General features: G+C 37.4%; 6 protein-coding genes and 1 long non-coding RNA gene across 7 annotated transcripts; 2 read left to right on the plus strand and 5 right to left on the minus strand.

Annotated features, from left to right (window-relative positions):
- The first annotated feature begins 13,800 nt into the window (after positions 1-13,800).
- On the plus strand, positions 13,801-14,745 carry LOC117972737 (olfactory receptor 10G4-like). The gene has a single exon (XM_034922742.2). The coding sequence runs from the start codon at positions 13,801-13,803 to the stop codon at positions 14,743-14,745; it is 945 nt and encodes a 314-aa protein (XP_034778633.2).
- A 17,081-nt stretch (positions 14,746-31,826) lies between these two features.
- On the minus strand, positions 31,827-32,983 carry LOC117972735 (olfactory receptor 6N1-like). Its single transcript, XM_034922740.2, has one exon. It carries the CDS (start codon positions 32,966-32,968, stop codon positions 31,985-31,987), a length of 984 nt encoding a protein of 327 aa, XP_034778631.2. The 5' UTR covers positions 32,969-32,983; the 3' UTR covers positions 31,827-31,984.
- Positions 32,984-41,372: 8,389 nt separating this feature from the next.
- On the minus strand, positions 41,373-42,856 carry LOC117972734 (olfactory receptor 10G4-like). The gene has a single exon (XM_059030442.1). The coding sequence runs from the start codon at positions 42,838-42,840 to the stop codon at positions 41,857-41,859; it is 984 nt and encodes a 327-aa protein (XP_058886425.1). The 5' UTR covers positions 42,841-42,856; the 3' UTR covers positions 41,373-41,856.
- Positions 42,857-44,288: 1,432 nt separating this feature from the next.
- Positions 44,289-50,850, minus strand: LOC131737972 (uncharacterized). The gene is made up of 3 exons (XR_009329544.1): positions 50,515-50,850; positions 45,100-45,285; positions 44,289-44,914 (listed from the first exon to the last, which is right to left on the minus strand). It is a non-coding gene; the product is annotated as an uncharacterized LOC131737972 (long non-coding RNA).
- Positions 50,851-51,192: 342 nt separating this feature from the next.
- Positions 51,193-53,707, plus strand: LOC117405324 (olfactory receptor 2AT4-like). Its single transcript, XM_034008286.3, has one exon. It carries the CDS (start codon positions 52,246-52,248, stop codon positions 53,272-53,274), a length of 1,029 nt encoding a protein of 342 aa, XP_033864177.3. The 5' UTR covers positions 51,193-52,245; the 3' UTR covers positions 53,275-53,707.
- Positions 53,708-60,060: 6,353 nt separating this feature from the next.
- On the minus strand, positions 60,061-84,684 carry LOC117406367 (ubiquitin-like protein 3). Its single transcript, XM_034010343.3, has 5 exons — positions 84,074-84,684; positions 65,484-65,592; positions 63,089-63,175; positions 62,266-62,343; positions 60,061-61,345 (listed from the first exon to the last, which is right to left on the minus strand). Exons 1-5 carry the CDS (start codon positions 84,098-84,100, stop codon positions 61,293-61,295), a joined length of 354 nt encoding a protein of 117 aa, XP_033866234.1. The 5' UTR covers positions 84,101-84,684; the 3' UTR covers positions 60,061-61,292.
- Positions 84,685-90,532: 5,848 nt separating this feature from the next.
- LOC131737973 (protocadherin Fat 4-like) lies at positions 90,533-121,404 on the minus strand. Its single transcript, XM_059030443.1, has 16 exons — positions 121,142-121,404; positions 119,083-119,323; positions 117,440-117,784; positions 114,021-114,931; positions 113,421-113,595; positions 112,601-112,781; positions 112,102-112,352; positions 106,948-111,276; positions 106,409-106,510; positions 105,327-105,634; positions 104,494-104,579; positions 100,689-100,868; positions 98,926-99,050; positions 97,389-97,609; positions 96,386-96,647; positions 90,533-92,429 (listed from the first exon to the last, which is right to left on the minus strand). Exons 1-16 carry the CDS (start codon positions 121,196-121,198, stop codon positions 90,880-90,882), a joined length of 9,324 nt encoding a protein of 3,107 aa, XP_058886426.1. The 5' UTR covers positions 121,199-121,404; the 3' UTR covers positions 90,533-90,879.
- Positions 121,405-129,976: the final 8,572 nt, after the last annotated feature.

The raw sequence follows: 129,976 nt of genomic DNA on the forward strand, positions 1-129,976 counted from the left end.
TATGGTAATTAATATACTCCTAGTGTTAATTCAGTAGTATTTGACTGGCTATGCCTGAGGGACTTGGGGATTGATTAGTTTAGAGAGAGCGCTAGGGGTGTATTGAATTATTCAATAAAGAGTTTTAAGAACCCAACAGCCTCTGCGTTACCATTATGAACATCTAGTAAAATTCTACACTACTAACATGCTCTTGTACCAACACCCCACTGCCATAAGACAAACTTAATTAAAAGAGAAGAAACATTTCAAACAATACAAACTGCTCCAACTTTTCAGCTATAGTGTTCAATTTGAAATATCTGCATAATTACACCTTCAAGTATAAAATACAAGTAAAGAACAAAATCCTTTTAACAGACTATCATTTTCTTTAGTGCTGTTGGCATATGACAGATGAATTGCCATATGTTTCTCATTACGGAATCACATATTTAATACTAATATTTGAATGATTATAATTAGAGTTGTAGTTTTTCATAGTTAGGTTTCTTCCCATGGTCCTTGTAGTTGCATGGTTGTCCTTAGTTAGGTTTCTTCCCATGGTCCTTGTAGTTGCATGGTTGTCCTTCTGTAAATCTACAGTGATCGACTGTTTATTTTGTGGCCATGGACACTGTCCTGTAATGACACATCAATGAGTTCTAGTTTTGGTTTAGTCTTGATTTCTGCATTTTCATTATATTGTCTTATGCATGCATTATATAAATAAACTGGGTGTTTTCCCAGCACAGACATATATCTGAGTTGGTTTATAATTCTTAATAATATGAAAATATTATAAAAGTTACATTCTCTAGTCATACTGTAATGGTTCAGAAGCTAACTGGTTTAATTGCTATTTTAAAGAAGTGGAAATACCTGATTGAAAAAAAAAACTGCAGGGGTGTAGTGGCAAAAAAAGTACAGAAGCTGTCCTAAAATGAATAATAGGACATTGTAATCAGTTAACTTACTACTACATTTTAAATTGTTGGGTGCAATTGGGTGTTCTGAATACTTTAAACCCATCCCAACTACTGAGTGGTAGCAAATTCCTACATTTGGGGGCTGATTCGTGAAAGTGATTTACAGTATAATCGTAAATCTTGAAAAACTACTCACTTCTAAATCTTTTGTAGTCATTTATGTATTACTTTAGTATAAATACATGTTAATTTGGATTCATATGTTGTTTTTTTCTGACTTTATGTGAACGAAAAGACACAAATTGGCCCGTTTTCTCATTGGAAATAGCTAAATTTCAAAATATCACTTTCTTGGTCACAAAAGCAAAGTTTGTGGGGAATAATAGCCATTTTCTATACTTTTGAGGCATAAGCAATTAGGAAATAACACTTACTACCCAGGAACCAAAAAAAAAAAAAAATTGTTACACAGTGAAATCGTCACGTGACTCATTTAGGACTAAAGGGAGGGTGAACTTTGCTGTGACACCGCCAGCATATTTAACTTCAGCCTTGCATAAACAACATATCGCAATGTTTGATGTGATACAGCCATCCTTTTTAGATTTTTTTTTTATTAGGAAATGATTCCAGACATGTGACTTTGCTTTGCAGAATTTAAGCAGCTCAAAATCTCTGTGTGCTTCTGTTACACACTTTTAATGAGGCGCGAACAATTGTCATTCATGTGTGCCATATTTATTTTATTGTTTTTCTGCAAAAAGAAAAGTTCTTGTGAACTTCACAGCTCCACACAGCCATCTAAACATTACTGCATTCACCCTGGTGTCTCTTTGTTAATGCTTTGTTAAGGCTAATCCTATCAATGTGTGATAGAGCTGCTATCGCACTCTACTGACGGAAGTCTGTAACTACAACAGCATTACTTCTCTATTACTGGTCTTAATATCTGCATTGCACTACTGTAACCGGGTGTGGACTAGCAGTATCGCACCGTGAAAATGCCCCGCGGAGCCGCGGCACACCTGTCTTTTCCGGGCTTTATCGCATCACGTCCGGTGTGTTGTCAATACAATCAGTGTTTCTATAAAGTACAGTATCTAGTATGACAAGTAGTATTTAGTATTTAGTATCTAGTAAGTATTCCTAAAATTAAAATGATACACTTCATTAAACTATTTAACTGATCCACATGTCTGTAACACGCATACTGCCTTGATTTTGTACCAATCTTCATTAAACATTTTATTATTCAACCGGGTGGCAGTGTGGAGTAGTGGTTAGGGCTCTGGGCTCTTGACTGGAGGGTCATGGGTTCAATCCCAGATGGGGGACACTGCTGCTGTACCCTTGAGCAAGGTACTTTACCTAGATTGCTCCAGTAAAAAAACCCAACTGTATAAATGGGTAATTGTATGTAAAAATAATGTGTAAAAAATAATGTAATTGTATGTAAAAATAATGTGATATCTTGTAACAATTGTAAGTCGCCCTGGATAAGGGTGTCTGCTAAGAAATAAATAAATAAAATTTCTAACTTACTGTGTGCTTCTTATGTGATTATGAGGACCCTCTGTGTTTGCCTGCACTGGTTTTCATATATGCAGATATCAGAATACATTATTCTAGATCTATTTAAATTAGTTGTGATCTCCTTCCAAGTATCCCTAGTTCTGAAAAATTGACAATACACTGACTCTCATCTTCTATTGAATACGTACAGGCTTGCTGTGAAGCATAAGTCAATTTTTATAGATTGTAATATAACAGCAAATAACTACAGAAATGTAAATGTTTTAATTATTATTTTATTTGTTCAATTGAGCTTATAAAAGTGAATATAGAATGAAATGAAAAAAGTAAGACATGTATAAAATCATTTGTACTTGCTCCTTAAATAGTGTTAGTTAAAGCTTTCTGAACAGGGTCTTTAATTAGAGGGAATGGCACAAGCACTGACAACAGGCATTATTTACAACGCTAAACTCCTCGCTTATTTAGGGCCTCTTTTTCTTAAAGTCTGTTTAATTTAACACAGTTTAACTGTGACTGTTGTTTCACGTTTCAATGTTTTCAAACATACCCTCCTTTGACCTTTGAACCATGTGTATTGTAGTTCCTGAGATTCATTTCAATATCATTATGAGTGCTTTAAACAGTAGAGGGAGGTGGAGCTGGCTTACACATCTGTCATTTGGTGACACAGCCACTAGCTTCCAAGACCAGATGGAGAGATGGGAGTTTTCAAGAATAATGTTTCAGTCCGAGGTACTTCGCATTCAGACAGCAATTTTGCTATTTGCACGTGAAAGACACTTAGTCATTGATTTATATATAAATGTGTTTATTTAAATGTATTTACACTGGTATCTCCACTAGAGTAGTTTACAGAGGTACATCATTTGAGCCTTGTTTAACCCCACAACAAATCAGATACTAAAGATGCAATAATAATTCGTTCCCCTTGCACTGCAAAGATGGACTTGTTTTGTGTCTAAAAAGCTTCACTTAGTAATTACAACCTCTACAGTGCACACCTGCTCTCCCAATGCCGCTGAGGCTTTGTCAGTGGAGATGCATGTCTCAGAAGTGTGTGAAGACTGTATATACCTTCCAAAGATATTTATGTTATTCCTAGCTCTAATTGTGCTATCATTTCCATTCTCTCACTTTTGTATTTGTTATATTTTATTAAGTGTTCAGCTTATCACATTTACCATCTGAATGCTTCTTGAATAACCAAAGCATCCTTCTTTTTTTTTAACTTTATTTTTCAAAATAGGAATAAAATCGGGGAAAATAGTTTTAATTGAAACATCAGTAAAAATCGGGGGGGATCTCAGTATCCACACTTTACATGTGGAATATGATGTGTAGCAGTTCTGGTTTCTCATTAGGTTTAATGTCCCTGGCATGTCTGATAAAGCACAATCAGTGCAAGTCAAAGCCACATTTTCCCACATTAACTGGTACTTTGTGAACGTTTGGGCAATCGCTGTGCTGATGGAAACAGTATCTACAGAAGGTATGAACATGACATCAGTACAAAACAAGCCAGGTTTATTCGCCTTGAAATCATAAAAATAAAATAAAATTGACAGAACTGGGTGGTGCAAGTCTTGGAAGACACGTCAAAAATCACACTGGACATTTCCATCAATGCGTTCCATGTAAGTTTATCAAAGCATCACCATTTTCTGTCAAATATTTATGATCAAGATTGTTGGCGTTAGGCAGTGTTTTAGCTGATGGACAGACAGTACTGTCACACAAAGTCACCGATACATACCTCTGCAGTAAACAGTGGTTGTCCAGCAAAGCACAGCGCTTTGACAAACTCATTAACACAGTCATTCTGCGCTCTCTTTTTATTAAAGCGTGTGTAAAAGACGCATATATGGATTGATTGTCTCTCAGTTCACTTTCTTGTTTTAGTTTAATGTGTCTCTTATTTTTCAGTATGTTCTTTTATTGTCAGCGCCAACATGTACCTCAATGCAGCAGTATTTGCAGCACTGTGCATCTGATCCACTTCTGCTATTTTTGCTTTTTGTATACTTTGAAACATTTGTTTTCTTTTGAATATTCATAAACTGATTTACGTTTTCTCCCCATTCCTCATCCACTAAAAATATTAAATTTTCGTGTAAGTATTTCAATTTAGTTTTTGATCAAGCTAGTAGCCCAGCAATTGCCACAATAATCAGACTTTGATTGGCCAACATAATCAGGTGATAGTGTGTTTGTGAAGTGACACAGAACCACAGTTGAACTTTTTGATTTTATTTGATCCTCTGACATCTAAACTTATGCTGTATCCTAGGATACAGTGTAGGGCTGCTTATTACAATGTCAGAGTCAAAATAAAACAGCATTTTAATCAAATGATTGTGTATTTCCTAGAAAATGGTACTGGGGTGATATTGAATAAAAAACAAAAATCGGGTATAAATCAGTAAAAACCGACATCAAGTTAAAAAAAAAAAATCCTGTAATTTTTCGGTAAAATTCAGAATAAACCTGAAAGACGGAACACTAAGTATACAGTACCATCCCTTTCTTGACATTTCGGCAATACATGCTTTTCTACCATTAAATACAACTCATTAATACTAAATAGAAGCTTAATATCTGTTTCTTCTTTTAGTATTGCTTTCTTTTATACTTTATTCACTTTCTCCTTTCACCCTATCCCAACATGTGCATGAATTCATGAGGAATTTCATTACCAGTACAGTATAAATCAGTAATTACAACATATGACAAATAGTCTGCAGTGGTTTAACATCTTAAATCCAATTCAAATGAAGTAGATTTCATTTTCAGATTGATAATAATTTACCAATTTAACTCTTTAAGGTCCACCTGTTTTCAGATTTGTGCTCCATAACTCCATAACTGTAGGGGTGACAAGCAAGTGTCTTACATCAAATGAAAGGTCACAAACTGGTAAAATGCTATACACAATATTATATTTTACCATCTTGTGTAAAAAGGCATGCCAAGCTAAGACACAGTTCAGCTAGCTCATGTACATACACAGTCACCTGCTGTAGCCAGAGGCTTTGTAAATAAAATGATTACGTCATCACTCACTAGGGCCTGTAACTCAACACCAAGATCAGCTTACAAGCTGCAGTGAAGTGTGTCTTCAGTAAACAAGGCACACACATACTTCTGCACACACACCATCATTAACACATTAGAAAAAATAGCTAAAATACTTCTACTACACTCAAAATGTGTATTTACAAGCTGCAACAGATTTGAGAAGTGTGTTTTTTTCAGTAAGCAAGCAAGCATAAAATAAAAATACTTTTCACACACACGCACACATTCACACGTCAGAAGAATAGCTAAAAGATTTATACTATACTCAAAATATTTATTTTATAACCTGGAAACAAACAAGACAAAAAAAGAAATGTGGAATTTCAACGTTATGGATGTGACATTTACATACAAAATTAAACTTTGTTACCATACACAATGGCTCCTTCAATGAATTAAAGAAACATTATAGACTATTTAGACAACGTGCTTTTTAAACTGTGTCCTGTTAAAATTCCATGGTTTAAAGTCTCAATTTTTTTATTTTTTTGTCCACATTATATATGTGGCAGAAATGGACAAGCATTGCTGGGTCACTTTACATGTTCTCAAAAGTCTGTTCCCCAACATCAGATGAATTAATATATCAGGTTTTTCATATTTTAATAGTACAGCATTATGGATGTGACTGTGTTTGAACTGTAATAAGAAATTAATTACAATCTTGTTTAAAAAAAAAAAAAAACTTTAAATGGACATTTGTCCAATATATATATATATATATATATATATATATATATATATATATATATATATATATATATATATATATATATCACCAAATATAAATACAATTATGATTACGCTTGCTTTAATTTGTATTATGTACACACTACATTTCACATTTTGGGATAAGGTGATAAGGTTTCAGTGAAAAAAAACTCTAGTAATCCAGTCAGCAGGACTGACAAGATTAATAAACATTATATAATATTACTTTAAGAATATAATTAAAATATACCTCTAATGAGGTTTTTTTCATGTTGAATGTAGAAGGATCTTCTGTGTAATAAAGCAGTATTCTCTGAAGGCTTTCTGAACTGCTGATACATTACCACATAACCTGTCAGCAGTGACAGAGTGGGAGACAGAAAAACAAGAACAGAAAAGTTTTTTTTTTTTTTTTTTTTTTAACTCTACAGCCAATCAGATTACACGCAATGTTGCCAAAGCGAATTTATTGCTAAATCTAGCGACTTTAAGGGCTGACTTGACCACTTTTTTTGTCAAAAGCGATTAGCTACGAATTCCAGGACAATTTCAGATATAAAATTGCCAAAACGTTTAGATTATCCTGAATCATTGGCGACCTTTACATGCACAAGTCATGACAGTTTTCCTCACAACATGTTTCCCGTACTTTTCAGGAAATGCGTTGCTATGCAGTTCTGATTTAGGGAAAAAAATCGGCAATGCAGATTACTCAATTCATAGTCATTTAGGGGAGGGGATATTTAAATGTACGTGTCTGCTTACTAAGTAGGAAAAGAACAACCAGACCTGTCTGCCCAGCCGCCTCCTCATTTTATTAATGAGTTGAGGCTGGTGAATGACCAGCAGCTCTGCATAGCTCAGCACAGTGGCCAAGCTATCGGATGTAACCTGGGATCCCTTGTGGTAGCACAATGCCAGCTTTGGCTCTCCCAGGGCAGAGTTCCAGATATGGACAAAGTGTCCCTGCTCAACGCGCCCATCTCCCCCAGCTACACCTTCGGGCCAGCTGTGGAAGAGTGCTGCAGCGGTCTCACCGTGCGAGGGAGTCATCAAAGCAGCTCACAGAGCTGCTTCCGCGACCCACACATACCCAGCACCAGGGGCAACAGCAATGGAGACCCAAAGCTGCTGCACCACAGACCATTGTGTGCACTGTCCCGGTGGCTGCTCCACCTGGGCCAAGCAGGCAGTACCCCCACAACCGACGCTCGGCAGCGGCGCGCAGCACCCTTAACAGAGGCAGCGCAAGCCGAACACAGCCTAGCAGGCTCAGCAACAGCAGCAACCCTGACGGGCTCCGGCCTCAGGCCCTGCACCCGTTCAGCCAGCACCACCTTCTGGCATGGAGGCAATGCACCACCGACGCGTGGGTGCTTGCAACCGTCCACTCTGGCTACTCACTCCAGTTTCGAGCAGGACCTCCTCCCTTCCAGGGGCTCATGAACACTCTGGTGTCCGACCCCGCACAGGCCTCTGCCCTAGCGCATGAATTGGATGCTTTACACACAATGCGCACAATTTGCCTTGTAGAACCCCCATGTCAAAAGGAGGGTTTTTACTCAAGGTATTTTCTGGTACCAAAGTGGGATGGCTGGCTCCGTCCCATTTTGGATCTCAGAGGCCTGAACATATTCCTGAACGAGAGGAAGTTTAAGATGCTAACTACCCGTCACATTCTCCAGTCCGACCGGCCGGGCGACTGGTTTGCGACCGTGGACCTCCGGGATGCGTACTTCCACGTCACGACACGTCCTTGACCACAGAAAGTACTTCCGCTTCACCTTTTGGGGCAGTGTGTACGAGTTCTGTGTTCTGCCATGCGGTCTGTCTCTTGTTCCCAGGACCTTCTCCAAGTGCATGGACGCAGTTCTGGCACCCCTGCGGCTGCAGGGGGTCAGGGTCCTCAATTATATGGACGACAGGCTCATCTGTGGCCAGTCGCGGGAGCAAGCCGTGTCTCACACGGCTCTAGTGATGGAGAATCTTACCGGAGCAAGTGACAGTTCTCCTGGGGTTCCGGCTGGATTCCCGCTCGATGCTCGCTTCCCTGTCGGCCGACACGGTAAGCGCATTGCAAGCCTGTCTGTCCCTTTTTCATCTCAGACACTCAGTGCAGGTGGTGCTGTGCCAACGGTTGCTAGGTCTGCTGGCCGCAGCCTCCTCTGTCCTCCCTCTCGGTCTCCTCCATATGTGCCCCTTGCAGGCGTGGCTCAATGCCCAAGTAGTTCACCCAGCCCAAGACAGACACTGCCGGCTGACAGTGTCTCGGTCATGCTGGCGCGCCCTGCACTGATGGAAGAATCCTCACCACTTCAGTGAAGGAGTAACTATGGGTGTAATATACCAGAGGGAGGTGCTGATTTGTTTCTGTTTTATATTTGTAATTAATTTAGAACAATTTGTAGATTTTTTTTTTCACTTTGACATTATGGCACAAACTCCTAATTAAATCCATTTTGATTCCATGTTGTAACACAATAAAATGTGGAAAAGTCCAAGGGGGGTGAATACTTTTGAGAGCCACTGTATATATAGATACATATATATATATATATATATATATATATATATATATATATATATATATATATATATATTAAATCTATGATGTATTGAGCTGTGACAGGATGGCTGAGTAGACAGAGACTTGGAGATAGTGAAACTGCAGTTTAAGTGCTGCTGCGCATTTTTAATAAACACACAAAAAAACAAAACAAGTCATGAACACAATACACAGAAACAAAATAACCAGCTCAAGGGCCAAAACAAAAGGTTTAAACAAAATACAAAAACCATAGGCTGGGCATTTGCCTTCACTGTCTTAAGAAAACAAATAACAAAAGACAAAAACCAGACCTTCCATGTGGTCTCCCCTCTCCCAGGCACTTTCCTCTCATGGAGCTGTGTAGCTCCCTTATATACCATGTGGCCAGGGTTGATTGACAAAGAATCATTCAATCAACACCTGGCCACATTTTCACATGTATCTGGCAGGGATAGGAATTAACCCCAACCACCACCACAAACACACTCAAAACAACCACAGCTGGAATCTTAACTTCCAGCCCTGCCATATCTAACAAACACTTTTTCATATAATATTTACACATATACATTTAATTACCAGAGCAGGGCTTCTGCCCTGCCACATGAGCATATGCAGATTCTGTCCAATCCTGTATTCTAACTTCGACACAGGCACGCTAGCAAAAATATGGCGGAAACGATTAGTCATTTGAAAGGCAGGGTCTGCTGATTATAAAGACAGAGTACGTGGAATACCATCTGATTAAATCGCCTTTAAAATGATGACCACCAGCGCTCATTTTCCCATTAGGCAGACCTTAAAATATCCCATGTTCTGTGCATCTAATCATTCTTCTATGTTGCAAAGAACAATATTTTCCATGCTTACCAGCTATTCCAGCACAAATATACTTTATTTTTTCAACCTCATCTAATAAGGGTGAGGAGGTTTGAAAAACAACCACTAGGGGTGTGCATGTTTTTCCATTTACTAACTTCCAGTTTCAGAGGGGGCATATGGCAACCCAAAAGGTTAAGTTTGAGAAAGAAAAATGAGGGTATCAACACCAGTGGGGCACATGCAGGCATTTGTCTGTATGCCAAGCTTACATTTTTGACCTGATGATCTATTTTTCATGGTGCTTTCATTTTGCATTTACAGCTGTGGCAGGGGAAGAATGTCACTGACATGCATATTTTAAAATATATATCTAGAGATATATGCACACATCATTTGGAGCATCAGAATCTGGGGATATGAATGTGGAGATGCAATTCTGTCCATTTGTTCAGTACATATATTTGTCATGTGTTCATGCTGTTGACGTAGCTCTAATTGTGTATCAGATGCCATGGGGAGGCATGTAGATGCCGTGTTACTGGTGTGCTTGTTATACAGTAAGCAAAGCTATTTTTGGTTTGATTGACAGAAAACCCCATGTTTAAATGACCTCTGTTGAACTGTTCTACAATAAATATTGCTTCCTCAGGTGCTTCCCTTCAGGTTGATTTCAGGTCTTCATGGGATGCGTGCTGCAGTTGCAACATGTAAGTAATCATTCTGGCAGGTGTAAAATCTAAACTCAACACAGCTTCTTGATTGTTAAACATTGTTAAAAAATATAAAGAGATGTATACACAATATCATATAGTATTGTTCTGTGTTGTTAATGCCTGTCTTCTATTGATGTTTCATTGAACTACACTCTGATACATTCCCGGTTTATATATATATATTTTACTTTTCAGGTACTGAGTGATCATTATGTGATTATGAGGGCCATCTGTATGCGCATGCATTGCTTTTATTATGTGTGTGTTTGTGTGTTTGATTGGTTCCTAGAAAAACTTGTAATTGGGTCCTTCTTTTCTTTTAGAAAATGTGAGCAATGCCATTTATTAGCCAGAGGTGAAAGCAAGCCTGTACAGCCTGGTACAGAGGACCGGTATTGTGTAATATTCATATATCCCATAATATTCTGCATCCCCTGCTATTGTACTATATGCGATCAAGTGGTTTTTGATTAGTAAAAAACATTGTACCCTAATAATGCAAATATAGATTAACCCTCACCCATTTAACCTAACCTTAATATTAGAAAAACGTGTTCACTTCGGGACAAACCGTGGAGAAAGTGCGGAAGACGAATCGACAGACGACCTGGGTGCATATACAGTACAATAAGCAGTTGATGCAGAATTTTATGGGATACAGAATATTACACAACACCGGCAAAACATTCCTGAAAAACTAAAAAAAACTAACAAAAAAAAAATCTTCGCAGTGGAAACTCTTGCAGCTTTTGTAAACTGAAATGTTAGTGGCCTGAATTGAAGCGAATAGCTACATAAGAGAAATGCATACAAGTATTCAACTTATGAATGGGTAGAATGATAGATATGCTGCTCTTTCTAATTGATTTTAATTAAAAAGGAAACAAATAAACAGAATAAAACAAGCATGAGATGCTTCGCAATCTAAACGAACTATACAAGGTAACATCACTCGGAAGTAAACATTTCACATTTAGTTTAGTGCATATTCTGAGGAAACAAGCAGAGCAAAAACAACCTTCATTTCATTTTTTTTGTCTCGTTTAGAAACAGTAACATTTTTAAATCGTCCATGTTTTGCGATTGTATCAATTTTTTTAAATTCCAAACTGCATTAGGTGTACTCAGCAAGATAGCACAGTAATTGTTCAAGTTGTGTTAGCGCCATTCAAAAATAAAAACAATCGTATTATTTGTTTGATCATTCTGATTGTGTTTATCACGTTAATATGGTAATACTAATAGCTGGTCTATATTTAAATCAGGATTATTCTACGTTTAACATGTTTTGAGATGCCAGTATAAAGAAAATAAACACACCCGTTGTTTAATTTTTAAACTATTATTGTGTTATTATACTGGTATTTTAACGGCTTCGGAGCTGGTACGGCGTCAGGGAATTGAAGAATAATAAAGTACCAGTTTTTCACTCTCGAATCTGGTAAATCTAATTACACAGAGTGTTATAAACTAAAGCTCTGATATAAATTTCGTCAGACAGCAAAATCCGAGCCAAATGAAATGGACAAATCTCACAAAAAAAAAAAAACAGTAGAACATATTCGGTCTTTTCACGGTTTGCCTACAGTGCAGTGTGGCGTAACTGAATGCTGCACTATTGTGCTGCACGGGCGGCGGAGGACGGGACTGAACACTAATTAAAGTTCCTTTCACCTCTGCATTTAGCTAGCAATACAAAATATACCAAATGAAACTCTTAAATTAAAAACAAAGCAAATAAATAAAGAACTGAATGAGTTTAGTGGATTTTATCTCTAGAGTGTAGTTTAAATGTTTAGTCAAACTGTTTATACTGCTCTCTAAAAATAATTATGGTTTAAGCTTGAAGCCACAGACATCAGAAGATTACTTACAAAAAAGTGACAATTAAAGTAACTTCAATGCTGCAGCTTGAAGCCACAAAAAACAGGAAATGCCATAACACCCCTAACTCAGCTGCATCCAGGTTAGACTTTTAGCACAGATACTGAAATATGATGGGCTGGGCAGCATTCAATGATAAGGGGAGCAGTGCAAATGGCAGAGGTAAGAAAATTATTTTTTCAACTTTAGAAACAACACCTTTATAGAAAACGTTTCACTAAACAATGAAAAGGGGAGCAGTAAAAATTGCTAATTTGTTAAGTGTCTTTTAAAATTAAGTTTGCTACCTCATTAGTTTCAGTAACATTTCCATGTACACTTCTCCCCAGCGACAGGGTTACTGGGGAGAGGCCTGCATGTTTCCGTGTTCCATCAGTTATTCCGTGTTCCATCAGTTATTCCGTGTTCCATCAGTTATTCCGTGTTCCATCAGTGTAGCTCATGCCTACATGCTTTTTCACATTACTGACACCCGATTGGCTGAGCTATTAAAGATTATATTTTGTGAACCACTTGCTCCAGTTTGATTAATACTTGAATTTACTGTTATTAAAGCACTTTATTTCACATGCTTTGAATGTAGCTCACAGTGATATACTTTTTCACAGTTTTGACATCTGATAGGCTGAACTATTGAAGGCTGTATCTTGAAAACTGCTTGCACAAATTTGATATTTACAAAGGCATTATGATATATTGCACATGCTGTGCATGTAGATCATGATGGCCTACTTATTAATTATACCGATACCTGTAATGGTATTTACATCCTTGATAGGGATACCTGGTCATTATTGCTTAGTCGAACATTTCATTGTGTCGCTAAATATATCAAACATATTTTCACTGCTCCCCGTATCATTGTTTAGTGGAACCTTTCATTGTTACAGGTTTTGTTTCTAAGGTTTCAAAATAAATCTTCTTACTTCTGTCGTTTTTTACTGCTCCATCCTATCAGTGAATGCTGCCCTGTCCGTCACATCTCAGTATCTATGCTAACAGCCTAACCTGGATGCAGCTGAGTTATGGGTGGTATGGCATTTCCTGACTTTAATATTAGTATTTGTTGTGTAAGCATTAACCCACGACAGGGTGAGTGGTAAGACATCTCTTACCACGCTCATGGGTGCGTTGTGACGCATGACCGCACACACAGGAGTGGGTTATTGTGCTCATAAATTCGCTCAATGTTTATTTTATAAAAATAAAATGAAAAGCAATTTGATTTTTAAACTTTAAATTAGTAACCATTCCCTCCCTTTTTGGATGTCATTTGTTTAAAGCAACTTTAGGTTTAGGTTTAAAGATATTTTAAATAAAGGTTTTCTCTCTCTGTAGCACAAGAGTCAATATAAATCTCAGGGTCAGAATAACAGTAGATATATTGGGGTTTTGTAAAATATTTTGATATAATTATGCACAGCAATACTGTAGTTATTTTGTAACTGACTGATTGATGGTTTTACAAATATCCTGGTATTAAGTGTTATATAATGTTATATATAAAACAAAAAAGTAAAATTGAAATGCAGATTAAACATTCTCAGAAAATACTCCTTATATTTCTTTCTACTTTGTCTCTTTTTACAGATACTTGGGGAAGATGGCAACCAGAAACAACACAGTTGGAATCACAGAATTTATCATCACTGGTTTCAATGACCTTGAGCATCCAAAGGCAGTGGGAATTGTAATTCTGATTATCTATTCACTTATTTTACTAGGAAGCACCACCAATATATGTATTATTGCATCAGACAAACGTCTTCACACACCAATGTACTTTTTCATTTGCAATCTAGCCATTGTAGATATGATGTACAGCAGCAGTGCTAGTGTGACAATGTTAACAATCCTTCTAGTGGGAGTGAAAACAGTATCTTACAAGCCCTGTGCTGCTCAGATGTTTTTGTATCACTTGGGTGATTTTATGGAAGCCGGTGCTATTGGTTTGATGGCCTTTGATCGATTGGTTGCAATTTCCAATCCTTTAAGATACCACAGCATCCTTACCAACACTCGCATACTGTTATTAGTGTTAACTACATGGGTAATAAACAGTGCTGTAGTAGGTACTTTAGCCGGTATAACTGAAGGACTCCCTTACTGTCAAACTGTTCTTAAATATACGTTTTGTGACTATCCTGGTTTGGTAAGAGCAGCCTGTGTTAATCCTGATGATTACTTTGTGTTTCCAACCATTGCGGTTAGTTTGGCGATTTATGGAAACTTTGTCTTTATTTTGTTATCATACATATGGATAATTTGTACAGTGTTTAAAATTTCCTCTGAAAGCAGAAAACACATGTTTAGCACTTGCTTCAGCCACATGATTGTGGTTGTTTGCTATTTTGTTCCCAAATTTGTTGCCAATATTCTTACTAGAGTTGGTCTTGTGTTAACAATCCCAGAACGCAATGGGTTACACATTGTCGCAACATTGGTCCCTTCTCTTGTAAATCCTGTGGTGTATTGCCTTAGGACAAAGGAAATAAGAAACAGAATACTCAGAATATTTAAGGATAATACTGTGATACCTAGTAAGTAAAAACGTGAGTATTTCTCAATTTCAAAGCAATCACATAGTACACTGGCCTTTGAACTCTGCTGCTATTACTCACTGTGGGAAGTTGAAAACAGATTAAAATGCACTTCAAGGTACTTGCCCTTTACTGTCACCCCAAACCCCAGATGTGTAGTAAACTCCATGAATGCATACGTTGAATAAAAGTTATTCATACGTTGAATAAAAAGTTAACTGGAGAATTAAAATAAATGATTAAATTAAACCGCTTGTGCTTATCTTTGATGTTTAGGAAATGTTGTTGATGAGATTGTTTGTTTGTTTGTTTGTTGAGGTAATGTTGTCCTTTGAGAATTTTTATACCTTTTCACAAAGTACACTGAAATGTACAGCATATTTCTAAAAAAAATATATGTCAAAATATGAATTATACTAAATGTTTTATATCTTGTCAAGCAACATTACCAAGACAGTCATGCATCTCATTGTTCTATGTATTTTTTTTACCACCCCTATGTAGTGTACATTCTTCTCAAATTTTTACCTTCAAGCTGTCATTGTCATTTGGTTGGAGACAGGGCCAAGAGCCAAGGCCAAAGATACACTGTACAGTCTGATTTTTTGTTGTCTATTCCAGTCGTTTTGATTTATGCTACTTATTCCTTTTAATCGTCTTCCAGTTTGCAAAACCTCAATTCAGTGTATTTCTATTTTTCTAAACTGTTTTTATTCAATGATAAATGTATTTGTGTGCTTTTGAATAAACAAGCAATAGTTAATCATACTCTAATTTGATAGTTTCAACATTATTTCACTTAAGATATTGTGACAGAGTGGTGAGTGAATACAGGTGAGTGCAGTGCAGAGCGAATACAAAAACAGACAGACAATGATTTCCAGGTGCAAGGGTGTTTATTGAATGGTTTTAACAATGTCTAGAGCCTTATGGCAAACACCTGTAAATACTAAATGATGGAGTGATACAGTGGTGTGTATCACTCTGTATTTGTAAATCCCTAGGTTTGATCCGTAACCAAAAAGTCCAGTCTTTTAACACACCCACACTAAACACAGAACACAAACACAGTTTTTAATGACAGTGAAATTAGTGCTAGTGGTGCAAGACAGTCCTCCGTGAACGAAGGGGTGAAAGTGATGATGTCCAGGTTGGTGCTGGCTTATGCTACAGCTCCGGAACATGTTAGGGGTAGTCTATAATCAACAGACAAACAATTACTAACACGGACAAACACAAAACAAACAGTCACTGTTTCAGCAATCACAGGGGTCTCCTTTTAGGTCTATCTAACCATTTACAAAAGGAACAGATTACTTACACTATGACCCCATTATACCCTCCCCCATGACCCCTAGGTTAACGAGCGCATCCACTCCTCCAATCCGTGGATGCCACGCTGTTTCCCATCGGGGTCATTGAGTTTGGGTACCGTAACTTCGCCCCTTTTCTAGATGGCCAACTTCCACCTAACCCAAGGAATAAATTGTCATGCCATTTAGTCCATGGTACTCTGTTCCCTTTACAGAGCGCCCTCACAGGTCGGGAGGGAGATGTGACACCAAGAATCATTCGATCTCTGTCACAGATATACATTATTGTACTTGACAAGTTACACAGAAGGACAACATCTACTCCCTGGCTTTATGGTTATGGCCATTATTTAAGGTTACAGTTTTTTGTTCACTTGTCAATAATACATGTGTGCATGGATCTTTAAGAACTCGATGTTCATCAATATGGCAATGGCTATTTTAGTTTGCCATGTCTTTCAGCAGCAAATTAAAATGATCAAAATAGAAAAATTATACAACTATCAAAATTAGAGCAACAGAACTTTAAAGCAATCACAATTATCTCAAGCATCATAAAAATATAAAGGCCAGGTAACAAACCTTTTTTTGGAATGTTCTTAATAATAATAATACAACTTAATAAGGCAATGGTAAATGTTTCTGTAATCCTGTGAATAAGAACTTTACTGTACAGACTGAGGTAGCCACACACATCTCCCACCAATGCACCTGTTGTTCAAAGGTGTCAAGGATCTATTCAGATTGCCTACTGTAGCTTCCCCCCACAGGACAAGCACCCCTGCTTTAGATGATGAGACATTCTGCTCGATTTGTGCAGCGTCCCAGCCCCAGACCCTGCGCAGAAGACTGGCAGAGTTCACAGGGGTGGCTTCATCAGCCAGCTCAGCTGAGCCTTCTGCCGCATTGGGAGTGGGAGCCCCACCCTCCCCCCTTCTTGATGGCCCAGGTCCTTGAATATCTGGTCAGGCAGCAGGCTTTGCCCCCTGCGCCTGCCTCAGCTCCTCCCCCGGCAATTGCCCCGGTACCGTCCCCGCCTTTACCGGCAGTCGATGACGCCTCGGACCGAGACAAGGCGATGAGCGTAGGGGACCAGGACGCGATTTCCATCGCAGCCTCCTGGGATGGGGACTCCCTGGAGCAGCAGGAGACACAGGTCCAGGAAGTGACCCAGGAGACAGGGCCCAGCTCTGAGATACCCTCAGAGACTGATGTGACACCTCCATCAAGCTTGGTTCGATCGCTCATGGAGCAAGCCTCCAATTTCCTCCAGGTCCCGGCACCATGCGTTTTCAAGCACACAGCCCCGCTGGCCTCCTTGGAAGGCACAGAGGCACTGGGGCTAGCACAGTTTCCACCGGTGGACTCCACCATCGCAGCCCTGGTGCGAGCCCCTCCAGTAGGTCTGGCCAAGGATCCTGTATGCCCTAATGACCAATGCAGGATCAAAGAGGCCCACCTTAAGATGGTTTACGCAGCTGAAGTACAGGTAACACGCTCTCCTAACGGCCTGCCTGGATGGCATCCTGCAGTCGGCGCCCCTCCCTGAGCCAATAGCCTCAGAGTTGCACCTGGTGGACGGTCCGGGTCTCATACTCCGTCTGCCGCCAGCACAGATATCAGGCTTCCAAGGGCAAGCCTTAGGAAGATGCCTGGGGGGTCTTATAGTGGCACGTAGACAGCTTTGGCTGTCTCAGGCCAGGGTTCTGGATGCAGACAAATCGGCCCTGTTAGACGCGCCTATCTCCCCTGGCCATACTTTCGGGCCAGCAGTAGAGGAGATCCTGCAACGCTCCCACAGAGGGCGGGAGGCGTCAGGACAGATGCTTCCTTCCTGTGCTCCGGTACGGGACAGGTTTAAGTGATGGCGTCCGGCCGTATCCATGGTTACCCGGACAATTCCAATCCCCACTGCACATCACGGTGACCTGAAGCATCGCCTACAGGCATTCCGCGGCAGCCAATACCCAGGGCCGTCCGCAAGAACAGGGAAGCTCCAGATGTGGGGCCCCAGCACATCAGTGATCTGAGAAGCAGTTTCCAAGGAAACACCCCAGACATATGTCCTGGTATCGCCATGAATACAGATGATAACCACCAGCTGAAGTGAACACCAAGCCACTCCCCCCTGGAGCCTCTCCCGAATTTTGGTTTGCTGACATCCTGAGTCCACTAATGCATGGGTACTGTAAAGTCCGAAACATACTGTTACCAGATAGGAACCCCCCCGACCAATATCCCCTTTTATATTTGCCGTCCGTGGTTCCCTTGTCCATCCTAGATCACAGTCCATCTGTGGACATTCGGCAATCTTGTGGCCTGGCTCGAGGCACCTAAAACATAAAAGGGGAGGTGGATACATCCTGGATGGTCGGGAGGAATTGTCCCGCCCCTCAGCCAGGGGTGGGGTAGGGGCGCTCTAACCCAGCAGGGACCACTCCTGGAAGGTCATGAAGGAAAGCCCCGGCCAGCTGGGGTTTACCTTACCTCCTGATCTAGACCTGGTGGAGGGATAAACCGGACCCACCTTGCGAGGCTAGACATCCCGGACCTCGGCCACTGCTGCGTCCTGGTGCGCCTCTGTGAGCCACACAGTCTCCTCTACGGTTGCCGATTGGTGGTGGCACACCCACGTGCTCATTGGCCCCGGTAGCATGTTCAACAGCTGCTCCATGACCACCAAGTCAATCACCTGCTGGACGGTCTGGATCTCATACTCCGTCCACCGCCAGCACAGATGTAAAAGCTTTCAGGGCCTTATCCCCTCCTACAGTCTAAAACCCTGAAATCTCACCCAGTAGGTCTCTGGGTTGATTCCCAGGCAATGTAAGATCACGCACCCATAATCCTGCGCTGTCCAGTGCCCGGTTAGACAGGGGGCAAGCTTAATGGCCCATACTTCCGGGGGCCATGCTGCCACGTCTGCCATCCTTTCAAACATGACCAGGAACGCCTCCGGATCGTCTTCTGGAGTCATTTTTAAAAGTTTTGGCTGCACCGCTATCATCCTGGCCACTGTGGCTTCCGGGTAGGCTGCTGCTGTGATGGATGGTTTCTTAGTCAGCTGGGAAAATAACCCTCTCCCCTGTGCTCCTGCAGGAACTCTAGAAATTGGGAGGGATCCATTTTTTAGTTTATTTATTTATTTATCTTTTTTTTATATTAATTTTTAATTTCTTTACCCCCCTCCCCCACCACAACAAATGTGAGAGGGAGGGGAAGTGACAAAATAACCACACACAGTCTCAGGAGTTCAATGTAACAAATGGTGTTTTTTTTGTTTCACACATGCGCTGGTGACACACACACACACTATTTACAACTATGTACAATCCATCTTTGGTAGACAATCACAGTCCCATCGTGTCTCGGTAGCCTCGCCACTCTATCACTCACTGCGGGTGTTCTGGTCACTCGCTCTCCCAGCCGTGTCCCCCTCTCTCTCAAGCTCCTCCTCTCGAGCCTGTATTCAGAAGGCAGCCGGAGCACTACAACAACCCCGCTAGCTTGCTTGTAAGACTGTAGCTCTGTCTGAAATCCAGACTCTGCCTCCAACCAGGGAGCCCCCACTACTCCACACAGTTCCCTTTATGTACCCCAGGCCACGCCTCTATCAATCCGTCACAGCCAACCTCTATTCGGTTGTGCGTGTGACCTAAGCCAGTTTTACTATTAGCGCCATTTGAAACACCTGTGCTTCTGGCCCCCACAACTGGACCCTGTGTTTAAGGCATCTTGGTTAGGTCATGTGAGTAGCTCCTTTTAGTGCCTCCACCTGTCAGGAGGCCAGATTTCACTCCTTTTACCAGTCTTCACCCTGCCACAGATACTATTATAGAATTTTGAGTACCTGAGGTTCTATATTTGCAGGACCTGTATGGTTTTGTACAGTGCTGTGACACAGCAACTATACACAGAAATATAAATCCTCTCTTTTATGAAAATGCACTGATCTGATTGACTTTTTTTACACAACATCACATGCATCTGATTTTAAATGTAGTTTGACAATCTTCCTGTGACAATGAGCATTAAATTTCTGCAAAATGTCTGTTCAAGGAAGATCAGTCTCATCTCTGTGACAGCAGGGCAAGACCACAAAGCCGATCGTCATTCTGCACGTTATTTGCTGGAGTAGAAAGAAGTCTTAGACACACAGTATTAAACACATCAATCAAAGCAACTGTAGGAAAGTGGGGGCTATACAGAGACTCCACATAAGTAAATAAACACACTGTCGAGCTGTACATTGCTTGACTCAACACGAAACAACCATTTACATGCAATTTCAACTGTGTATTGATGGCCTATTCATGGAGCCCAATGTTTGGGTCTCGGGACTCCGCTGTGGCGACACCGCAGAAGGCCCCAAACACCTACCTACTGAGTCCTCTAGTGTTAGAATTGTTAAAATTTGCATAAACTGGGTATGCTAAACTGCAGTTTACAAGCCATTTCCACTAGCAGTTTAGAATGGGAATATTAATAAGCTGGGTTCGCTAAAATGCCGACTACCAAGGGAATTTATTATTCCTTATTATTAGGCTGATATATACTTCTTTTTAATCAACATTATTACTTTGTCTCATGTACAAAAGTTGCTAATAGTCCTCGGTAGTTTGTCCAGCTCATCCACCATCAATGAATGTTTCAAATGTTAGAATTGTTTTCTTGCCCTCTAACACCACCAGCAAATTGCAACCTGTGGACCAGGGGGTCTTCAAAATTTCAAATGCCACTGTCAAAAACTGGTCCTTCAACAATTTCTCGAGTTTGCAGACAGAAAGGAAGAGGTGAAAATGACCATGCTTGATGCCTTAATATTTAGCAAAATTGCATGGGACACAGTAGCACCACAGACAATTTCTGCTTGTTTTGCACACTATGGATTTCAAGTTCAGGTGGAATTAGATCCCCCCATAGATCAACCTAATAACGATGTGGAGGCAGAAAACCTCATCAGGCATTTAAACAGCGCTGTATTTCACAATGAAGTCAATTTAGAAGAATTCATGACAGTTGATGATGGCTTAGTCACCGGTGAACAGTTGAGGTAACAGCAAATTGTCAAAGACATCATCGGAAATCGCCCTGACATATGACAAGGAGGTGAACCAGACGATGAACCAGTGATGCCTTCGTTTTCTAAATTTTCACGTGTATTAGAAACTGTGAAAACTTATGTCATGGGCCAGCTAACGCCCAGTGATTTCATGGACTTGAACTGCTTAAGTCAAGAAAGGGGCTTCATCTGTAGTCTTCATTTTTGACATTGCAACAATTTTGCTCTTTCACAATTGCTGGTATGTTTCTATGCTATGTCAGTCTACATTTTGCTTGCACATTTGTTGGTTTATATTTTTTCTTAATTTACTGTATAAACACTACTTAAAACTGATTTATTTATATGTGTTGCCGGTTCTAAAAGTAGACCACTTTTCCCCATATTCATTTAAATAAAGGTGTTGTTGGATATAACATACCTTGCTTATAAAGTACCTTTTTTCTGGTCCCAATGTGGTACGTTATATCAGAGTTTGACTGCATTGTGTTTTGTTTAACCTTTTATTTTGGCCCCTGTGCCATGCTTCTTTGCTTAGTTTATTCTTTATCTGTTAATAAACATGCTCATGGTTTAACTGCAGTTTCCCAGCCTCTGACTCTCATTCCTCATGCTATCATGTCACCTATGGTGTCAGAAATGAAGACTCAGAGTGGAACTGCAGCTGCCAGCGTTGCCCCCACCGGAGTGCCCCGATCCTTAAAGTTTAGAGCCAATATAAACAGAATTCATTAGAAATAGTTTCACTATCAAACCCCTAATGCACATCTTTTTTTACTAAATCTTGGGGGATGTATGTTAAGGTGATCTGGATACTGTACTTAAGTTATAATTTACTTTCTATGCCTTATGCACTCAGTTCCAATAAGGAGATTCAGTAAATGATTACCACATTCCTTCAAATTTATGAAGGCCTCGAATTTAAGATGCATCCCACCCTCAATTTGAGGAAAAAACTAAATCATCAATAAAGATGCATTTACAAATATACAACCTCAATTGCCCATATACAAAGGAATCCTTAATTTTATGTTATTAAATTCTACAAACTCGTCTATTAGGCATATTGGCATACTGGTAAATTAACATGCCTGTCTGTAACAACAATGAATCTCTCCTACTCATCATTCTCTGAGTTGGTTGAAATTGGTTTGTGCTTCTCTGTGTAATCGTGTGCTAGGATGGAACAGTCAGATTAAGACAGATACAGAGAAATGATAATAACTCTGTATTGGAGAAACAGAGATTGCTGGTACTCTCTCAGCTTCAAGGCTGTTCCATCCCAGCACAGGTTATCCAGAGAAGCTCAAAGCAGGTTCAAAGACAGGTAAAGGCAGATTTACAGAGAGCTGACAATAATTCAATGATGGAGCAACAGAACCCAGAACCACTCACAATAATTGAAAATACCATAAAACAGTAGGGGGAATGTAAAAATATATATTAAAATGACATTTGAAGATACTTAAGTTACTTTTTAAATTGTAACAGAGTCAAAAGCACTACGATTCGCTATAGATGGACACACGCAACATACTGTGTACACCATGCTCAGAGTAGTGATTGGGTGCACTAGTGAATTGTATCCAATCAGAGGTCTGAATCAAACTCTTAAATTCCAACCACAGTAGAGGTTCATATTGAATTTGAAAAAAGGTGAATAAAAAAATGAAACCACTATGTTTTATACTTATATAAGTAACAGCTAATACGAAGACACTTGTCGTATTCCTATAAAACACTCTGATTACCTAATTTGAATGAATTATAAAGCAATAATACAAAATAATATTGTCTCTCATTTAATTTTGCTTATGAACAAAACTGTTAATACTGATGCAACAACCTAATTGTGAGTGGCTTGTTATATTGTTAATGCTTGTTCAGCCTCTAATGATCTCATGTTACAGTGAACACCTGCACCCTCCCAAAGCAGCTCACTGCTCTTTCCACTGAGAATTTGTACATGAAGAAGCGCATCTTGACAGTTGCTCACTAATTGACTGCACACTTAATCAAAATATCTGTATACTTTTTACACAGTTCTCAATAATATTTGCCCCTAACAGATTTAAAGTTATACTACGAGGTTATAGGTATGTTTAAAACTGTCAATATTTATATTTTAAACGTTTGGTTAAGGGGGGGGGGGGGGGAGGTATTAGTATTTGATTTGCAATTTTTTTATAAAGCCTGTGTGAGGCAACTTTTGTTTTTATATATATATATATATATATTTCTTTTTTTTTAATAAAAGTGAGCTCTCAGTGCTAAGTTGTTTATCTGTCACTGCTCTTCCTGCAATGACTGCAACTCTACTCTTCCTCTGTTCCCAAATCAGTTATGATTGATTATGTGGCTGATCCCTCATCTTAACATTTTCACTGCTCACAGTGAAAATATGAACAACAGCATATTCACAAAACACAATATTAACAATATCTTTGGAAACTGAGAAATGTCACCATGGGTGTAAAAAATAAGTAATTTATATGGAAGTGAATACTGGTATATGAAATTAAAAATACTAAACTCACAGTATTGCTTGCTGTAGTCTAATCTCTAATTACATGTCAGCCACTTTCCTGAATGCACCTGCTATCCAAACAACATGACTGATGTCTATATTCTCACAGGCTAACTTGTTCAAAAAAAAAAAAAAAAACTCACCAGAGAGTCTCCTGGATACGCATTGATTCTGGAAGAGAACCAAGCTCATTAACAGTTCTACACCTGAGATATTATATCTGACTACCTGCATCAACCTGTATCAAGATGCTCTCTCTGTGTTGTCAGACACAGGTTACGTGTTTTGAATAGCACCCAGTGTTGCATTCAAGGTTTAGTCCTGCAGCCTTTTAGGTCAAGGTCTAGGCCAGGAGCCACTAGGCAAAGGAAAGTGTCTGGAACTTATGAGCTGAAGCCAGACAAACGTGCAGTATTGTATTTATGAATAATACAATTACTTTATATATATATATATATATATATATATATAGGAAAACCGCTGTGTACCATAAGGTGCAAAATCAAAAAGAAAAAGGTAATGTAGGTGCAAAAAAATGTGAATAATGTAAAAAAAAATTATATCAGGATGTTTTAAACTACAAGTCATATATATATACACTGCTGTGCCAAAGTCTTAGACACATTCAGGAGTTACCATATATATCGATGTTATGAATATCAACAATTTACTCAAAATCTCCACTAGTGTTTTCCACTATTACACCAACAACTTTGACTGTTATTAATACAGCTTAGTTTGGGTTAGAAGAAACCAAGCTTATCATTTAGCAATCTTTAATTCACATTGATCAGAATCTTCAAAAACTTATGATCACAACAAATCAAAGTAAACTATACATGAGCAGCTAATATGAAGTGTTTTAGTAGCTAATCCATCACATTTACCCAGTGGTTCTCAACAGGGGGGGTGCAAAGCAATCCAAGAGGAGCGCGAGAAGCGTCCAAATATATATATATATATATATATATATATATATATATATATATATATATATATATATGCAGTACATGTATAAGGATAGATAATGTAGACATTTCTCATATGGATATTAGACACAGAGAAACAGCCCTGTTGTGATTTAAAAAAAAAAAAAAAAATTACAGTACATACACAATACAGAGAGTATTGTCTTACTTCCCTTTACAAACAAAGCATGGGTGGTTAGTCAAGCTTTGGTTTTGAGTTCATACAGCCTGTCGGTCATCCACTGGTTAGCAGATCGTTACCAGGTTTAGCAAGGTTCTGATATGTAAACTTACAGTATGTGATTAGACAGAAACACACAGATTCATCATTTACTTTAACATCCAACACTATTAAGCTAAAACAGCTTAAATGGTGCTTGTGATTTGAATTATTTTAAAATGTAAGGGGAAAGTGGCACAGTGCCTGCAGCTTGAGTTTCCACTCACAGACACCACAATTGGGACTTGAGCACCTCCTGCTGTCCATCCCTGGGACTCTCTCAAGTGAGGCTTGGAAAATCCTGTGACCAAAGAGGAGGACCAAGAGATGAAAGACATGACATGCTGGTGACGTAAAGCAGATCCCTAGAGGAAACATGTCTCTAACTAGACTGGGTTTTTTTGCAGCAGTACAGAGAGTATATATTTTGAAAATAATAATTACTGACATATTAACATCATATGTTGTTGTTAATTTGTCTGTGTAGGAACCTATTTATAAACTAATAAAAATAAAGACCAAATTAAACTATTCAGCAAACATGAGGTCCCGCTTCAGGGTTATCAAGTCTCTCACATGATTGAAATGGAATTTATTTGAAGGGAATTTTTAAAGATGTTTAGCGTATCAGATATGGTTATATTATTATTACTGTTTTTATTAAATAGGTTACTGTATATTAACTAACTGTTAACATAAAGTTAAAAATTGCTGGGGGGGGGGGGGGGGAGATAAAAGCATGTCAAAAACTCTAACACAGCTACATATACTGTATTTCATAACTAATAAACATATTGCTTAAAGTAATAGAGACCACTGGGATTAAATCCAACGAGAACGTCTAATTATTAAATGATTGTACGGTAACAGTGCTTAGGGACAGTTCGGTTCCTAAACAATATGGCAACTAGAAACACTGGCACTGAGACAATAGGATTACTTTTATGAGAAAATAAAAGAAATAGTAGTTTAGCAGCAAATTGAAAATCAGTTGAATCAGAGCAGAGGCTACACTGCCTGTAAATCAGTGAGAAAAGTGAACTGACAGCAAAATAACAACATGAAGGGCAAAGGACTACAGTGCAGCTGCTCCGAACTAAGGATGGGAAGAGAAGGTGCCCCCTAGGAACAATTAAAAAGGGTTAGGAACCCCAACAGGCAAAATAGCAACAGGAAAGTGAGGGAGGCAGTGTAAAGTAGATCATATAACGAACAATAGACAGTAATATAAAGAATGCGAGGCAGGCTGACTCTGTGTCTTTCAGAACCATGACAATATAAAGAATGAGAGGCAGGTTGACTCTGTGTCTTAGAACCATGACAATATAAAGAATGCGAGGCAGGTTGACTCTGTGTCTTTCAGAACCATGACAATATAAAGAATGCGAGGCAGGTTGACTCTGTGTCTTTCAGAACCATGACAATATAAAGAATGCGAGGCAGGTTGACTCTGTGTCTTAGAACCATGACAATATAAAGAATGCGAGGCAGGTTGACTCTGTGTCTTTCAGAACCATGACAATATAAAGAATGCGAGGCAGGTTGACTCTGTGTCTTTCAGAACCATGACAATATAAAGAATGAGAGGCAGGTCAACTTGGTGCGTTTCAGAACCATGGCCAATCTTTAAAAATATATTTTTAGAAAACTGCTTTATTCACAAACTAAAACTCAATACTTACGATATCTAAGGGTTTAAAAAACATTACCTTTCGTTAGCAATAGCAATATAATGAATAGTATTTGCAGACTAGTATTTGCAACACACTGTTGCAAAAGACAATACATGCTTCCTCTGGATACCATATCACTTCCTGAGGTACAGGTTAGTTTGCATAATCTGGCCAAAGAGTCACAATGTATTACAGAGACAGAGGCTGACACGTGTAGTAAAAGTGTACCAAGAGCAGCATCCAAGCTTCACAAAGGTACACTGTGGTTTTTAAAATCTCTATATTAAGCAAAGTACATAACGAAAATCATCATGAAAATGATGGAATGATTAAAATGTAGCCCGTGTTAATAACAGGTAAGAAAATGGATTTAGTTATCACTTTGGTTATAACTAGGCTAGGCAGAAATTGATTCTTTTTTGTATAATTCTGACGGATAATATCGATGTTTTTTTTTTAAACTCTTTTTCACAGTTGCACGAAATTATTTGTTCGTGTGGAAAATCTGCAGCTTCTTTCTTTTATTGTCTCATTCTTCCCAAACAGACTTCCATCGAAGCCTGGGTTATCTTTTCTTGACTTTCTTTCAATTTCAAATGAGACATACTGTTCAAATGTTCAGCAATACAACTTGCCCGTCGAGTAATTTCTGTTTTACAAATTTTGTAGCGCAAAATGTCCTCCTCGTCTACCTTTCCAGACTTTTTCACCGTTTTAAATTCAAGGTCAGGGTATTCACTGCAATATTCCTCTAGTGATTTTCACTGCAATATTCCTCTAGTGATTTTCTTTTGCGACCCATTATTGAAATAAACAACAAACTTGGCCTACATTACTGTACAGTGCCCATCGTAATGAATGCTGCATAAATTATCTGCAGCGCCAGTCCGCTAAAGCTGGAGCTGGAATTTTTTGCATAGTTGTAAATACGTTCTTTATTCATTCATTCCAACACATTTAATACACGTTAAGGTGGGACTCTAATAAGTTCTCAAGCAGCATTTTTCTTACTTTGCCTAAATATTTTTTCATTGGTTTGTGTGTGTTCAGTGAAATCGACGTTTTACTGACATTTACCGATAAAAAACGAATCCGAGGGTCCCCAAGTGGCTCACCTAGTGCCACTTGGTGCGCAGGGTGAGTAATATAGCGCAGGTTCACATCCTGGCTGTGCAAAGTAGGGGGGTCTTTGCTGGGGACTCTGAAGGGAGCATCGCATTGGCTCTGGCGATCCCATTTGTTAGGGAGGCAAAACTGGCAGGGCTGTTTCTCCTCATCGCGCTACAGCGCACCCTGCTGTTCAGGCTCCCAGTGAACTCAGAACGAACACCTGCAGGGCTGACCTTTGTCCCCCAGAGGTCAGTGGCTCACTGACATCCGCTCTCGAGTTCCTGGGTGACAAAGGAAGATGGAAGCTGATCGGAGGACACCCACTGAACCTTCGGGTCTCCTGAACCATGTGGATGATTGCTGTGGTTAGGGGACATTCCAAATTGGGGTAAAATAATATTTGGACACACTAAAATCTAATCCTTCCAAGCCTAATTATAACTGTATTAACACCAACATAACCCAATTGTTGTGTTACCAATGGGAAGATCATGCACCCCAAAAATGCATAATATAAATCAGTAATTTACCAAACAAGGGCAGATCAAGCCTGTCAGTACCCTCACTGCCTCACTGAAGCCTGGGAAAGGTCAGGAGTGACACGTGACATATCTTCCCTTCTGGCCCTGTGAACGGAAGTGAAGGAATCGGAGCTGCAAATCTACCTCTCGACCAGGAAGGGCGCTAAGTAAGGTTGGTAGAACGCCTTCACAGGGATGGTAGGACGGAACCGGAAGTCAGACATCTTGGTGAAAAGGTCGTAGCTGTAAGACTGCTGAACGACTCTACTGTGATCAGCTGTGTTGCTTGGGGCGATTGGATAGAGCGTGGCGCCGCACTGATCACACTTTAGCAGTACAAAGGGGACGCAGCTACGTGAGTACGACCCCTTATGTTGAAACGTGACCCACCCGGAGCACTGCTTTGTTTCGTTTTGTTTTTGCAGATGGAAACAATGGGAGCTGTCACCACTGAGCAACCACCTGGAGCACTAGCACAGCACAATAACGGAGTACAGTACCACGGAGCATGAGCACTTGCACCCTGGACACTGTATTTAATAGTTTATTTGTTTATTATTTTGGAAACCTTTTTCTTGGGACTGCAAGCCCACTGTTTACATCCCCAATACCAAAGAGGGGATAGCCTTTTAAAATAAATAAGACTGTTTTATTATTATGCTGCCTGCGGGGACATTGACTTCCCCTGCATCACCACTCACATCCTGACAGGTACATATAATACCCCAGTGTTACAGGTGTAAACTATCATTTATTTATTTTTGGCACTGATATATTTATAAACTTTCCTTCCTTGTTCACATTTATTTATACAATCACTGTGCACTAATTATCACTATGATTTAGGTGTGTTTTATGTATTGGATTTGTTTCAGTTTTTTTATTTTTCTTTCATAAATTTAAACACGATATTCACTTGGCTTTCATTCCACCCCAATTGATTAATTGACGAATGCGTTAATTATTTGGGACATTCCTCATGAGGAAGACCAGATTGCCATTTAGAAGGGGCTTTAAACCACCTGAGCGAGAGCAGAGAGGGAGAAACAGAGCACCAGGGCACCAGGGCAAGGTGCAGCTTACAACCAGTCATGGTCGTCAGAGGCGAGTTACCAAAGATGGAGGCAGAAAGACCAGTGTTTCACAGAATGGGGCAGAGAACCGGATAGAGCAACAGAGCAGAAAAGTACAGAGCTGGAGAGATGCTTCGAAAAAGAGAGCTGAGTGCGGATGTGGCTTAAGGCAGATTCAGCAGTTAGAGGTGGAAGAGGTGAATTTATCTCCCCTCGCAGAAGTTAAGTGCTCCATTCTTTTTATTGGTTTTGTTTTCACCGTGCTTATACATTTTAACCGTCTTATTTTTCTTTGCAGAGTTTTATTTTTTTTATTTTAGAAATCCCTCCCGTTTTCATCAGATGCCTCCCACCTGCCCTGGTTTATTCTTGCAGCCCTGCTCTTCAATTTTATTGAACTGTGCTTGGACACTTTCTTAGGACAGAGAGTGCAACTGTGATTTTGGACTTTTTATTCAACCCCTGTGTCAAGAGACTGTTGCATGATCTTGGTTAGCAGTTTGAGTACTATTGGGAGGATCTCATCTGGTCCAGGGGATTTGTTTATTTTAAGAGCTCCTAGTCCCTTTAACACTTCTGCCTCTGTTATGCTAAAGTTTAAAACTGGATAGGAACAGGTCGACATGCGGGGCATGTTGTCCGTATCTTCCTTTGTAAAAAACTTGTGAAAAGTAATCATTTAATATATTTGCTATTTGTTTATGTTTTTGCCATTTGTATCTCTTCAACATTTTACCTCCTCCTTGAATGGTCTTTTGCTGTTATAATATTGGAAAAACTTTTTTGAATTGGTTTTAGCCCCCTTAGCAATGCTCATTTTCTTCTCTCTCTTGGCCTTTCTAACTTCCTTTTTGACTTCCAAGTACTCTTTTTGTGTACTTTGTTTTTGGTTCCTTTTAAATGCACTGTTAAATGCCTTTTTTCTCTGAATATTTTTTTTAATTGATCTATTAAACCATTTTGGCCTTTTTTTTTTTAGATTTTGATTTGTCTACTTTTGGGATGTAATTGTTTTGCGCCTCTAGTACTACATTTTTTAAAAAGCCATCCTTTTTCTGTGGATGTTTTCTCTATTTTACTCCAAAATACTTCTGTTAGTCTCTGTTTCATTTCTTCATAGTTTTCCTTTTTAAAATTGTAAACCTTAGCTTTAGTCGTTACTTTTGGGGTTTTGAAAAGCACTTCAAGTGAGACCATGTTTGCCAATGGTTGTCTGACCTCTGTTTTAGTTATTCTGTCTTCGTTATTTGAAAAGACTAAATCAAGGAATGCCTCCCCTCTAGTCGGTGCCTTGACAAATTGTGTTTGGAAGCAGTCATTTGTCAGTTCTACCATTTCAATTTCGTCTGTCATACTCCCCACCGGGTTTTCTCATTGTATATGGGTGAAGTTGAAATCCCCCATTAATATGGCATCTCCTTTGGTGCACGCATTTCTAATGTCTTTGTATAGCAGATTATTTTGCTTGGTGCCTGAATTTGGCGGTCTATAGCATGCCCCTATTATTATGCCCTTTGAATTTTTGTCCATTATTCTGTGTTGTTTTGTCCTATACAGTGTATTATCACATCGTAGTTACTTATTAGTGCAGTAGCTTCAAGTTCTAACATTTTCTTTTTGAGACTTCTAGCATTTAGATAAATACATTTAATGGCTAGCTTACCTGAGTTGTTGCCCTTGTTTTGATGTAGTCTCCCTTCTGTTTTTTTATTGATTTCTTCCCCCTTCCTTTCCAGTTTAAATGCTTCTGAACCTCCTCGAGGATCCTTTCTCTGAGTAGATGACATCATATACAGTCAGCACTCACATATCCAACCCTATAAAATGTTGACTTCAGTGACGGATACGTGTGACGCATATCTGATTATTTCATTTTGGCCGTTATTATTATTATTATTATTATTTATTTCTTAGCAGACGCCCTTATCCAGGGCGACTTACAAGATATCACATTATTTTTTACATACAATTACCCATTTATACAGTTGGGTTTTTACTGGAGCAATCTAGGTAAAGTACCTTGCTCAAGGGTACAGCAGCAGTGTCCCCACTAGGGATTGAACCCACAACCCTCCGGTCAAGAGTCCAGATCCCTAACCACTACTCCACACTGCTGCTGTTCCAACCGTTGTCCATTTTTCAGGGAACACAAGAAAGATACAAAGGGCCTGAACTCTGCTGTACATTTTGCAGGCAGTGTGTCAGTGAGGGAGCAGATAGGAATAGGAGTTTTACTGGTTCCAGCAAATGCTTTTCAGTTTGAAGATTTTACATATGGAAATCAAGAAAAACACAGTTTGAAAAAGAACATTTAAAAATATATATTTTATTGTAAAGTCCAAGTTAAAAATGTAGTACAGACAAGAATGATAACAAACTATATTAACAGAGTGTTTTGAATATAAAGAAAAATCAGAAATTTTAAAATTACGGAAATATGAAGCTACGAAGCAGGTATTTTCATTTTTTGTTAGGTATAGTGTATATTGGACATTTAAAATATTTTAACCCTATAAACATATATAAACATATGTTAGATAATTTGAAAATGTATTCTTCATATAAGTTTAAACAATATATTCAAAATGTATTTTTCTTTCCATATGGCAGCACCCTCCATGACCCATGCTTTTAGTCTTACAATCACCTCCATCTGCCATGACACAGTGATTTTTCCACAACAATTGTGCACCAAATGACTTTATAATAACCTTTTATTTGTCTTGTGTGTGGAGCGAAAGACAAAATGTTGCACAATATTTAAAGATGTTTATTAACATTCAAGCACAAATAGTTCCCACTGTGTCCTCTCTGGGAACAACTGTTTTCCGTTTAAATGATTTGAAAATAAACCGCTTGATTTCTTTAGTTCTAAAACTATAGATTACTGGGTTTGCTAATGGAGGTAGGAGGCAGTACATGACACCCAAAGAGGCACGGGCCACATCTGGCATGTAAACCCCAACTATTGAAGCAAAATATACAAATAATCTTGGTATGAAATAAATGGAAATCACAATAAGCTGTGTGCTACATGTGTAAAATGCCTTCTTTCTACCTTCTGGTGTTGCAATCTTAAGTACAGTGGTGATTATTATTAAATAAGAAAGCAAAATAATTGAAAATGGAACAATTAAGACTAAACATGCTATTATAAATGCCAAAAACATATTGAAAGTTGTGTCAGTGCAGGCGAGTCTGGCGACTAAACGATGTTCACAGTACAAATGGTTTATCTTGTTAGGCCCACAGTAAGGAAGTATAGCAGCAAAGCTGACTGCAGGCAGTGGACTGATTGCTCCCAACATCCAGGCTACAATGCACAGGATTTGTGCATTTTTATTGGTTATTAAAGTAGGGTACCTTAAAGGGAAACATATTGAAACATAGCGGTCTATAGCCATCACAAGCATCATGAAAGAATCCACCGAGCCAGCAAAGTGGAAAAAATACATTTGGATGAAACACACATGGAATTGTATTGCATTCAAGTCAAGCAGATAGGACTGTATAAGTTTAGGGCTTATAACTGTGCTGTATATGATATCAGACAAAGCAAGGTTACAGATAATAATATACATTGGAGTTTGTAATTTTTCTTCCATTTTGATCACATATAAAATAAAAAGGTTGCCAAGAAGAGTCAATAGATAGGTGATAAGAAACGTGACTCCTATTAACTGTGGAGCTTGTCTTATGCCAGTAAAGCCAACAAAAACAAATTCAGCAACATTTGTGTGATTTGAGTCAGACAAAATCTGCATTTTCCATCCCGATTCCATTGTATTCCAACAATCTAAAAGAGAAAGGAAATAATTAGGTCAATAAGTCTGATGCTTTTAAACTTGTACATGTCTCTGTTTACTAGTAATGCACATTTATATAAATAAACTAACATGAAGCAGAAGACAATTCTATATCATCTTATCCCGATGCATTTTTGAATTACGCTGCAATCACATACTGACTGAAGGGCCTTCTGGTTCATAATTAGACAACCTAGCTTTGTTTCGTAGAAAGCCTGGCTGTAAGGTGAAGTGGTTAAAGAAAAGGGATTGTAACCTCAAGAGGTCCCCAGTTCAAATCCCATCTCAGCCACTGACTCATTGTGTGTTCCTGAGCAAGTCACTTAACCTCCTTGCTCTGTCTTTCAGGTGAATGTTATTGTAAGTGACTCTGCAGCTGATGCATAGTTCACACACCCTAGTCTTTGTAAGTCGCCTTGGATAAAGGCGCCTGCTAAATAAACAAATAATAATAACGTAAATGTATTTTTAATTAAATACTTGTGTGCCAGCACTGGTATACAATCACTTGTTAAGAAACTACAGAGTCCACAATGCACCTGACCAGACTCAAATTTCTGCCAAATGAATACTCAGAGGCTGGCATGTTGTCTGTAAATTGTCTTTCTTGTTTAACATTTTAAAATCATTTTTTCCTGTCTGTTTGGAACAGGAGACGGTATAGAAAAAGGAAAGTGAAATTCAATTTAGAGTTGTTGTTTCAAAAGACGATGTATAACCAACCATGGCAGTATATACATAAACTACAAGTTGGTATTTCTGGTAAATTTAAAAGGAGTTTTATTGACAAAATAATTTAATGAAAAACATGTGGCAGAAATAGAGGCTATCTAATGAACCTTCATTTTCTACCAAAAATTATACCACGAATGAGCCAGAGGGGTTGTTTAAGACCCAAGTATTATGAGCATTCAGGATTCCCATAGCAACTGATTGTTTTGCATTACATTGTGAGGCAATCTCAATAGACAAGCAGAACGGAATTGAAATCCTATACAGTTAAAAGTAACATGCCGACAACAGACAGTCATAGTTTAGGGATTAGATGTAGATTTATCCTCAGCTTGTAGAGATACAGCCACAGTGTCTCTCTCACCCCAGGTAAGACTGCATGTAAGGCACACACATCACCAAGTTTAAATATTTTAACTGCAGTAAAGGTATGTTGATGTTTTTGATTTTTTCTTCTATAACAGTATACATTCTATTCTGAAGTAGATAGTATTATGCTTACGTTCTTATTAATAAACTTAATACCATATTTTAATACCATTTTATTCTACAGATCTACACGATTCATGAGTATATAAATACACTTAAAGTACTTACCGTTTTTTCAGTTGAAAACTTGAATGGGAATGTTATCCTGAAACAGAATAATAATTTATAGAAATAACTGATTCCAAATACATTATTTATATCATTAAGTAATATAAATGCCTGATTGAAATCATATCGTGAAAGGATTATTAAAAATATATAATAAAGACATCATGCAGGTATCATAATACAATACAAGCACACTTCACCTTTTCTCTCTTTCTTTTTTCTTCAATGTTTATCATTAGAACCTGCCTTTACATTCATTACCATCCAGTACCAGGATCACGTTAATGCTAATTGGTATTTCTGTAATTCAGACTTGCAGACCAGACTGTTTTATTGACTCTGAAAATCTCCACAGAATATGAAGGTCATCATTGTTTACCTCTGATTTCACCCTGCGAGTACAGCCCTGTTGAGATTTGTTTCATAACCCCATCACACAGGAATATCTCTCCAGGTACTGCATCCCTCTTGTTCTTTCTCATTATAACTGTACTTGTTCTGTCTACACTGTCATTACCTGGAACATTTCCATTTTAATGAAATGAAATGCAGCTTCGTGATACAGTTCATATCATTTAAACCAGAGAATCATTGTAATTGTTCACTGGGGTGTCACGGGGGAGAGTCCCCTCAATGCCAGAGTTCTGCCCCAGCTGAGATATTAAATTACTCTCTATACTGTACATAAGAAATAATGTGCATGCAAGTCAGAAAATAAAAATTTGCTGCATGTAAAAATCAGTCATTCTCGTGTCATTGTAAAATGTACTGTTAGTCATGGTTCTGCGTTTGTTTTTTTAAAGCAGGGCTTGAATTCTGTAAGATGTTGATGCAGCCTCGCTAGAGGGATAGTGCAAACACAACCCGTTGAGGGAAACCCATTTTTTTGTTAGGTTTTCAAAAGGCTTTTTTTGCACCTCATTTTCAAGTGCATATTTACATTTACTAGTGTGGAACACCAATATCCTGTAGTTATAGAAGCATGGCATTGAAATACGTCTGTATATTCATATTTTGTTCGATAGAATGTTAAAATAATAAACATGAAAATTCCAAAAATACAATAATAATCTATCCTCCATCCTTGCCAGCTATTTACATGACACACGTGTGCATATTACAATTGTCCTCACAATGCTTTTTTACGTTTTTTTTTACGATTCAATTTTGCTCGCAGCTTCTTATCCAATTTCAAAGCTATGATTCTGGCATATCCTATGGAAAATGTCCACAACACATAACTGTTCTTCAAGTGAAGGTTCTTCAGGTTTCACATCTGATGCAGTGTCCTCTTGTGGCTCTTCAGCCTGTGGGTGCATAGCATCTACGACTGTCTCTAGAAGTTCTGCATCAGTGAGCTCGCCTGCCGTCTCTACGTGGCTGTCAAACTTGACAGAAAGAATGTTGTGGTATTATTGGTATTTATCAGTCGGGACTTGTCGGCATGTATTGAAGTTTGATTATATCAGTCTGCCTTCCTCAAGTGAGCGGTCTTCTAACATTTCTATTGTTTCAATGAGCCTCCTGCTAGCCCATCAATCAGCATTGACAGCTCACGCCGCCAGGCTGTCTGTCTGCACTCTGGTTACTATACAAGTCGCTCGTTTTTCTAAGAAATTTATTGTTACCCCAATACACATTGAAAATGGATCGCGGAAGACGTAGGACAGCAAAGCAGTGTTTGAAATGACTACAGATTTTACCAAACAACGATTCTGATGCAGCAGAGACGGACAATGATGAATCTGGCTCTGAAGCAGACTGGGTTGCGATGATGAATCTTCCAGCATCAGTGATACCGTAGGTGCAGGAGATCCTGTGGAAGAAGAAACAATCCTGAAGCCCACCAAAAACTATAATATGATCCCTGGTCAATGCCCTTGGAGGAATTCGAAGCTTTCATTGCACTATATGCCCATGGAGCATTTGGTGCCATAAGCCTGGGTTACTATTGACAGTCTGTGGTAAGAGCACTGTATATTTTGAAAAGTGCAGGATCTGAGTGATTTGTGCCAGCACTTAGACTTTCTAAACGATTGTAAATGAAGCCCATTGTGTTTATTTATTCATGTATTTTTGATTACAGTCTGTGTATAAACACATAGCTTCAGTTGCATATATATGTGTGTGATGGGGTGCAGCCTATTTTGTGGTGGTTTTGTGTTTTTTGTATTGTTTAGAGTGAGTTTGGGGTGTGGTTCAGTGAGTTTGTGTGAGGAATGTGTGGAATGTGCCTGGGCTAATGAAGTGCGAATTGCCCAATTAGCCCAGGCACCTGTATAAAAGGGAGTGGTTGGGTATGTTAGTTGGTGAGTGTTTGTGAGAGTGAGAAGACCTGTATTTTTGGTATAGTTTGTTTAGAGCCTGTTTTTGTGTTTGTCTTTTTGGTTGGCCATTGTGCCTTTTGTTTTGTGTATTTTGTTTAATTAAAAGTCTTATTTTCCCTGCACATCCTGACTCTGAGTCTCCTTACCCCGGTCAGCCTGTCACAATGCATTTGTTATGTAGGCAATATAAACCCATTTATTTAAAAAATGTTGATACTTATTTACATCGTTTCTGTTGTACAGTTTTGTATGTACATGATTGTGACGGGGTACACCCTGCCCCTGTGCATATTATGTTTTGTATTATTTTGTATCTATTATTATTTAAATGCAGGAGGAGCGAAGTTCCATCCGCCATTGTTTGTTATTGTTTTTTGTTCAGTACATCTCTTGAGAATGTGTGACTGTCTGCTGACAGTCATGCAGATTTATTAAACTCAGGCAGAACGAGGGTCGGGAGGTAAAGCAAATTAAAGCTTATCAAATATAAACAATTGCTATGCGTGCTGGTTATACACCAGCACGATACTTGTTTGGTTTGGTTTCATGTTTGTTTTGTTTGCCTGTTTTGGCCAACGTGCCTTTTTGTTTTGGAAAATGTTTTGTTTTATTTATAAATAAAACTTGCAAGCAATACATTCATACCTCGCAGTCCTGACTGTCTGTGTGTCAGTTCTCTTCCTGGTCTGACGTCACCACGCAAGCTATTTTTGACAATGATATACCTGTATATACACAAATTTGACTTTTGACAATTGTAAATGAAGCTCATTCTGTTCAAATGTTTATTTATTTATGTCATTTTGATTATAGTATGTCTGTGTATAAACGCATAGCTTCAGTTGCATATATCTGCTTTGATATGTAGGCAATATAAACCCATTTATTTTACTATTTACATCATTTCAGTTGTACAGTTTTGTATGTGCATGTGGCAAAGTGGTAAAGACGTGCAGGTGAGTGCAGGGCAGAATAATCACACAGACAACGTTGGTACAGGTGCAAGGGTGTTTATTTAATTTAATAAATGTCCAGAGCCTTAAGGCAAACCTGTAAATAATAATAGTGTTGGAAGTGGCACAGCGGCGTGTATCACTTCTGATTATAATCCCACGGGTTTGACCCGTAACCCAAAGTCCCGTTCTTTTCCCCACACAAAACACAAACACAGACACAATTCCGACAGTGCGTGATTTTAGTGCTAGTGGTGCAAAAAGACAGTTCCTGTAGTGGAAAGGTGAGTGGTGATGTCCGGGTTTTTAGCTGGCCTGCGGCTGCAGCTCCGGATCGTGCTCAGTATTCTTGGTGAGAAACGACACACAAGACAAACAGTGTAAATACACAGACAAGCAAAACACTCACGGTTTTTAGTACAAACAAGACGGGCTCCTTCTAGGTTATTTGGTTTAACACCATCTGCAAAGGAACAGATCACTCAAGCCATGCCCCCTATTTATACCCTCGCCCATGACCCTGAGGTTAACGAGCGCATCCGCTCCTCCAGTCCTCGGATGCCACGCCGCTTACCGTCTGGGTCACTGAGCTCGGGTGCCATGGCTCCGCCCCCTTCCGAACTGACCGACTTCCATCTACCCTACGGAATAAATTGTCGTGCCATTTCATTAAGGGTACTCTGTTCCTCGTATACCGTGCTCTCACAGGTCGAGAGGGAGATCTAACACTAAGACTCATTCGATCTCTGTCACAGTGCATGATATACCTGTATATACACAAATTTATTTTGAAATATTTATTTCAATTTTTTTTTTACCTTTTTTTGAGGTTGCGCGTCTGTATATAAACACATTTTGTGATGACAAGCTGTCATTTAAATACTGAACACCGCCCGGAACCAAAGTGCCTGAGTAAAGATATCGGGGAACACAATATGAGAGGAAAAGGAGGGGATAGATATACTTGAGTCTACACGTGTGTGGGGCCAGACAAGTTATTCCTGTTGAGCTAATTCAAATAAAGTTACACAGACTTCAATAACGCTTCCAAGAAATCTTTATTTAAAGATTCAGTTGTTGTTAGAAAACATTACACATTTCTGTTCAAATGTCTGTTTCTTTACAATGTTCCAGTTGTGTAGAGATCCTGAATAAAACTACGACTTATATTCAATTGTTTGTTCTTTCATTGTAATATTTATGTTATATTCAGCAGGACTGGAATGCGTATTTCTTGATGGGTTTGCATAAATTGAGTCAATAAGATTGTGCATAGCATTATTAACATTCTTTGTTAACTCCGCTACTGCTAGTTTAGATTTAATAAAAGTATAATATTTTAAGTATAAATAACAGCATGCATATTCCCTACAGTTCATATCTCTTGTGTGTTTAACTCTTTTATTCGTCGGAGGCTGTCCCAATGTTCCCTTTAATGGCACACATTGCCACAGCATGATTTTAATTTGCCTGTTTGCTCTTTCCACCTGCCCTGATGATTGTAGGTGGTATGGAATGTGAAATTTGTTTCACACCCAGGAGTTGTAAGCATGACTGCTCTACTAACAGGGTAGTCCCCATTGAGTAAAAATGTAGTCAAGGAGTTCCTATGATGCAAATGTTGAACATCCCACTGAGGAGTTCCTGTTTTCTTTGTATTTGGCATACAGTGCTTATGATCTTTTGCCCCAGTTTCAGGATTCCTAACGCTTATATATTCTTTATTTTCCAGATGTCACCCGACTGTAGTCATCATTTTTGTAAAATTCCAGAACAGCTTATTTTGCTTCAGTACTCAACTTCATTCCTTTAGATGCTCTCTCTGGTAGCCCAGGTATTCCATCATTCTGCAGAAGCTTCACAATATAAGATTGTAACCATAAGGGGTACTGTGGGAGGGCAGGGGCCCTGCACATGAAGAGGGGTTTCTCTGTGTAAATTGTGTAAATAGTGTGTGTAAATGTAATGTAATTAATGGTGGACCGGATGGTCCTGGTAGAGACTGCCTGCTGTGTGTGATTACCAGCTGTGGGATCCTAATCAGCCGGTAGTTGTCTTCCAGCGGGGCGTCAGGTATAAAAAAGTCCTAATTATACACCTCAGGGCTTCTGCAAAGACAAAGCCAATGGGCTGAACATCCACGCTACCTGGACAAAGAGACCTAAAGACCTTGCTGTAATCCTTTGATCGCCGTGGTAGTGACCGGGGATCAGAACGTAAAGAAGATGAAATTCTCAGACGGCTGTGTGTGTGAACCAGGGTTGGATAGTGAAGAGTAAGCAAGTCGAAACCGCCGATCACTGTGTGTTTAGACAGGGTCGGGTGCGTTTACTGATGAGGGATTAGTTCAGGGATTGTAGATCCCACCAAAGTATAGCGAGCGAGTTGAATAAGCGGGACCTCCATTTATTAGGAGTAGCGCACACCGTTTTCAAGGCACCGTTTATTTAATAGTTTGTTGTGCTTTTTGTGTTTTATGTTTATTTTGCTTTCTGTACACTGTGCGCTACCATTGCTGGTAGTGTCACGTGAGCTGTTCTGTCTGTATGTAAATAAAACGTGTTCACCTGTGGGGTGTATCAACTACAAGCTCTGTCTTGATCATCTGCCTATCACTCATCAACGAATGCACGTACCCTCATGGCTACCCTGTGTTTTTTTGCAAACTTTTCAAAAATCCCACTGTTGGAAAAGACTGCACATACTTCCTTTTGATACCATATCACTTCCTAAGATAAAGGTAAATTCACATAATTTCACTTTGCTTATAACTATATTAACATCAACATAACCCAATTGTTTTATTACCAATTGAAAGATTGTGCACCCAGAAATATAAATCAGTAATTTACCAAACAAGAGCAGATCAAGCCTGCCAGTACCCTCCCTGCCTCACTCAAACCTGGGAAAGGTCAGGAGTGAGGCGTGGCAATATCTTCCCTTCTGGTACATATAAAACCCCAGCTATAGTGTGGCACTGTATGTGTATGAACATCAGGGGTAGGAAGGAGATCATACACCTTCCCCAGAAGGTAGAACAGAGTAAAAATAGGAACAACAGCAAGAATCATACTATTAGTAATTAACGGTAATTAATTTGGCCAGGGGCCCCCTCTGGCTGGCGGAGGACGAAGCTGATGCAGTTGGGCCTCTAAGGTTGGTAAGTAAGCTTCACTTACCCCCAGAGGGAGACTGTTGCAAAGATGGAGCAGCATAGTGGAGGAGGAAGGGAGGATGGAGGAAACAAAAAACATAAGACAGAATAAGGGCATGACTTGAGGTTTAAATATGGATATTGGTAGATATTATTGGTGTGACAGAACGGGGGAGGAGCCCTAGCTCCTGCCTCCTGAACCACACTGAAGGTTCCAATAAAAAACAGGGTCTGATTACTTACCAAGATGTACAAACTAAGTAGAGAAAAGTTTTTAATAATGCCTTCCCATTGAATCGTTACATCATATAGTCCTATTAATACTGCCCTATTTTGGCTTTTTCTTAAACCACTGTTACACTACTGGTATCTGGCCAATTTCAATAGGAAAAGTTAAACTTCAGATAGCAGCCAGTTACACCATTTGACCATTCCCACTATGAGAATGGCAGGCAATGTGTGAGTGAAGGAGCAGATGGGAATAGCTTTACTGATTCCAGCAAATACTTTTCAGTTTGAAGATTTTACATATGCAAATCAAGAAAAATGCAGTTTCAAAAAGATAAACTATGAAAAATATTTTACTGAAAACTGTCCAAGTTACAAAATATGTTAAAAAATAGTATAGACAAAAATAGTAACATGCTATGTTAGAAGAGTCTTGAAATCAAAATGAGAAATCTTGAAATGACTTAAACATGAAGCTATGAAGCATATTAAGCAGGTAAAGAAGGTATTTCCATTTGTATTATGTATAGTGTATATGGGACGTTTAAAATACATAATGTAGCTTACAATACATGTGGGGGGGAATGATATTTAACTATATGAAACCTTTATATAATTTGAAAATATGTACTTCATATAATTTTAAACAATATATCCAAAATGTATTTTTCTTTCCATATGGCAGCACCCTCCATGACCCATGCTTTTTGTCTTACAATCACCTCCATCTGCCATGACGCAGTGATTTTTCCACAACAATTGTGCACCAAATGACTTTATAATAACCTTTTATATGTTTTGTGTGTCGAGCGAAAGACAAAATGTTACACAATATTTAAAGATGTTTATTAACATTCAAGCACAAATGGCTCCCATTGTGTTCTCCCTGGGACCAACTGTTTTCATTTTAAACAACATGAAAATAAACTGCTTGATTTCTTTAGTTCTAAAACTATAGATTACTGGGTTTGCTAATGGAGGTAGGAGGCAGTACATGACACCCAAAGAGACACGGGCCACATCTGGCATGTAAACCCCAACTGTTGAAGCAATATATACAAATAATCTTGGTATGAAATAAATGGAAATCACAATAAGCTGTGTGCTACATGTGTAAAATGCCTTCTTTCTACCTTCTGATGTTGAGATCTTAAGTACAGTGATGATTATTTTTAAATAAGAAAGCAAAATAATAAAAAATGGAACAATTAAGACTAAACACGCAACTATAACTGCCAAAAACATATTGAAAGTTGTGTCAGTGCAAGCGAGTCTGGCGACTGAATGATGTTCACAGTACAAATGGTTTACCTTATTAGGACCACAGTAAGGAAGTATAGCAGCAAAGCTAACTGGAGGCAGTGGACTGATTGCTCCCAACATCCAGGCTACAATGCATAGGATTTGTGCATTTTTATTGGTAATTAAAGCAGGATACCTTAAAGGGAAACATATTGAAACATAGCGGTCTAGTGCCATCACAAGCATCATGAAAGAATCCACTGAGCCAGCAAAGTGTAAAAAATACATTTGGATGAAACACACATGGAATTGTATTGCATTCAAGTCAAGCAGATAGGACTGTATAAGTTTAGGGCTTATAACTGTGCTGTATATGATATCAGACAAAGCAAGGTTACAGATAATAATATACATTGGAGTTTGTAATTTTTCTTCCTTTTTGATCACATATAAAATAAAAAGGTTGCCAAGAAGAGTCAATAGATAGATGATAAGAAACGTGACTCCTATTAACTGTGGAGCTTGTCTCACGCCAGTAAAGCCAACAAAAACAAATTCAGCAACATTTGTGTGATTTGAGTCAGACAAAATCTGCATTTTCCATCCCGATTCCATTGTATTCCAACAATCTAAAAGAGAAAGGAAATAATTAGGTCAAAAAGTCTGATGCCTTTAAAAGTTGAAATGTCTGTTTACTAATAATACACATTTATATAAATAAACTAACATGAAGCAGCAGCCAGTTTATCCCGCAGCATTTTTATATTATGCTGCAATCACATAATGACCGAAGGGCATTACGGTTCATAATTAAACAACCTACCTCTGTTTGTAAAAGCCTGGCTGTAAATGTATTTTTATTTTCATACTTGTGTGCCAGCACTGGTATACAATCACTTGTTAAGAAACTACAGAGTCCACAATGCACCTCAACAGACTCAAATTTCTGCCAAATGAATACTCAGAGGCTGGCATGTTGTCTGTAAATTGTCTTCCTTGATGCAATATCAACATTTTAAAATCATTTTTTCCTGTCTATTTGGAACAGGAGACGGTATAGAAAAAGGAAAGTGAAATTAAATTTAGAGTTGTTGTTTCAAAAGACAATGTATAACCAACCATGGCAGTATATACATAAACTACAAGTTGGTATTTCTGGTAAATTTAAATGAGTTTATTGAAAAAATAATACAATGTAAAACATGTGGCAGAAATAGAAGCTATCTAATGAATCTTTATTTTGTACTGAAAATTATCCCACGCATGACTCAAAGGGGTTGTTTAAGACCCATGTATTATGAGCATTCAGGATTCCCATAGCAACTGATTGTTTTGCATTACATTGTGAGGCAATCTCAATAGACAAGCAGAACGGAATTGAAATCCTATACAGTTAAAAGTAACATGCCGACAACAGACAGTCATAGTTTAGGGATTAGATGTAGATTTATCCTCAGCTTGTAGAGATACAGCCACAGTGTCTCTCTCACCCCAGGTAAGACTGCATGTAAGGCACACACATCACCAAGTTTAAATATTTTAACTGCAGTAAAGGTATGTTGATGTTTTTGATTTTTTCTTCTATAATAGTATACATTCTATTCTGAAGTAGATATTATTATGCTGCTTACATTATTATTAATAAACTTTTAATACCATTTTTTTAATAATATTTTATTCTACAGAGCTACACGATTCATGAGTATATAAATACACTTAAAGTACTTACCGTTTTTTCAGTTGAAAACTTAAATGGGAACGTTATCCTGAAACAGAATAATAATTTATAGAAATAACTGATTCCAAATAAATTATTTATATCATTAAGTAATATAAATGCCTGACTGAAATCATATAGTGAAAGGATTATTAAAAAATATAATAAAGACATCATGCAGGTATCATAATACAATACAAGCACACTTCACCTTTTCTCTCTTTCTTTTTACTTCAATGTTTATCATTAGAACCTGCCTTTACATTCATTACCATCCAGTACCAGGATCACGTTAATGCTAATTGGTATTTCTGTAATTCAGACTTGCAGCCCAGACTGTTTTATTGACTCTGAAAATCTCCACAGAATATGAAGGTCATCATTGTTTACCTCTGATTTCACCCTGCGAGTACAGCCCTGTTGAGATTTGTTTCATAACCCCATCACACAGGAATCTCTCTCCAGGTACTGCATCCCTCTTGTTCTTTCTCATTATAACTGTACTTGTTCTGTCTACACTGTCATTACCTGGAACATTTCCATTTTAATTAAATGAAATGCAGCTTCATGATACAGTTCTATGGGAAGGATGTGTGAACGTGTGGGCTGCAGTGCGTAGTGAAAGGGTGATGCAAGTGCTCCAGACAAGGACAAACACAGAGTTCACGGTTCAAGTTCGTTCTTTAATTGCCTTGTTAGTCTCCTTGACTGAGTTTAAATAATAAAGCTGGCTCTACCCAACAATGGGTATTGCCAGCGCCAAAACAAGGGGTTGCAGTCCCGAAATAATAATTACAAAAACACAGACATAGACACAGACACGTCTCCGGACAGTGCGTGCTCTTAGTGTAGGTGCGGTGCTGGAAATAGTGATGCTGGTTAAGTGCAGGTGTGGTGAAGTCCGGGTGAATCGCTAGCCCAAGGCTGCAGCTCCCAGATCCGTGCTTAATCAGTCTGCCGAAGACAAAACACAAACCAAAACACTTAACTCAGGTTCCGAACAGTCCTCGTTTCCTCCCATCAACCACAATAAAGGAACCGATTACAGCGTCACGTCCCCCTAAAGTACCCTCAGCCCGCCTGCTCCGATAGCTAGTTCAATCACGTCTCCTCCAATTCATGAATGAAACTTTGCTTACCTTACTAGGGCGATGATTCCTGGTACCGTGACGCCGTCCCTTTCCTGAATGGCCGGCTTCTGACTACCCCCGGAATGAACTGCCCAACCATTTAGTACGGGGCACGCAATTCCTGCTGTACAGTGCTCTCACAGGTCGAGAGGGAGATTGTTGATTCAGATTCATTCGCTCTCTGTCACAGGATGGCTTTGGAGTGATGTCAGACCCAGAAATTAATGAAACACAAAACAGGCAAGTTATGTGGGGCAAGATGCAAGTGCACTTGTTTCTTTATTAAATAAAATATTTAAATAAAAACAAAACAAAATGGCACAGTGGCCAAAACAGAAACAGTACACGGCACTTTACGCGAAAATAAAATAGAGAAACAAAACAGACTAACACTTAAACAAACGGTGGACTAACAGACAAACAAACACGGCGAGTAAGAATAAATAAATTACAATTATTCTTTTAGTATACTTTAGTTTACTTTACTTTTCCTCCTTCTCCACATCCGTTCTCCACTCACCGAACACACAACCCTGAGTGAATGAGACATGCATCTATATATATACTTGGGCAGGGATTCAATTACCATTTAATTATTCACTTGAATCCCAGCACGTGAACTAATCTGTGAAATCCTGTGCTCACATATTATTAAGTACTTTAAATCCCTGTGCCTAAATACAATTATACATTTTAAATAACTTGTGCTACACACACCGATTTATATCCCATGCAATAATATCTATACACCAACATTAACACACTACATACAACATAAAACACAAAAATACACACAGGGGTGGAGCCACAATCCCCCATCCTTGCATGACACACGTGTGTAAATTATAATGGTCACTGCAACAAGTAAAGCAAACATAAAAAATGACGGTATACTTACAATGAATGCTCCAGGTGTATTACAGAAAGTAAAACAGCACACTGTTAGCAAAGTCAAATCCAAACGGGTTTGTGAGCAATGAAATGAATGGCTTCAGCTCATTCAGTGATGAAAACTGCTTTTCAAAATGCTCTGTCAGTACTGTAAGACTGCCAGAGTGAACTAATTGAACATACTCTGCTTGTCAAGCTGTTGTTCAGTGCTTCTTTAAAATGGCTGAAATGGGTGAAATCCTGAGCCTGGGTCTGAGCTGGCATTACAGGCAGAGAATTGTGGAAGTCTGGAACCAACTCCCCAGTAATGTTGTAGAAGCTGACACCCTGGGATTCTTCAAGAAGCTGCTTGATGAGATTCTGGGATCAATAAGCTACTGACAGCCAAACGAGCCAGACTGGCAGAATGGCCTCCTCTCGTTTGTAACCTTTCTTATGTTCGTAACTGTAACTTTAATACACATTTCCTCACACTGGTTATTATGGTGATCTTTCTCCTGCACAGCCACATTTAGCCTGTTGAGATGATCGGTGATACCGGTAAGAAAAACCAAAATCCACGCGTTTTTTTCCACGTGCTAGGTTGCCTGCCACTGGTTAGTGAATACACGTTACTGCTGTTTAGTGAATTTAGTGAAGCCCTGCCACACAGCAGAAATGCACAGCTTCGTAGCACAGCCGTCAATATGTTATGAATGCTACATAAAGCATTTGCATAACCCATGCACAGCGGTAGTGAGTGTGCACTGTAGTCTCTAAGGCACGCACACACGTTTGCATCCAGCAAATTCCTTACAAGTGGAACATTAAAGTTAATGGGATGGAATCTGTTCTCAGGACAATGTTGTGTATTTGTGAAAGTGTGTAATAAACCTGAGTGGACTGGCAAAGGAAACCTCTGTCTTCCTTTACATTTTTATGATCCTTCAAGAAGCTGCTTGATGAGATTCTGGGATCAATAAGCTACTAACGACCAAACAAGCAAGATGGGCCGAATGGCCTCCTCTTGTTTGTAACCTTTTCTTATCTTCTTATGTTCTTATGTTCTTAACTGTAACTTTAATGTACATTTCCTCACACTGGTTATTATGGTGATCTTTCCCCTGCATAGCCACATTTAGTGAATTTTGTGAAGCCCTGACACACAGCAGAAATGCATGTTGGATTTCGAAATGTCACATTTTTTAATTGTTGTCTGTTTTTCATTAAGTATGGAAAACTACAAAGTGGTATGTAATTCAATATGTTAATGTAGCATTATTCAGCAGGCTTCATTCAACTGTGAAGCAAAATTATGTAATTATATAGATGTTACCAGTGTGACAAATCTGTTATCCCTGTGTTAATTATCCCAGTACCAAATGTAAATGGCTGACTGTATTGTAATTAATTGTCAGTCTGTTCTGTTCCCGTTTTAGCTACCTCGTGCAAATGCGGGGCTACCGCATTAACTGAAGGACACCTGCAGCTCATAATGAGGTAGAGCTGGGCTATAAAAGATGGGGTTTTAGCCAGCAAAAAAGGAGTTTTTCTTTTTTTCTTTTGAGAGAGAGGAGAAAGAGAGAAGGTGGCACGACACAGAAAGTCTGGGAGTGGGAGGCAGCATGAGACAGACAGGAGTAAGGGTAAACTAAGGGCTTGGGGAAGATAGGAAATAGGGGAAGCCAGATTTAGAAAACAAAATATAAGGAAGAGAGCGAAGCAGGTAGCTGGAGAGTCAAAAAGAAAAAGAAAGAAGTAAAACATCAAACCAGGCAGTAATAGGAACGGCAGGTGCTGTGTATGGTGACTATTTTATTTTAATTGTTTAATTATATATATATATTTGTGTGTGTGGATCGGGACTTATTTTTGTTTCAGAGCCAGTGCTTGGCTCATTATGTTTTCACGTTGTTTTTTTCTTGTATATTTGTTATTTGTTTTTTTACTTTTAAAGTGCAGTTTGCTGCCACCCAATTCCCTTCTCCCTCTGATCAATTAATGATCTTTTTAATAATAAAAAGTATATATTTTTTATTAGCACTTGTGTGGTGTGTCTGTCCATCTCAGTGTCTGACGGTGTGGCTCTCAAAGAACCTGTGTTAAAAGGAACTAGAAAACATTAGTGTATAAAAGGTATTTACCTCCATCTTATCATGGGACCTGGTGCCCATATAATTGCCACCAGGTGGCGTAGTATGGTTAGGAAAGTTAGTGAGCCACCGCTTAGTGGTGACATAGATGCACAACTTTTGGCCATAGCTGTACTGCTAATTCACTGTATTCTAATAGATACATTACAACTGTACATACTGGCAAAATACATGATAATGTATTAAAATGAGGCACCCGCTCTGAATAATTCACACCATATTTACTAAAGGGCGATAATCGTAGTGTGCACCTTAAAGTGAGCGATAATTAGTTTGTTTGGAAACCAGGTTTTAACCACGGATAGGTGCACTATTTAAACCTATTTTTCTGGGCTGAAATCTATCTGGCATCATGGAGGCATTACATGCATTAACATTTTTTATATAGAGCAGTGAAAATGATCTGCAAATAACAGGTTATATTAAGCGTAAATAATGTTACCATTTCTTAGATTTGAATGTATAGTTCATTACATTGTATAGTTCATTACTATTATTTGTGTTCATTACACAAATAATAGAGCGGTTGAATAAAAAACTGGACCAAACCAGGTATTATAATTTAAAACAACCTCCTCCACTAGAATTTCTAACTCCTCTGCGCACAGTTTTAGTTTGCGTTGCCTCTGCCTGTCTCCTACGGAGGGCTGTGTCTGCTGATCGCTCATTTTTGGTCACTGTAAGCCACCTCCACCTTTCACAATAAGCCACTGACCAAAAGATATGCCTGGACTGCTGGGGCTTTTTATATCACAGTCGTCATGGGTAAGTCTCTGACATTATCGTGCACATTAAATTATCGCTCACAATACATGTAGTGTGCATGGTATGGTATGTAAATTAGCCAAATAGTGTGCAGGTAAATGAATGCGTTCTCTGTTAGTAAATGGGGCAGTACATTTAGATTTATCACGCATGTTAGGCTCACTACTTAATGTGCACGATACAGCTACATTTAGTGCCCTTTTGTAAATGAGGCCCTATATATCTCCAAAACAGAAATAATACTAAAATGTTATTACAGATTATATTTTACAGGAAACAGTACAACTGAAATAGGCATTTAAGCAACACAAATTTAAATATGCAAAAAAATATTTTTATAAACCATATGGGACAGTAGAACTTAACTGGGGATTAAATATATTTGATTGTGCATGGATCGCTTGCATGGGCTTGCATGAATACACAAGAATTTAACCCGCTGAACCATCCAGCTTGATAGAAATATTTCTTTTTATTTATTTATTTATTTATTTTTCCAATGAGTAGTATTAAACTTGGCCAAAACAATTGGATCTATTGATTTGAATACATGCGCAAATGGTACTGTAACATTTAGAGTGCCTATCATGTTGCACAAATTGCTGACCTGGCATTTGTCGATTTTCCCCCTTTTTACATTTAATCATTTCCACACCTTTTTTTAAACAAATCTAAAGCAGAAATCATCTTGTTAAGCAACAATGGTATGCAGCCCATTCAATTCCTAAAAGCTCTCTGGCGCACTCTGCTGGAAAAATAAAGTATTGGTTTTACACTTCAAGCTACACTGCATGATAATCACAGTGTACCATGATGAGCCTCAAGGTACCCCAAGTGTACTGCAGTACCAGGGACATTTTCCATGGAACCCACTGTATTTTGATAATAAAAAACAATGTCTTACTCAACGAAAATTTAAATGACACATTAGTTCTTTGAAACAGTGAAAATCTGTTTTAAATAAACATTAAACCATTGTCTGCTCACTACCTGGTTGAAAATAAGGGCCAGAGATGCATTTTAATGGTACTTCTGGTGTATCCAATTCAGTATGCCCTAGAAATCTGTATCAGCTGTCCTAAATGCACATATGCTCAGCTCTTAGATCTGCCTATGGAAACAACTGATTTCCTGTTTGCTTGTCCACAAGTTCACTCCCTTCTGTCTTAAATGTGGGTTGGTCTCGGAATGATATATTTTTTCTTGCAAAATAAAAATGAAACTTGCAGTGTATTAGTCCTTTTACTGATCTTTCTAAAAACTCTAGCAAATTACAACAAAGTGGATTTTACAGCATTTCCCTCATTTTGTATACGATAACTCATTTTGTTAACATGTTCAGTTTTGTCCTAAAATTAAAAACAGAATTTTTAATCGGCAGTAATTGTAGTGCAATTAATTAAATTAGTGTTAAACTAGCAATGGGAGTAGAGGGGCTAAAAGTTAGCTCCAAATATCTCTCGCAATCCTCTATAATATATGAGATTATAAGATTGACATTTTACGAGCCGAAATCAAATCAACAATGGCCCTGTTGCAGACTCCATTGTCATCTTGCTGCGAGAGAGTGGGTGAGGTTGAAGCAGTAACAATTATCGAGGCCCACCTTGGTTTCCTGGAAACAGACTGCACTAACCTGTTGGCCACCTGTTGAAAATCGTTTGTGGCGAGACAACCTGCATGTCATCGGGATAGCAGAGGGCATGGAGAAGGACTTCAGCGCAGGTGTCATGAAACGGAGAGCCTCGTACAACGATCGCTGGAGTATGATATGACCTGCTTTATCCAGCCCGACTGCGTGTATCCTTCACCGGGACTGACCAGGTATTCCTAACACCGCAGCTGGAGGAATTCTTTGCAAAAGAAATCCAACATCAGCTTAATAAATAGTTAAGTCTTTACTTTTTGATGTAACTAAATACATACAAGGACCTGAAAATTATCTGTTTAGAGGTGTGTTTGAGCTTGCACTAACATTCTATTTTATATGTACAGCCCCCCCATTATATGTATTTATTATTATTATTATTATTATTATTATTATTATTATTATTATTTAAATGTTTCTCTCTTTGTTTTTGTTACTAAAATATTTCTGTACTGATGCAGCTGCGTTGGGGGGCACACTACAACTATAAACGTTGTATTGTTTGTTGGGACTGTATTCGGTAAACTGAGTTATGGGAAGACAATGGGTTGAATTGTAGGCACAAACTACATTTCCCAGGGTGCAGTTGCTTGCAAGTTCAGCCCCCTACATGTGCTGGGGGAGGGTTGTGACAATGACAGTACACCACAGCCAGGGATATTTCACTACATATGTCCCATCTAGTTGCCTGAGCCCTTCCCAGCCTTTTGGCTGTCCTCACAAGCCATTAATTACAATTTCCTGTTTGCTGGACAAGAATTAGGTCACTGTTGCTCCTTATTATCACACACATAACAGCAAATAGGTTTAGAAAATTTAAAACCAGCGAACAGTTCTGTCTTGACTGGACTGGACAGGCCAATTTCTAATGTCTGATAGCATCATGGCTAGCTCAAAGAACTAAGGCCTTGCACACATACAGCCTAAATGTGGTTGTGAGTTCACCTTTTGCTCTTAATACGGTTTAAGTACACACACAGTTCGGTTGCAAAAGGCAGCGACAACCGCACTTGTTAATCCTGTTCAGAACAAGTAGCGAGTTCTGTTATTAATTCAGTTTGGTTACTTAATGCGCAGCAACTGTGTGTGTGTGTGTGTGTGTGTGTGTTACTGGGTTTCTATAATTTAGTTGAATCTGAGGCATTAATCCTTTTTTTGGACTTGAATAAAGCTTTTGACACCATTGAACACAATATTGAAAACTCTGGAGCTTTTTGGAGTTGGTCATAATTTTATGAATGTATCAAAATGTTTTACAAAGATATAAATGGATCGGTTATTGCAGTGTTAAACATCTAAAAGGCTCCCTGTTCACAGAGGAATTAGGCAAGGATCTCTGCACACCCCTAATTCCCAGATGTCTACCTTCAGAGGTTGTGCCCAAGAATAGGAAGAGCAATGCAGTCACTGAGGAGACAAAAACATGCTTAAATATTATCACCGCACAGCTATCTTGTACAATTTGCTTTGCAATCGAAGCTGTTGTTTCAATTTGTTACAAGTGAAAACAAGGTAAGGATAAACATTTTATGGGAATCGAATTTAAAAATTGTATAGTGAGGTGAAGTTTTAGCCAAGGGGAAGGTTATTATTATAAAGAATTATTATTGTAGTTGTTTTTTTTAACATACTTAAATAAGTGCTTCACTTTCACATGATATAGTATATACTTCTTTATAAATCAAGTCTTTAATGGTTTGGTTTTGTGAATGAATACAAATGCTTTTTCTTTATTATTGCTTTTTGTGTCACTGTGTGTTTCAGGTCATGTCAAAAGATAACCAAACGTACTTCAGTGAGTTTCTCATTGTGGGTTTCCCAGGACTTCTACCTAAGTATTACCCACTGGTGTCATCGGTTTTTTTTCTAGTCTACCTGGCAACTTTTGTTGGAAACAGTCTCATTTTGGGTTTAGTAGTTTCAGAGAAAAGTCTACACAAACCTATGTATTTCATCATTTGCAACCTTGCTCTGTCAGATCTGCTGTTCAGCACGCTCACTCTGCCAAAAATAATCGCCAGGTACTGGTTTAACGCTGGAGCCATTCCATTTACAGCTTGTTTTATGCAGATGTATTTAGTGCATTATTTGGGATCCGTAAATTCGTTTATCTTAATGGTAATGGCTATAGATCGGTACGTTGCAATACGCAATCCTCTCAGATACCAATCAATAATGAGCAGCACAACTGTCTTTAATCTTTGTGCTTTCTCCTGGCTCATAACCCTGATATTCCCCGCTGTCCTAACCATCCGAGCATTCCCTTTGTCTTACTGCAGATCCAATGCTATTATTCAGTGTTATTGTGACCACATTGGTATAACTCAGCTAGCATGTACAGACATCACATCATATTCTCTGTTGGCGTTTATTTTTGCTATGCTGGTGTTGCTGCTGCCCCTCTCTTTCATCATATTTTCTTACATACAAATTGTTATCTCTGTCCTAAAGATTGCAAGTCCTCAAGGTCGGTACAAAACATTTTCTACTTGCAGTGTTCAGTTGATCATCATTGCTTTATATTATGTGCCAAGATCTTTTGTTTACATGGCAAACAGGTTTCAAATTACAATCAACACTGATTTCCGCATCCTTATGATAGTGATGTATAGTCTCCTACCTCCAATGATAAACCCATTGATATACTTCCTAAGGACAAAAGAAATCAAAACAAGTTTATTGAAAAAGTTAAGGGTTAAACGAGTGACAAACTTTCACGAAAATACCAGTTGTCCTGTTTGCAACTAAAATGCAAAAGTGTATCTGTGCATATATAAAAGTGAACTTGTTAATAAGTTATGCATTGCAACAAATCATATATTGAAACCTGGGCCCTGTTTTTAAATGGAGAGTTAAGCAAGGCCACAAGATCTAACCTGTTCAAATTCTCTAGGAATTAATCTGCTGTAGATTATTTTCTTCAGTCTGGAACAAGTTCATGATATCAATCTTGAATATCTTTCTTCATAAAACAAGTCTGAACAACAAAAGTGACTCAATGAGTTACAGTTTGGGTGTTAAGTGTCATTTAAGGCTGGACAGTAACAATTTGATCGCAATACAAAATCTATGTTGATTTGAATTGTGTCAACAGCAAAGGGACTGAGAAAGCACTTTTTGATTATAGGCTATACATCTATAGTGTTATTTTTTGTGTGTGTGATAATTAGCTGTAGATGACACTACGACAATTTTTGCTGATGAAGGGGGGGAGGGGGGGCAGTGGGCTTTTTTTTTTGCAGCTTAGAGGTATCAGCCCTATTTACTGCTGACATATTAGTGGAAATTAAATCTTTTGACTTATATAGACCATATTTAAAAGAAAACTCATGACATAAGGTTCCTGCAAAATATTTTCGTAGTACTAAACTTGATTCTGTTTTCATGTGTGGGCTGTGTGGTTGTTAGCACCTCTGTCTTAAAGGGGAAGTCTCATTTGGGCTCATGTTTGCTTGACTTTAGTCATTATATCTGTTTGGAACGAGCCAGGACTCATTAGGAGCTGTATACACAAACTGAAAATGTGAGGTGTGTACCAAGATAGCAAAATGCATAATTAAACAGGAGCAGAATTCAGATAGAATAAATATAACCTACTGTGAATGGGACTTTATCAGCAATCAGATAACCCCCTGGAATTGTGTTGGTTTGCATATTCTTCATAAACTTTTTATTTAGTGTAAAAATTGTTTCTAATTTCAATTCTCTTTGATCAAACTGGCCTAATGTTATCTAGATTACTGTTTTGCTCAAGGTTTCTATGTGTGTCACTTGCTTCTGTTTCAAATATTTTTTTAAAGAAATAAAAATGTTGAAATGTATTTATTTTGTCTCAGTGTCATTTTTGAAAGATTTTTACATGTGTGGAACAAGGGTCAAAAATGGCAATTTCTATATATGATAACCTATGGAAACATATGTATATATTGATGTGTTTTATATATGACAAACCATGGAAACATATGTATATATTGATGTGTTTTTTTGATGCTCAGATGCGACAACTGCATTATAGTAAAGAAATGTATTTTATTATTATTTATTTCTTAGCAGACACCCTTATCCAGGGCGACTTACAATTGTTACAAGATATCACATTATTTTTTTTACATACAATTACCCATTTATACAGTTGGGTTTTTACTGGAGCAAACTAGGTAAAGTACCTTGCTCAAGGGTACAGCAGCAGTGTCCTCTACCAGGGATTGAACCCACGACCCTCCGGTCAAGAGTCTAGAGCCCTAACCACTACTCCACACTGCTGCCATCATTTAAGATGTAATCTCTTTTTCTCAGTTTTTAGTAAGTGGGACTCACTCATGTTTTAGTATTACAAATTCAAATGAGCGAGGCTCAAGAAATCCTTAACATTTCAATTGTTTAACGAATACACCCATGCAAACAAACTGTCAAAAAGCTTTTTCAAGAAAATCAATAATAAATCAAAGTTAAGTATCAAGGTATCAATGATTTCCATTAAAAAAGCAAAAAAAAAAAGGATCATTTAAAATCAATATTTTATTTGTTTAATTTCATGAAATTGTTACTGAGAATATTATATTAAAGTGTGTTGTGTAGCAAGTCATAACTTTAATTTACTTGACAGATACACAGTAGGACAAGAGCTATTTAATAGAGACAAATGGGATTGAATCTTTGTTCAAAAATATACACAGGAGATATAAGGGCATTTGTTGCTGAAAATACCTCAGCAGAAACCCAGTGAACTGTTGTGGAGCTACCCTTCCTATCTTGCTAAGAAATAATGATATTTAAACAGTACGGTGTGCTCCTTGTGCCATCTAGTGTGCGAAAAGTAAATAATCAAGATCATGAAATAACTGTTTTATTAATTAAATCCTTTTTTTTTGTAACAGCATTGTTGAAGATTACAAATACATTTCTCATGCAGTAAGGGACCAGTGGTGTTCCACAATGCATCTTCTATTTAGAGAATATTGTTGTTTTTCATATTAGAGCACACGGGTGCCTGTCTAAAAACTGAAGTCTCTAAAACAAGTTCATATCACCTCCAAGTAGTCTTGCAAGTTAGTGACTTCACTGGTCGGCACAGAGATACAGTTCAATGCATCTAATGATACAAGCAGATTTATTTAATTGATTTATTTTTGATATTACAAATTCAAATGAGCAAGGCTTTTTAAGAATATTTTTTAAGAGAATACAACATTCTTAAAATGTCAAATGTTTAATAAATACACCCATACAAACAAACTGTCAAAGATGTTTCAAGAAAGTTACAAATATTGATGAACTGCAGTAGAATAGGTGCAGTGGATTTATTTGAATGTGGGTTTTATCACATTTGACCACAAGGTGGAACCCAGTGTCCACTAGTTTATGTGATCAGCATTTAAAGCTGCAGCATCACTCAATCATGTCAAATTGTATATTAGAATATGATTTCTGGGGTATTACATTCTTCCATCATTTACCATTACATTCTTCCATTTACCATTTGTACTCTCAACATCAGAAACTAGATCTGAAAAAATACATACAAATACATACTGTAGTAACAACCTTCTTAAAGCATGTTTTACCTCTTACTATTATTACTGTTTCTGTTATTATCATTAAAACATTGTCATAATTAGACAGGTCATTGTAATACCTGGCAATGTATTCACCCACATAAACTGAACAGCAATACCATACTCATTACTCATTATTAGACCAAATTCGAAAATACTAATTTTGTATGAATTCTAGTTTGTGCAGACCAAAAAATAACCAATTCATTTCTGAGATATATATATATATATATATATATATATATATATATATATATATATATATATACACACACACTGCTGTGCAAAAGTCTTAGACACATTCAGGAGTTACAATATATATCGATGTTATGAGCATCGACAATTTACTCAAAACCTCCACTAGTGTTTTCCACTATTATAACAACTTTGACTGTTATTAATACAGCTTAGTTTGGGTGAGAAGAAACCAAGCTTATCATTTAGCAATCTTTAATTCACATTGATCAGAATCTTCAAAAACTTGTGATCACAACTCAAAGTAAACTATATATGAGCAGCTAATACGAAGTGTTGTAATAGCTAATCCATCACATCATATTGTTTATTTGTTTGGCCAACGTTGTTTTATAGAAGTGTTTTTGTTTGTTTAAACTGTTTCTTTATTATTTTAATAAAACTCTGAGTGCAGTCACAGCGCTTCAGTTTCAGCCCATACTCTGTTTTTGACTACTGCTAACGTCACCACCCACACGCCACACAAAGCCATCTGTGACAATGGTGTTGTATTTCGTTATGGATTATTAATGGTGAATTTGTGATGCAGTAATTGTTAAACCCTTCCTGTGTTGTTTTTGTCTGTTGAGAAGTGGAGTAGTGCTCCAGGGTGAGGAAGGGCTGTCTGTGACTGTATGACGGTGCTAACTTGTTATTAGCTGCCAAGTAAACTGCATTGTATCTCAAAGCCTAGTTGTGTCTCCATTGATTCCCTTGCTTGCATTGCTCTAATTAACAGATTAATTGGACCGATTAATCAGCTATAGAGTTGATCGCAGATTAATTTTTTTTTTACAATTTAATCATGCAGAATACAAGATCTACATTCACTACGTGGCAGCCCAATCATAAGTGGGACCTTCAACTGTTTGTGTCCCGCCTCCGCTCACTTATGATTCGACTGCCACAGAGAAAATGCAGATCTTCTATTGGTTGATTTTATTCTATATACAAAAATAAAACTGCATGATTAAATTGTAAAAAAAAATAAAAAAATAATCTTCTGTCAATTCAGTCCAATTAATCTATTACTATTAATCAGAGAGAGAGAGAGAGAGAGAGAGAGAGAGAGAGAGAGAGAGAGAGAGAGAGAGAGAGAGTAAAAAACAGTAAACAGAGACAGACCTTAACAAAGTACAGGCTCAGTGAGCACAGCCTGGCCATAGAGAAGGGCCGACACAGGCAGACATGGCTGCCCAAAGAGGACAGGCTGTGTGATCACTGTCAGCTCAATCAGGTCGAGACAGAGATACACTTTTTACTGCAGTGCACAAAATATAAGAATATAAGGGAAGCCTTCTTCCCAAAAATACAAAATCTTTGCATAGACTTCTCAGACTTGCCAGACCAGGAAAAACTCCCCATCCTCCTCGGTGAGCAGACAAGCTGTATAGAAGTGGCAGCCCAGTACACAAGCGCCTGCCAGAGCCTGAGGGACAGGGAGTGACACTGAGGCTACTCACACAAAGAAAAATAAATAAATAAATAAATAAATAAATGCTATAGAATACATATATAAATGTATATCATTATTCCTATTATTGTTGTTGTTGTGATGTGTTTACAGTACTGTGTTGTTTTTGTTTTAAATGTTCATTGTAAAGATGGAATTTACCCATCATTGCTTTGGCAATACTTATAAAAAATCAGTCATGCCAATAAAGCACTTGAAATTGAGAGAGAGAGAGAGAGAGAGAGAGAGAGAGAGAGAGAGAGAGAGAGAGAGAGAGAGAGAGAGAGAGAGAGAGAGAGAGAGAGAGAGAGAGAGAGAGAGAGAGAGAGAGAGAGAGAGAGAGAGAATGAATGAATGAATGAATGAATGGACTGGAGAGGAGGGCTACAGTAGAAAATTACTGACCCGAGGATGAACGCATGGATGTTTTGATGTTTGTTTAATGCTTGTGATTCTTATAACTTGTGAACATGTTTTTTTTTGTTTTTTTTTACTTTGTATACACCTTCATAATGGTGGAGAATCAAAACATGCACAACTTGAGATTGTTTTACAAAGCTTTCCTCTAAAACTCAAAACACCCACCACTTTATATTAATATATCTGTGTGCATAATCAGTTGCAAGCACACATTGGCATGGTTTGCTGTTTTGGCCAAAACCTTTCTTGTTTTTATATCATTCAAAAACAGTTTAATGAATATCAAACTGTTGTTTTCCTACATTCTATGAATAACTCATGAGTTAAAGCTTTGTGAATAAACAAAGACAGCATACATTTATTTGTATATTAAACTTTAGCTTCTGAAATGTTGCAGAAAAGATAGGACCACTGGGAATTCAATATAAATGCATTAGATCAGAAGAGTAAATGCAGTTAAATGGATGAGCTGGATTGACCTGCCTGAAACACTTCACTATATTTCCTGTTTTGTACTTTTTTCTTCATGTGGTGCATAGAGATAAAGCTTCCAGTGAGACGGCCCCAGGCAAGTTACTTCTGATAATAAAGCAGGATTATTATTATTTTTTTTAAGCTTACTTGGCTTAAAGGTTTTCCAGCTATCGACATATATTATGAGTTAAATATACAGTGTATAAGGGGTAAAAAAAACAACTACTATTAGCTATACACACATTAAGAAACAAATAGTTCCCCTAGATCCAGTCTTTTACATTTAACTGGGGATTCACTGCCTGGTGGTTGTGAATTACATATGCACTTTAACCTTCTCTTCCTGCCCCACCAATGGGGGTAAAGGCTGGGAAGCAGAGTCCTTGGACTGCTTGCACTTTTTTTTTTTGGCTGGCAAGTAATGGCAAACAGGATACCGGGTGAGTGAGCCTGCAGGGTAGGTGACTTACATTCTTTCACACCCTCACTATCACAACCTTCTCAAACTCAGCCACTATGAAGCGCGAGCCTGTACTGTTGTGGATATGGAACTGAACACTCTTCACAAATATTTACATTTTTACAATTTTTAGTATGGTTGGAATTGTATTTACTATCTCATCGATTGCACACGTGTGGCTTGAGAATAATTTATTTATTTACTTTTTTTTTGTATTGCACATTTTTGGAGTTTACCAGTCTTTTTTTTATTATTTATTTATTTTTGCTTTTTTTGTAACTTTTTTTTTAATCAGTATGCCAGTTTTGAGACTCTCCTCTGTAGATCAGAAAGACATCTACCCAGGAGGCCATCTCTATCCCTTACGGTTTTATTGTTACTCACTGGCTCAATCAGTAAATAACGCACACTCAATCACTGCAATATTCTTTATTTAGTTTACAGAAGGAACTATTGATACAGGTTGCAGAAAGAAAACGTTTAGTGATATTTACAAATCAGTTTTAAAACGTTGCTCTATACAAATGTATTCCAGATCAGTATGAACAATATATATATATATATATATATATATATATATATATATATATATATATATATGTATTTTTTTTAAGACCTACTGCATTCTAAAGCATTTTGTTAAAGCAATAACTACAGATAAAATAAAATTATTACATTAAATTATTATCAGTTGAGAACAAACAAACAAACAAACAAAAATAACACAAATACACATATTACATTAACTTGATTGAGGGGTTATGGTCACTTGTATTGTGTACAATACACACTGTCAACCTGTGACTGTTTCAACTGCTAGCAAGCTATTCATAAAGATTATTGTTCTATACTACACACCAATGTACAGCAATGATATCTTTAGTCATATACTATATAAGATTCATATTAAATATACTGTATTCTACACTTATGTAACCTCAGTTAGGAAGAACAGCTTCCTACTGAAATATAAAAAAACTTTTTTTTTTTTTTTTTTTACAAGTTTAGATGAAAGTAGCTCATGCTTCAATGCTGTGCAAATATTCTTTTCAGGTAATTATTCTTTAGAGAAAAAATAGGAAAAATAGGAAAAATAATGACATCTTATACGCTATTTCAATTCACCGTCTTGTTCTAATTACAAGCACTACAACATAATGCAAGTGTAAGGAAAAATAAAAAAAAAAGTTGCATGGCAAATAAGTAGTTTTAAATTGTTAAATACAGACAACACTGGGCAATAATATGCAGTTGAATACAGGTTATTTCATTAACAAAATATGGACTGGTAATATACAAAAAAAAAAAAACCTTGGATCATCCATGAAGCCTTTACTTTTATTTATGAATAATACAATGATCTAATAAAAGCTTCCCTTCCTCCATTAAGGCTAGGAAATGCACTTTATTTCTGCAGAATTATTTCATAATCTGCAGATTTTAGTGCATACAGTATTGTTGGTGAGCAAGTCCAATTTATCAGTCCTCTGTGGACCGATGTCTGACTACAGGCACATCAACTCTTAGCATGGTTTACTATTTAAAAGAAACAGTATTTACTTTCATGATTTAAACTTTTAATGTTTCATGTTTAAAATATTATTCTACCTCTTCATTAGATTTGTTATTTTTTCAACAGCATCATGAAATAATCTGTCACATATTTTATGGCATTGACTGAATGTACTTACAAATAAATCTACAGCGAGATTTACAGCAGCACTAATCCTGGACTACCTAATGTTACCTTAGGTAAGGTAGTACCAAGATTAGTGCTAATCAAGTTCTGTTAAACCATTAATATTATAATGCTAGATAAAATGTTTTCTTTAAGAAATGTGTGATCGGGTACAAACTACTTCTATAACCAAAATGAGTACAGCCTGCAAATGCAAAACTAGCTTGTCATGTGCAAAATACTACCATTACAAAAAAACTAAATCTGTATTACAAACATACATAATCTTACGGATTCTATTCACGTAAACAGAGCTTAAGAGAACAATCTAGATAAGAAACAGAAAACACAATATGGGCACTGAGTAATGATCCAGTTTGGGCTTAATCTTTTTTTCAGCTCTATGAAGCAAGGTTGTGTGTGAATATTCCAGCAGCATGAGATAAACAAGAACTATATGACATCATGGGTAGGTAAAACAACAGGATGCGTTTACAGAATCACACAGCAGTTGCTTTCTCCTGTTTTTTCACGGTTCCTTTGACCTGTAATAGAAAAGTAGAGGCTGTAACTTCTCCTAATCCAACTGGCCAAAGGGAATTTTACAAATGTTTGCAAGCTTAAATATAAAAGGCGGGCAGCAGTGTGGGGTAGTGGTTAGAGCTCTGGACTCTTGATCGGAGGGTCGTGGGTTCAACCCCAGGTGGGGGTCACTGCTGCTGTACCCTTGCGCAAGGTACTTTACCTAGATTGCTCCAGTAAAAACCCAACTGTATAAATGAGTAATTGTATGTAAAAATAATGTAATTGTAATAATGTGATATCTTGTAACAATTGTAAGTCGCCCTGGATAAGGTCGTCTGCTAAGAAATAAATAATAATAGTCTCATTCCATTTTTATTCAAATATATTGCAAACAGTTTTTCTTTATTAAAGGAAAACTACTATAAAAACAATCCTTATATGACAATAATTTAAAAAAGTACCTTCATCTTAAGACTTACTTATTCTTACCTAAGACTAAATTAAGGAAGACTTCCAGTTTATTTATTTCTTAGCAGTTGAACCATTTGTCTAATTTTAGTACTGCTATACTGGGTAATTCAACAGAACATCATAGGCAAAAAATGTTTTAGGTTTACAAGTCATGGTGGACAGGACACCACAGTGTTGACGAAAGTGTTCATGTAGAAAGCCATGGCCAAAGTTCATAAAAAGTCTAGACAGGCCAAAGCCAAATCAAATGGCAATGTCCACGTTTAGTTGCAAATTACCATGTGTCAGGCCGATTGGAGGTATGTTTATAAATCAACCTGTACTGTATATCTTGTAATTGAGTGGTTAATAAAATGTATGGTAATACAACTACTACTATTAATAATAATAATAATAATAATAATAATAATAATGATAATAATAATAATAATAATAATAATAATAATAATAATAATAATAATACATTTACCTTGGGAATTTGGCTCTGGTAATGTCTCTCTGGCTACTAAATGCATCACTGTGGTTTTGCCAAGGGGAAGCTTTAATGCTGCAATAAGAAAGACAAACGTAAACCGGCTTTAAAAGGTAGTGTACAGGACTGACCAGCTTTAGTGCTTCACTTATAACTTCTCTTTCTAGAAGCTAATGAAGGAGGCCCTATAAAACAAAGCTTTAAAAAAAGATTTGTGTTCAGACTTAAGCATTGTTCTAATGGTGATAAATAAGCTAACCTAGTTATACAGTAACAGTGTGAATTTCTGTACATTTCTTGTACACTGAAAGCATTCAAAACAACAATCAATCAATCACCCAATCTGTCAATCAATCATTAAAAGGCTAATGTGAATGCTTATGTTTTCCAGCATTATTCCTGAATGCAAGTGTAAACATAGCTTAAGTCTATTTTTGAGGCACTAGTCTGTAGAATAAATCCCTGGCTAAATCAAGACTTGGGACAGCTGGTGCTGAACATCGCCATGTGTTTACTTCATGGAAAGCTCTCTGCTCATTTCACCTAGTGAAGAAATGCACTCTTAATACCCTCAAAATATGAAGTTGGGTAATCATGCAAAAAAAAAAAAAACTATGAGGACCAAAAGAGCTATATTCTTATAAACCACAAGACAGGATCATTTAGCTAGCATTCTCACTCCAGTGCACAATGCTGCAAATATTTTACATTTATATTGTATTCTCTTGGAAAGGCTTGTGGAATCAATCTACTGTAACTTAAGTTGTTTTGTTGGATTCTACTATAAACAAAATCTGTTTGGTAAACAAGGAATACATACCTCCTAGTGTCACATTGCCATGCAGAAACCGTCCCTGGTAGATAAGTCGTAAAATATTTGGGCTGCTGACCTGCTCTTCTTCCCAGTCTGGAGAGACATTTATTTAAATGTATTTATTTTACTTTGCACATTGTCATTATTACCATTTCTACACAGTTTTAATAAATATAATGGTATCATTTACTGTAACTGACTTTAGCTTAATTCACCCTCAGACCAAACATACATTTTATTCACCTCCCCTCAAGCATACAATGACTTTAAGCAGTTAGTTAATATGTCATAGGAGTAAATAGCTTCTTAAAATAAGTAATGATACTTTATGTAATAATTGTCACAGATTTTATATTTTATATATACCTGATTTTGCACCTTTTGGTACACAGCAGTTTTTCAAATATATATATATATATATATATATATATATATATATATATATATATATATATATATATATATATATACAGTATTGTGCAAAAGTTTTAGGCAGGTGTGAAAAAATGTTGTAAAGTAAGAATGCTTTCAAAAATAAACATGTTAATAGATTATATTTATCAATTAACTAAATGCAAAGTGAGTGAACAGAAGAAACATCTAAATCAAATCCATATTTGGTGTGACCACCCTTTGCCTTCAAAACAGCATCAATTCTTCTAGGTACACTTGCACAAAGTCAGGGATTTTGTAGGCATATAGTCAGGTGTATGATTAAACGATTATACCAAACAGGTGCTAATGATCATCAATTCAATATGTAGGTTGAAACACAATCATTAACTGAAACAGAAACAGCTGTGTAGGAGGAATACAACTGGGTGAGGAACAGCCAAACTCAGCTAACAAGGTGAGGTTGCTGAAGACAGTTTACTGTCAAAAGTCATACACCATGGCAAGACTGAGCACAGCAACAAGACACAAGGTAGTTATACTGCATCAGCAAGGTCTCTCCCAGGCAGAAATTTCAAGGCAGACAGGGGTTTCCAGATGTGCTGTCCAAGCTCTTTTGAAGAAGCACAAAGAAATGGGCAACGTTGAGGACCGTAGACGCAGTGGTCGGCCAAAGAAACTTACTGCAGCAGATGAAAGACACATCATGCTTACTTCCCTTCGCAATCGGAAGATGTCCAGCAGTGCCATCAGCTCAGAATTGGCAGAAAACAGTGGGACCCTGATACACCCATCTACTGTCCGGAGAAGTCAGGTTAGAAGTGGCCTTCATGGAAGACTTGCAGCCAAAAAGCCATACCTCCGACGTGGAAACAAGGCCAAGCGACTCAACTATGCATGAAAACACAGGAACTGGGGTGCAGAAAAATGGCAGCAGGTGCTCTGGACTGATGAGTCAAAATTTGAAATATTTGGCTGTAGCAGAAGGCAGTTTGTTCGCCGAAGGGCTGGAGAGCGGTACACGAATTAGTGTCTGCAGGCAACAGTGAAGCATGGTGGAGGTTCCTTGCAAGTTTGGGGCTGCATTTCTGCAAATGGAGTTGGGGATTTGGTCAGAATTAATGGTCTCCTCAATGCTGAGAAGTACAGGCAGATACTTATCCATCATGCAATACCATCAGGGAGGCATCTGATTGGCCCCAAATTTATTCTGCAGCATGACAACGACCCCAAACATACAGCGAAAGTCATTAAGAACTATCATCAGCGTAAAGAAGAACAAGGAGTCCTGGAAGTGATGGTATGGCCCCCACAGAGCCCTGATCTCAACATCATCGAGTCTGTCTGGGATTACATGAAGAGAGAGAAGCAACTGAGGCTGCCTAAATCCACAGAAGAACTGTGGTTAGTTCTCCAAGATGTTTGGGCCAACCTACCTGCCGAGTTCCTTCAAAAACTGTGTGCAAGTGTACCTAGAAGAAAAAGAAGTGGTCACACCAAATATTGATTTGATGTAGATTTTTCTTCTGTTCACTCACTTTGCATTTTGTTAATTGATAAATATAAACTATTAACATGTCTATTTTTGAAAGCATTCTTACTTTACAGCATTTTTTCACACCTGCCTAAAACTTTTGCACAGTACTGTATATATCTCAGCAGACGCCCTTATCCAGGGCGACTTACAGTCGGAAACAAAAATACATTTCAAGAATCACAGTACAAGTATTAATACAATTAAGAGCAAGATAAAATACAATGACTTCGGTTCTAATATAAATCAACATATGTAAATTTCAGCATAGCAAGAGCTAATCAAATCGCATGAAAGTTGCCAAAAGGCTTCTACATTCACAGCTTTTTAAAAGTCAGAGTAAAGAAAATGCATACATGTTTCGCCCCGTTTGGGGCTCATCATTGTATATACACACACACACATACATAACTACTGTTTCCCATAACAAAAAATGTATCAATTAATGTACAAAAGTGTATACGGTAATCTTACCCATTGGCCAGTTGTCATACACATGTTTGGCAATGTCTGCAGCTGAATCATTAGGTGAAAACAAAAATTCTTTTGTTTTTCCACTCACCAAGATGAGCCGCAAGTTGATCTGTAAACACAAAACACATAAATGTCAGTGTGTTCTTTCAGAAGTTAAATAAATAAATAAATAAATAAATAAATAAATAAATAAATAATGATGGTTTAGCAACAGCTCTTGCTCTGAGCTGTGGAAAGTGCTAAGTTGACTTGTGGCTACTAAACAGCTTGAACTGAGAGGCTTTTGGAATAATAACTGTCAGACAATACTATTGAAAGGAATATTGCACAATCTATTTAAAAATAGCCTTGCCATTGAAGGAGCTCAAATATAAATACCACAAAAATATCCCAAAAGCCAATATAATAATAATAATAATAATAATAATAATAATAATAATAATAATAATAATAATAATAATACACAGAACCTATACATGAGCAAACAAAACACAATTAGGACACTGTGGCTGAACATCAGACATGGATAAAATCCTAGTGAAAAAAAAAGAATAAAATTGAATTTTCATCCTGTTAAAAGCACTGGCCATGGTTTGTTATGATCCAGCCAAAAGATCGGCATTTCATTTGCCCCCTAACACACTCTGCCACTGCTGCATGGCCAGTAACAGCTACCGTGGACAAATCATACTCAATTTGACACTACATTTTAATTCCAGGGTGTTTTAAATTATAGTGTGACACAAAAAATCTTTTTTGTGTCATTTTTAAAAGCCAGCAAAGTGCACATTTTTTCAGATATGCAGACTGCATGTATGCTCCGGCTTATTTTTGCTTATTAATAAACCTATTTTTATTCCACTTGCATAATAGGAAAGAAAATGTCTCAGTGCTGCTAAATGCACCCCCTGCAAGCCACCCAGGCATGGTCTTTCTTCTGGGTGTCTTTGTAGTCTTTCAATTTGCAATCATATACTAATGGATACTGCTGCACCTCATAAATTAACTTTTCGTCATCCATTATTAACTTGTTTTGAGGCATGACGTGTTTTAAGGCATGTGTTTGACGTGTGTTAAGGGTGTTAATCTTGCTTCTGATTGGTCAGTTTCATTCCAATCGCGCGATAAATAAAAAACAGAAATAGGTTCTATTTTAGCGACGCAAAATTCTCAAAGCGACATCGCTCGCTGCTGGTGTGGATACTCCCATTTGACTGCAGTGACTTCTAAATAATTCGCTCATGTCCAGTGTGAATATGGCTTTACTCTAAGTTTGGCACTATGGCCGTCAATCCGTCGGGTGTTACTAACAGTCCAGCCAATAGCAGCGCTAGGCAACTGTCCGTGGTCTGTGTCGCTTTTTTAATAAAGTTGTTTTTTTAACTTGAACGCTGGCCTGAGCTGTGTTAATAACAAGACAAGGATCAGTAAGTTAAAGTAAGTTATTGCTTTTCATATGTAGATATCAATATTATGGACATTGAAACCCATTCAAGATATCGATGTCAAATTTTCATATTGTTGCCCACCACTAATACCTATCATCGCTTATATAAACTAAATTTACCTGTGATTCCAAAAGAGGAAACTAAACCTTAGCATCAGTAAACTAACAGGACTGGAATATGTATTTACTGTGCACCTATTGAAAGGATTTTTTGTGAAAAGCCCTTTTTTCATAATATAAATATAAGAACAATGCGATCCCTTAAATTTTGGAAGATGCCAAGATCTGACTGCTTTTAAGTCAGCTACAGTTTGTGCATAGTATCCGCTAATCTGTTTTAAAAAAATTGAGCAAATATTTTTTTCACAAGAGTGCGACTTAAGTTTGCTAAAGGTTTGTCTGCTTATATGGCATTTGTTCAATGGAACAGCACAAATAGATTGTTATGTAACAAATTGATTTGGGAGCACAGATTAAAAAACCCACGAGGCAGTGCATATTCTATACTCAGTGCATACTCTCTATTTTAATTAAAAATTCACTGATGCTTTATCCTGCTAGGGGCATAAAGCCATTATTGATGAAATAGGCTTATACTTACAACAGTCAAGGGTGTATACAGAAATTACCTCTGGTGACAACATATTGTAATTCTATTTAAAAGAAAAAACAATATCACACCTGAAAATGTGTTACTACCAGTATTTCAGAGGTTTTGTTGGCAACAGCTGAAGATTCAATGTCTTGTAAATTCTAATTTGCAAACACTTTAGCATCCTATGCTGAAATGTGACAGAATTATAAAATGTTTTTTTTCAGAAAGAATATTTGCAAATACAAAATTAGAACCATATAGAACCATTTTACCCCCATAGAGTCTTTTTACTGAATGACCCAAAACCTTATCTGGAGCATTGGGCCCATCAGTCAGTATCTCAAGTAGTAGGCTATTTCACCATAACCTAGAGTACCACCACAGTATGTATTTGTAAAAACTAGGGGGTTTATTAAATTAATGATCGAATAATTTATTCAATTATTGATCGATTTTGATCGGTATCAAAAAACAGTGTGAGAAAAAGAAATCTTGAAAAATGTCAGTTTACTTGCTGGAAGGAACAATATTTCACAATATGTCAGAATAATGATCCTCTTATACCCCTTCACCACTTGCACATCTGACCCGTGAGGGCTCGGTACAGTACCCTCCACTGTACAGGTGATTCTCCCCTGGCTATTTGTTGAGCTTAGTGAGAACCAAACCATGAAACTCCGGTCTCACAAGACATCTGAATCTGGCTCGGAGTTAAGGATTTTCGTTATTAAGTTGCATCAGTCAGTACACTCCAGAAAGACAAACAACAAATATTGCGGGCAGCGAGTGTGATGAGACCAAAGTACAGCCTTGGAACACTGAGGAAGTGCAGGCTCTAGTTTCTCTGTGGGCAGATAGAAGTGTTCAGGAAGATCTGGAGTCAAAAAAAAATTCTAAACTTATTTATAAAAATATAGTAAAACAAAATGCAGCTGTACCATAGATACAACTACAATTCTCGTTGCGCTCGCACAGTTTATTTTTTTAAGCACCCAAATAAAAAACAATTCCAGAAAAAACAACAATCAATCATATTTTTAAATCCTTCTTTTTTCCCCTTCGACAGGACTAATTGAACTTTATTAAGTCGATATAATCAGTAAAATTGGGGGATTATAAAGAAATTCCTAAATATATTTACAAAATATAGCGATACAAGGTACAGCTGTACTGTTGGTCTATTAATTTTTGAACACCATTTGTTTGCGCATCTTTTGGCAAACTGAGTTAATAACAACAGTCTTTCATTGCGTGTGACATCAGTAGCACGGCTCGGCTCTGCAGGGTAAAACCAACCCAGGCTCTCCTTAACCGCACTGTGAGGGCTCGGTTGTACAGGCGTTATGCGGACGTCTTGGGTTGTAGTACAAGCGTGTAGTCCATGCTTTACTTTGGCAGCTTTAAACTTGCAAGAATTTCGGTTCATATTCCTGTTTGTATAACTGGAAAAGGCATAATCAAGTTACTGTATATGCGGGAGAAACAAGAATAAGCGTGACCTGGATTGGTTTCACAAACATCTGTCTGAAAGTGGTTTTCTTTCACCGATCAGCTGGCTACAATAGCATTATGTTACGGTAATACTTTGAATTACTTGCTAAGGTCTTTCAATACAATTTCACATCACTAGCAAACAGGTGTGATTAATCGATCAACAGAAAATGTCAAGATTAAAACCCCTAGTAAAAACATATGCAGACAGATATAAATACTAGGAGAAAAAATAAATGTTGCTGTACCAAGAATTATTGAATTTCCCTTTGTCTATCTAAACTGAGCTCCACTGTATTTTCATAACTTGGAAACACCCACCATTCCATTGTAGGGCAGCCTTTAGTAAGCAACACCTACTGCACCTGTTTTTCTGGTTTGACTTCAGCAGGTCAGGGCCAACCCATACTGGTTCGGCGATGGCCGATTCAACTGAAAGGGATGTTTTTGTTTTTCCAGAATAATATGAAATCCATCTAAGCACTTTTTCCCCCTGAGGCTGTCTTAATGTCCCCTTGTCTGACCTTTTCATGCAGTTAATTACCATATTGGTTTCTTCTTGAGTGTCTTAGATAAGTAATTAATCCATAACTGTAAACAATTAATCATAAAATGTATAAGCCCTGTAAAATAGCAAAACGCAAGCAAGAACTGATTTCAAACTGAAGATTAATTATTTGGTATACCAGTGCATGTATTGTTATGTAATAAAATAAAACTGACAATCAAACTGTAGCTGCACACAAACCTTGTATTATTATCATCAGATTACATATGTAACTGTACTTACAGTTGTAATTATTCAAAAGCTGCATGGCAGCTCATAATACAGCATTAACCATCTGCAGTGTATTGTTTGATAAGCATGGCAGTCTCTCTAACTACAAGTACAGAATAAACACATATTGTACTACTGGATAAGATTGTGAGAGATCGTGATTAGTGCTAATATAACCATCACTAAGCACCATTTAATTAACAGATAGCCTTTTCTGTAATATGCATTTGTTGAGTATCAATATTATGAAATTGCTTAAGTAAAAAAAAAAAAAAAAGAAAGAAAAAGTGACTATGGATGTTCAGTAGAAGGAGATGAGAAGATATTTTTGTAATGCTTTTAAATAATCAATTTATTTCTAAGGCATGATTTTATTATGAATAGTGCCAGAACAACTGAATAACTCAAACAATTAATTAATGATACATTCAGCATGTCAAAATGTATACTGGAAAACACTTTGAACAGTTGAGGTATAATATTTAGGTTTTACAACATATTCCATCTTATGCTGCTGAGGTTATAGTACTGAAAATACTGCAGTGGTAAAATGCAGTGTTCAGAAATAGATACAACAATCTGTTGAAGCACAGATGCCAACTGAATATACACAGGAACTACCTACTGAGTTGGTAATACCTACTTCAGCAGTCTGTAATAAACAAACCATTATTATAAATATTTAAACACAGACGCATTATCACTGAATACACAAAAAAATGACCTTATATTTTGCTCTGAACTAATTTACTTTAATACTAGTATTTAATTTCTACCATCAGTCTGACACAAAGGTAAACAATATAGACCCTATATTATAAAGAATGACTTTACAGAAGGACTAGATTCTGTAAAATAAGAATAAATAACAAAATTGAAACTTCTCCATCAGATCACTTATATGGAATTATACATAGCTATAATACACTGCCTGTCATCTATTATTCTCTGTGTAATCCTTGTTATGTTAGTAGGCGTTGAACTGTTGATGGATCAGCACACTCATTCACAAGAGACTGCTTGAGGGGGTTGAACAGTATCTGAGATTTCATAAGTGCGTGACATGTATTTCAAGGTTGCCTTAAAACTTCAGAAATCGAACCTTAATCTAAAGGGTGCAACAATATTTGGGACTATTAATAAAAGTAAACATCAGTCCTAGTTTACATTTAAAAGCAGTCACAACAAATTGCAATTGTATTTACAACATATTCCAACAGTTGCAGATGTATAATATGAATTCCCTTCCTTTTTGCTGTTCACCCACTGTTTAATTCTACATGCTGCTGGATTTTTGAAAATGTAGGACTTTTAATGAGAGTGATAATTAAATGAAAACACAAGGAAGCCACACCATGCATTTCACCTGCCAGACATCAGTGTTTCCCATGGGATCCCAAGTGTTAGAATTCTAAATCAATGTGCGAGTGTACTGGGGATACTTGACAACTAAATGCAACTGGCAAGTTGTTCCTTGTGGATTACATTACAAAAAGATATTCTGTGCTTTTATTTTTCATATATGATATATTGTGTAAAGGAAATGATGCAGCAGACCAATTAATGAGTTACCTTTAAGTCTGCCAAGTGTATGATGCTATGATGTGACTGAATGCCCCCCCATAGCGTTCATGCTGCCGCCAGTCATCCCAATCAGTAAATACAGGCTTTTACTATAAATTATAGATCGGTTCATATGTTTGCTCGTGTATTAGTCGACCCACCCCCCAACTTCAGGATTGTGTTTTGGGTTTATATTTCTTGACTTAGCTTTTTGATTGTGCCTCCATCTTCTGACACATCTCAGATGCCCCAAATTCAAGTTCTTCTTTGAACCAGGGACCTCCTGGTTACAAGGACTTTTATTTAACCACTGGACCACACAGCCTCCTTATTGAATTGTATTTACACCCTCTGCCTAAAACTTTAGCTCTGTAATACAGAATCTATTTTAATTACAAAATATGTATTTTCATTGTTAAATCAATAAATGATACCCAGATATAAACAAGGACATAATATATTTGATAACATTATTTAAAGCCATATGAAGATGTATTAGTCTCAAATGTAAGGCAGAGTGGGAAGGAACCAAAGCAGATAAGTAGAGGGTTTCCAGGGTCATGCGTCAGGGGGATAGGAATCTGTCCCTAATTAATGAGTCAAAGGAACACACATTTTCGCCTCACACATTGTCTCTCAGATTTTTCCAACAGGCTCATAGCATGTAGGTTCACACCCCCGCAGGGAATTACTACAGCACAGCAGAGGAGTCCATTATTATCATGGATTTTAGCAGAATAAAAAAGCACTGGTGTGTAGAGAGAGATAAAAATGCCTTTTTACCAGAACAACAGATACTGATGCTTGCCCTCAAGTGATTGCCCACGTGCATTCAGCCTGTACAGGGTGGACATCTGTGGGAAAACCACATCCCAGCAAACTGAAATATATCTGGACATGGAATTACCAGACGGAACTTGAAGCTTTCAGCTGTTAGCCTCAATTACATGGGTTTTAAGTTGTGCATATGTTGGGGTGTTGTAACCTTGTGCAATTCTGTAAGACCTCAGGAAATGAGTAACTAACACATTTTATTTAAAATAACTAATAACAGCTTCATGTAGATCTATGAATGAATTACATACTGTACAAATATAACTCCTGAGGTTGTTGCTCTCTACCAGAAACAAAAACATTTATGGAACACAACAGAACAAGGCATACTAAAAAAAGCCATGCCATCAGAACAAATACAGCTGACAGATCAGAACAGAATAGAGCAGAGAAAATAATACTTACGACCACCTGACCAACCTCATAAGCACTTCAACTTCTGAATATGTAACCACCAAAGCCTTTCTCTTTCTTTTTTTTTATTTTTACACATTAAGTAAGGACTATAGCTGTATTTTCATTCCCATTGTCATTTACAAATGAGGTAATTTTAGACAAAGGCAGTAAGTAGACAGCCTTTAGTGAGTAACCAAGCTTTGTTTACTGCATGAATAACAGCCACCAAAAAAAGAATAGTGAATTTAATTTATAAAAATAGAAATAAAATAAAGTCCCATTCATGTATGGCATTTCCTCCATGCCAGTACTGTGCAGGTCAGACTCATTGCAGCAATCATTTGTATAATTGCAAATGTACTGAATTGTGTTAAAATAAATTACACCCCTACTGTTTCAAATAATGTCTGCAAATTCATATGAATTTCAATAGTTTCACAGGATTGCATGCGAGTAACATATGAATAAAAAAAGTTTTGTTGTTAATTTGTAAGGTGTTTTGTAGATATTTTTTTTAAATGGCCACACATTCAGAATGAATTCAAGTGGAACACCACAGGAATAGCAGCGATGCGATTAAATTAATAGAGAAATGGCTTTCATACCCCAGGCGACACGGGGCGACACCAGGGCAACACTGGAGGATTTAATCCTATTTTTTCATGTGACAACTTGGGAATTAAGCAATCAGAGAACAGCTTCAATGCATGTGGTCCACCAGGCTGAAGCAGTACCCAAAATAACAGAGAGAAAAATAATAGTTGCCATGGAAAAATACCCAGCTTTATGACAAAGATCATCGCAATTATAAAGATACAGAAATTAAAGATAATATATGGAAGTCCATTTCGAACTGCTAAAGTATCTTGTTGCCCGATGAAAAATTGCATTGCGGCTGGTGTGTAGCGGCCATAACTATTTATTCTACGTGTCTCAGTGAGCAAAAATGACAACAGTTCAACCATATTGTGATAATAAAACTGATTAAGAAGATCTGAAACTCTAAGGTGCAAAATGTATGGCCATCACTAAAAATGTAAGTTTCATTCCATTCTTTTATATCAAAATTACACAAAACAATACTAAACAATAATCCTTCCAAGAATTAAATGTTAGTTTATTATTAAATCAATAGTGAAGCATTTGCCTTATTTTGAATTAGTTCCCTGTTGTGTAAGACATTCCCCTCCTGTATTTTTCTCATACTCCCCCAGGTCTTATAAAAGCAGCTTCAGGTTACAGTTCACATCACACACATTGTAATAAATGTGTGCAAAGCTGCATGAACACATTCTAAATTACCCTTTCTGATAGACAGCTTTTTTTCTTTTTTAAGCTACATTTTTGATGAAGAACATAGAAAGATGGCTCCCTCTGAAGGATAGTGCTAAATATATCTGGAGGCTAAAGGCAGAGTGGAGTTCTTTTTTTATGCCATTCTGACTCTGGTTTGCCCTGAGTTCTGTCTCTTCCTCTAGTCTAATTAAATGCAAGAATGTTGAATGACGCCATGTCTTCAACTGCTATTTGTATATCTGACACTAAATTAGCTGGTACTGCAATTATAACCAGACAACGTAATCCAGCAACAGGGATATGTAGCCTGTGCATGGAGCATAACCGTTTACTTATCTCTTACTGTTCATGGTGATTTTTTAAAGACTTTGAACTTAATATTCAATATTCATTTTCATTGATGGTACTGATTAAAATGAATGGTATTGTAAAAAAAAAATATATATATATGCCCAAAGTGTCACATCTTAACTGGTTTTCATTGAACTTTACAGACAAACTGGTCTTCTATTTAAATTTGCCCGTAGTACTGTCTTACATAAAATCAACTGTCGTTTGCTGTATGAAATGCTAGATTATATCACAAATTGTAAGTACATGTAAAGTTATATTTAAATTAAATTGTCCTGTAAACTAATGCCAGTAATAAAGATACTATTGCAAAACCTGATGTACATGTACAAGAGCTTCTATATGTGATGCAATGTACAACAAATATAGAAAGATTCCTTTACATCTGGCTTGCTTCCTCCTTTAACCCTAAATAACAGTGTATTAACATAGTGGATATAACAGTGTTATTCACAGCATTTCCCCTGTAGTTTAATGGTTTATATATAATTATAAAAAACTTATTTTTATGTTGATGATGTCCATCTGACATTCATCACTGCTCATGTGAGGGTATAGATGGACTTCATATAGAGATAACAAAGTCGGATTGTGTCAGTGGCATGCACACAAGAGGTACTTTAAAAAAACAAAACAAAACAAAAAAACACTTATCAACTACACTGGTTGGACCCATTCACACATACTGCAGACATTCAATATGGTACAATCCACAGATACTGAATCTGTGTTATGAAAAACATTGTTATCAAACCTTTAATTGCTGAATCTGCCAACATTACTGAGTCCGGGGAGACTTTGTAGTATTTAGAGATCAGCCTGTAAAGCAGTGGATTACTGGTTCTGTAGATTTTGTAATGGCAAATTAAACGAAGCTAATTATTAGCATCCATGTCAACCTTCATCTGCTGGGACAGCACATTGATTCTGGCCAATTGGCAGATAACTGTACATGAGATTACAGGCAAACTTTCATCCCTGGTCAATAGAAAGTGACAGCCCCACATTTCACATTAAGAACTTGAATGTGGAAAAATCGTAAACGTGTCACAATTTGCTCTGTTTAAGCAGCAAAAAAGTGATGGCTTTGAATGGAACTAACAAACAACTCTTATTGCTTAGGTGTATTCCAAGCTCTACTATGTGTCTGATTGGGACAGTGTTTACTCCAGACTGTAATGCACTCCTATCTTTATTTTTTTTTAAAAGGAGGAAATTACACATTCTTTTTAAAAAGCAAGAATTTAAGGTCTTTAAAGCATGTCCAACCTTGCTTTTATAATGCTGGTCCATTGAAGCAGCATATTGAAAAATACAGATGAACCCGCTTAATATCATGACTGCCGTGCAGGCATTCGTGATATAAAGCGGGTTTCACGTTTGCCTATGACAGACCATTACGAATGCGAGTTAAGAAAACTAACTGTGAATTAAAAAGCAGTGTTTTAATACTGTACACTGAGTTGTTCTTTACATTTAAACAGATGCATATAGTTTACTACAGGACAAATACGTTTTGCATCATTAACTGGAAGAAACAGTTTGTGTCATTATCTAAAAAAGGCATGAATTGTCAACTGATAACATGAAAAAGAGAAATATGTGGCTTATCAGCTTGCTGCAACTTACAGAACAAAGTTCAAGAAAGTTACAAAAATGCCTGGGTGGATTAGATCTACTGATAGATTTGTTGAACTTGTATACATACTGAGGTTGTATCTTTGTAAATGCAGCTTTATTTGATGTTTTATTATTTTCCATAAATTGAGGGTGGGAATCTTCAATTCAATGGCATCATAAATCTGAAGGAATACGGTATATTAGGGCTGTCAATTAATCGCAGTTAACTTCTGCGATTAACACGTTAATTTTTTGGGAAATTCATTTTTTTAACGCACGTTAATCGCACTCCTCTGTCTTGTCCCTCTTAGCACACCACTTTAATTTCCATTCATTTCCTGCGGCACCATTTTTTTATTTTTTATTTTATTTAATGTGTCCAGTTATAATTTTTCCCACAACTTTCTCCCACAGCAATTGGGAGATTCGAAGATTCAGTGGGCGTCCTCCGATCCCTCGATCAAGCCAAGCTTCCTTTTTCACCCAAGAACTCGAGAGAGGATGTCAGCGAGCTACCGACCTCTGGAGGACAAAGGCCAGCCCTGCAGGTGTCCGCTCTGAGCTCAGGGTTCGCTGTAGAGCGATGAGGAGAAACAGCCCCTGCCAGTTTTACCTCCCTAACCCACGGCACCAAAGCGACGCTCCCTTTGGAGTCCCCAGTAAAGACTGGCCTACTTCGCACAGCTACGACGCGAACCTGCGCTGTATGACTCACCCTGCACACCATGTGGCTGCGCTTCTACCAGGTGAGCCACTCAGGGACCCCTACCTGCGGCACCATTTTAATACACTTGAGTGCATGCCAGGATTGAATGAGTGTTGTCTTCGTTTGAATATAAAATTAGTCACTGAACCGCATTATGTAGCAAAGCACTCAAACTTTCTGACGGTTCATAGATAGAAAAAGGGTTACTTGAATCTACTGTCAAAGTGTGTTCCAGTATCACAGAAGTGCATCTAGCTGTACCACCCGTGTGCTAAACATGTAGTTCTTCTGCTACGGAAACACAACAATAGAACAGATGAAATACATCAGGTTTTTTTTTCTTTTTTTTTTAAATTTAGTCGTTGCCAATTAGTTTTTATTATTTTCTACCCAATTTGAAATGCCCAATTATTTTTTAGGCTCAGCTCACCGCTACCACCTCTGCGCTAACTCGGGAGGGGCGAAGATGAACACACGCTGTCCTCCGAAGCATGTGCTGTCAGCCGCCCGCTTCTTTACACTCTGCAGACTCACCGGGCAGCCGCCTCAGAGCTACAGCGTCGGAGGACAATGCAGCTCTGGGCAGCTTACAGGCAAGCCCTCAGGCGCCCGGCCAGACTACAGGGGTCGCTGGTGCGTGGTGAGCCGAGGACACCCTGGCCGACCTAACCCTCCTCCCCCCGGACGACGCTCGGCCAATTGAGCGCCGCCCCCTGGAGCTCCCGTCCACAGTCTGTGGAATAGCCTGGACTCGAACCGCCGATGTCCAGGCTATAGAGCGCATCCTGCACTCTAGCGAGTGCTTTTACTGGATGCGCCATTCGGGAGCCCCGAAACCCATCAGTTTTGACATACTTAGAAATTCAGGATCACTGCAAACCCATGAATCAAGCCAAGTACAATAATATAACCAGTGCTGTTGCCAAGTCGACAGCTACCAACTGCAGACCCATTAACATTGTAGCTTTGTTTTATTGCAATAACCACATTTATTTTTAAACAATATTATTTACAATTATGGAGGATATAACCGTTACACAGTGAATGTTTTGTTTTATTTAGGCAATTTCAAGTTATTCATAAAAAAATAATTTAAAATTATTATTATTATTATTTAAACAGCAATGAAAAACATCAGTTTATGAGTAAAGGAAGCTGATAATTGTAAATGCAGTAAGGTGAGTAATAAACTGACTCAATTGGGATTTAGAAGTTGATTCAAACAATTTAACAACAAATGCTGGATTGTAAATATAAAACTATAAAAGAGGATCCAGAATCCAGAAATAGGAAAACAGGGATTTTATGCTGGGTTGATTTTTGGATAATAAGAATAATAACAACATCAGTAATAAAGCAAACTTAAATGAGATGGATGCAGTAATTGTATCAATTAAATATGCAATTAAAACCAACATTAATTTTTTAATCTCAAGATTAATCGCTGGATAGCCCTAATTATTTAGAGAAAGAGCGAGAGAGAGAGAATAATAATAGATTATTCTTTTATTCTATTATTTTTTATATTACTATCTGTGAAAAAGTCCATATCAAAGAATCTTAAATATAATTTTCTTTTTGATAATTCACAAACAGTGAATTAAACTGGGTAGATAATGAACTGCAAAAAATAACGTTTTTAAGGAAAAGGTGTTTCAATGGGGCACGCTTTTTTTTTTCTTGCTTGGTTGGTGCTCCCGTTGATGGAGGATGATTGTAAATCTTCAGAGACAGATTTGTTAAAAGTGCCTAAAAACCATGAATCGTGGGTGTTGTCGAGTGATTGAAAACAAGACATTTTGTGTTTGAAAGTGGCCTCAGGGTGCACAGGCGTCAAATATGGTTCAAAGGTCAAGTATAATCTTCTAGAGGAATATGCCATTTTGACATCACTACAGCGGTATTATGGCTTTTCTTCCCCGAATAGCTCAGAATGCAAATATAGCTTTCATCCATGTATTTATTTCATATGTAAGGTATAAACCACGATGGGGCTAACTGTCATTTGGGGGATGACAAATAATTAAAATAATTTAAACACATTTTAAATTAAGACAAAACTAGATACTTTTATTGTGTATACATCCGCAGTGGAATATAATCCCAAATTTAATTTATTGTTCGCCTATTAAAAATAAATTGCACGTCAGTTTATTGTGAATTTCTGCATCGAAAGTGGCATTTCACTAGAAACTAGAGGACTGAACACACGCTGATGATGGGAGGAGTTTCAAATGACACTGAGGAAGTAAGTGGAAAAGCTGCCATGGACGTTGAAGCTGTATCTGCAGGTGAGTCTGTGTACTCGTTATATGCGAGGAACACATATTCAAGTCCGTTTTCATCCTTTCGGATCTCAAAAGATGTTTTTGTTAGTTGTCGGACACCCTCGCGTCCGAGTTGTGCCAGATTAAGTTAACGATCAAACCAGACTTTACACACCAATCCGACCGTGGTGTCAGGGGACAGTGCCTCAGTTTCCAGCAGATACTTCAAATCCAGGCCGGTAATTCGGAGGGTGGTGACTGGCCTTGTCTTTACCTGCTTTTCTAAAAGTTTTCATGACTGACAGGAATATGTTCTTGTTGGTTTTAAACTTGCTGTCAGCAGAGATGTTAAAACTTCTACTGTTAACATATAAATTTAGTCCAGCTCAGCGTTATAAAACTTGAGACTGAATACTGGTCCCCAGCTGAACTTCTTTAAACCAGTCTTTAAGTACATTAACAGCCCATGGTGTAGTGTTTTTTTTTGTTTGTTTTTTTTTTTTATGTTTTTTCAATCTTTGTTTTCTTCTGTTTCATTTCGCTGTTCCTCATCTACTGTCATGTGTCTACTCTTGACAGTTGCTGGTGCACTTATTTTATTTGTATTTTTTTTTCAGGTGGACCGCTGTCTTCACTCAGAAAGTTGGTGCACAGATGTCATTGTCCATCAAATCAACAGTACGAAGGTCACTCTTGAAATCAGGACTTAAAGCATGTGTTGCAGTAAGAATACCTCTGTTAAGAAAGGGGAACAAGACTAAAAGGCTAAAATATGCACAAGAACACAGAAATTGGACTATGGAACAATGGTCAAAGGTGCTTTGGACTGTTGATGGATGGACAATGACACCTGTGCCTTCTGTCAGTTCTGTTATCAATTCAACGCTTCTTCTTTCTATTCCTTAAGGATTTCATCTTCAAGTATTGCTCATCCTTGTTAGACAGCTTTTTGGGTCTTCCAGTCATTGGTTTGTCAATTACAGATGTTTCTCTGTACTTGTCGATTATGCTTCGGATACCACACCTTGAAAATCAAGGGATGCGAGCTATTTCACTCAATATTTTTCCTTTTTTATGCAAGTCATGGTTATTATAACAGTAGAAAACACTAGTGGAGGCTTTGAGTAAATTGTTGATGCTCATAATGCATCAGATTAGAAAAATGCAACATGTCTATGACTTTTGCACAGCAGTATATATATATATATATATATATATATATATATATATATATATATATATATATATATATATATTATTTTTGCTGTTTATATACTTAGAAACATTTGTTTTCTTTTGAATATTCATAAACTGATTTACGTTTTCTTCCCATTCCTTATCCACTAAAAATATTGTATTTTCGTGTAACATCCATTACAATTGACCTCTTGTTTATGTACTTCATAGAGTACCATTACATTTTCACAATGGTGAACTACAGAAATCTGCAATTGTACCTAAACATTTTAATGTCATAATTGGCTTCCAACATAACAGTATGTTAGCAAGCATTCACAGTCAACTGTAAAGTTTGAAAAAAGAATGGTTAATCACAGTGCAAACATACACATACTGCAGAAAATGCAGTGACTCCTTTTGCCACACGAAACAGTGCAGTTAATACAAGAAAGCCAATGTTGCAGATTCCAGATACAGAAAAGATTGTTTGTATGAATATTACTGATAGCGTTTGGAGAAATATAACTTGTTTAACATTAGTTCCAGTAATACATGGAAAGTCCCTAATTAATTCTATAGCACTACTGTATTCTGAGTTTATTGGTTTTACTTAGAACATTGTTGAAATAATTAGCTTGACAGCAAACATTGTGGGCATGCTAATGCAATTACTGAACATGCTACCAATCACAAGGACTATGATTTCCCAGTGTTATGTCCTTATGGCTTAGTAATGTCATTGATGATGTCAAGTGTGACGGGAAACATACACATAAAGGTGCAGTTAAGGTTGCGTGGCTACCTTAATTTGCAATTTCCTAACCTTTTGCAACCAAACCTTAACTTTCCTTTAAAAAAGTTTTTGCCATTGAATTTCCATTGTTTTGCAGAAGACATTCTGGACGGCTGTCCTTGAGACTGGAGAGGTGGGGACAGCAACGTCTGTACCTGAGGCTGGAGAGGTGGGGACACATTTGAACAATAGTACTGAGGGCAGTTATTCTTCATGTTGTATGGCTTTGTCCACTCTCTCTAGAAAGATCATGTAAGAATCATGCAGGTTTTTAGGCAGTCTGATGCGTTCTGTGCATTGCCTATCATTACATTGAAACCACTGCTCACCTTTTCGCACCCAGGCAACATAGTGACCATGACTGATGGGTTTTCCCTTTGTGGAACACAATTGCCAGAGTTTACAATGTTTTCCTATCAATTACAACTCTGTCATACTTGAAATTGGCAAGTACTGTATTAATTGCAATATCATATAATTTTAATAAACTAATAAACAATATGGGGGATAATTAATTCTGTGTTTGAATTTAAAATGGCACTATATAAATCTGGTGAAGAAACGTATAAAATGCATTCATGTCTTTACAAACTCATTTTCATTTCGGTATATTCTTTTAAACCTGTACACAGGAGCATGTTATCATTTATGTCTTGTTGTCAACCAACACTTTATTATTGTTAAACTTTGCTAAATGGGGACCTCATAAACATACCTCTGAAAGAAAGAAATCTGTACTGTAACAGTGTCATTGCTTGCAATTGCTGTACTAACTACATGCTAGAGGTTGTGTCCCCACCAGTTTAATTTAATTTAGTTTAATTGTATACTAAGTAACACTATACACAGGGTCACTTTCATTTTTCATGTTTTATTATTTAAAAGCACAGAGAAGTTAACAGTTTTAATACCAACAGCAACATAGATTTGTTTGTGGAATGGAACGGTATCACTGAACTCTTGACCGTACCATAACCGCAAAAGTGAGAGAGGAAAATGAAAATCTAGACAGAAACACAGATGTGACCAGTGTGTGCTGAACTATATATTTCATGTCTCCCTATTCAGTGTAATGGAATGGTCGCAAGTCACAAGTCACTAGCAACGACGTTAGGCAGCAGTGACGTCAGACCCTTATCGTTGAGGTTCAATTTCTGTAAAACTAGGACCCCCCAAAATATATTAACACCCCGTTGCATTTGTTTTGTTTCCCTTGCTTTCTTTATTATATTGACAGGCTGCACTTGCAGTTCTTCAACAAAACTTTGTGGAAACCCATGGTATCAGTAGTCACCCATGGCCAACTGTGAGAGAGAAACATTCAAATATATCCTCCTGTATTGTAATATTAATTGGGTTGTTTGCATTTGGAAGGATAATTTCTCTCCCTAAAACAAAACTACATGTAAATCCAAATTACCTGAAAAGGTACTACCAAAAGAGCATGAGAAAAAGGTGAGATTTATATTTATTTTACCAATGGAAACCCCACCATTGTAACCGGTACACCAGCTACAGTAAATTAGGGTCTTTTGCAAGGTAGGGACCACCTTGGGGTTGTGGTTTTAGAAATGTGCATTTATACATTAGACATTCAAATAATAACATGTTTTATCTTTCTTAAACTTTCTATTGTGCTGAATGTCACTTTAATTGCTAAACCTGTACATATTAGCACCAAAAATAGTTTCCGAATTGATAACAACTGGGAAGATACCCCATTTTGGAGGCAGACTTTGTTGGTATGTAGTGTTATGTATGAACTTTTGTTGTAACAGCAAAGGTTATATTCGGAAACTCACAAATAAAAACCTACTAGCTGCCTGCTAAACTATTTATTGCGCCAAGCTTAGAAAAACTTCTAAACTGATAGCATATTTTTAGAGAACCAAAACTGACTTCCAACTTTCAGTTTAGTTTGCTAATACTGTATTATTAATAATTTAAGTTTTTTTTTTAAACAGCCAGTGTTTCCAAGTTTGCCAAGAATGTGTAATTCCAATTTCTGCAGTTAAAAGTCTGTCGAAATGTTTTTCAGTTCACTTTACGCAAATATAAATGAAGCACAGTTGTCAACAAAACTTCCTCTTTTTACTGTGCAAACTTAGTTTTGTGGAATGGCACAGCATTCATAACAAGACAACAGACTACTCCTTTAAGGATGTACAACAGGGCATTGTAAAAAAAGTGAAACAAAAGCTTCATAGCGCAGTTGGAAATACAGCCAAGCTAAAATCTGTATTGTCGTGGGTTTTGCTATTAATCAATGATTTTAGTTCAATACCTCTTCCTAAAAAATAGGAAAGGCTTAAGACAAAAATGTAGACAAAAGTCCATACCCACACAAACATCTAATTTTAAATATGTGATTAATATGTGATTGCAGGACAGTCAATGTGTCTCTGTTTTCAGCTCCTGAATGTGGTGAAATACCTTGGGACCTGTTCTGATGCAGTCAGTCACAACAGTGTTGAGGAGTATGTATAATGGATACAACATATCTTACAGATTGATGACATTAACTGGTTTCTCCCTGACTATTTGCTCAACAGTGCACAATGTGGTCATATTCTGTCTCCCCAGCAATATGTTTTCATTGTAGCTTTTCATTATAAGTATAAACACAATTTACTTCAACATGCAAGAAATATTTTTTCCCCCAGATTGTTTTTTTTTTTTTTTTAAGGTATCATAGACTCCACAAGATGTAACCAATAGCAAATATTAATACACAACCAACCGTATGTTATGAACCAAAATGACACAATCCAATTGGTATTGTTTTACTTTCGGTGAAGCTGCACCATTCATACAGAGAGTAAATGTGGCAGTTTTTTCAGTGACAATCTATTTTCTCTCCAGTTTACAGTAAATACTGCTGAACTGCATTTACTGCTTTGTTCTTACTAAGTTAAAATGTTTCCTTGCGAAATGTGTATGACACAGATAAGTATCTAAAATAACTTATATTAATCTGGTTATTTTGTACCATTATTATTTTACATAGTAGTTAAACAGATGGCAAGAAGTTGAATATCTTCTTTAACCAGCCTTGTTTGAAGCATATTCAAGGTTAAATAATAATAAATTTATGGCACTGTATACCAAACCCACATTATGTAGTCTATAATTGTTATTTCTTACTTACATTCTTCGCTATAACACAAATTAAATAAAAAAAAAAAAAAAAAAACGTTTTTAAAAAGACATCCAAACGAAATACAGGCATGCAGTTATGATAAATTTTACGATACCATACAGACAGCTATCTCACCATATCTGCTGGAGTGCTGCTTGACATCTTTCTGATTGAGTTATCCTTTTTTTTTCTTGACCTTCCAGGAAAAAATAACGTTTTTTTTTTTTGTTTTTTTTTTTTTTTTTTTTGTTGTATGTAAAATTACTTGAAAGGCAAAGTATAAAATATCCAAAAGAACCGAAAATCCAAAATACAAAGCTGGTTATCTACTCCTTCTTTCGGCACCAAACGAGATAGGAATTGAAAGTCATAAATTTTATTACAGACATAGATATAACTTCTTTTGAGAGAAAAATCTCAGAAAATTTGAACATGTACGTATCCTTTACCTCTCAGGTCCCCTAGAAAAGCAGTATTGTCTTGTTATATAAAAGCACCTTACGACATACGAGAACAAAATTATAATTCCCAGGAAATAAAACTAGGTTTTATTCTTAGCTTTTGTTTGTAATAGAAGAAAAAAACACTGCTAACTGTGTCGGTAGTCCACGTCCTTTTCTGTCATATTACTGTAAAAATAATTGGTACTCGTTAGTTGTTATTTATTTTCAATTTAAATCCACTTCCCTCTTCTGTCCCGTCCTGCTGTCATCTTGTCTCAAACAAACATGGCGGTGGCGGAGAGGGAAAAAAAATCAGCGCAGACACGCACCCTTCTGACGTAAGGCTAATTGGCATAGGAGTCTGGGATTTGTAGTTTTATTGTGCTTTTCCTTTTAATTTCCCAAATAAAAAGGTTAGATTACGTCACTAACATTGAATGTAAAGTTTTTTAAAAATGCTCATTTTAAAGGTCTATTGAAATGAACTCCACAAGAACATCTGTGTATCCCTCTTCGTTTCAAAATGGTGTATTGGGATTAACCGCTATTTTTTATTATTTATTTATTTTTTAATAAACTGAGAAAGTGGAAATAAATACAAAATGCAGTTTTCTTAATGCTTATAGACACCGTGTCTATCAAGATTTGGTGCCTCCGACTCATCACTCTTTCTCAGCACAGGGAAGGCATTTACTTCGACGTGCAGAATGATTTATAGATTTAGAGAAGCTGTTCCCTGTCATACTGTAGGTGAAATAAAAGCAGGTCCCCAGAGGGAAATATGTAATTCAGAATGTCACCAAACAACAAAGACTCCTTCATACTTATTATCGGCTGTCACTATGGAACTGGCCAGCAATCTGGCCATGTGCTATTCCAACACATGATAAAATGTGCATATATTTCTCATTGCTCATAGAAAAATATATGCAGCTTTGTATTCTTAAAAAATATGGTTCCCATTGGTATAATATATATATATATATATATATATATATATATATATATATATATATATATATATATATATATATACAGTCACCTCCAAAATTATTGGCACCCTTGATAAAGATGAGCAAAAAAGACCAGACCAGACCAGAAAATAATACCAGTGTGACTTTTTTGATGATTCAATAGAATCAACCAAAATTACACATTTCTCAAATTATAAATTTATTAAAAAAAAAAAAAAATGTCACAATTATTGGCACCCTTGTTTTCAGTACTTTGTGCACCCTCCCCTTGCAAGGATAACGACACTTAGTCTTTTTCTATAATGTTTAATGAGATTGGAGAACACATTGGGAGGGATCTTAGACCATTCCTCCATACAGAATCTTTCCAGATCCTTGATATCCTTCAGTCTGCACTTATGGACTGCCCTCTTCAATTGAAACCACAGGTTTTCAATGGGGTTCAAGTCTGGAGACTGAGATGGCCATTGCAAAATGTTGATTTTGTGGTCAATTAACCATTTCTTTGTGGATTTTGATGTGTGCTTGGGGTCATTGTCTTGCTGGAAGATCCACTTGCGGCCAGGTTTCAGCCTCCTGGCAGAGGCAACCAGGTTTTTGGCTAAAATGTCCTGGTACTGGGTAGAGTTCATGATGCCGTTGACCTTAACAAGGGCCCCAGGACCAGTGGAAGCAAAACAGCCCCATAACATCAAAGATCCACCACCATATTTTACAGTAGGTATGAGGTTCTTTTCTGCACACCCATCCATCTTTCGACACCAAACCCACCGCTGGTGTGCGTGGCCAAAGAGCTCTATTTTCCTCTCATCTGACCATAGCACCCGGTTCCAATCGAAGTGCCAATGTTGCCAAGGCTTTTTTTCTGGCAACCCTTCCAAATAGCCTATTGGCATGGAGGTGGTGTCTAATTGTAGATCTGGAGACTCGGTGACCACAAGATGCAACCAAGTTCTGTAATTCTCCAACTGTGGCCCTCGGATTTCCCTTTGCCTCCCGAACCATCTGCCTCACTATGCGTGGGGGCAAGATACACTTGCGTCCTCTACCAGGCAACTTTACCACTGTTCCAGTGGTTTTGAACTTCTTAATTATTACCCTAATAGTGGTAAGTGGTATATTTAGTTTTTTAGCTATTGTTTTGGCTATTGTTTTTTAGCTATTGCTTTTCATTTCAGTTCTTTGCCTTGCCCCATGGTGATGGATGACAAATGGATTTCATATGTGTTTTATACCGCAGTGAAACAGGAAGCCATGGAATACAGTTACGACTGAGATGAACTTAAAGAAGTAGAATGTTTATTTTATTTGATTTAATTTGACTTGCTCAGGGTCACACAGTCAGTGGCTGAGGTGGAATGTGAACCAGGGACCTCGTGGTTACAAGCCCAATTCTTTAACCACTGGACCACACAGCCTCCTCTAACAATGTAGAATGGCTTTATAATATATGTAACTTGAAAACTGCTGTTTTAAATGCATACAAAAGTGAGTGAAAACAGCTGCCTTTATTATTTTTTCTTTGGGAGTAAATTATTAGATTTATATTATGCTGTTCTGAGAAAATTGGGGTCAAGATATCTTTATAATCCTGTAGAAATCTGTGGGAAGAATATGGCGTTTTCATCTGGTGTTTTCATATGATTCCATGATTATCTATATGAAAGATTACTATGAAACATATACTGTAAACATGGAATAGGTGAAACAAATGATAATGAAATATTACCAACGTTTCACTTTATAAATATTAGACAAATATTACCCTCTTATCCCTAACTCTCTTAACTTCCAACATACATAAGAAAAGTACCTGAATAAAGGTTGTATAATATTTGCTGTTACTTTACCTTTAGCAATTGCCATGTAAAGTCAGTTTAAATGCAGTGGGATTAATGGAGAGCATTTGAAGCAACAGTATGATCTGTTGTAATGATAGCAATGAGGCGACACACAAAAACAGATATATTTGGATGACTACAAATAGATTAACTTCTGAATAACTAGATCTGTTGTTTTATTTTTATTTTTAAATTGTTTTACATATTTAATATAAAATGTTGGAACGCCATCCTGGGCAAGCTTATCTAGCTAATTATGTGGTCATGTGGGGTAAAATTAATGAATTGTATTTTTTTTTTTAATTATGAGACAAACTAATTCCAAACAGTATAACAGAATATGGTCATTATCTATCAAATCAGTGCATTTTGGGTGAGAAAGTAAAATATCTGAGAGCTGGTCCTTTTTATACACATTTTTAGCTTCAATTTGCTATTTAAGGATGCTTTCCTGTAACTGGGCAGGATTAGCTGTACATAAATTATTTTAAAATGTATTTGCCCCCAAAAAACATAATTATCAATTTTGGAATAACAGTTATCCATGTACAGTGAAAAACTCTTCATAGGATCGTGTTTCTATACCTTCATTTTCATCACATAAAGTGGTTGATTCAGTACAATGGTAGGTTTGGTACAGGGTGAACATCAAAGGAAAATACCTTTTTGAATACCATATGCAGTTGACTCAGTTAAACAGTGATTAATTGAAGCATTTTTTACTGTACACATGATAGAACATAGTGCTTTATTGGGGAGACTCTTGGAGACATGATTAGAATCTGTTAAAGGATATACTTTTAAAACAGGAGTGGAGATTTAAACTGCTCACTGCTGAAGGACCTGGAGTTAATGGTGTAGCCATGAAAGATCTATTTATAGATTGATCTAAATCCATTGATACTGTTAATTAGAACTAATTGGTTCTCTAAATCCACCACAGCTTGCCTAATAAAAAAATAGTTTAGAGACTGACAACACGTGAATGGGGTTCGATCTGAGTATGGAACATTTGGGTAACAAGTTTTTGAAAATGTAAACGTAGATGAGCCAATGTACAGGGTGATTAGAAAGTATGTTTATCACATCAATGATATGGTGCTTCTTGTACCTGGAATAACTCCCCAAAATGAATTACAGCTAGTTACAGTAGATGTTTGAATCTCATGAAAAGATTCATCTGATGTGCTGGGAGGTAAAGTTTGAAGTTTCCTATATGTTATGTTCGGAAGAACAGTCATAAAACTCCATGGACTCCGGTCATTATTAACAGTTTAAACTTCAGACATTATTTAGTAACGCTGACCTGGACCTTGTACCTGTTTTGATCAGTGCTGTTTTCTACTGTTTGCTGGTGTGGCATTAATTCCTTAATAGTGATCCAGGCAAAACTGTCTATTCTAGCCCTATGTGGTAGGTATCCACATGACTGTGCTTTTTTTTTTTTTTCATGACGCAATAATAGAGTCGTCATATGATCTCTTCTTGGGTAGAAGCCATGAGATTAAAGGTTCTATTGCTTCCTGTTGTGAAAATTTCCCTAAAATAACCCTTTAGTTTCCAACTTTAGATCCAAGTACTGTGGTTTCAGGTATTGGATTATCTCCAAATTTCAATTTTATTTAAAATATGAATACAGAAATAAACAGAAAAAATCAAACTTTAAATAGGAATTCTGAGTATCTGGAAGTTCCAAGGTAAGAGCTAATACTTTTTTGTACTTCAACTGTAGGCCTACCTAGCTGTAAAAATAAATCCTTTACTACTACATTCGCAGCTTCTGATGGTGTTGATGCTGTCATTATACTGAGGCCACACATACAGCTATTACTACTGTATTCCCTGGGTGATTGCTCCCATATGAATGAAATGTATATTACCAGTATATGATACTATCCCTTATACAAAGTGACATTTCTATTAATATATTACAGGTTTGCCAACTGATAATTGACAATATGCCCAACATAGAAAATAATCATTTGATTCTTGGAGCTATCCAGTTATTTCATTTTTCAAGACAGCTGTAACCCATACTTTTCCAGATACTTGATGTTTGCAGTCATAGTTATTCTATTTTTCACTTGTGCAGCTGACAGAATCTGTGCAAATCCAAAATGATGCCGATAGCCCTTAACAATGGAAATGCCGCGTGGCTCGGAAGGAACACTGTAAAAACATGCATGGTTTGGGTCACTAATGAATGCAGAAAAGTTTTCTTTTTGGTGATTTTAACACAGCACTACAGCTAGGCCCTCTAGAATTAACTAAGTATGGAACCTGCTGAATAATGTTACGGTTACATTAAATTTGTAGTTTTCTATATACCAGTACTTAACGAAAAACTGACAAAAATTGAAAAATGTGACATTTTGAAATATAACATGTAATACTGTACTACTATTATGGCTTCCGGTAGACTTTGCAATTTCATTTTGTAGTTTCTTTGATAACATGATGTTAAATAAAAATATATAAATTATGTTCATATAGGTTTTTTTTTTTGTTTTTTTTTAATAATGTCTCAAACCTAAAATTCTAGGTGATGCAAAACTTTTGGCCAAAGCTGTACAATGGCCATTGGAAGAATGGCACATCAGTGGTCTGTTAATGGTTCTGCTAAGGTTTGTTTATGGTAGTTTACAGGTATTATAATTTAATCTGAATTGTATTTTTCACACATTTTTGCAATGGCACCATCTCTTGTTACTATTTACAGCATTTAATTTACAAGACTGGTTGGAGTTTGTTTCTGTTTTAATAAAGTTATGGATTGAAATGGGTGTTAACTAAAATACTGGATGGTCTCATCAGTGACTTTACTCATCTTTTCTAAACATTATTTTAGTTTTGTGTATTAGAAATATTCTGGTCAGTGTCATTTTTAAACATGTTATGTCTTTTCACAAGCTACTGTTTTGTGTTTGCTTTTTTTCAGGGGATTTCTTCCACTTCAGATGTGTTTGTGTAGCCTTGCTCATTAATTTGGTGATGTGCTGTTTGTTGCATCATTCGTGATCTTCCTGTGTTACTCTTCGTTGGTAGATATTGGATCATGACGTTTCTTTCAGCTCTCTCTTCCCTTCTCTTCCGACACAAGGTTTAAACGTTATTACACCACAATCTAATCGTTCACTTGTGTAGTAAACTGTCTAACCTATAGTGAAAGATATTTGCAGCAGAAATGACAGATAAAGGGTATAAATAAAAAGTTTAATAGAGAAGGTTATATGTTCACACTGATCCTGCTCTCTCGCCCCCTAATGCAAAGGTCACATTACCACTACTTCGGCCATCCCTGTTCTTTGGATAGATAGAGTAAACTTCAGTCACCAGTATTGTCATACAACATGTTTAATGTGTATAAACATATATTTATAAAAAACACATTTCATGATCACTATAATCTCTGTATATGCTTGATTTGATATTTACCATACTTTTCCAGTGGCATATGTTTTCACATTTCTTCTTTTCAGAGGATACATCAAATACCCCCCACATAATGGTGACACCTGCTGGAGACTGGGGGAACTGTAAGTTAGACCTGTTTAAGTAGTACAGGTATGTGGTAACTTAACAGATGCAAGAGGTTTTAACTGTGGGAAAGCTGTCTCTGTTCCAAATCAGTGCTATATAGAGAAAAACTTAGGCATTACAGCTTAGTAAGCTGCGTTTGAAAATCAAAATATTTCCTCCTGATCACTCTTTCTGTCAGAATCCAGTTGGCTAACATTTTCTAATTCAATGGGCAATTCAGCAAGATCCTCAAAAACGTCCGCGTATCTGTCAAACTGCAGTCCCAAATTGAGCAAGCCTTCCCATCTGTAATTCCTGCTGAGAGGAGGAGGGTTAAAGCATCTGTCAACTTCAGTGCCGGTGTACAGGTGGCAATCTTTGTAGGGAGAAGAGGTCTTTGCGTCTACGCCTTCACTATAGTCAGACAGGGCACACTGGACGGCCTGCTCACATACACACTGACGTTTCCTAATAAAGGACGGATCTCTTTCACATTCGAATTCAGAGCAGGTGAATGAGCTATGAGACTCACCATCAGAGGAGCTGTCTATACATGGGGCTGGAAGCCTGGGACCCCAGTCTGGAAGTTCAGCATTTCGAGGTGTCACTTTTAGAGGGGGCCTTTTTGGCTCCTGTTTCCGAGCTCGTGGTGCGTTCAGTTTTTTTACCTCCTCTACAGACAAGCCTACTGGAGGCCCAATGTTCTCCACCACATGTTTCCTCCCGATTATTGGCTGAGAGTACAGTGGCTCAGCGAGCTTACTGTGATAACCTTCATTGCTTAAATTGGTAATATGAAGCGAAACCTCGGCAGGCCTTAGACTTCTCTGTCTTCTGTCCTGGGGGGTATATGGTGACGGTAATGCCGGTGATGGTTTCGTGACAACGTAGTGTTTGTTTCTGTTTATTGAGTCTTTATCAATACAGGTTGGGAGCTCTAAATCAACCTGTGTTTGTTCTCCCCAGGTTTTATATTTAGAACCGTAGTTATTAGTTTGTCTGCTGAGATGAATGACATCAGTGTCAGACAGAACAATGCTGTTGGTGCTTTCAATTTCATAGTATTCAAGCTCGCTTTCATTGCATCTGCTGAACATGCTATGCTGCCCTGTATTGCTGTGCTGCACACACGCTTCATCTGTTGTCATGTACTTTTTTTCTGCCTTGATAATGTCAGGTTGCTTATTGCTAGCATCAGGGACAGCTTGTATTGGCACACATGGACTGTCATTATTAAAAGCTTTGTTATCTGTGCCTTGTCGGTCTTTAGCTAATGTTTTTGATGTTTTGCTTTGCTTTTTTGTTTGCAACCTGAAAAGTATAACTACAACCAAGAGAAGTAGTACTACAGTAACAGGAACAACGACACCTATGATCCACAAAGGCACCTCTAAGTCCATTTTATGGCAAACGGCACGCCTATCCAAAGCAGACATGCAGGATTCACATAATGGACCTGTAAAATTGGATGGGCAGATGCAATAGAACTCTCCCACTGCTAAAACTGTGCAGGTTCCTCCATTCATACATGGCTGGGACAGACATGGGATTGCACTGGCTTCTTCAGAGCAGGAAGAGCTCAAACAGTTATTGGCTGAAGAACATCCAATCTGCACAGGGGGGTGGCTGGGCTGTGCCAACACCAACTCATTGAATCCAGTGAATGGCAGAATCTTTCTGTTGTATTTAAAATATTCAATACATCCAGTGAAACCTGAAAAAAGTAAAGAAAAAAGTTGAAATCTGTAAACAATAGTTGCCAACTTTAGGTTGTTTTTTTTTAGCCGATATTATAAACTGTAGTCTTTCATTCTTAAATGTTTTCCAATGTGACTGAACCTTCAGGAATATAAGAAATATGTCTTTTCACTCACATTCTGAGCTGGGCATTAAAAACAGTAATCCATTCTTTTACTTTTCTTGTAAACATTCAGATTGTCTGTCAAAACAAGCCAACCAAAACAAGCCGTAATATTTGTGTTAAACAACATGAAGTATAATGAAGTCCTGCAATTTAGTTTGCTTTTTTGTTTATCTGGCCCAATTTCAAATCCGAGACAGTGACTCAAAAAATGACACACTGGTGTGATGACTTCACATGGAATGATGATGATACGTTATGTACATTATTACTACAGGCTAATAAGTACAAATCTGGGCTCAGCAGGTGAGATATCTGATCATAGTCATCTTGTGTTAAACCACACTGTTAGGTCATTTATTTCAATAGGGCATTACAGTTTCATTCTATAAAATATTCTCATTCTACAGTTTGTTTTTGGTGAAATCAATCATTTTTATCAACCATACATCTTTCTGGGCATAAGATGTAAGGTAAAGTTCAGGTGCTATTTCTGATGCATCAAAGCACAAGATCAAAGATACATACTGTGGATTCACAATCTCTTTATTCTCAATTGTGGGTGTTGAGGAGCAAGTTTCCTGAAGTTAAAACTTAACAACAAAACTGCCATTTATGTTATTGTAAGCCACAGTAATACGTTACAGTATGTGTTCATAGTGGTTAGTTGGGTATAATCTGGTTTAGTGATTATATGGTTTAACAATAGGCTAAATCATCAGGACATTGAGATAAGGGGTGAAAGACATTCATCATAAATACAACTAAATATAGGGCCAGATTTTCAAATGTTTACTCCAGCCTTTATTTAATCCCTATTGTTTGAAACAGTTTAAATTACCTGTTAATTTTACAAAACCAGAACCCAATAACTAAGTTATATAGTCTTCTTAAGCACTCCCAGTGTGTTCTGTTTTTCATTTAACATGAATTTTTCTCCTTTCAAAGAAATAGGAGTTAAAGAATTGAGGAAACACATTGAAAATATGGCCCATACTGTTATATATAGCATGCAACAGCATTAAAGGTCTCAGTGCTGATCCTTTGGGAACTCTAAGCAAATCTATAATAGGTAAGCCAAACAACAGACTGATACCTATTGAAAAGATAATGACAAAACCAGCTAGCAGATTCATTGTCCAAGCCCCACTGCTTGGGCTTCCACAAACAGTAACTGAGGTTTTACCAATCTGAGGCCTGTGGTCAATCTATAAAGTTGATTCTGCTAGTGGCATTTGTCAATAACATGCTATTGTGGTAGAAAGAAATCTTGAATGGCCAAGAGTAAACAAAGAATATTAACTTTATAATTAAACCCTAGTGGACTCAACCTCTCAGCCCAGGGGGACTGTGAAAAGGGCAGGGGTCAGGGCCTTATTATTGATTTGTAATATATGCCTCCTCCAATCTTAACTGAGAAACAAAGCACAAAACCAACGGATGAAGTCTTTAACTTTTATGTATCATAAGAATTATGTTCATAGATCCTGTAAGTTGAGTTTGAAACCATTAAAACAGCAAAATAATATAGATATATGGAAAAAAAATGAACTAAAGTATTTGTCTTGTTGTTTGGATTCATTTTGTATTAATTTCTGTTTCGGTCATCACATCCTGGTGACTTAGCAGTTTAACATAGCTTTTAGAATCATGCCTAACCTCCAAGTACATCTGGTACCGCAGAGGGTAAGCATACAACTGTCAACACTCTGCTTCTACTGGATGCAAAAATACCACATTTGTTCAAAGAGGTATTTCTTACCAATGTATTTCTGTGCTGCTAGGAGACAGGTACATTCTAAAAATGATTCTGAGAGCTAGCTGTATGTTGAGGCCACAGGCATGCTTTAAAGTATTATCTCTTCAGCATTGACCTCACCACAATACAGGGGTAAGTATCAGAGTTATAGGCACATTGTAGTCAAGGCTGCTTTGAAAAGCCAGAATGTTTACCCCCCGGCAAAGGAGAAAACAATGAAAGACCTTCTGGGAAACACAATTCTGCTTGCGCTCTGGGAATTGCGACAGAGAGCCCAATTAAATTAACTTGTTTCGCAGAAAAAGGCGTTTAGGAAAATGATATTCTCATGCAATAAACTGAGCTACTGTAATGGGGAGAAATGCTTTTCTCTCAGCTTTCAGCCATACGACACACAATAATAAATTGCAAGGAAAAAATGAAAGAACTAAGTGTTGGCAAATGCCTTCTGTGTTATGCCTTCATGCGTGTGCTAGAAAATGAAATGTAAAAACGTTACGCTAGGCGTGTGCCATGAAAGCAGTGTTAATTGATACCCAGACAGGGTGATATGGCTACATGTTTCCCACCTATCTCATCCTTGATCAAGGATTCTTTTTTTTTTTGCACAGTTTCACTGATGAAAATATGAACATATTTTATTTCACATATATTATTGTAATAAATGAGATTAAGAATTCTCAATCTTAATTTACTCCTAACTGCTGGGCCGGGCCTTTTAGTTTTCTTTAGTTTTTATTTCACCCATAACTTAAATACTACATCATGAATTATGAGGTAAAAATATGAACCAGTGTCAAAAGGTTTATCTACTTAATTTTTTTCCTTTTCCCATCCCTGCATGAAAAGCTCTTGAAATGTCAATTGTTGTTATCGATGCCACTGTTGTTGATATCTTTGCACATTCAGTAGGTAACACTGGCTATGTTTACAACAAAAAGAGTGCTAGCATGCTATGATAGTAGCGCTATTATTCCTGAATAAAATCCACTTTACCTTTTCTTACTTTGACACAGGTTGACAACAAACTTCTAAAGGCTGTACCAGTGTGTGTCTGGGGCAAGGCCGAGGCACTGCTCTTTAAACAGTGTGTGTGTTAGAAATACAGCTTGTTTATTTTTAATGTAAATTTGGCAGGGATAGGGTTAAAATACCATTCCTGCTAAATCCATGTGCAGAGTGTGGCCAAGTGTTGATTCATTCATCAATTGTCAATCAGCCCTAGCTACATGGTACATAAGGAGCCAGATCCTTTGTTCTGGGCTTATTTAGTTTATGGAAAGGAGGGAGCAGTAGGTTGTGCTTCCTGTTGGTGCACTGTGAAAGCGCTGCTTGGGTGCATGGATTTGTTTTGTGTTGTTTAACTGTTTATTTTGTTTAATTTCAAAATAAAAGTATGCAGCCATGTTGAATCGCAGTCTTCCGTCTCCTTGCCTGCTATTCCTGCCGCTAGCCGGCCTTGACCGCAATATTAGTCTACCACAGTGGCATTTATGGTAATTAAGAAGGGGCTTCAAATGACTTTGTAAGATTTTAGAATGATAGTACAGAAATGCTTAAATCCACGCTATGTGTCATCTATGCTTTCTTATGTCTGAGGATGGTTAAATGTCAATAGGCTAGCCTTACTAATTCCACTGAAGTTTATTTTTTGAACTGCGTTATGTTAATATGTGTTTCAGTTACCCTTCCTCACTCAGCAATTCAATCATCACCATCTTGACTGTAATATGAATTTCAAGCTAAAACAAAATATGTCTGGTATAAGAGAAGAGATTTCAGATCAATTTGATTTTCAGAGCGATTATAACTGCTATAATTATAACAAGAGAAGAACCTTTGTATTAATCATACTTTTCAACACTGGGATTCAATGATATGATCTTAAAGACCGAAAGAAAGCTTTATTGATTGAGCTACAGTTCAGCTTGCAGATGAGATTTCAGTGGTTTATCTGCAACAGTCTGGAATGCGCCTTTCAAAAATCTAGAAAAAGAATGTTCCACTCTGGGTGCCAACAGTCGCTGTAACAGTGCCAGTATTTGCTTACCTGGTTCATTTGCAATTCTAAAGTGTCCAGGTGGTATTCGTCCAAGTGAAAAACTCTGCACATTGATTTCAGAGAAGTCGTGGGTGTGATTGGTGACATTCATGATGTATTTATTGTCTAAAATAAGATGAGTATAGAGTCTGTCTCTCTCAAGGTGAAGGAGATGCCATTGGCCTTCAGAAAGCAAGGCTTCAGCAGAGACACTTCTCACATGACCAGACAAACCATCCTCTGAAATGTAATGTATTTTTCCATCAACCATCTGCAAAAAACAATAACATCTGGCTTATTAAATATCTAACTTTTAACTGAAGCAGACTGCCTTAGCATGCAGCTTGGGTCACTCTTAACCTAGCTTACAAGAAGAAAAGGTAGCTGAAAACCACACTTTCTAGCACCAATACATGGTGTTTATTTAACCCTTATATTGGCTAAATTCCCCTGGATTGGTATTCAAATTAACTATGAAAAAGTACTTATCATAGTTCATCAACTTAAAGAGCTCTCCGTGTGCTCTACAATATCTTCCATAATCGCCAATACCCCTTTCACACACAAATACTGCTACTGTGCCGTCTCAGAGACGTTTCAAAATCTCTGCTCTAGTGCACTGGGGTTTGAGTTCTGTCCTCTAAATAAATAAATAAATATATAAAAGGTGCTCAGGCTTTTCTGTTCCGTGCCACATCATGGATTGTTATTGCTGTGTTACCTGTTTGACAAAAATCCTTACACTATCAGTGCACTAGAGCGGACATTTTGAAAAGAGCTTTGAAACAGACTTTAAAGTTGTAAGTGTAAAAAGTTGTCGGGATGTTAAAATAAAAATTACAGGTACATTATTTAAACAGTTGTAGCAACACGTGGGGACGTGTAACGCTATATCGGAACTCCGCTACTTACTCTTTAAGCAGTTGCATTACAAAATGTAATCAAACTTGTACTTGATTTATTGGCCTAAATAAAGATTTATCAAGGAGGAGCTGCGCGTTACAATACTAACCTTCACAGATGTGGAACCGTCATGTCCTTGAATATGGACCAGCACTCCTTCCTTCCGTCTTGTCATGAACTTTATTTCAACTGCTGAAATGTCATCTTTTTTTTCGTTCGTCACACTGTCCAGTTGGTTTCTCACCAGCTGGCTTCGCTTATAGCTTTCTTTTATGACATAATCAATATACGATTCTCCATCAAGTTGTAAAGCAGAGTCCTGGGAGATTTCTAATGAAGATAGAGACCAATATTACAAACACTATTACAAAAACTATAGGAAATAAAAGGAAACTAGGGTTAGAGTAATGAAAGCCATGTAGTTACTGTATAACTGTACATCAGTGTTAATGAACTGGTAATTTTTAAACTGATAAAAACACAATAACACTGTTTCATACTAGCTAAAATCATGGATTATCAATAATTTACAACAGTAAGAATTTAAATCTGTTAAAATGTACTGCCTTGATGAATAATGTATGTATAATCTCAGTAAACACTGTGCAATAATTGGATGCACCTAAATTAGACTGTTCTTACACTGATGATAATAGCAGTCTTTTCAGACATGGTTTAATATATAAAACCATTCGAGATAACTGCTCAATTTACCAAACTGAATGTCAAGGTGCAGACATAAAAAAGTAGAAGTGTTAATTATGTACTTATAGTTTATAGGCCTGTGAAGAAAAAATCAGAATATTTCACCTTTAGGTTAAATTAAAATGCAATAAGGTATGCTAACTGCTCAATTAACAACCCTTGAGTTTGCAAGACCTTTTTTCTGTGCTGATGTTTGGAGCGCAATATTACAATAAAAAAGGGATTAGACAAAAAACAAATTAAGAAACGCCTGCGATTACACACTGAAAATAGATTAAAGGGCCTCCACGAGCAGTCAGGATGGCACTGATTCAGCGTAATGAATCAGCAAGGAATTTGTTCAGGTTTATTTTACTGTCAACTACTATATGATATGCATAAGGTAACCTGTACTATACATATGAATGGGAATTTTGAAATAAGGCAGCAATGTTAAGCAGGCCTATTTACAGTACATTTCTACAGTTGAGTAAGTGATGTGATAAAATTCAATGAAAAACATCCTTTTCAATATTTTAATGTTACCATAGCTACCCTCTGAACAGGTGCCAAAAATGCCCAAGGGTATCTGATTGGCATACTAGTGATTACATTACAATGCATACAATAGGATGAGGAGGCAAAAATGCACATAATGAAAACAGTTTGATTTGGAAAAGAATGGGCAGAACTAAACCTTTGCATTGCCATGGTAACTAGCAACTGAGAGTCCAGCAAAAACAAACTCCCCAGAATGTGCTGGACTAAAGGAACATACATATTAAATTTAGAATTTACATGAATCTTAACAGATGAGGATCAATATCGTTTTCTAGTTTTTTGTGACATTAATACTACTGAGGGGTTGCACCTTGACCTCCCAGAAGGCACGATAACAGTGTGATAACGGCTTAGTTTGACAGTTTGCGGTTTACAATATAAAGACAGAAAAGGGGACTTACTTGTGCCACAGTTTGGTCCAGTAAATCCATCAGTGCACTGGCAGAGATAAAAGGACCAGAAGTCGAGGCAAACAGCACCGTTAAGACAGACTTCATTCTTACAAGCATGGTGTATACGAGGGCAGCTGCAAAATGGATTAAGCCCACGGTATTATGGCCCAAGGTATTTCTTCTCATTATCATTATTGTGTTTCTATTGCTACACAGCTCTGGCCAAAAGTTTTTCATCACCTTATAGAATTAACACATTTTCCTTCATAAAGTCGAATGAAACCTGCTGAATTGTGTTACGTTAACATATTGAATTACACACTGCTTTGTAGTTTGTCATATACTTAATGAAAAACTGACAAAAATTGAAAAATGTGACAGTTCGAAATCTAACATGAAATACTGTCCTACTATTAAGGCTTCCGGTAGTTTCTTTAATTACAGTATGTTAAATAAAATATCTAAATTATGTTCCCATAGTTTGTTTTCTTTTATTACATCGATCCTAAAATTCTAGGTGATGTAAAACTTTTGGCCATAGCTGTACCACACATTAAAAACGCAAAAAGGTAAGGCTGAGGTCATGAAGTGGGTTTCTCTGTGGAATACAACATGCTACACATGCACACCGAAATGAAGATCCTCAGCAGTCTAGAATGCCTTATAACAAATATACACTAAGTGCATGTGCCTATATTCAAGTGTGTGTTTATGCACATAGGCACATGCACGTATGTGCAAGAGAGTTAAAGCAGAAGACAGATCAAACCAAATCTTGTCCACAGAAAATGATGTTATTAATTATGGGGTATACAAGAAATGTATGGGGAGAGAAAATCACATAATGAAGTTTATAAAGTAAAGTTCGGGAGTAGGGATGGCCCCTACACATTTTGTCATCTAAATGTAACCTATAAATACCCGTGTAACTCACCCCTCTTGCGTTTATTTCATTCACATCTCTCCACCTCCCCCATCTCCTCCCCAGCAGCTTCTCAAGGAATAATGTATTACTGCCTGTCTCCACAGATGGTCAGCTGGCGAATCCTCAAGCCAAGCAGGTTTGATGCCAAATTGTTTCATCCATACATCACATAATCATCAATAAAATATTTCCTTAAACTCAAATTTCTGTGGTGTGTGGTTTGTCCTGAACTAATGAACTTACAGAGTTGTGGCAGGATAAATGGGCTTCCCCAGTATAAATATATGAAAACAAAAATATATTTTTTATTATATTATTATAATATAATCAATTGAGAAACTCAGAACTCAAGAAACCCTGATTAGATACAACTCCATTAACATTTTGGTGTTTTCTCTTATACAAGTTTAACACAGTATTTTTTACTGTATTTTTACAGCTTTACCATGATTTTCCTATGCTTATTCTTTGCATCTACCTTAGTTTATGCTGGTGTTTCATGTTTATTAATGTGCTTAACCATACCTCCCTATTCTTTACAATGCTTACCTACAGTATGCTTTACCATGCTTTATTAGACTTATTCCACTGCTATGCTTCTACAATGATAAAGTTTATCCTCCGTCCAACACTGGACTTGGGTTAAATTGAGTTAATTCCTTTCTACAAACACCAGCAAAAAATAAGTTTGTGATGCTATCATGCGTAAAAAGTATTGAGTGTTAAATTCACGCTGTTAATTGGCATCAAACAGCTGCTCCACCACTTAGGCAATGACCCAATTATTACATAATGGAATAATTGTATTGCTAATATCTGATACAGTATTACATGTGTCATACAGTACCTGTCAAGAATATTGTGGGATATCAGTGCTTGAGAAGGCTCTAAAGGAACACCATTTAGTCGGATATTTTTCACACATCCAATAAAGTCATCAGTTCTCACTTGGCCTGGCCGGCACAGAATGGGATCAATAGACTTCATTCCACCAAACACCATGTTATTGGATCCCACATCCAATGTCCTGTGGGAAACAAAAAGTCAATAACTTAATACAATCAAGATTTTTTTTTAATAACACTAATAACACTGAGTAACATTCCTGTAATTGAAAATACACACAGCAGCATTATTTAACATGAAAAAAAAAATTGTGCTACCACAGCTTAAAGTTTTATCTCTGCGAATGCACTGAGGACGACGCTGGTAGCGTCGAAACATCAGCACTGTTGTATAGACATTAACATCTGTCTCTTTTTATATCGACTAATTAATTAAATACATATTGCAAGGCTACCATGTGTGCTCTCATAACGAACCTCCTTTTTTAACGATCCAAGCAGCAACAACTGTTTTTTTCAATGGAAATTAGCTCTTTTACAAAATCTACCTGGATAAAAAGATCTTGGTAGTGACTGACACTGAACTTTCTCCAGTGTGAATGTGTTTTTCTCTCAGTGAAAACAAAGACCTTGGTAGACTAATTCTAAGATAAGGCTGATTCATAGATAACCTATTGTAGTGCGAATCATGTGTGACGTATGCAATCTTCACACAAACTGCAACCATGGCAACAGGCGTGCATTGAGAAAAGCGCAAAAAATACGAAGCAATCTAAGCTGGATATGTTTTTCAAGAGAAATAATTTCATAATTACTGTTTTCAGCATGTAAGTGTACTTTTTATTTTTTTAATTTCTTTACTGTTTTCTTTTAAATATACAGTTTAAATGTTGATCAATGTGAAGTTGTCTTGAAAGAACTACTGTATACTGTATAAAGATGTTCAATTCAATTTGGGTGTTTCTTCATTATTCGGATACAGCAAATTGCCAAAAAAAACCCTATTTTAGTGAACAACCTGATATAACGAACATTTCTCCAGGTCCCAGGGGGGTTCGTTATAATGAAGTTAGCATATATATATATATATATATATATATATATATATATATATATATATATATATATATATACATACATACACACATTTAGAATGCCCAATTGTTTTACCCCTGACTCTATTCCCATTTTAGAATGTTCCTTCACCGCAGCAATTCCCCACACAGCCCAGGAGAACTGATGGTTCAGTGAGCATCCTCTGATCATGCCAATTTTCCCTTTTACACTCGAGAGCAGATGTCAGCAAGCTACCGGCCCCTGGAGCACAAAGGCCAGCCCTGCAGGTGTCTGTCTGAGCTCACCAGGTGCCTGGCCATTAAAGTCTGCTGTAACAGATCCTGACTGTTTAACCATCCTAACCCACGGGAGCGCCAGAATCAATGCGCTGCTCCCTCTGGAAACCCCAGCGAAGACCAGCGACTTCACACAGCCAGGTCGAACCTACGCACCCCTGACTGTATGACTCACCCTGCACATGACGCGACCCTGCTTTTACCAGGTGAACCACTCGGGGACCCCCACCACAGCCTAAACTTATATACAGCATTATCATGCTTAGGTGCTTTACATAAGACATGCAAAATGCTATTTAATACTAAGGAGTCTTTAATTTATAACTAAAAAGTGATCCCCGATACGCCTCGACAGACAGTAAGTGATGGCCAGGTAATTCCATTGATGAATGCACAAATCTAATTGTTGACTTAAGAAGACCCCAGTTGCACTTGGGTATTAAGTGGGTGACAAAATCAGAACGATAGCTTGGACCAATCATGTGAAGATGTTCTTTGATCAAGAGGAGTGTCTTTCTGCTAAAGCAGAACCTGATTGGTAACCAAGGTAACCAGACAAGGACAGGAATTATGGGTGTCAGTCAGAATCCTAACAAAAATATTTTGCACTCTAGTGCAGGAAGGCAAGAAAAAAGTGTTTTCAATGTCGTATACGGTGAACCAGAGAAGCTGCTCAGCGATATTCAAAAAGCACCTTGATAATGACCTACAGCAGGGGTTAAAGCTGAATTGAAACTGACAAGTATGCTCTTCTTCATGGAACAAAGCCAAACAGGAATGCAAGCATGAGTGACCAGTAGAAATTGAACATCTGTGGTAGGAGAATCCCCAGCTTCCTGAGCCTACTGCAGCGAGTCATGGGATTAATGGGTCTAGTTACGACACCATGCTGCGATTGGTGAGCTGTGACAGTGAGACAGTGAGGCAGGCAGACCACACGGAGTTCACATTTACATATCGAATTACATAACACTTTGTAGCTTTCCATATACTTAATGAAAAACTGACAACAATTGAAAAATGTGACATTTCGAAATCTAACATGAAATGACAGTAACACAATATAGAAGCACCATAACCCAGAGCCACTCCGAATGATTGCAAACATCATAAAAAGTAAGGGAAATGTCAAATGAAAAAAAAAATAATCACAGCTGAAACTACTGTATCTTTAAATGATCAATCGTCCAGTTGATGTGGAAAATCTTACCTCTATAAGGGCCCTAGAGTCATGATTATTGAGACATCAGTAATGTGCTGTCTTGAATAAAGAACTGCGTGCCAAACAAGCCCCAGCTACCATCCCTCGATCAAAGTCTGTTCGGTCAGCTGTGTTGCCCATGCTGAAATGCACTTAAAAATAAATACAGCAAATGTCTGCCTTATTGACGCTCTACCTGTTACACTGCATTTCGGAACCTGACAACCAGTTTAACATGCTTCAGGTAAATTATTGAATGTACTGCATGGAGCTGCATGATTTCTTTCAAATGTCTTCCACAAAAAAGACATCAACTGCATGAAAACCGGAAATATTTCTGCCAAAGATCGCTCTGTCCAGTACAAGAAGGGACCATTTCATTCACATATCTTTTTAATTTTGTTTGATAATTCACTGATGGTGAAAATACAATGTCTTTAAAAGGTGGACATGATGAAATAGTCTACAATTTAGCATTTAAATATTTAGGAACACCTGTATAATAGCTCTGAGAAAATGATCAATTTTGAATGCTATTTTTTTTCTGCTTTAATAAATATTATGCTTAATCATGAAATATTTTGAAATACCTATTTTTGTGAAATTTTACCATAAAATAATCCCTACTTATTGGAAACTTCATATTATTACATACAGGTAGTGGACAAAAAAATGGAAACACCTGGGTAAATGAGGGACACCAAGTATATTGAAAACAAGAGCTTCCACACAGGTGTGGCTCATGCGTTAATTAAGCAAATAATATCCCAGCATGCTTAGGGTCATGTATAAAAATGCTGGACAGGCCTGGTTGCCTATAATTATGGCTAGCATGGCTGCAAGAGGCCAGTGACTTTGAAAGAGGGCGCGTTTGGCAGGAGCTTCAGTGACCAAGACAGCTCAACTTGCTGATGTTTCACGAGCAACGGTGTCTAAGGTGATGTCGGCATGGAACTCCGAGGGAAAGACATCATCAGCAAAGGGCAACAGTGGGCGGAAGCACATATACCAGGATCATGATATCCGTGCATTAATTCGAAGTGCAAAGCAAAACAGGCGAGCAACTGCAGATCAAATGACTGCAAATGTCAACCTGGGGCGCGAGCAGCCAGTTTCATCAAAAACAGTCTGCCGAGAACTCCACAGAGCGGGATACCATAGTGGCCCAACGCCCTGTTAAGTGACTTTACATTGGTGTTTCCATTTTTTTGTCCACTACCTGTATATTGCCATATATTGTTTTTTTTACAGTACCTTTCGTTACCAACTCCTTCATTGCTTGAGAAACAAAATCCATCCGGCTTGTCATCTGTGCAGCTATCCACCTTCAGATAACCAGCCTACCCATTACAGAAGCAATTCATTTCAGTTAAACATTCACTGTGGGCAAGTTATACACACAGCAAACAGATACGTATAAACAACAACATTTACAATTCTGATATTTAATAAGTATTAAAGCATTGTCAGAGTCTTCATTTTAATGCATGTTGCTATCATTTAGTATGCTCATTCAGATTTTAAATCTCAGTTGAAGCCTATTTATCCTGCCACATCCTGTAAGGCACTTTCTGTTTTACAGACAATGGTACCCCAACTGACCCCACATCGTGTTACCTTTAACATTAAATAATGCAAACTGTTTGTGCAAAAAATGGATGTTCAAGGAGGTGAGAGTATAGGATTACATAGACTTAAATGAAGTAAAAAAAATATGCCCACTTTAGGCTGTAAAATCACAACTGTTTTAAAATAAATGTTTTGTAAAATCTGAATACCTGTGTCAATTTTCAGCTAAAGGAACAAATACTTAAGCAATTTATCAATTGCTGTGAAATGATCTTATACGTTTCTAAACTGGGAACCCTTTGCAGGTTACAAATGAACCCAAAATCTCTGAAAGGAATAAAACAAACAGTATAAATCTAGAAGAAATTGCTCAAAACAATAATTTACCTGTTGCTAGCTGCAACTACTGCAAGTTGTGTCTTTCTAGTGTTATACCATTATAATGGTTTTAATACTTTCAGAAAATGGGCCCTCGATGTTGAATAGGTGTCTGAACAGGGGAATGAATTGGGACTCACTTGCCCAGTTCTGCTTGCAGTTACTGTGTGAAAGTAGCCATCTGCGATGTCCTGTTCTGTATTTATCCTCACTGTGCCATTCCCCAGGTTATATGATAACTGGGCCTTTCCATCCACTATTTCAAGGGCAAGAAACTCACTTTCCGAGTCTTCCCTGCTTTCGTAGTTGTAAAGGAGTAGAGAGTTTTGCTGCACAGTTGCAAACTCCAGAGAAAGAACATTGTTTCTAGGATCTAAAGGTGGCAATTCCATGTACGACAATTCTTCAAAACCATAGCTGTTGTCTTCGCAATTAATACCATCTAAACCTAAAATGAAAATATGGTGACGTTAAGGGAAGGAATTGTGACGATTAGTGTGCTACAGTACATGATTCTTATTATTATACATAGAATCTATATTTGATGTATCGATTAATCACTCCTGTGGGCTTTGATCGATTAAAAAATAACTGATCGATTAATCATGTCTACTCGTGTGCGGTATCAAAAAGTGGTGCATGAAAAAAATACTTGAAAAATGTCGGAGAGTACTTCTAGAGACCTTGGCAAAAGACCTCTAGATTGGAGAACAACAGACTGCAACTTGCAACATTTATTCATCGGCGTTTTTCCTTTCACAGCAGTACTATCATGTTCATGTACATCGTATCATGTTCGTCGCAAGTAAGCTGATTCTTCTATTGTATTCAATGTAATTTTTTCAGATGGCATCAGAAAATTAACATCTGTAACATATTTTTTTACTCAGTAAGTACCTTTGTTAATGTGAAACTTGAAAGCTTAACATATACCAAAAGCGGATCTGTTAAATACAGTATTCTAGGTTGTAGTACAACTGGTAATTGGCACTAATATATTGGCTACTGATGTATTTTTTTATCTTTTTCTTTTAGACATGGCATTTGGCTGAAGGAAACAAAAATGGGCAGTACAGCTCAAAAGAAAATGTCAGATTACGTCACTAAAAGTAATTACTTGTAATTGTCTTTCAATACAATTTGATATCACTAGCAAACAGCTGTGATTAATAGATTATTCGATTGCTGATCGTAAAGAACGCTTTCACTGTAGAATCCTTACCAAAAGGGCAGTGACAATTATATCCAGTAGGAAAATTAGCACAGGTTCCCTGGAGACAAGGGGATGATGCACAGTGGTCAGCACTCTGTTCACAGAATGTGCCTAAAAAAAGTGATAATATAGAATAAGAAAAGAAAAATGTGTTTGTTACAAAATAACATTTAAAACTTTTAGCCTTTTAAAAAACAATTACTCCATAGTATTTATAACCATATAACCACAATGAACATTTCATGACTGTTTAATAAATCAGGTCAACATACACTATATTATGGATCATAAATGTTTTAGCTGATAGTATAAAATGTATCTTTAGGCTGCAAGTTCTCAAATCAGAGACAAGTCAACAGCCACCTAATGTCATAACACCTGTGGGTGGATATACTACTGCACCACACAACATTTCTAACTATATTCTTTTCCTTTAAAAAAAACATGGCATGGCCGTTTCTTAGCATACATTCTCGAAGCTAAGCAGAACAAGGCTGGAGCACAGTAGCTGGCCATTACAGTACTATTGAGATAATTGAGATCATTACCTATAAAACCTGGATTGCAGGTACACTGAAAGCCCCCATGTAGATTTAAGCAGGTCCCCCCGTTTTGACAGATGTCATCATCACATTCATTGATATCGGAAGCACAAAGAGGCCCTGAATAACCTGCTGTGCAGTTACATGAAAATCCTCCCGCATGGTTCACACAGACACCCCTGTTGTCACATGGCTCTGCAAGGCACTCGTCCATATCAGACTCACACAGCTGACCCATATACCCAGTTGGACAAGAACAAGTAAATGTACCCAGTTGTTTCTGAGTCACGAAAATAACAGAAGGACTTTCCAAAACAGTTACATCTGGGCCTACGTGAAGGTTTTTATGGCAAATTGCTTTGTTTTCACAAGGGTTCATGAAACAAGGGTCGCTGGTGATGAGTAAGATCTCAGTGTTGCTTTGAACTTCCAGGAAGTACTTATGAGCAGTGACAATGCCACTGACTCTAGTTCTGCTTAAATACTGTCCGTTATAGCTTTTAACAGCAGCCAGGAGCAGAGTTTTATTTTCTAAAGGCTGCATCCCAAATACATGGATTTTAGAAGCTTGTAAGTTAAAGACACTATCCAAGGCCTTAATCAACTTCAAGTAGTTTACAGACAGGAATGCTTCGAAAGAAGGTGTGGAAACATAAAAAAGGACACAGTTATCAATGGTGGCATTTGAAAATCCTTTGTAACTTATATAGACACTGTTGTTAACAGACTGGTGAACATTATCACTTGCTTCCACTGTGAGATTAAATGTAGCTTCTCCGTGATACTGAGAAGATATTAGATTACAGCTGTTAGCTGCGATACTAAACATGTGTATAGATCCAGTTTTTATGCTGCAGTTAAAATCATCAGATACATCAGGGTCTTCAGGTCTAATATTACCAATCATGCCTCCTGCGAAAGAGCTGCCATAATATTTGACCTCAATATAAATGTTCCTTGGTACTGATGGGTTGTCATTTTCATCCAAAACAGTGATATGGACTGTGCCCGTGGAGGACATTGCTGGCACACCTGCATCTTGGATTATGACGGGCAAATAGAATTCTCTTGTTTTCTCTAGATCTATAGGCCTGTTAGTGAACAAAATCCCATCAGAGGAAAGCGTAAAAAAGTTTCCTAATGCAGATTTTCCAAGCCTGTAAGTGAATGGCCCCTGGTTAGGTGGGAGATCAGGATCCGTAGCATTTAAAACCATAACTCGTGTGCCAGATGGCTGGTTCTCTTTCACATGACCTTCTTCGGAGTTTAGCATAGGGCCATTATCATTGATGTCATTCACCACAACAAGCACCTGTGTACTTCCAGTGGCTGGTATGGGTGCACTATCAATTGCAACAATTGTCAGGTTGTACAACGGCCATTGTTCCCTGTCAAGAGGAGCTTCCACATATATAATGCCATTTGAAGGATCAATAGAAAATGAATTGTCTCTGTTTCCACTTTCTATTCCATAGACAAACTGATTCCACTCTGAACTAGTATCCAAGTCTTCAGCCATAACTTTAATAATCACTGTTCCAACTGTTGTGTCTTCGCCTACTTCAGTCTGGTAGATGTTAGAATAGAATTCGGGAGGGTCATTAGCATCCAGCACATTAACACTAACAAGTGTCTCATCAACATTTGATCCATTAATCCTGCCCTTATTCTTGGCAAGTGTTCTTAAAAGGATTTGATTCTTGGAATGACTTCCTAAATGATCTGAAACAACAATCTCTCCAGTATGTCTGTTAATGTTAAACCCTGCCTTTTTACTTTGGCCAATGAGTAGGTAGAAAACTTCTCCATCTGAACCCAAATCATAATCAGTGGCTAAAACTCGCCCTACACTTGTGCCAAGTGGGGGCCTTTCAGAAACAGTGAAGTTGTATTGAGCCTTATTAAACTTGGGAATGTATTCATTGACACCTGTGATTCGGATGTGTACTGTGGATAAACTGAACTGACTTTGGCTGTCTGTGTTGAAAGCTTTAACTGTCACTTCATACACTTGTTGCAACTCAAAATCGAAAACATCTTGGGTCGTTAGAAGCCCTGACTGGGAATCCACTGCAAATTTATCAACATGCCCTTTGTGAAGTGTATAACTGATCTGTGCATTTAATCCAGAATCAATATCAGTTGCATTTAGCTGCAAGACTGTAGTGCCAATAGGACAGTTCTCAGGCACTGAGGCAATGTGGTCTTCTGTAGCAAAGACGGGTGGGTTGTCATTAATGTCCTGAACTTTTACAATTACATTAACAGCACCTGTTTTGGCTATCCACCCACCATCTTGAGCGTTAATCTGAAGACTGTGAACAGCTCTTGTTTCAAAATCCAGATTTTTAACCAAGGTTATGAAACCTGTGCTGTTCCCAATAGCAAAAAATGCATCCTTGTTCCCCATTACTATAGAGTAATGTACAAGTCCATTGAGACCATGGTCAATGTCATGTGCCTTGACTTTTCCAATAACAGTCCCAAGGGGTTGGTTTTCTGGAACTGAGAATGTCACTTGCGATGCTGAAAAATATGGAGCATAACGATTTTCATCAGTTATAAGAAAACTGATTGTAGCTTGGGTCGAAAGAGGTGGAATACCATTGTCTTTCGCAGTAACCAAGACAGTGAAGAATTTATTCAGACTTAAATATAACGGGCTGCTTACAAAAAGCCACCCGCTGTCTTGTTCTATTTGAAAGTATGATGAAGCATTTCCTCCAGTGATTGAATATTCTGCTGTATCATTAGAGTAGAAGTCCTGGTCTACAGCCGTTAGCTTGAGCACCTTGGTTCCAAATTCAACATTAAAGGGAATGGATGTGAGAGGTCTAAATGGGAGGAAAATTGGTGGGTGTTCATTCAAAGGGACAATGTTCACTGTGACATCACTCTTACTGTGATTTGGGTTCTCACCACAGTCAGAGGCAACAATGGTAAAGCTGTAGCTTTTGGCTCCTGAACTTGGTTGCTTTGTCTTCACCTCCCCGGTTGTTGCATTTACTCTAAAAAAGTCATTGGGAGGTTGAATGAAGAAGAAAATGTGCCCATTTAGTCCAAGATCAAGATCAATGGCAGACACCTGCATAATAAATACATTTTCTGCACTGGGTTCAGGAACAGATACAGTGTAAGATAACTGGGAAAAAACTGGTGCGTTGTCATTTACATCTGTGACATAAACAGTGACATCAGTGTTGACACTCCAAGCAGAATCATTGGCGTTAACTTTGATAATGTAGCGGTCAGTCGTCTCTCTGTCCAAAGGCCTTGTGACAGTGATATACCCACTGTTTTTGTCAACTGCAAAAGGGAGGCTACCAGTCTTGTCAATAATTGTATAAGTGCTGATAGCATTTGCACCAACATCCTCATCTGTTGAAGTTATCTGAAGGACAGTAAAACCAATGGGAGAGTTTTCAGGAATCTGGGTGAAAAAGATCTGCAAAAACCGGGGAGCATTGTCATTTCTATCAAGAATGGAAACTATCACCAGTGCAGTGCCCATTTTAGGGACATCCCCTTTATCTTTTGCTTGAACAGTTAGCTCATAAACTGGCATTTTTTCTCGATCTAAAGCTTGACTTGTTTTTATAAAGCCAGTGACAGCATTCATAGTGAAGGCATTTTTGTTGTTTCCATGTATGATGCTGTATTCCAGTGCTCCATTTATGCCTTCATCTAAGTCGACTGCTAATACAGTACAAACTTTGCTACCTGGTGAATTCTCAAACACTTCACATCTATACACACTTTGGCTGAAGGCTGGAGAGTTGTCATTCACATCAGTGGTATTGATGTTAATTTTAGTGTAGGAGGAAAAGGGGGGTGACCCAGAGTCTCTTGCTTCAACCCAAAGCTGAAATTGCTTGTTGGTCTCATAATCAACAGGGTTTTTTATAGTCAGTGCTCCTGTATGCTGGTGTATCTGAAACACCTCTTCAAAATTTCCTGCAGCAAGATAGTATGACATCGGACCCACTAGGCCTTGTCTAACAGTCGTTGCTGTCACCATGGTAACCAGAGTATTACTAGGTTGGTCCTCAGAAAGCAAGTGTACAGCAGCATCTGTGGAAACCTGCGGAAAATCAGTGCTGCTCTGAAACCGAACTGTCATGGTTGTGCTGTCCATTCTAGAAATGTTTCCATTGTCCACGACACGCACGTTGACTGTAATGTCTAATGGTCCACTTAGAATATGTTGTGCAAAAACCACTCCCCTTATAGGGTCAATCATAAACTTGTTAGCATTGGGTCCAAATAGAGAATAATTGAGTTTTGCATTTAATCCAGTATCAGCATCTACTGCCCTCAAAGCACAGATGATTGAACCTGTTTGGAAAAGAAAATGAAAAATTTGATAAAAGCATTACAATTTTTACACAGAATCCTCCTTTAAATGCTCAAAGATAAAATATGAATAAGGCTAAAGAGACCTTTTTGGTCCAGTAGGCAAATGTTTACACACAGCCATTTTCCTTCTAGAGGAGTACTTTCATATATCATACAGCACATTCAAAAGCTGTTAAATTACATACCAGATAACAAAAAGGTAAAATTGATCACTGAGCGGTTCCGATTGCTGTCACTGCCATCTTTATATCCTGCCCACTGTTATTACAATGATGTAAGCACTAAGCGTCTAGGTGGGCGCATGGCAGCAGTGTGGAGTAGTGGGTAGGGCACTGGACTCTTGACCGGAGGGTCATGGGTTCAATCCCCGGTGGGGGACACTGCTGCTGTACCCTTGAGCAAGGTACTTTACCTAGATTGCTCCAGTAAAAATCCAACTGTATAAATGGGTACTTGTATGTAAAAATAATGTGATATCTTGTAACAATTGTAAGTCGCCCTGGATAAGGGCATCTGCTAAGAAATAAATAATAATAATAATAATAATAATAATAATAATAATAATAATGTGGTAGGTGTGGCACCTGGAAACTGCTTGTACTGTGATTGGATGCCTTCCTGAGCTGCACCCAATCAGAGGGTTGAACTCTCAAATTCCCAACATGCAGGGTGTCAGTAAAGGTTCATGTACAGCTTTGGATCCACAGAGAAGCAAACTGAGACCTTTCATGAAAAAAGTATGGTACAAATAATATAAAAAACAAACCCCCATACTGATATTGATTTGTTAACATATTTACTTACCTGAGTGCACGGTCGCAGGAACATTAGCAACATACGGGTCATTTAGAAACTGAGGGGGCTCATCGTTTACATCCTCTATTATCACCCAAACTGTGGCTGAACTGGAAAGTGTGTGTGTTGTATTCATGTCTGTTGCTTTAATAGTCAAGGTGTAGTGTCCCTGGATCTCCCTGTCTAACGCAGTAGTCGTAAAGATCTCCCCAGTTGACGGATCAATAGAAAAATGTGAACTCCCATCGTCCAAAGAGTACCTAAAACAAATATTGATTGGCTTAATTCTCATGTCAAGTGGACCAAGATCAAGGGGAATTCACAACCGCTCAAAATATAAAATTGCACAGTTATTATTGCATAATTATTTAAATAACTCACAAGTTAAAGCTTTGTGACTTGCAACCTAAGCTACAAAACCAAGTAGTAAATCAGCAATTCAACTCGTAATGCTTTCAAAATGCTTTAACAACTATAGCTTTAGCAGCTATGTTTTTAAGTTTCCTACCTTATTTGTCCATTAATGCCTTTGTCAGGATCTGAGGCACTTATGGTGGCAGATGTAGTACCTACAGGGCTATCTTCAGATACTGCAACAGAGTATATATTTTTGGGAAACACTGGACTATTGTCATTAAGATCATCAATTATAATAAATATGGTGCCAGTGCCTGTTAATGCTGGGAGACCTGCAAAAGAAGATGAAAATAATAATAATAATAATAATAATAATAATAATAATAATAATAATAATAATAATAATATAATTGGTTGTGCATTTACCATGCTTTGTCAAGCTTTACCATGCTTACCTATGCTTTATCATGCTTTCATTATGCTTTATTCTTTATTTCATAAACTTTTATAAAAGTTCTACTTCACGTTATTCACCATCTCTACCTTCCCCTTTCAAAAATGTGCATAGAGACCCCCTATCCACGTGCTTACTCATTCTGTAGCAGTGACCACACTCAGTGAATCTCTGGTGCAAGCTCAGGACTTTTTATTTTGTGAATTGTTTGACTGTATTACAGCTTGCAGTTTGCAGCTTTTTGTACCAATAAGCTGCTCATTAAACATGTGCTAAATGAAAAAAATATGTTTTATGCTTCAGTGGAGTAAATCAATAGACTTAAAGTGGCAGGTTCTGGCTGAGTGGCTTATGAAATCCACAATTAAACAGTCACATGAAGATAAAGCTTGAGATGCTATTTTGTTTTATTCGAAAATGAACCATATTCGAATGCACAAATGGAAAAACGTACAGGCCAGATTATTAACTAACAGGTTTCAGAACACAGAACACGAACATTGATGATTTAATGTACCTGAGTCTATGACAAGCACCTCCAAAGTATACCGTTCTTTGACTTCTCTGTCCAGGCTCTGCAAAACACGGAGTGTGCCATCTGGGGAGAGGGAAAACTGGCTATATTCATGTCCTCTGCTAATAGAATAGGTCAACTGGCTGTTTGAATCCAGGTCCTCGTCCACGGCTGATACCTATTTAACAAGACACGTGGTAGTAACATTAGAAGATTATCTTTGACAATCATGGATTAAACTAGTATTTAATACTTCTGATAACTCAATGAGTCAGCCCACTAAAGAAAGGTTTGAATTTGTTTTGGTACCTTATCCCTTACTCATCCATGCAGAACCCAAAGAAAATATAAGCTGCGGTGTCTCAGTACCTGCTAAAACATATTTATAAAACTAAACAAAGGCAACTGTGTCTTGTTAAAGATTCTTGTATCTTGCTGCTTATTTAATTAAACTCACCATTTTTCTCATATGTCTCTTTTTGTAGACAGAAATGTGTTTATTTAAAATATCTAGCAGCAGTGGATCTTATATCGATCATCTTTGTGCTGCTGTTAAACACCAAGACGGTTGTCATTTTTATTTGCTATGCCTTACGCCCTTACCTGATAAATAATGTGAGGTAGCTGGTCTATGTTTTCAAGCAGATGAAGCGTCACAGATGTGGGGGAGAAGGTAGGTGTGCAGTCATTGACGTCACTGAGGATAACGTTAACAGTGGCTGTTGCTAACCTAGGGTTGCTTCCCTGGTCCACTGCAGTTACAGTAAACGTATGTAGAGGAGTGCTTTCACGATCCAGCTTCTCAACCACAGAAATTACTCCGCTGACAGAGTCAATGAGAAACTCCCTCTGAGAAATGAAATATCGAACTTGTCCGTTTACTCCTTTGTCCAAATCGAAAGCCTGGACCTTTAGCAGATCAGATCCCCTGGGAACATCTTCATCCACCGTAACGCCATAAACACTTTGAGTAAAGACTGGGTCATTATCATTAATATCTACAATTAACACCGTAAGGTTCATGGCAGTAGACATTGGGGGGAATCCTTTGTCTGTGGCTATTAACTGGACAGTGAACATTTTACTAATTTCCCTGTCTAGCTTTTCAACCAGAAAGAGCTTGCCACTTGTTTTATCGATTCGAAATGTATTTCCCGCCAAAGAATCCATGGTGTACTCAATCCAGCTATTGGCCCCAGTATCCATGTCTATTGCACGGACCACCATGACTGCAGTATTGATTGCAGTGTCTTCTGGAACATGGACAATATTGCTAGATGTAAAATATGGAGCATTATCATTCACATCTTCTATGTACACAGTAACATGTGAAGTGCTGGTCAGCTGTGTAGATTCGGGCAGAGCCTGGTCACTAGCCTGAATAGTCAAACTATATATAGACTCACGTTCTCTGTCTAATGGTTTTTGTATGCAGACCGAACCATTCAAGCTTACAGCAAACTTTTCATCTTGGTCCCCTGAAATCACTGTCAAATGGATATCAGCATTGTGACCTAAAAAAGAGAGGTTTTTAAAATGATGTTAACAATGTCAAAACCAACTATGCTACATATACAGGTAGTGGACAACAAAATGAAAACACCAATGTAAAGTCACTTAATAGGGCGTTGGGCCACTATGGTATCCCGCTCTGTGGAGTTCTCAGCAGACCGTTTCTGATGAAACTGGCTGCTCGTGCCCCAGGTTGAAATTTGCAGTGAATTGATCTGCAGTTGATCGTCTGTTTTGCCTTGCACTTCGAATTAATGCATGGATATCACGATCCTGGAGTATGCAATTCCGCCTACTGTTGCCCTTTGCTGATGATGTCTTTCCCTCAGAGTTCCATGCCGACATCACCTTAGACACTGTTGCTCGTGAAACATCAGCAAGTTGAGCTGTCTTGGTTACTAAAGCTCCTGCCAAACGCGCCCCAACAATCACTCCTCTTTCAAAGTCACTAAGGTCTCCTCTTGCAGCCATGCTAGCCATAATTATAGACAACCAGGCCTGTCCAGCATTTTTATACATGACCCTAAGCATGCTGGGATGTTATTTGCTTAATTAACGCATGAGCCACACCTGTGTGGAAGCCCTTGCTTTCAATATACTTGGTGTCCCTCATTTACCCAGGTGTTCCCATTTTTTTGTCCACTAACTGTATACTGACCTTGTAGGTCAGGTTGCAGCTAGACCTTTAGAATTTGGGTTACAGCACATGAAGTGCAAGGATAGCAGCACATCATCTACAGCATTGTCTTTGAACAATCTGCATATTCCAAATTGAATGATAAAAAAACAAGCAAAGAACCAAAAGATATTCAACAGAAAGAGGAAAACAAATATAACCTTGGTTATAACTCCTTTAACAGACACCAAGTTACTAAGAAGATGAGGAAGAATTACTACCATATAATACAAAGAATGACCATATTAGAATAATTACTAAATGCGTGTTAAGCCTGTGGAGTTGTGTGTCGAAAAAACAATTCTGATAGTGTCCTAGACTCCGTTTTCTGCTGAAGAGGAGCAAACTATGGATGAATGTAGTAACTGGTCAACCAGGCATCTTATTTTAGTATAAAACTGAAGCAGATTGTGGGGCACGGCATCTTTAAAATATGACGTTTTAGTAAAACATCAACCTCCATTTATAATTAAATCACAGTTTGCTTGTCAATAAAAATAGCACAGAAGAAATCGCCATAGCAATGACCGCAGACATGCGAGGATGAGGCACCTTCAAACCTAATTACCAAACAATTCAGTTGATTCCTCCCTTGTTGATGTTTGGCTGTGAGTGGAAGTGCTTTGATGGGCCTGGAGGAATGTGTGATGTAAGACTTAATAAGCTGACTGAATGCAGCCTGCTTGCCCTGGGCTTTGTTAAAAAGGTCAGGCAACTGGACCTTGAATCTTTTTTAACCTGACAGTTTTCACACTGATTAACCTCCAGTGATTGTAGGCTATCAGAGCCATTTATTCCCAACAGCCTTGGCAGTATTGGTTGTTTTTCATAAGGCCCTGCTTGTTTTCATAAGGACACACTCTGCTAGGCAGCTGCATGGGTATGTGAAAAAAGTTGGTAAACACACAGGACTGAAGAATATAAGGTTGTCAATCATTTTGACTAAACCTCTTGCTCGTTTTGCAGTTTTTATCCCACAGCCAAATGACTGCATTATGAACCTCAATAACCACTTAAAACTTATGTGAAGGAAATACTTAAGAAAAAGGTTTTCCACATATATTGCTACTTTGATGATATTACTCATCAAAATAACTACAACATAGGTTAAATAAATGCTAAAGCATTAAACTGCACCTTTTTTGGATCTTAAAGATGCAGTGTCACAGAACAATGTTACATTTATCAACCTAATTCTTTGTTGTCTGTTCTCTATAGTCATTCATAGTTTAGTCAAACAGCAGAAAACCAATGTATTTGTTTACTCTGTACTTCTAAGCTGTAAGGATACAATCATCCTCTTTGTAAAACCCCTTTTGTTCCTTTTATAACTTTCACCTGTAGAAGGTTAAACATCACATTGCAAGATCTGGTACACCAAATGAACAACAGAATCCACCTTTTTCCAAATTGTGTTTTTGTCACATTTTACAGGCAATACCAGCTGTACAGCGATATTAAGACCAATGGTAGTTCTGTTTCCACCACTGCAAAGCTCACCTCATTGTTTTTGATGAAGAGAAAAACATGAAAAAACTAATAAGAAACAATTCAGAGGGCTAGATTCTCAAAGCTATTTACTCCGTCTGAAAGGAAAAAAAAAAACATTTACAATTCTAAAAAGATAAGAAACAACTTTTTGGATGCAAAGCCCCCTAAATTACATGTGTGAGTTGTTTGTTTCTGTGTTGGCTGTGTTTTTCCTATCTGGAAATACCGTGCTAATGATGTTTTGGAGTTATCGGCTTTGAGAATCTAGCCCTGACCATAAAAAAAATGGAAAACAAAGTCTGCAGAATTGTGGTTACAGCAGGTAATCATCATGCATGCTTACCTTCATCAGCATCTGTAATATTAAGTGTAAGGATGCAGAATCCAACTGGGCGATTTTCCAGTACTGAGACAGTGTAGGCGTCAAGGCTAAATATTGGAGGATTATCATTGACATCCAACACGTTGAAGTATACCCTAACTATTCCAAGCTCTTCATCTTGGTGGCCAGCACTCACAGACAGAATGTAATACTGTTCAGATTCATAATCCAAGTGCCGAGATAGTGTGAACTCTCCAGTGTTGGGGTTTATGGTAAAAAGTTCATCCCCATCATCGTCCTTGATGGAGTAAGTGATGCCATCTTGATGACCTGCAGAAGTGGTTTCCACACGTCCTACTATGGATCCTATTTAGATTTAAAACTTCATTTTACTTACTGGAAGCGTGGTATCACAAGTTTTTTTTATTTCTAGCTTTTAAAGTGGGTTATTTCATAATAAAAACAGTACAGGCGCATCAAATACCACAGCCCAAGAAAATAAGTTATGAAGGAAAAGAGAAGATTAAGTTAGACCTCAATTGAAATTAAATTAAATGAGATGATGCTTTAGTTCATTAATTGACAGAGCTTGAAACAAGATTTAATGGGTTTACTCAACACAGTTGATGCACCCAGCTATAAGTCATTTCTCATGCACATTGAAAGTAAGACTGTAAATGTATGTTTAAGAGCCTAATGTTTAATCTGGCAGGCATAAAAACACACATTGTGAACTACAATTAAACCTGCCTAATAGAATCACTGATTAATCAAATATTATTGTAATCAAAAAATGCATTCCCTCTGCTGTTCAACCTATACAATAATGCACCAATTTATCTGCTTTAAGCAATCATGATCACATTAAGAGGTTTTCCAGGACTGGGGAGTATGCTGATCTAAGGTCTTACTGCACATATAACCATCGCTGTCTAATGGAAAATCTAGCTTGAGATACATTTCAGGAAAACTATGCAGTGAATTACAACTACATCAATGGCATTTTTCTTCTGCGTTTATACACCACGTTTTTATGGGCCATATTCACCAAACATAACACTGCAAGTATCTTTTATCATTATTATAGGAGGCTGTGTGGTCCAGTGGTTAAAGAAAATGGCTTGTAACCAGGAGGTCCTGGGTTCAAATCCCGGCTCACTCATTGACTCATTGTGTTACCCTGAGCAAGTCACTTAACCTCCTTGTGCTCTTTCAGGGAAGACATTGTTGTACGTGACTCTGCAGCTGATGCATAGTTCACACACCCTAGTCTCTCTAAGTCGTCTTGGTTAAAGGCGTCTGCTAAATAAACAAATAATAATAATAATTGCAACACTGTCAAAACAATAAGCGTGCCCCTGTTTCAAAAAACATATAAAGATCTCCTGAACTGTGTAATCTGATATTTAGAATGCCACTCCACTGCCTAAATGCAGGTGTGGACTTATAATAATGCTCAAATTAAATGCAATTACTGACTAAGAGAAAAATGTTTGTGTAAGGGAATGATATCATGTCTGATTACAACTTTGGTCTTTCTTTTGAAAATGGTTTTCCTGGTATGTCAACATATAAAATAAATAAAGACATTGATAAACAAACAATAAATATAAAACATGCAAAACAAGAAACGTTGTAAGTGAAATAAAGACTAAGTCTCCTACCTGGCAGTGTGTCCTCATTAACCTGAAAAGAGTAAACAGGTTTTACAAATGCCGGCTGTCTGAAACGTCTGGTTCTTGGGTGTATTATTGCTCTTTCTGAAGGGTGAAAATCACTTATAGTCTTTGAACTTTCTCTTTTTAGCACTGTAGAATGAGATGCACTCCAGAAATCATTTTTAATGTGATTGACAGTAATGCTTTGATATGGCAAACCAGTCTGTGCAACAGCAGCACTAACATCCTGTAAAGTAAAACAACAAAAAGAGTTTACAATACTATATCTCTGAGCATATGTATAAACTAACGGTATAAAAAGCTTGCACTGTAAATGATTTGACTGGCAAATGAAAATGATCAATAATATAATGCATAGGATCACATATAGCAAATAGGGATTAGTGATTTCATCTGAATATTGCTCAGAAATTCAGAAATGTTGATGGTAGCCTCAGACTAATGGTATTAAGTAAGGGCGCTGCCTATAAAGCAGTACTCCCTTGAGAAGGTGTACACTCTTTGTGTTTGTTGGTGAACCTGGTTGGTTCTTATAAAAATCAACAACATCTGTATCTGCACTGTTTCAAATGCTAAATGCTATTGAAGAAACAAACTGTAGAAGCAACTGAAATTTTCATCAGAGGTAAACTTGTGTTAAAATATATACTTTGGCGATGGTTAGAACAAGATAAGGACACACTATATTTGTCTTTTAAGTCCACTTCTTTTCAGTTCCAGTTTCTGCTTAGTCTTTCACTGCATCGCTGTTAAACTTGAATGTGCAGTGTTGTTTGTTTCCCTTGGGTCCTCACCATTGTTCTCTTGCTATAATGAGGACTTGTCCTTCAGCTTGAAATGCTGCTGGCTTGTCCTTCTAAAGAAATTCCTGGCTATAGAAAGATATCTATATCTTTGAGCTTAATTAGCCAGCTAGTTTAACTTCAAGAATACACAAACTTTTTATTTTACATTACATTTCCAGACATGCATACATAATATATATCTTGCTCTTAATTGTATTAATTGATTCGTGAAATGTATTTTTGTTTACGACTGTAAGTCGCCCTGGACAAGGGTGTCTGCTAAGAAATAAATAATAATAATAATAATAATAATAATAATAATAATAATAATAATAATAATAATAATAACATCAAAACTTCACCACAAGGAAAAAAAAAACACAGATGTTTAAATTAGTAATTTGCTTCTGTGAAACTCAAATTATTGTTTGTAGCACTAATACTATCAAAACTGGTTTTAAATTAAATGCACTGTAACCTATTCACATGAAACATATTTCAAGGACATTTAAAGTTATACATGGTAAAATAGAATCTAGCTCCCCACATTTGTATGTTTTTCATTTGTGACAAAGATGTTTTAATTTTTATTACAACCTATGAATGACTGCTATAGCCTCGGAGTTTGAAAAAAATGTGTAGTAAGATTCTAGAAAATCTCAATTAAAGTCACAACCCACATCCAACAAGGAAAGCCACCACTTGTCTGTGTAAAGTAGGCAACTTGACATGCAGGTTGGAGCTCGATGAGGTTCCCTAATGGGTATTATTTGCACAGGTTGCAGAGAGGTGAAGCGTGGCTAAATGCCCATAGAATAAGGGGAAGCCATTTATAAAATAAATTATTAAAACTTGACAGAATACATGTTTTGGACTTGCAATTAATATGATATGTAAACGTTATAAATCACTTGGCTGAACACATATAATTTCCACCACCTTCATCAATATAGGTCAAGCTTTGATGAGCTTATATTTTCTAGTAGCTAATTTGACACTGCTGAACTGCCCTGACAACAGCAAGCAGCTAGTTGTCAGTTTGAAGGACTACAATCAATCTATGAAAACATGCAGTAACGAGTAAGCGATTAAGCTTACCGGTATGTACAGTATTCGACCAGAACACAGATTACACATCACGAGTTTTCTGGTACTGTAAGTGTTCTAAAAGTAAACAGGTCTGTCATAAGGACTTAAAATAAACACATTAAAAGATTTGTTAAAATCCTAGTAACGCCAAACTTCAAAACAGCACTCACCATCCAATAAACCACGAGAGTGAGGTAGTGTATCGCTCTACAACTGCAGGTATCCATTAGTTCTGATGTCACAAATCTTCGGTTTTATTTGTGAAGTTCATGAATAGTTAGGTCCAACCGCTCGCTGTTTTTGGTGTTGCATCGTGCATCGTTCCAGTTCAATAACGTTTTTTAAAAATAACCTAAATTCTTGATATTCAGCTGTGCAGTCCAATGTTAGTAAACTAGTTCGCTGTGCACCATCCCCTCGGGCAGTGGCACAGGGGAACCTGATCGCTGAATGCAGTATCCATAGGGATTTGCTTACAGCCCTTTTATTGAATGGCACACCCACTGAATATGCCACCAATCAATTTACATTCTCTAGTGTTCATTATAAAAACGGGTCTTAGGAAACATTGTCAGTTGTTTTTTCCCCGATAAAATCTAAACCTGGTTGGGAATATTAAAATAAAATGAAAAAACAGCTGTACTAGTGTGAAGTACAAGCTGTTTTTTCAAAATGGTACAGCTAAACCAAGCATCTTTTTTTCCCATCTGCAAAAAACAACTGCACAATGTCCTAAGGGCTTTGTTTTGCTTAAGAATCAGGCCATGCAATTTCTTCTCAAGTGGGATCATGCGAAGAATCCCCCAATTAGCGTATTTCACCACAATGTGATCTTTCTCAGTGTATTGCATCGTCTGCTGTAGTAAGACTGGGTAATGCGTGATGCTAGTATTGTCACCTGAAATTATATTAACCAGTAATGCTCATAATTGTGTTTTGTTGTGTTTGCCTTTTACAGGACATGACGTGTATAATAAGCTCATGAAAGCACATAGGTACATGTAGAATACATAGGCTGTATTTTCCATATTCCCTATAATAAGCAGTTTTGAAAAAGAAATGGACGGGAGGGTGTAATTAAAAACAGTAAAAGGAAAATATGAATGTATTATTATTATTATTATTATTATTATTATTATTATTATTATTATTATTATTATTATTATTTTGTAAAATTTCTGACTATTGCAAAATTGTTTGACCTTACTAAATAAAATAAAATTATGACTTATCATAACAGCGCAGTGGAAAATTGAGGGCCCAAAGCCGATATTCACAAAGCTTTACCTCATGAGATGTTGAACGGTCTAGAATTCAATGAATCAGAATGCATCTTCTTTTAGATTGTTGAAACATACTTTAACCCATGTGTTAAATGTTTGTGAAAAGGACCCATTGGGTGGAATTGACTTATCTAGTAAAAACAGAGTGCCCTCGTCATTTCACAGTTCAATAATTCAGGGTTAGGAATTGTCATGTTCTATACTTCACTCTATAAAAGTCTTCACTAATTCACTGTTTTTAACATTACACCATTTTTGATATGTCAGTCAGTTAGCGAAATAAAGAAGGAGCAATGTAATCTTGAAAAAATATCATCTTGAATAATTAACAGAGTAAAATAATAAAACCAGTTTGTTTTTCCATTTTAAAAATGTGATTTAAACGCAGCATTGAACCTGTGGAATCCTAGCTCTTGCCTCCTGATTTTAAAGAAATGTAGCAACCATTCAGCTTTTCTGACATTATAGGAATAGTGAGAAGAAGGTGAGGTCAGCAGAGTTCAAAGGTCACTGCATTATGTAAATCAGGAAGTACTTAAAGGAGCTGTGTGGCTGAGTGGGAGCAGGTGCAGGAGTGATGCAGTGCATGAAAGAAGCAGACAAAGATAATTGTAATCCGGTTTGGAAATGTTTTATTTGGAGATTTCAGGTCTGGCGACCAAACAATAATTCCCCGGCAAAACACAACAATGTGTACAACACGGGGTATATAACAAGAACAGTCCCAAATAATAAACGATATCCGCCCCACAATAATACAAACACGGTCACAAGTCCTGGGTGAGTGCAGCAGTGCCCGTGGTGGGTGATACAACTTTATATTTGTGACAATGGTGCAGTGTTGTCCGGTTTAGTGCTGGCCCTTGGCGACAGCTCCGGAACTGTTTTAGCTGTCTAGTAACGTACAAGACAAGACAATTACAAACAAACAAAACACAACACTCACAATTTCAGTTTCTGTATTACTTTCACTGTCCTTCTCGGTTCTACTCACATTAAACCAAAGCGAAGAAACAGATTATGATTCTCCGTCACACATGACCCCTTGGTAAATGAGTGCAACCACCTCTCCAATCTGCGGCTGCCACGTCGTTTCCCTTCCGGGTCAATGCGTTATTGCAATGGAGTCTCGCCCCCTTCCTGGCCGACTTCCCTTGAACTCTGGGAAAGAACTGTAAGGCCAGCCTATCCAAGGAACTCTGTTCTCACTGCTTAGCGCCCTCACAGGTTGGGAGGGTGATTTTTCAAGCTGTCAATATTCCTTAAGCACAGATGATGCCAGGTGGAAAAAAATCACAAAAAGGGAATGATGAAAAAATAAATTAAATTACCTTTAAAGCTTTACCCTGGGAAAGAGTTAAAAGCGCAAAAGGCGCTTGAGGTTATATTGTATGACAGAATTTGTTACTGTTGTGAATTGTCAACATAAAAATAATCTTTTATTTGTATTTTTTGAGCATTTTTGACAATTATCCTTCACACGAGCGCACACAGTTACTGTGCACCCACCGCACAATGCTGATTTTGCCCACTGATACATTACACCATAAAAGAGGTATCCATATTTTACCATGGTTTGTAATGTTTTTTTAATATGTTTTACATATCTATGTATACCTCTTTTGGCTTTACAATTATTAACTATTATTAATCATGGTTCATCTGTGCATTATTACAATATATGCTGTGTTTTAACAATGGGAAACTTTTATAAAGGTTGGGCCAACAGAGTTAAAAGGTAACAGTGTCATGTGATTTTCATGAATCAGGAAGCACAGACCACACAACAAAGGGTCTGAAAACAAGCTCAAAGCCAGATAACAATACAGAGAAAAATATTTTCAATACTGGAGAAATAGTGTGTCATAAAAATGTAGAAATATATGGGTACCAACAACTGGGATTAGAACTGGTTGTGAATTATAGTGCATAACAAATTCATCCCAGAGTGGAATTAAATCTGTGGCAGGAGTAGACTACAGAGGCTTGCTTGTTATCATGATAAATTAATCTAATAAACTGTATCAACTCTTCAAATCTATTATCATAGACACATTCAAAGCTTATACATATCACATTTATTTTCTATAAAGTGCCATTGCATTGAGGAAGCTGAGGGTTATGTACTAACATTAATTAAGGATTAGGTCAGATTTGACCAAATAACCCACAATAACACATTTATTTTCAAAACCATACATTTAGCACGGAGAATCCGCCATGGATGAGATTTATTGATTGCAATTGTAGATGGTTTAATGAACTGTGATGGACGCTCAGGGCCTTTTTACTGTGATGGGCGCTCAGGGTCCGAGTGAATAATAAATTTGGCCGGAGGCCTTGACCGTGGGTGTGCAAAGGCTACCTGCAAAAGACAAGTCTGCCAATGACTGCACCAGGGGCAAGAGCCCAGCCTCTCCAGCCCGACCACGCACCCCGCATAACTTAATACGAACCGCTCAGAACTCAGGTAAGGAAAAAAAACCTACTCACATATTTAATATTTTTAGGGGGAAACCTCAGGGAATCCGCGGCTGAGGGCAGCCCTTCCTCCAGGATCTAAGCAGTCAACTCCCGTTTCGGCCGCCCAGTGCTTGACTGAGTGGCCGAAACAAAAGAAGCGACATGAGAGAATAACACACAGAGCCTTTATGTGCTTGCTGATGACATGTTGGTTAGAGGCGGATTCTCCTGCAGAAAAGCAACCAAGTTTACAATTTTTAAACAAACCAAAACAATACCTTTTTTTTTTTGTTTTTTTTTACAGGGCTTTGCCCTGCCCCATATTTATATACAGGGCTCTTCTGCCTTGATGCATACAGGCACCCAGCTAGTTTCTGTCAGATAAGTTGTTTCCATGTACACTTCATTAGGAACATAGTCAAACAATTCATTGATAAATTGATTTGGTAAGTCATCACTGCAACCAGCAGAAACCACCCTGTTAATTCTACTGACTCGCTTGTTATTCCACAAAAGAAGTTAATGCACCTAGAGTAATACAATTCCACTTACACTCATTTAAAGCCATTATTCTCTATTAAAGCAGAGACCATGTGCTCAACGTTTTCTATTTTTGTTAATAGGGTGTTAACAGTGGAAAGCAGTGCTTGAAGAATTAATGGAACTCTGTTGTTGTCCATCATTAAACAACAACTGGACAACTTGCCAATTTTTTCCCATTGCTTTCTATAGATGTCAAATGTTCTGTTATTAAACAGCTGAGAAGATGACTAATTAACACCTGTTCTGCAACTACTGCTTACTGATGAAACGCTTCACTGGGATGCTCAAGCCCTGCTCTCATGGATTATTTCAGACAAACAATGGTAAATAAATAAATAAATTTAAAAAAAATGTAGAATAGTGTGAACAGAATGGTTGCCGTGTGCAGGTGTGGTGACGTCACAGACCAGGAACACAAAACCAAAACAAGCAATGGCGGGACAAAACTGAAGCGCAACGGCGCTCAGTGTTTTATTAAATAACAAAACAAACAGTTTAAACAAAACAAAACACTACAAAACAAAAAAGGCGAGTTGGCCAAACAAACAGAAATAAAGAAGTATCGTGCTGGTTTTTAGGGTTTTTAGTCAGCACGTCTAGCAATTGTTAACTCTATTTTAATAATTTTACCTCCTAACTCCTCACTCGTTCTCCACTCTCAAACACCCTTTTCTGAGCGCAGACAGCTGCAGGCTTTTATATTCTAGCCGAGGGGTTAACTAGATGTTAATTAATTATCTTATTACACCTCGGCCATAGTCTGCACGAGTTTAATAAGGATGTGTGACTGTCAGCTAGTTGAATAATCAGTAGCTGATCAGTCACGCATCCTCACAAGGTTTTTAAAATATATACACAAAATAACAAATAATATTGGATTTCGCCGTCATACAAACATATAAATCATAATATAAATAAATAATAAACGAAGGGGCGGGACACTCTGCCACAAATAGTCATAATGGCATTGGTTTGGCATGTTCCTTGGGAAAAATGGAACTTGACCTCTGAGGATGTATTGACTTGGGAGCTCCATTATTACCTTGTAACATGCCACAGCAATGCCATTAGCCCTGAAGCATAAAATGTTGTGTATGCATGTAGTACTAATGTAAAAAAGTACCCATTCACTTTTTTTCTTTTGAATAAGCAAAATAGAAAAACCCCCCTTGGAGAAAACAGTTTTCAGTTTTTTGAAGATACTGAAGTATTGCCAACAGACGTGTGAAATGTATCAGTTGGGCCATTTGATTTTGGTGTGTTGTAGACTTTGCTCAGACAAAAAGGGTTTGCATTAAAAAACACTTTATTTAATAAATGCCCTCAGGATAAGCCTCATTAAAATGTGTAAGATCTGGTTGCTTAGTCACTGAGAAAAAAAGGTTTAATGTGTCTTAAGGAAAAAAAAAAAACACTGAAACGACAAGCTTTTTTTTTTTTGCTTGAGCCAAAGCCATTTTCTTTGCAATCCCCTGTTAATTGAAGCTGCCAATGGTCTATTTAAATATTTTCCTGCACTCTACCCTAGCAGCAAATAGTGATTTTAACCCTGGAGGTTTACAATTCCTCAGATGGGTATTCATTAATAGTGTGTCACATGACATTTATGGAAGTGTAAGGAAAGAAACGGTGTGAAAAAAAGACCCACCAAAACGCCTTCGAATAAAACGTTTGTAAAGAGGGCACTCAATGGCATAACACAATGGTTTGCAGTTGCATTGATTCACAGCACATTTAGAGATCTGGAGAAGCATTGGTATGACATTGCTATTGGTCTCAGTCACCAGTGGCAAAGAACTGTCATTAAAAAACGATTTGAATAAAATTGTCAACAATGAATACATAAAATTAGAACAAGCTGTTCCAGTCCTTGACAACGCTGAACAGAATCAAAAGCAGTGGTATTGCTCAAAGGAAAATTTGTATTGTTTTTTTTTTTTTAACTTTGCCATGCATAACCTACATTTACATTTATTTACAGATTTCTTTCTGGAAAAAAATAAATCAAAACAAAAAAAAAATATTGTTCTAAAAGACACAGACCGTCTTCCAAAAATATTCACATTTCAGATTTGTTATAGTCATTTAAAAAAAAAAAGAATTGTCTGGTTTCACAAAACCCAATTGGCACTTATCTAAGACTACCTAATGTTTTCTGAGGTAAAGTATTCCGTGCTAACCGTGAACTGTGAAACCAGCAGTATTTAGAGTGAGGCTGAGTGAAGTAACTGTTATCATTTTCTGAAATATATTCAGTCTTGAAGGGGTTAAAGTACTGTTTTCATAGATGGGCAAAGAATCCCAGGTGAGGTGTGCTACAAGATATCCGGAACATTTCTGTTGAAGGACTTCTTAAAGAAGCCTCCCATACATATCCTATATTGGATTAAAACACAGTCCGATTCCAGCTGGGATATTTTGGACTGTTATGCTTCACCTCTGACTCAGAAGTCCCGGCTGAAAAAGAACCCGCACAGGCCTTGCTCTGCGCCCAGCTTCCTGCTGAAGAGCACTTCCTTCATTTCATAGGGAGAGCTGAGCATTCCTGCTCTGTTGCTAAGAGGCAGCTGGGGCTCAATGCACAAAGAAATATAAAGAGGTTATTTAAAACTGCACTGAAAGAAGGAATACTCTCCCCAGGCTTCAGCACCCCTTCTTTAGTAAGGTTAACAGAGAAATAAATTGAAAGTACTTTTGTAGGACTTTTCAGGAAAACTGTGAAGATTATAAAGATTAAACATTTTGTATAAAACAAAAGAAATGCTAATCGAGGACAGCAATAGGCCACCAAGTCTGGGGACCACTTTAAAACATACTTGCGTTCTTCACAAACCAGGGTTGGGCCTATTAAATGTCTCTGATAAAAAAAAATTAAAAAAAACACATTGATGTTGTACAATAGGGCTCTGTCTGGAGCCTGATAGAACGCTGTAGTATAAATGAAATGGTGTACCAGATAACTGCATTACTTGGGAATGTATTACTTGTTAATAAAACAATGCCTCTTATAATAGATTGTTATGGCCTTTTTTCAAGACAAATTATCTTAATTGTTTAACTTATATATACTGTATGAATTCTTATGATGAGTACTTGACCTGTAATACAGGTCCTTTAATGGAGTGGTAACTAAGGTTTTAAAATCTATTTTATTAACACTGGTCTTCCTTTTCTACTGTTGAAGACCTTTTGATTATTTGATTGTATTTTAAACTTCATTTATATGCAGTGATCTATAGATGAGAATGCCTTGCTGTAACCTGGTACCTAAATTACTTTTGCATTGTTCTTAAAACTCACTCCAATACTGAATAAACCATGTGATCTACAGCAAAGGTACCAGAAATATTTGCATATCTTAAAAATAAGTGAAAAAGAAAGATTCTCAGCAACTGGGTGGGGAGGAAAACTGTTAATAAAGCTTTAAGAAAATTGTAATTAAAACATGTTTTATTTAAAGGATGCTTAAAGTCTGTATTGATGGAATATCATAAACCCACATGAATTTGATAAATCAACAACACTATAAATGTTTTAGAATCATCAAAACGTTATTTCATTGATCAAAACAAAAATGTAAAACATTGTTTAAATAACTCATGAGTTAAGGCTTTGTGAGTTATATTATATACAGTGATACCTTAATGTTGGATGTTGAAGAGTTAATTGAAAAGAGTGAAAAAAGACTTGAAGAATTGAGACTCTGCAACTGATCTATTCATAAAAGTGGATAAAGATGTCCCCAGACAGGCTGTTGCGAATCTGTAAAAACAACATGTTAATAAAGATACAATTAAAGGGTGTCAGTACATATCACACATTACTGAATTGTTTATTTTTATTTTGGCATAATGGCAATAGATATGCATTGCCATTGAAAGTTATATCATTAGAAGTTTTGGGACAGTAATGTTGTTTAAATTGCTCTGGAAGCATAACCACTAAGATTAATATGGATTAATAAACCTTTGAAGCAGGTTGATTTTCACACAGAAGTTTTCAGTATTGTTTGCATTTTGGGTGGAATTTGGGCCAGACTGCCAGACATTTTAATCAAGCGCATCTGTTATAGGCTGCCATTCATATGAGCTTTGTTTGCAGACATCTCAGCAGCTATTGGCAGCACTTTCAAGGACAACCACATCTGTTACAAACAGTCTGTGCAAGAGAAAGAGTCTTCTCAAAAAGTAAAAAGGGCTGCTATTGACATGAGCAATTAATATAGATGCATGAGGTACAAGTAAAGACAAGCGAGGCTCTTTCAAGAGACTGGAACTTGAAGGGGTAATATAAAGACTTAAAGATTATTACCCAACTAGCATAACCACATTCTCATGAGTCTCTAATAATTTTTAGTGATTTATCCTAGGTTCACTTCATGTGTTACAGATAATAGGATCCCTATCTTTTTGTGCCGCATAGAATCTGAGTGTATTATTATTATTAGTTTATTTAGCAGGCAGCTTTATCCAAGGCGACTTACAGAAACTATGCATCAGCTGCAGAGTCACTTACAACAATGTCTCACCCGAAAAACAGAGCACAAGGAGGTTAAGTGACTTGTTCAGGGTGAGTGGCTGAGGTGGGATTTGAACCAGGGACCTCCTGGTTACAAGCCCATTTCTTTAACCACGGGACCACACAGCCTGCAGATCAACAACAACAACACTTTAACCACTGGACCACACAGGTTCCAGATCAACAACAACAACACAA

The sequence above is a fragment of the Acipenser ruthenus genome, chromosome 9 (genome assembly GCF_902713425.1).
Source record: "Acipenser ruthenus chromosome 9, fAciRut3.2 maternal haplotype, whole genome shotgun sequence".
Taxonomy (NCBI): Eukaryota; Metazoa; Chordata; class Actinopteri; order Acipenseriformes; family Acipenseridae; genus Acipenser; species Acipenser ruthenus.

What these genes read in the sequence shown, in the direction of transcription:
- LOC117972737 (XM_034922742.2), top strand. Translation starts at nt 13,801, where the DNA reads ATGGCAACCAGAAACAACACAGTTGGAATCACAGAATTTATCATCACT.
- LOC117972735 (XM_034922740.2), bottom strand. Translation starts at nt 32,968, where the DNA reads ATGCAGATTTTGTCTGACTCAAATCACACAAATGTTGCTGAATTTGTT.
- LOC117972734 (XM_059030442.1), bottom strand. Translation starts at nt 42,840, where the DNA reads ATGCAGATTTTGTCTGACTCAAATCACACAAATGTTGCTGAATTTGTT.
- LOC117405324 (XM_034008286.3), top strand. Translation starts at nt 52,246, where the DNA reads ATGCTTTTTCTTTATTATTGCTTTTTGTGTCACTGTGTGTTTCAGGTC.
- LOC117406367 (XM_034010343.3), bottom strand. Translation starts at nt 84,100, where the DNA reads ATGTCAAGCAGCACTCCAGCAGATATG. An exon ending in TGGCAATGTGACACTAGGAG is followed by an intron (nt 62,344 to 63,088) that starts GTATGTATTCCT and finishes TTCTTATTGCAG; the next exon opens with CATTAAAGCTTCCCCTTGGC. An exon ending in ACCAGAGCCAAATTCCCAAG is followed by an intron (nt 61,346 to 62,265) that starts GTAAATGTATTA and finishes TTTCTATTACAG; the next exon opens with GTCAAAGGAACCGTGAAAAA.
- LOC131737973 (XM_059030443.1), bottom strand. Translation starts at nt 121,198, where the DNA reads ATGGATACCTGCAGTTGTAGAGCGATACACTACCTCACTCTCGTGGTT. An exon ending in GAAGGAGTTGGTAACGAAAG is followed by an intron (nt 100,869 to 104,493) that starts GTACTGTAAAAA and finishes TGTTTCCCACAG; the next exon opens with GACATTGGATGTGGGATCCA. An exon ending in TAGAATTGCAAATGAACCAG is followed by an intron (nt 92,430 to 96,385) that starts GTAAGCAAATAC and finishes TACTTTTTTCAG; the next exon opens with GTTTCACTGGATGTATTGAA.